The sequence below is a fragment of the Scomber scombrus genome, chromosome 18 (genome assembly GCF_963691925.1).
Source record: "Scomber scombrus chromosome 18, fScoSco1.1, whole genome shotgun sequence".
NCBI classification, from domain to species: Eukaryota; Metazoa; Chordata; class Actinopteri; order Scombriformes; family Scombridae; genus Scomber; species Scomber scombrus.
In genome coordinates, this window is record NC_084987.1 from 12,706,995 (window position 1) to 12,847,901 (window position 140,907).

General features: G+C 39.9%; 4 protein-coding genes across 7 annotated transcripts; 3 read left to right on the forward strand and 1 right to left on the reverse strand.

Annotated features, from left to right (window-relative positions):
* The first annotated feature begins 1,789 nt into the window (after positions 1–1,789).
* Positions 1,790–30,914, forward strand: ttyh2l (tweety homolog 2, like). The gene is made up of 14 exons (XM_062439052.1): positions 1,790–1,918; positions 6,040–6,212; positions 10,970–11,081; positions 15,931–16,151; positions 19,784–19,879; positions 22,687–22,759; positions 25,921–25,990; positions 26,108–26,163; positions 27,637–27,729; positions 27,813–27,905; positions 28,595–28,737; positions 28,875–29,060; positions 29,141–29,219; positions 30,617–30,914. The coding sequence occupies exons 1-14, from the start codon at positions 1,790–1,792 to the stop codon at positions 30,695–30,697; spliced, it is 1,605 nt and encodes a 534-aa protein (XP_062295036.1). The 3' UTR covers positions 30,698–30,914.
* A 3,660-nt stretch (positions 30,915–34,574) lies between these two features.
* On the forward strand, positions 34,575–39,037 carry LOC133999716 (charged multivesicular body protein 6-like). Its single transcript, XM_062438988.1, has 8 exons — positions 34,575–34,772; positions 36,048–36,157; positions 36,232–36,319; positions 37,012–37,098; positions 37,511–37,576; positions 37,710–37,790; positions 38,494–38,569; positions 38,678–39,037. Exons 1-8 carry the CDS (start codon positions 34,707–34,709, stop codon positions 38,725–38,727), a joined length of 624 nt encoding a protein of 207 aa, XP_062294972.1. The 5' UTR covers positions 34,575–34,706; the 3' UTR covers positions 38,728–39,037.
* Positions 39,038–40,557: 1,520 nt separating this feature from the next.
* On the forward strand, positions 40,558–92,790 carry baiap2a (BAR/IMD domain containing adaptor protein 2a). 4 transcript variants are annotated; one of them, XM_062437999.1, is made up of 15 exons: positions 40,558–40,752; positions 53,487–53,562; positions 56,644–56,730; positions 70,110–70,171; positions 71,780–71,851; positions 74,588–74,725; positions 82,182–82,334; positions 83,868–84,110; positions 84,450–84,681; positions 85,145–85,346; positions 85,450–85,518; positions 85,607–85,760; positions 86,011–86,048; positions 90,652–90,694; positions 91,217–92,790. In XM_062437999.1, the coding sequence occupies exons 1-14, from the start codon at positions 40,681–40,683 to the stop codon at positions 90,677–90,679; spliced, it is 1,626 nt and encodes a 541-aa protein (XP_062293983.1). In that variant the 5' UTR covers positions 40,558–40,680; the 3' UTR covers positions 90,680–90,694; positions 91,217–92,790. The 4 variants fall into 4 exon arrangements, with proteins under 4 accessions (XP_062293983.1, XP_062293982.1, XP_062293981.1 ...); XM_062438000.1 differs by lacking the exons at positions 90,652–90,694; positions 91,217–92,790 and adding exons at positions 41,875–41,964; positions 88,843–90,641 and having other exon boundaries at positions 40,676–40,752; XM_062437998.1 differs by lacking the exon at positions 90,652–90,694.
* A 1,460-nt stretch (positions 92,791–94,250) lies between these two features.
* aatka (apoptosis-associated tyrosine kinase a) lies at positions 94,251–103,757 on the reverse strand. The gene is made up of 12 exons (XM_062437995.1): positions 103,669–103,757; positions 103,208–103,287; positions 102,645–102,763; positions 102,384–102,471; positions 102,129–102,262; positions 101,482–101,566; positions 101,262–101,383; positions 100,598–100,747; positions 95,627–99,026; positions 95,353–95,533; positions 95,057–95,260; positions 94,251–94,528 (listed from the first exon to the last, which is right to left on the reverse strand). Exons 1-12 carry the CDS (start codon positions 103,682–103,684, stop codon positions 94,500–94,502), a joined length of 4,608 nt encoding a protein of 1,535 aa, XP_062293979.1. The 5' UTR covers positions 103,685–103,757; the 3' UTR covers positions 94,251–94,499.
* Between the last annotated feature and the right edge of the window lie 37,150 nt (positions 103,758–140,907).

A 140,907-nucleotide genomic window follows, 5' to 3' on the forward strand; every position in this document is an offset into this window, starting at 1 on the left:
GAAGTTCTGGAATAATACATCTTTTTCAAACATTTTCTGCCTTGATCACTGGCTTTGTGCAGACTTTGTACATGCTCACTTAAAGTAGGCTTTCCCAGATCAAAATACAGGCATTCAAATGTTTCCAGGAATTTGACCACAAGAGAGTGTAGTATGGTGTTGTGTGAAAGTCCTGATTTCAAAATTCAAATATGTATGGCATTATCAAATTGACTTTTGTTTGGTAAACATTGTATTAGCATTCCTTTTCCATTGCATTGTCGGTTGCCATCCATAATACCAGAGTTTACATTATCAAGCTAGTCTGCCTTGTTCAAAGATACCAACGCATTAGCAATGGTGTCAATTTTCCCCATCAGCAGGCTCTTCTCAGGAATTGTCACTTCGCTCAACGTATAAGTACCTCTTCTAATTGCTGTTTTTTGGTGGGTTATTTTAACGTTTCTAAAAGCCTTGGTATTTTCCCCAAGGTTTCCCAAGCCTTCCTCCACATATGCCATCCTACTCAGTAACACTTTATTGTGATGCACTAGAGTCACTACCGCTATTGAAAGCTATGGTGCATGAAGTCACACAGTGATACATGTTTACTTTTGTGCTTTAGTAGTTTACTGAATTGCACTCACGCACACATACGCACACACACACACACACACACACACACACACACACACACACACACACACACACACACACACACACACACACACACACACACACACACACACACACACACACACACATACACACACACACATACATACATAAGATCATTTTATTCATATGCAATAGTGCCTGCACTTGTAAATAAGTTGGTTGAAATGTGTTTCTCTACCAGAACAAGTCCCTGTACATGTGTTACAGTAAGTCATTCTAATACAGGTGTAAAGGCAGCCTGCATTTGTGAAAGAAGTCATCAAGCAGCAGAAGCCAACTGTACCAATGGATGAAGCATACCATGTACACCACTGTTCACCTCAGTGTGCCTCGTTGTCCACAAGAGGTCAGACATTAACAACAGAAGTCATAAATAGTGCACTGACTGCATACTGTACCATTGGCTCTATAAACCAAAGCAGCAGCTATGCGTTGAGGCCATATATTTTTGAATTTTTCCCTGTTTCTTATTTATATTGTGCAGTCCAGATGTGAGTTTCCTCGGGGGAGAAAATAACAAGAACAAACACACAAAAATCATTCATCATCATCATTAAAATGTGGAGAGGTGGGTACGCGCTACTGTCATATTCCTACAGAGTTATGTATGATCAGAAGGGTTTTTCGGTGTTTCATGTGCATTTTCCATTTTGCAAATTCGTTAAGAACGTTTTCCTCATTTTTTGTCCAGTTCAGGGGCCATTCATTGTTTACTTTTATTAAGTTAAAGTCGTAGCCTGGCCCACTTGGCTGAAAAGTGGTTGTCACGCCTTCTCTATTAAAGGAGGCAGGTTTCGTCGCTCCCTAGTCTCTGGCTTGGCCCGCTAGAAGCTGTATATTATTTTAGTAGTAGCGCAACTCAGCAGTTTACATAGAACTATGGGAGCCGGAGTGGGAAACAATAACGGTGAGCCTTGTTCTGAAAGTGAAATGGCAAAAGAAGAACTTCCTCTTTAATATTTTGCGCTCATTGTAACATAGTAAGGTCGCGTTTATTTTTTATTTTTTTCTTTGTATTTTTCTTTCTTTCTTTCTTTTTTTTTTTTAACATTTCGCAAAACCTGGGATTATCATAGTGTCACGGTCTCAAAGGGAAGCGTGCCGTCAGGTTCGGTGGACTTTTCAAGCAGGGATGGCCACTGCCAGGCTTGATTACGTTGCTCCGTGGTGGACATACTGGCTGCACAATTTCCCTCACTTCAATTTCTTTTTCCAGACGGTGGACAACACTTTTAAACCGGAGGAGGCGAGCTATCAGCAGGTTGGTAACTGCACTTGTGCGTAAAAGCGCACGTAGTTTCCTAAGAATCTCACCAGAACATTAGTGCTGTTTCAGACCACCGACTTTACAAAGTAATTAAAAAAAAGTTTGAATATGAATTTAAACGAAAAGATTGAGGAAGATTGTGCAAAGTTGTGTTGAGTGTTAAAAGCTACGTTTGTTATCGAATTCTTATGTGATGCATCAGTGTAGCTCACTTCAGTGATGCAAGTCTTGGTCCCAATGTCAGAGAGAAGTAGCACATACGGCAGCTCTCACATGACTACACATGACCTGTATTAAGCACCATGCTTATTACTTATCCCATGTGGTAAACAGCTATTGTATGCATGTATGTGTGTATGTACGTACTGTAAAGGCCTATATTTATGTATTCACACTTTGAAAGATAAGTTCTTTTGAGTTTTTTGGGTTTTTCCCTCCAAGCTGTATTCCTCATTACTCTTTAAAAGTCAAATTAATCCTGTTCTGTATATCCCCCCAACTGTGTAATTATACATTCATGTAGTCTCCAAAAGTGTCCATAATAGTGAGCTAAAAAAAATAAATATATAAAATTATTTAAAAAAGAAAAGAAACCATTAATTTTATATTACTACATATTCTACAGTAGGATAATATGAATGATAATATGATTTTGCCCCTATCCTTGGATGTCTTTTAAGTGAAATTCAATTATATGGCAAAATTGTCAAAATATCCTTTTTTTCAAATAATGTATTTTAATTTACCCAGAATACATTAACATGGGAATATTAATGCTAGGCAAATTCCCCAAATTGGCATGTTTAGTGATGGGGACTGACTGTGAGTAATTATGGGTAAAATAGGCTGCATGAGATTTGTTACATACATGATTTTCATGGATATAGTCCCTGACAGTCCCTGAGAAATACAACTTATATATAATAATACATTTATAGTGTGAGTATGTGTGTGTGTGTGTGTGTGTGTGTGTGTGTGTGTGTATGTGTGTGTGTGTGTGTGTGTGTGTGTGTGTGTATGTGTGTGTGTGTGTGTGTGTGTGTGTGTGTGTGTGTGTGTGTGTGTGTGTGTGTGTGTAAGTTTGTGTAAGAGCATAACCATATGGCATTGCAATCTCCTTTTGCCCTAGGTCATCTATGAATACAGAAGCTATTAGGAAAACCTCCCTACCTGACTTGTGTCCTCCACTGTACCTTTCTCTTCTTGTGTCAAGGTCCATCAGGGTCATTGAACCCCAGCAGTGTGACACTGGCTCTGCTGAGCACCTGTCAGTGAGAAGTGAAGAGTACCATGTAGGCGTCACAGACCCTAAACTGTAGGACTTACACAGCCTCTCAAGCCTGAAAATAACTCCTGTTCTTCAATTGACATGCTGACACATCTGTTGCCTTCTGAGAAAAGTGGAAAGTCCACAATGCTATAGACACATTTCCTGAAGCTTGCTGTGTACTGTTTAATTTAATTAGACAGGCCTTCACATTTAGGCCTACTTCATACAAGCATCCTTTTGGGAAGATAAATGATCAATGACCTTCTGGTCAGTAAGTGAAGATGCTGTTGCTGTTTTCTGTCTCTCTTTCTGCCTCCCTCTCATGCATCCTTTGCCTTGTTATGGCACTGCAGACAGTGGAAATTGAAGTGCCTGCATGTCTAATTACAAAACAATGGAGTGGAAAATTAGTGAGGGGAGAGTGGAACTAGCAGCATTATGCCTCTGAAGAGCCTGAACTGAGCTATAGTGACAGAAAATCTAACCAGAGTTGAAACCATTGTACTCTACACAAAGTCACTCAACAGTGCCCTCAAAAACCAATCATTTGCTAATCCTTGGTTTTTGAGGTTACATCAGCTATATCAGTTGTTTATGCAGCTACATTTATATTCTCATTTGGGCATGATTGGCGTACATCTTTGACATTGTTTTAAGGCTATCCCTCCCCAGGTTGAAAGTATGATGATCAAATTAACTAATAAACTAATTTCTAACCTATCTAATTTGTGACACTAAGAACAAATTGGACTCAGCATGACAAAACTTGAAACAGAGTTTGAACAATGAAGGACTTTGTTAGAATATACAAAAGGATGTAATTTAAATTCAGTCACAGTGTCAATGTCATCCAAATTGAATAATCAGTCATAGATGTTGTAGTGAAGGAAAAGCTCTGCGTTGTCAGCCAGACCCAGACTTTCTGAATTTGTGGAAAAAAGCAAATTATTTGCGAGTAAAACCAAGGTCATGCTTTTCTCTCGATTGTCTTCGAACCACCTAAAAGTTCCATGTATTGAGTTTGAACCCACTGAATTAAATGTTCCTGCTGTAGTAATGATAAACACTATGGGTTGCCCCCATTTGGATCTTTTGGTTCCAATACTGAGACTATGCAGAAAGTGTTGTGTCTGTAAATGGTTGCGAGGTTTGTTTTATGATACTGCTGTAAAGAGAAACAGATCAATTGATGTGTCTACTACCTTTATACAGCTTTGCAGTGTGGAATAAGCTACAGAAAAATGCTAGCAAGTTTGATCAATAAAATATATGTGGCTCCTGGAAAGAAAAAGTGGTGTTATTCAATCAATCCCCCAGCATAATCACTCACACACTAGCCAAATAAACTATGCATTTCTCTCTGTCTTGGAGCATAGTGCCCATTTTGTACCTCTTAACTTGCCATAGAGATAAAAGAAACTACTTTGCAGAAAAAACAAAAAAACACTGAAGGCCTGTGGGGATTTATCATGAAATAGTCTGAAATAGTGTTTCATGTAACATATAAACTACCTCAATACAGTATTTCCTCTCCTTTCTGTATGTCAGTGTTCTCTTGTTTCTATCCATCCCTCAGGCTTGAAATATTTTGTACACTCAGAAATCACAAGACTGAATGAAAGCCGTTGTGTCACATGATGCTCCCCTCCCCACAGCCTTGGATCATTTCTGTTTTCCTATTTGTCACAGTCCAAGATCTGCTCTGCCACTTGGCAGAAAATAAAGCTACTCTGTGGACCGTCTTTGCGCCCAAACCCACCAATTTCTATGTTTCTATGCACTTTACGGTGGGCTGCAGTCAGCGGGGACAATAGTAATCAATGGATGAGGTAGCAACACACTAAACACTGACTGAATATCTTTACACTTGAGTGTTGTTTGATACTGGTGGGATGTTTTCACTCAGGCTGTCAACCTCTCAGGTGTTCGGGTCACCCGATCTGACACCTTAAGACCACACATGACGGCAGTGTGCCTCTTCAAAACTATTTGCAGGGGCGGATTTAGTTATTTTAGGGCCCCAGGTAAAATCAGTCATGGGGCCTCCTTCATCCATTTTTTTTATCCTCTCTATAACTGAGAATATTGATATTGGCAGTGGTAGACAAAATTCACAAAACTTTAAACTATTAATATCACACAAACTATACTCTGTTCAAAGTAAAAGCCTTGCATCCAAAAATGTACCTAAGCAAAACTGCATAAGTATTATTAGCACAAATTACCTACATTTACTTAACATCTATTGAAGGCGGAGCCCATTTTAAATGAGATATATACTTCTGTATAATTAAATATATATCACATAATATTTTATTTTGTTGATCAGATATTTTTGTGTGTAGAATCTCAATCTTCAAAGTAACCAGTTTTAAACTGTTAGATAAATGCAGTAGAATGACAACTGCAGTGTTTCCCAATGAAATAGAAGTAACTGAATCACCCTAGTAGAAGAGTGGAAGTATACAGTTAAAAGTATACTGTTAAAATTGAAATATTAAAGTCTAAGAAGTAATACAAATAACATGTAACATAACACATGAAAACTTTCTCTCTCTCTTTGTCCTAACAGTTATTTTTTTTTCTAATAAGCTACTAGTTGACACTCTTTTTGTAGAATTAGGTTTTTCTATGCAACAGGAAAATGTTAATAACTATACTCACTTGAGTAAATATATACATATATTTTATTACTTTGCCTAATGTTAAAATCTGCTCTGCCCCTGACTATTTGCAGCTATAATCTGTTGAAAGGTCCTTGGTAGACAAGTTTAACAACATAAATTGACATCTTGACTTCAACTGATGGTATTTTCTTCTTTCTCTCTCCATTCTCCTGCCTCAGTCTCTGATATTTCTAGCATGTGTTGGTGCAGTGGGTCTGGGTCTGAGTCTGCTGGTTCTGGCAGTTTACCTGGTCTGCCTGTGTTGCTGCCGCAAGGAGGAGGATGATGACACCAAAAAACCTGATACCTGCTGTGTAACCTGGGCTGCCGTCATCACAGGTCTTATCATATGGTGAGTCTGAATGGTAAAATAATGGTGATCCACTACGGGTATACAAGGGGAAAAAACTATGAAAAAAAGTTCATCCAGACGATTCATGAGGTGGTTTTCTTCAGCAAAGCATCAGAATGTCAAAAGAAATTACACTCAAAGCTAATATGAGTCAAATGACTTGCCTCCATCTGTTGTTTATACCACACACAGTTTTAGCATATGTCAGATTTGTTAGTTTTCTCAGATCAGGCACACAAGTTGACAGTTTTGCAGGCTATAACAAAGGATGCTAATGTGCAGCTCCACTTCCTGCTCAAAAAGAAGGTAGTTTAAAAAATTTTTTTACACATGAGACCCGTGTGGCTGGCATATTTCTGACAGGCCACATCACCACTGGGCCCGGATCAGCATAGGAATAGGTGACCAGACTGCTAAATCCCTCAGCTGACTGCTCAGCTGACTTTACCCACCAAAGCGTTGACAGCTGATTGCTCACTGTCAAATTAGAAGGTCCATTTTGAATATCCACCAAACCATCATGCTGCAGCCTTACGCTGACATCTAAATAGTATACTTTTACATTATATTGTCTATTGCAATTAGCTTCATTGAGAGTGATTAACTGCTAGTCAAGCTGTGTTGATTAGCACTGTACTGTACTTGGGATAGACAGTTTATGCAAGCATTAATGGACAGGGACAGTCCACAAGACTTACAGAGCTACATTCCTATACATAATGGTACTTTTTAATATGGTTTCATACACTTTGACAAGAATCATCTAGGCAGAAATGAAAGAGAACAAATGAGTCATCCAAAGGGCTTGATTGAATTTATGTACAGATCTGCTTAAACTTGTGACATTTATCCAAGTGTTGGGTTTTAACTTTGTTACCTTCCTGTGTCCATACACAAGCCACTGGTACAGCACACAAGACCTGTGTTAATGCTAAGTGACTGGGCATGATGCTGTTTAGCAAAGCAGCTCTGTTATCTCTTTCCTTTCCAGACCTCTAATCTTTCTCTCTGTACAAGCCTGTTGCTATGGATTATAATACATTTATTTTTACATATAAAATACCACATGCGACATCCTATTAAATAATTTAGTCATAAATTAATGTGAAGATGAAGAGACATTGTTTTTATTATGGATTAAGTTTTGTGGTTTAAAACTACAGTTGTCCTGCCTCTAATATAACTTACTGATACTTTTGTATAGTTCTGTTTTTTCAAAATGTGAAGTAATCCTGGTGACATTTTTCATGTTTAACCTTATGTGATCATAAATTGACATTGCTATTGATAGTAAGTTTTAGCAGCAACAGTTTCAGCTCTGTTCTTGTTACATATTTCTGATGCTTTTGAAGCTGGACTGGAACAAAGACGGCTTGTACAGAAACACAAAGAGATGCATATAAAATGGAAATTCTTTTATAATATGGCACTAATGTGTTTGTCCTCTATTCTGTTGGATCATGAGATTTTTATTAGATAAAATTACATTTCAGTGGAGCTGCAAAACTTGAATACAAAGGGGGAGCTGTTGCACCTATCTTGATTATTATGTTGACCCTAGGAGAATGAATGAGTTAAATTAAAGTAACTAACACAGAAAACAAAACGAATCTAATAATAATAATACAAAAAATGAATTCTCTGTCAGCCCTGGTTCAGTTTAGTACAAGAGTAGTACAATGGTCTCTACAGAATCAAGGCATTTATCTGTTATTACTTGTTAATGAATGTGGCTGTTTGTTTATATCACATGATTTGCATACTAAGGTACAATGATTCAGTCGTCACGCAGTATGTGAAGCGATCCTCGGAGGAGCAAATACACCATACTGAGCATCCTGGAGTGCACATATGTGCTTCTCCTATTGTTTATTGTGTTGGTTTCTTTTAACATCGCAAGCTGCTGCTCCTGCTCAGCCACACAAAGACTGATGCTTCCCAGGAGGCTAACATGCTATGGGGCTAGAACAGTCACAGTAAAATTTTGGCATCAAAAATAAACTTTGGCATTGAAAACAAAACCTTAACTGAAAAAAAAAACACTGGCATTGGAGCACTTGTATAGGAAAAAATAAAACACAGACATTTCAATCTTGCAGACTTATTTTATTTAAACTTTTTTTTTTATTGCATTATCATGTGTTTTTCAACATCAAACATCAGTCTGTCTTTTTTCAACTCTTTTTTTAAGCTGTCGTTTTTTGTTGTTGTTGTTTTTTGTTTTGCTGTTTCTCAGTGTCACTGATTTTCAATTTCAACTTTCTGTCAGCGTTTTGCTATAGAGGAGGACCCTTGCTGTGCCTACATGACAGCGTACCTTGTGATCTGATGAAGCTATTCAAGAGCGATGGCATCATGGCAGACATTTTGAGCCAGACTTGTAATTTTAACTCAAAGACTGTTAATACATCCCTTTATTTTAAAGTATTTTCATGTGAAAACGTAACCATTTAGATTTAGATTTGTAAATCTGCAGCTACGTTTCGTAGACGCAGGCTCTGTGCAATGCTTTGGTAATTTTTTATTGGCTCTAAAGTCTTCACAGCATTCAGATATATATTTGCTTTTGAAAGATAAATGTTGGTCTATGTTCCTGGACAGAACAATAGTGCTGCCTCTAGGACTCTATGTGTATAGATGTCACCATGTTTCAATAAATATAAATGTATTAAGATGAACAGATCAGTCTTTATTACGTTTTCTTTATTTAATTAAGCTACATTAAGTTTGGATTTTTATTAGAGCTACATTAGAAACTGAATAACATAGTGCACTGCATCTCTTTGTCAATGAGGTTATTCTTTTGGTAGAAGAAAAGTGTTAGTGGAGCTCTGAGCTGACATTATTTTGTCACAATACAGTCAGGTGTTAACGACATGGCATGTTCAACCCAGGAGTACAAACTTCCAAGGACGGAAGGATGCTTAATACAATAATACAAAATGTAATAAAGACTGATCTGATGATGAGTCAATGTTTCCTCTTTCAGTTCAGGTTTTGTTTTCAATGTCAAATTTTATTTTCAATGCCAAAATTGAACTCACTTCAACTCACTCCTCTAGCCCCATAAACTACAAGGTTAATGAAGAGCTCATTGCCCAAACCACCATGGAGCAACTGGAGCACAAAAATCTTGACAAGGGAGAAGCAAGATTGTTCAGTTTCCTTTAACTAGCTGAATTGAGTAACTTTCATAACCACATCCACTCAGTTTAATTTGAAAGGATTACCGTAATTGTGCACACACACACACACGCACACACACACACACACACACGCACACACACATATATATACAGTATATATATATATATATATATATATATATATATATATATATATATATATATATATATATATATATATATATATATATGCTCTGCCTGAATTATACTGGATATGCCCCAAGTGCCCCAAATCATAACCAGAGGGAACTAGTTTAATGGAGGAGACAGACAGCGGTTTTCATTATTCTTACAAGGTTGCAGGGTGCTTGCAGACACAAACACACACACAAAACACACACACACACACACACACACACACACACACACACACAGTGGCACATACACATTCACAGTGACATATCACACACACCATGTCAGGATGTATGACATTCTAAAATAACACAAGACTCCACATCCCTTCTGTGCACTTAGCTAACTTCCTTCATTGTCTTTGTCTCACTGCGGGGTTGAAAACGTTAACCTGGCCACATGGCTACCTGGCTGTTTGTGTAAAGACTTTTGTGGTTTTGTAGCACCAATGGTGTTAGAAGTCCTTTACATATGAGTCACTGTAAAAGTAAACTAGGATTAAGTTCCCCTCGTCTCTGTGCGTGTGTGTGTGTGTGTCCAGAAACAACAAAAATATTGTGATCTGCTGTCGCAAGCATGATTGATGAGCTTTCCTATGGAAATTGCTCCTAAATGTCGTCAAAAGTGTTGCTAACCTGTGACCTTTGTGTAGAATGACCTCAAAGAAATCAAGTATAGTTAAACTGTGTCATTGCTCATATCAGTGTCAGCTGATACTGTAGGGTACACTGACTGTGAGGTTTAGGACACTAATCCTCCCTATTACAGAAGCTTGGGCACAGTCTCGGGCTGCAGGAAGGGTTGAAATAGGGATCTTGTGTATTCCACTGGAATATGTTTCAGACGTCAAACAGAATTCGGATGTGGTTTTACACATGAGTGGAAGAAGAAATTCAAAGATGCTGCTGTAGGTAGATATAGAGGATGATCTCATATAGGAAGAAATAAGACAAATATAGAAATTACATATTTAACACATCAGAGGGTGCAAAAGTTTAACCAGGACCTGATCTTCATGAAAAAATCCTGTAAATACAAGAATATGATGAAAATGACTCATAATCTTTTTTTAATGTATATTTTATTTCTATAAACAAAACATACATTCTTTTTCTTTTTTTAAACTTGGTGTGTGTCTAATCAAAGGGGCCTTTTTTATTTTGATTGTTAAAAATATTTTCAGTTGCCAGTAGAATGTTTTAGTTGTATTCATGTACAACAATAATAATATTTAAGACTAAAATTGGAAAATTATTAGAAAGGCATTTATTGGAATGATTCCTCCTAAAGCCTCAATGTCCCTTTTGTCAGTTCTTTGTCTTCTTTGTCCTCTAACAACCTCTTGCAGTCCATAATAAATAAAGTAACACAATGAAACAAACAGAGAATTAATTATGTTGATTTATTTGTTTATTTGATCTGAATCTCTCCTTTTCACAGTTCTGCTGTAGGAGTTGGTTTCTATGGAAACAGTGAGACCAACGATGGTGTGTACCAGCTGACCTACTCACTCTACAATGCCAATCGAACATTAGGTGGAATCAACAATCTGGTGAGAGGAGCATGCCAACCACTACTCAATTCTAGTATTCAAATGATATCACCATTCAAAACATGAATCACTTAAATTATTTCTATGACTTTAATTAATTCAACAATTTTGCAGTTGAATCAGTGTGAGTTGACCAAGCGATAAATGTGTCAGAGCTGTAAGAAATATGAAAATTCCTTTTTTTATATTACTAACTGCTAGTCCTATGCTTCCTATGCTGTGGCTTTTTTCAGTTACTAGTTATTTTAATTAGCCATGATGACACTAAGTAGGATCTGTTCATGGCTTTCTAATCTTTATAAACAGGTATCTGCATATGAAAGCAGACATTGTAGGCAACAGGACAAGATTTTAGTACCAGAAATGTTTTGGTTTCTGTTTGCAGTCTGACTAGCATTGACCAATAGCCTTTGATTGCATGCAGGTAAACAGTCCGTGGGGAGAGCAAAAGAGGCCAAAATGCAATCTAGGAAAACATCTGCTATCGTCTGACAACGATTTAGCTTTTTATTAGCTTAAGTTATCTGCATTCATATGCATACATCTGTGTATATAGACTAGGCGAAATGTCATCTGGACTGTTTCAAGTTGCTAATCAGACTGTAAACCATGACCAAGGCATGGAAGAGGAAGTCTTGGCCCAGATATCCATTATCCAGATAACTACTGAAAAGAATCTAGCTACCATCTTGCAGATTTGCCCTAAACCTACATGACACATCCACTTTACTACATAACACCCCATCCCCGATATTGTCAACCTAACGACATGTTACAGACACACCCTTCCAAGCATCCCCCTCCTCATACCTCAACCTAACCAAGTGGATGTGCCATGTAGTAAAGTGGGTGCGTCGTGTAGATACTCTATGTTTGGGCTGTGGCTACAGCTGTATATACTTGTATCTGCTTGCTACACTGGAACCCTAGAAATATTGGACATTGTCCCCAAAGGCTAAATCATCGACAGATAGATGGGCAATGAATTCAGAGATTGATGGCTTACTGTCTCATTCTACTTGGAAATACTGATTTACAGCTGCTATACACCAGAGCTTCTCCCCCATTAATGGGGTGTGCATCTGTCTCAGTAGCAGCACATCACTGCAGGGGGTCTGCATCTGCTTTTTGTCACAGTGAAGGAACTGAGGCGACTGTTGCCTTGGGGTTTGTAAATAGGGATTATTTCTATAGAACTCCTGACCTGCATTCAGGGAAGTTATTTGGGAGGCTTACTGTAGAGGGAGGAGGGATAGGAAAGAGGAAGGAGAGCAAGAGAGTCAGAACAAGGCCCTGCAAGAAGCAATAATCACAAAGAGGAAGAAGAGGATTAACTCCCATCTGCAGTGCATTAATGGATGTTAAGCCTCTCCTCTTTCCATTTCTCTCACTCTTACTATCTGTACTGTATGTGTGCATGTGCATGTGCATGTGTATTTGTGGGGGTGTGTGTGTGTCCACATCAGTGTCACACATTTGAAGGCTTCATATTGTATGCATGCATATTGTATTAATATGTGGACACAAACAGCTTTGTGCGCATTCTTTCATTGTGTATTCTGAATACTGCTTACTGAAGGGAGAACAGATTTACATTTAATCCATTTATAGCTCGTCTATTTGTTTGTATGATACAACATTTTGGGTCATGATGGATAAAGTAATACTTACTCAAATGCCATTAGGTACACCTAGCTAAAGCTAATGTAGTCTAATATGACAACCTTGCAATAATTCCTACCTTAATGACTGTTGAAGTGTCTTTTGTTTTGTTTTTTGTTGAAACTGTCTGAGAGAGGTGTTCAACTTTGGTCATTTTAGAGGCTGTATTTTGTTATATGTACTATATATATAGAACCTGCATAATTAGTCTGTGGGAGGAAGCTGGAGTACCCAGAGAAAATCCACACAGGCATATTGGAGTCTCCACACACAAGGACCCCAGCTGGCTGGTGGGTTCAAACCCAGAGTCCTCTTGTTGTTAGGCAACAGTGCTAACCACTGCACCATAAGCCACAGTGTTGTTGATAATATCCTGGAAATTGACTGTAGTTTGCAATACAGTGCTTTCCTTGTGCTGTAGGAAGTAAATAGGATTCAACTTTGATGATATTGCATCGCTGCAGCTGACTTCCTCTGTGGTATCTGGGTATTGATTAAATCCTGTTGCATGATGTATGCTATGACTGCATGAGCAACATTAATGTTCCCCCAGGGAAACAAAGGCTTTCTCACTTGCAAAATCACAGCTTGATATGATGTTCTCTACTTACAGAGCTGATGAGTTGGCTGGATACCCATCCCATAAAGCTAAAGCTGCTTTAGTCTTTGTTTAGCCTTCAGTTTGAAATAATAATTTCTCCACTGTTGTATTGGTTTACTAAATCCTTCCTTAGCCTATCATGTGTGTTTCTGTTAATTTTGTTTCAAATTAATCAATTTAATAGTTTGCCTTACATTAATGTTGTATTTTGCCCACTGGGTTGAATTCAGATTTGTAAACAGGCACAAGAGCAACCTAATCTTTACTTCACGATGCTACTGCGAGGTCAGTGATTTATACTATGAACTGTTTGGTTCCACTGATAGCATGTTAAGACTCTTCACATCATAAAATATGCACTCTCACACCCTGGAAGGGATCATCATCATGTGTCATAAAGGCCAAGATTTGATGAGGAGGACCATTCTCCCTTTATTATTGAAGGGGGCTTTTGATTGTTCGCAGGCATTCTTTCTTTTAGTCTAATTTCTAGTGTACAGCTTGCAATATTAAGAGCTTTTTATCGCTGCCAGGAAATAACAGATGAGAAAACATTGCAGTTGCACTACATCAGAATGCACGCTTCCAATTTACAACTGTGGTTACACTTTTAAATATAGCTCTTACTCTTTCAAAGTGAAAGCTGTCTTGTGATTTTTAGAAGAAAATGATTACTACTTTCTGCACCATACATCAATTTCCCTGAATGTCTCTCCTCAGTGTCCTATTTCACAATATATTACCTTGCTTGACTTTAAATCGCTGTGATCATATATATTGTTTTACTGTCACAGTTAATGCAGTAAATCTCTGAAATATGACATCAGTGAAGGCATCAAACAGGACGGTTCAGCTGCATGTGCATTGGCATTTGGAGTTCCGCTGCTGTGAGCCTCAAATCAATCATTCTCATTTAACAGGCGCGTCCAATATGGAGCGGCCTCCTTGTGACCCGCTTTCAGTAAAAGTGAGCTTTAATTCATTTTAAAGGAAGACGGGACGGTCCAGATTAGGGAAATGTAGATCACCCCCAAGCAGCTAGTTGATGGATCCCATTTCTCACACTCAAGCATTCTGGCTTGCAGATAAGATTCTGGGCGTTGTGGCATGAACTGTGAGAGATGATGAACATAGAGGTGGGGAGGAGTGAGAGCAGTTTACTGGCAATCACACACACCCCACCCCCCTTGGGAGTGCTGGAGTGAAGGATGGGCCTTTATCTTAGCCTCATCTCTGCATCATGGATACTCTTTCTGGGGGTCTCACTTACAGCTCATCAGAAGCGCAGACTCAGTAAAATTTAATCAACAGTGTTTGAAATGTTATAGTGTCAAGGAGACTCAGATACATTTTTATCTTCTTTGTGGTGAGTTTTCACAGCACAGGAATGAACAATCTTACTCAGAAGGCTTGAATGTAAAAAAAAAAAGTCAAGGGTGTAATGGAGAAACGATGATAGATAAAGAAAGTATGCCTGTAGATTACAATACAGACAGGAACATCTGTTCAGAATTAGTGAAGCCTCCAACTCAAAGGAATGTAATTGTACATATTCTAAGTAAAGAAGTCATTGTGTTGTTGAGTGCTGCGCGTCCATGTAAAACTAAATTCTTGTGAGTTAAAGTTCTTTCCTGTATCTTAACTTTTAATTTGTAACTTCTCTGAACTGGAAATCTTTTTGTTGTTATGGTTTTGTTTTTCTTTCTCCTGTTGAATCAACCTATCAAAATCAACCCTTAACATTGAATATCCTGATTCTGCTTCTTCAGAACATACAGGCTTCTTTTTCTCATGATTCCACAAATATTATTGATGTATTCAAACCTTTAATAGTGTTCAATTTATTTTATAGTGGGATTCCATACATTGGAAGACCTGTCAATCAATTTTACAGTGACCATAGTCCAGATTGTATTAATTTAATATGATAGCAGGGTTTCCCTTTTCCTTTCATTTTACAAGGGTTTGTGCATGTTTGTGTTTTAGTGACACTTGTTAAAACATCTGCATACTTGGGAGCTATTGAATTTATGAGTCTCAGTGAAAAGTGGCTATGGTAGTGAGATAGTTTCCCCCTGTTAGCATCAGGCAATGATTGACCTGTTTCTAGTCCTGATTGATGTTGTAAAGGTGCAGGCGGTCACTGCACTGCATTGTTTTTGTTTTAATAGAAAAAAATGTATTTACTCTACTCCACCGTGCCTCTTCCCACTCTGTACTCACTGTCAAAGAACCCTGTGATAACAGGTCTCCCCGGTATTGTTGTCAGTATTCCACTCTAACAATTGTTTATCTGAATAAAGCACACATTGAGGAGAAAAGTTAATCTTTTCCTCGAGGGACTGCTCTTTTGGTTCTTTCACCTTTCTCTACGTTTTCAATTTTCGTTTTATGAAGATCTGTTTTTTATGAATTTATTAACGTTCCTGTTTCTCTCTGATCCTGTGTCTCTCTGACTCCTCTTCACCTTCCTACTTCCCTTATTCTGTTACCGAATTCTTTTACAGAATACCCACTTTTACCCACTGTTTTCTTTTATATCTTCCATTCTCTTATATATATATATATATATTTTTTTTTTTTTAGGTTGCAGGATCTCTGGGTAACGTGGAATCTGGTCTGAAACAGCACCTGCAACGGCTGGATGAGATCTTTGCAACAAGGGCGGACTACCTCCAAGCTCTTCGCTTCATGCAACTGATGGTCAACAACGTTATCCGAGAGATGACTGCTCTGCCGGACATCAACCAAGCCAATGTTGACGTGGGAGCCATTGCTGATCAAACAGCCCTCATTGAGTATTACAGGTAGGCACAGTCATAGTTACTGCCCAAATTATTTCACTTTGTCTGTGTGTAGATGAAGTAAACAAGCTGCTCAGAACGTGACTAGAAGGGATTCACACTAGACAGATATGGGATTTTATTGATATAGGGGATATTTATCTCCCCTATGTAATACAGACCGGAAAAGCAATTTTTCCTCTTTGCTAAATAAATGAAAGCTGAAATTGAGCTTATTAACCACTCTGCAGTTTGAGCTCTAATGTGTATTGCTCTCAAAGAATGTTATGCATGGCAGAGTGGCTATTAGACCATAAATGATCTCCTTACCAGCAGACCATTTCTCACATTGATTGCAATTATTATTTTGACAGGTTCTTTCTTTGAGAACTATGTTTGTTTCAAAAGAGAACTGTGAGAAACTATTAAAAGGCCAGCAATGGAATTAAATAAACAGGAGGGAAAAAACCCAATCAACAACAAAGTAGTCCAATGAATAAAATATTCAACATTAATTCAGGAAGGGAATGCTAATTTCTGAGAGGACTCCAAAGGCTGCCGCCCCAAACTGTGAGTGTAATTTTTGACCATTATAACACCAAGTCAAATTCTATGCAATAAAGCCGATTCTTATTTGATAGTTTCTGTAGCTTGTTTTATCTCTGAGCACATAAAACTTCAAACTTCATAGATCTGTTACACTGTGGTTTTATATTTGCAGCCCATTACTGTTATGTAAGACTAATTTGGAATAACTTGCACCAAATACTATCAAATCTAAGCCTTTTCTCTCATATGTTACCAAAATATGCATGTCGCTTACTAGCATAACTGTGTTTAGGAAGATGATTAACAACACAGTTTATTGATGTGTTTGCTTGTTATGAGGCTCATCTTCCTGTGTCTATGTTAAGTTGTGTTAGTCACCTAGCCCCTGGTTATATACAAGATAGGCAGTCTTGGATAATCTCCTTTTAAAGCTCCATATTCAGTCAATTTACCTTGTTTACAAAGGACTTTGGTGTTCTTTTGCATGGGCAGGTTTATTCCAAATCTTTCCTAAATAGTTAATTCAGTTGGACATTACGTGGCTCTCAGGGGCAAAATCCTTTTATTGCTCTGAAACACACTGTTTGCGGCTGGATTAACCTGCTAAAAGGGCTGGGTCTCCTGAGACAAACATATCCTATGAGCCTTCTAGTGACCCGCAACGTCCCTTACCACCTGAAGTGATTAGCAATGCCCATGCTATATGTTGTGCATTCAAAAGTAAAGTGTGCAGTGCACCCAACAAAACCAATAATATAAATGAAAACATTTTAAAAAATCTCCAGGTTGTGTCCTTGTTTAGTTCTTTGAGATGAGACTTCTTTACATTTTGATTGTACTCACATGGTCATGTATTTTAATTTAAACTAGAAATATAAACTAGAATATATACAAATTATGTGGTGAATTATTGGAATGGGTGAGAGAAAGAACTTAAGTAAAGCAAAGGTATAAATCGATTGAAAAAGAGGTACAAAATTTGTTTTGAGACGTACAGAGATGATGAGGGGATGTTGCTTATCTCATGACTATGATACTTGTGGTGAGTGCTATTATTGTTGTTTTTGTTGTTGTTTATAATCACATGAATGTATTTGGATGAATTGAGCATTAGTGAGGGGAAGTATTAATTTCCTCCTGCTGCTTTTTGGACATGGTATTTCTTGGTTTGTTTACTGAGATGTGGTTGCTTATGTATAAGTCTATTGGTTGTTATTATTATTTTTTTTAGTGTTTTTTCAGTTTTTTTAATTCTTGTTTGTTTTTATACATGTTTTGAAGTACATTTTATCAAATCAAATCAAATCAAATGCTGAGGTATGCTTTTTGGCCATGGAAACAGCAGTTTAACTATCTCAATTGAAGAAATGTGGACATCTGTATTTCCATTGCAACTAAACTCAATCTGCTGATAAGGGATATGTGACATGGTTAAACGCTCCTGAATGTGTGGTTAAGTGGAACTAGGGTTCAGATTGTCAACTAGAAATATTCTGTTAATTTATGTGCATGTGAAACTAGAGTTCTGTGCCCCTTGATGATCTGTGCCTATGCACCACTTGCTGTGTGAGTGATGATGGCTGTGGATTTATCTGTATCACATGCCAGCTCATGTAGAAGATCTGGGCTACTGCTGTGTCATCCTTTATGTTTTTATCTTTTAAAGGTGCTTAAAAATGCTAATTACATTCACCTAAAAAAATATGTTCTATTTGACAGGCTTTGTTGATATTTGAAAGTATGTACTGATATGGGGATTCCTTATTTTATACTTTAGAAAACACACCAACACATATTATATTTTTAAATGTGTAAGAAAGTAGTGTGTTAATTGACTCAGGTCACGATCCGCGAGATGTATGAATCATAACCTCAAGTATCTGTCTAGCCAGTTGCCATGTAAACCCAATAGAACAGGAAGAGTAGGTGTGTTCCTGTAAAATAATGGAGAACAAATATATCATACACTGAAATCAAGACCTGATCTGGGGGATTTGACAAAACAAGATTTTTTTTTTTCTGGTTGAGATTTGACCAGATAAATTCCTATATTTTATTCTACACTGGTGATAGCATGTATATTTGATTCCTGTCACGACACAGCATAAATAGTCACTGTGTGTTCCTGGCAGCAGTGTCTCACTGACCTATTCCTATAAGTTTCATACATTCATATTCCCACATGGCTCCACATGGTGTGTTCTTTCTGTCCTGCCACCAGATATTCTTTTGGACTTTCAGTTGCCATTTTGTGCAACCTGACACCAATCTCACGGGTGCTGATTGGATTTCATGCAACCATTGGGCTATGAACAGCCTGTGGCAGGGCGTTATTGATGAACAGAAAATATTACAGCCAACCCAGTGTTATTCGATTCAAAATGACACCATTCTGTTTCCAATTTTATGTCCTCCCTTTCCTATTCTGTTTCTGAAATCATCTCTGCCCCTGTGCTGAGAAAAACACTCCTGCAGTTCTGCTTATGTAGATAAAGTGAAGTCCAGCCTCTTAGTGGTTTTCTCTGTCCATATGCCCTCTTCTTTGTGCAGAGGATTGGCCAGGCTGCAATACCAGTATCAATATAAAGTATTTTCAGAATTTGTCTGTTTGTATGACATCCTGAGGATCAATATTTTTGGTCAGTATTATAAGATTTACAATGCTACTGGGTCTTGTGCAGTTACAAATGAGTCATAAGCATTCTTGCATGTCTAGCTGGCACACACACACACACACACACACACACACACACACACACACACACACACACACACACACACACACACACACACACACACACACACACTTGAAGTCCAGGCCATTTCTGTGAAGGACATTTTCAGAGTTTGAAAAATTAATGTCTATGGATCCGTGGTGTTGAATTATTTAGCTAACAGGCTAAAAAATGACCAGAAACAGATGGGCTCTAACTAGGAGACAAGAATGCTGATATACAGCGCACAGTGATCTCACACATTCAGTCTAAAACATATGTTTGGCCAGCACTTCCTGAGGCTTGCACGTGTGCATCAGGAAGTTAGCTGTCAGCATGTGAAAGTGAGTGATGAGGCTTGTTGTGCTAATGCCTTCTTTTCCTGTGTCGTAGATGGCTGACCTATCTGCTGTTGCTGATTTTGGATCTAATCATCTGCTTGGCCATGTGCTTGGGAATCGCCAAACAATCTCGATGGCTGATTATCACGTAAGTACTATGATTGTGTATGTGGAGGTATTTTCTTCTCATCTTGTTTTGTGCCATTATGGCAGTCCATGTGTACATGTCCACACCGGACACTGCCTGGATTACAGACCACAGACAGTTAGGACACCAGTGAGCCTCTCTGGCACCATAGAGTCCATTAACAGAACAAACGATAGCATTGCATCATCAAAAATCACTGACAATGAAACTGCCCTTTTCCTCCCTATACCCTATATAATTCATCCACATATAGATCATAGTAACCTTGTAACCTTGGCTTAGATTTACTTTCAATCAAACAAACCGATCAGTTGAATTCATATGATGCTCAATGTAGATCAAAGAGGAATTTGATTCAGTAAACTGCGACCAGTAATTTAAACCAACACTGATGTTTGACAGGCAAAGCAGTCCAGACTTCCCGTCCCATTTGCCCAATTTAGTGCAGCCTACATGTCAGTGTTAGGAGATGATGTTCAGGATCACTCTTCACATCCCTCTCTGATAAGACTCACTAATGCCTATTGATCGCCTGAGCAGGATGAGCCTGCTCCCTTAACTAATTATTAAGTGCTCTCTGGATACTTTATTGGTGCTTTCAAGAGGGTCCGAGGAGTGATTTGAGAATCGAAACCCTTTGGAGCCATTTTACATCCATTAGGGGGCAATTCTTCCTCTTTTTACTTAGTTTATCTCTCTCTAATTCTCAGCACTTTCTCTAGTTGCTACCAGTGGTCACTGAGAAAGTGTAGTGAATAGTGTTATTTATATTATGTAACAAAAAGGGCAAATAAAACAAGAAGTCCTAGGCAGTGACCTAAGTTAGGACCCTACTGGCCTGAGGGTAGAAGTTCTTCCTGAGCCTCTCAGTGTTGGCCTGGTGTATCCGGGACCTTCTTCTTGACCGCAGCAGGGAAAAGAGGCTAACCAGGTGGTTGGGATCCTTAATGATTCTGCTGGCTTTATTCTTGCAGCACCTGGTGTAAATATCCTTTTGGCAGGGTAAAGCACTGCCTATTGTATGTACAGCCGAACAAACCATTCTTTTTGTGGCTGTGCAGTCCTGGTCGTTGCTGTTTCTGTACCAGGCATTGATTTCCCCATCAGGACATTCTCAATGGTGCAGGAGTAGAAATTCCTTAGTATTTGAGGGGATACCTGGAATTTCATCAATTGGAATGAAACAGTCTGTGCCTTGCCTTTCTCACCACTGAGTCAGTATGCGGTGCCCAGGTCATGCCCCTCAGTGATGTGGACACCAAGGTACTTGAAGCTGTCCACCCTCTCCACGAGGCCCCCTTGATGTTAAGGTGGGTGTGGTTTCTTCCTTGCGTCTTCCCAAAGTCCACTATCGGCGCGTTTGTCTTGCTGACATTCAGGAGTAAGTTGTTGCCACGACACCAGCAGATCAGGTCCTCTACTTTCTTCAGGTAGGCCTTTTTATTGTTATCTGTGATCAGGCCCACCACAGGTATGTCCTCAGCACACTTGACAAAAGTGCCTACACCGTTGTGTGCGTAAGGTAGTACAGCAGGGGGCTCAACACCTAGCCCTGGGTTGCTCCGGTGTTAAGGATGAGGGTAGAAGAGGTGTGTCCACCTATCCTCACCACCTGGGGTCTGCTGACAGAAGGTCATTGATCTATATGCACAGTGAGATGTCCTTGAGCTTGGAGGAAGACTGAATGGAGCTGTGGTGTTGAATGCGTAACTGTAGTCAATATCTCACATTGCTCCATTTCTTGTCCAGATGAGATAGGGTGGTATGGAGGATGGGCTATGCCATCTTCCCTTGATTGGTTAGGACAGTAGGCAAAATGTAGTGGATCCAGTGTTCTCGATAGTGAGGAGCAGATGTAATCTTTGACCAGATTCATACAGTGTAATCTACAGAGGTGAGTGCCACTGAGCTGTAGCTATTGGTGCAGGTTGGCTTTGTTTTCTTAGGCACAAGAATGATGGTGGACTTCTTGTAGCACATGGGTATGATAGGTTGAATGTTCTTGTGAACACCGATGCTAGTTGGTCAGCACATAGTTTTATGACCCACCCACTGAAACTGTCTAGTCATGTTATTTTCTTGGCCTTTAAACGCTTGAGATTCCAGATTTCTTTATTATTGTAATTTTCCATTGTGCACTTTCATACATAAGAAAACAAACAAAATAGTGTTTCCCTTAAAAGACAACAACAAAGCTTGAAAGCCCTCCTGGCGTCATGTAATGATTGATAAAAAGTTCAGATAATCAGATTTTGCTATTGAAATTCAGCAGAATATACATTACTATGGAGAGAGATGGAAAGTCCCCAGATGTCAAGTAATATTACTTTTAGTTGTGACCTTTTGAGACTTCTACTGAACAATTCTTTGCTTCAACCAAACTTATTTCTGAATAGAATAGATGTTTTATGAGTCTAGAGCTGACAAGTGAATTCATCAAGGAGTCATGAGTTATTTTATTTTTTTTATATCACAGAATAATAAATTGAATTTCAGCCGTATCGTCTAATCTATGATGCACTAGTACAAAGTAAGAGCTGGGCCTCTGTCTTCAGGCAGATGGAAAATAGTTCCCATGCCAAAGTTGAAAAGAATAAATCAAATTAACTGACTAAAAAAAGGCTGACAATGACTGCTACAAAGACAAACTGATTCATCTGCATTGTGTCTTTGCCTGTATCCCCCTGTCATCCCTTTCTCTCTCTCTCTCTCTCTCTCTCTCTCTCTCTCTCTCTCTCTCTCTCTCTCTCTCTCTCTCTCTCTCTCTCTCTCTCTCTCTCTCTCTCTCGTTTGCTGTTTTCCTTCAGGATCATCGCTTTTGTAGTGCTGTCTCTGATCCTGAGCTGGGCCTCACTGGGAGCGGGCACTGCTACAGCTGTGGTGAGAAAACAGTATTTTTTTAAACAAAAATGTATTTGTTTTTGATCACAACCAATCCTCTTGAGACCAGTTGCTCTTGGAACCAATTGACATCTTGGTCAATAGCAGTTGCATTTAACTTCCCACCACATGCAATTCAATTACTTCCTAGGGGTTTTGCTGTCAGTAAGCATGTATTCTAGGGCATCTTTCCTGGTCAAAATGTGTCTGTATCTGTTTGTTTAGTTTCTTTCACATGGCCAGTCATGCAGTGAAGTTGATTACAAGTCCCCAGCCTTTTAGGTTAATCGACCCTTTGCTTCGCTGTTGTAAACAAAGCTGTTTCTAGCATTAATTGCTATCCCTCGATTCTTCAAAATCTATTTTATTCTGCTTAGCTTTATATCTCTTTCAGTCCTCTTGTTTCTGACAGGTTATTCTGCCTTCCTAACTGTATACCATGTGTTCATCACATCTGGGCTTAGTGTATTTAATGGATAATGTATTAGGGACAGTGTCTGGGGTACAAAGAGTAACCCCTTGCTTCCAGCCTTCCTACTTCCCTCTCGTCCACTGTCTCCCTGTCTCCTGCAGAGAGACCTGGTGTCATTCTGTGGATTATCCTACAGGATTTGACATCTGGACAGCTGTGAATCAGTCAAGAGAGACTAAAGTAGAGGGTGGTGGCAGCTGACTGTAACCTGAAATTAAGTACAAGGGTGTGAAATACAGACATCTGCTGTGGTTGTCGATGAATACCAAGCTTCTTTGCCGTTGTAAAGCATGATTACCGATATCTTGAACTGTGCCTGTGGTTTAGCTCAGCTCATTACTATAGAACATGACCGTACATTTAAACTTCTGACCTTTCTGGCCAGCTTATTCAGAATAGTTGTCGCTACCATGCATCTCCCTGTCATTGCCTAGTTATTAATAGAATCAGAATCAGGTTTTTTGCCAAGCACATTTGCACATACAAGGAACCTGCGTCAGTGTTTGGTGTATAACAGTCAAAAATATACACAAAATTAAGTGAAAGTTAAGTGATCATAAACAGAAAGAATTTACAGTAAAAATATGTAAAATATGTTGCTACAGGTTTAAATTTTAAGTAGAAAATAAAGAGATGGATGAAATGTACTAAATATTGACCAAGAGTATGTTACATCAAAGATGTTGCAGATGTGTAAATATACGATTATGGGTATGGTTTTACGTTTATATAACGTGTAATGTCCATTGAATCAGTGGGGGTCCCAGGCCTTGTTGATGAGGCTGGCTGCAGATGGGAAGAAACAGCTTTTGTGGCATGAGGTTTTGGTCTTGACAGACCTCATCCTCTTCTCACAGGGGAGCATTTCAAAAAGTTTATGTCCAGGGTGGGATCAGTCATGATCTTACCTGCTTACCTCAGTGTCCTGGAGGCATGCAGTTCCTGGAGGGACGGCAGATTGCAACCTATAATCTTTTAAGCACAGCCAATGACACGCTGAAGCCTGACCTTGTTGTTGACGGTTGCAGCAGGTTACTAGATGGTGAGAGTGTGAGGATGGACTCAGTGATGGCGGTGTAGAAGTGCACCATCATTGGTCAGGTGCTGGAGGATGTAGTGGAAGGCCATGTCGACTGTGTTGTCTACAGACCTGTTGGCTCTGTAGGCGAACTGCAGTGGGTCCCTCTGCAGGATAAAGAGAGTCTTTGATGTGTTTTGGAAGGAGGTGTTTGTGGGGGGGCTCTGAGCTCAAGTAGAGCTTGAGTGTGGCTGGTTGAGTCAGGGGGGATGTGTTCTCAAAGCAAAGTCATTTAGCTTCTACCACTGCCTTGCTATATCTGTGTTTCACCTCTCTAAACTTATCCCAGTCCTCCACACAGAAGTGGGCAGACAAAGAACACAAGCTTTGGTAATGAAATTTGAATGTGGGGGAGAAAGCAAAACAAGCAAGTGAACTTGCTGCCCCTGTACATCATTACTCCAAACTACGTTGTGCAAAAAACATGGTGCATCTTGAAAGGAAGGTAGAGGATGGTGTTGTCCTAGAAAACGCTCATAAATTTATACATTTTTGATGAGACGCAGCATAAACAAAATGTCCCTGCTAGTATAATGAGGTAGAGATGAAGGGTAACATCCAGCAACAGTGCCGACATGTTGCTGTACAGTTTTTTTTGCTGGAAACAAATGTCATATGATTGCAATTTAGTTTAGGGATGCGTTTATTATCTGAAAGTGAGGTGGGAGAAGTGTCAGTCTTACAATAGAGAGTGCAAGGTTAGATAGATCTGTTTTGTGTTGTGTGCTTGCTTCATGGCTGTAATCCTGCATGTTTTATTTTGTTGCATCCTGTAGAGCATGTTTTCATTATTATTATTGTTATTGATAATTATTTTGTTTTCTCACTGTAAAGTCCTTTGAGCCATGCTTTACAATGCATGTTTTAAGGGATACTTTTGATAGGGGCTGCCATGAAAAGCAGTGGACACAAGACTATATTAGGAATAAATGGCATGAGGCTTTGATGTTTGATTCTGCAACACAGCATATTTCTTGATCTCTTTGAACCTGATCAATTTGAACGTGTAGCTTGTTATTTTCCACAGCTGTGAATGATGCATGCATGTGAAAAATTATTATGTTTAAGTTATTTTATTGTTTATGTGTTTTATTGCTGTAATTTTATGTTCTGCAGAAGACTAAGTGCACACAGAATGTGCAACCTTGACCCCCAATTTTTTATGCTTCCACATTAGCAACTCTCAGTGAATGAATTAAGGAGTATGAACATATTTTGCAGATTTCCTCCATGGTCAGTAAAGCGCAACATGTTCTACATGATCAATAAAGCCTGAGATATGTTGCTGCATACCACAATTTTTTCAGTGTGTTTGCGTATTAATCTGTGTGTATATGGATGTGGATGTGTTAGCCTAAAGTCTGTGCATGCTGTTGTATTGCATATGTCTGTGAGCATTTCATTTCACAGGAATGCTAGCACCGGAGTTGAAGGGTGATACAAATGTTGTAAAACGAATAGTTTATGTTGCTGAGCGGTTGTCAATAACTGTCCAGTGTAAAATCAGTTTTTACTCAGTTGCTGCACAAGAAATTGGATCTAGTTCATGGCTTGAATACATTTTGGTCTTGCATGCTTGCAAGATTACAATGTGTTGTTGTTTTCCTACAGGGCAGCAGTGACTTCTGTGTGTCTCCAGACAAGTTTATTGTTAACCAAACAAAGGATTTCCTCAGTGCAGGTAATTTATCTCTATAAAAAGAATTACACAGATACCAGCTCTCTGTCAGTGAATGTTAAGACACATGGCTAATATCCCTCCCTATCTCTCTCTCTCCCTTTTTCTCTCACCCTCTAGATGTTGCACACTATTATTTGTTCTGCAGTCCGAATCTACCAAACCCCTTCCAACAGGTATTGACAATATGTCAAAAGTATCAGTTATCTGCTTTCACAAGTAGTTGCTTACCGAAACTCACACGCTGGAAAATATATTGCTAATTTAAAATTATGTTTTCCTTGTTAAATGCCAGGCAGCTCGATTATTATTGCGTCCTAATCGGCTGTTCTTAAAACTTACTTAAAGTGATTTGATTTGAAACTGTGATCAAAGAATATTCCTTTTTCATATGTGGTTCTCCAGAAATTTACCCTGTGCATAATCTTTGCCTTGGGGTACTCTCACTAGCAACATTTTTTGTTTATTTATATTTAATTTTGTATAATGCATAAAGGCTGCTACTGTATGTAGTCAACTAATCTTATGTTGATTTATTTTTATATTTTAAGACCTGTCCATCAGTCAACATTTTAACTTCTCACATTTTCCAAATATCCTTATTAATGTATCTTAATGCTTGAGTTGCAGGTGCCTTAATTTTGCTTTTAAAAAATGACCATATAAATGACAAAGATATAACACAACCTTAACCAAAACTGCACAGCATCACAAAACTAGAATTTATCCAGGGCTGCTATTCAGTAACCACTTAATTTCAAGGTCAGCAAACATAGACATATAACTTTATAAAATATAGGAAAAAGCACACAACTCCAGTTGTCTTTCATCATGTTTCTTAATCAAAATTAATTACTGGATCTGTAAAGGCTTTGAGAGAAATGTTTGCAAGAGCAATTTGACCGGGTGTGGTAGTACAACCGTGAAGGACGGTGTTCTTGTTTGTGTGGTGCTGACTTGTAAACATATTGAAGAGCAAAAGGACGTAGTCTAACAACTTCCATGATCAACTAATCTATGACTGAGCCCAGTATATGAAGTTCTAGAGGATAGAGTGTACAGTTAATGCCCACTTACAGATGAGGAGGCTTTCTTTCTTGAGGAATGCTCCAGTTTCCCAACGCACACAGTTCAGCACTTGCATGGCATAATTTAACAGAAAATATGCTAGTTTTGATCCTACTGCTGTGACACTTTTTATGAGCAGTGCTATATGTGTGTGGCATGTATCGAGCAAATTCATGGAGTCTAAATCCATGACCAATTATTATTAAAACCCACATGCTTAGTTATTGTCACAGTATCCATTTAGAGATTAAAACGATGCTTGTTAAGTAGGTAAAGATTATCTTTTCTCTGATGGCCTAGTTGATAAAAATATTTCTCTTTTGTTTGTGCTTGAGATTGGGTGGTGATATTGGGAGGAGGGATAGTGGTTGGTGGGTGAGATGGTTGGATGTAAAGGATAATCTGGGCCTATCTGTCTGGAAAGAAATGTCTCCCCTGTTAAGCGCATTATAGCCTTACTTAACACCAAATTACTTGTTGACACGCTGCTCTTAAACAAAGCTTCCCTTAATATAATCCTCTCATTGTTTGTGGTGGATGTCTCTTCGTGTGATGTTGGTTGGGTGATTATATTTTCACAGTCTTTGACAGTATGCCAGCGTTCTGTGACCACCATGCAAATCCAGATCCAGGGCTTGATGCAATTCTCAGTGCCCCTCTTTCCCACTGCTGAGGTAAGTGGCTGGCTGACAGACTATTACACCAGACTGTAGAAAGGTGTGTATCATTCTCTTCCCTTTTATACCTTGTTATACAGAGAGACCTTTTGGGGATCCAGCGACTGTTGAACTCCACTGAGTTCAGTCTACACCAGCTAACAGCCTTGCTCGACTGCCGCGGGCTACATAAGGTCAGATTCCAAACAGGACACATTTTTAATAAGGCTGCTTTGTAGTATTCATGGTGCTTTTAGCCCAAAACCATCTTCATTGATTCTCAACCTTATCTCTATGTACTTCTCTGTCATGTGTGATGTATGTGTATATACACCACTGCAACTGTCAGTGCACTCCCAATCTGCTAGACAGACTTTATTCACCACCCCCAGTTTTTCTGTGTTTAAAGTTTAACTTTACTTTTTCAGGTTTCAGATTTGCCAGAGGTTTATCTTGTAAAGGTTTTAGACTAAACATAATTCAGCCTTACATGAATAAATTGGGGTCACCGTAAGCTAAAATAGCTTTCGTGGGTCATGTAAATGTTTTTTAGGTCAGGTTTAACCATCTACTAGTTATGATTAGCCTTAGGAAAGCCCCCAGGAAATGTTTGTAACCCAATTGTGCATTTCTGGAAGTGACGTAAACCAAATAAGAGTGAGTCAGAATATTACAGCTGCTTATTGTCTGTAAACTCCAATCATCAGTTTTTAACTTTAGTTTATGGATTATATTGTCAAACTATTGCAGAACCAGAAGATGAACACATAATAATTTGCTATTCTATCTAAAAACAGGACTATTGCTTGTGAAAGGTCATATTTGTTACTGTACACTGGCAATAACTGACTGTATTATACTGTATATCTCTGTGTGTCTGTAGGATTACCTGGATGCCTTAATGGGTGTGTGCTATGATGGGGTGGAAGGGCTTCTCTACCTCTCTTTGTTTTCTATGCTTGCTGCCTGCGCACTCTCTGCCATGCTGTGCGCAATTTTCCGAGTGTGGACACTAATGAGCAGCAGGTCAGCACCAAGCAACCTCTTTATCCCATTATATACTGCCCAAAAAGCTCTCCTGCATAGTGTTAACCGATGCACTCTCTCTGTTTCTGGCCTTGTCTGCATGTATGTTTGTGTGCGGGTATACAACTTTCATCCAGGGATAAAGAGTATGATGACATAGATGAAGAGGACCCGTTTAATCCCCAGGCGCGACGGATGTCCTACAACCCTAGAAGGTCCAACATCCACAGTTTCTGTAGCTATACCAGCAGCCTTGGCAGCCAGGCCAGCCTTCATCCACCACCACAATCTGCTTCTAATGTCATGCCACCTCCAGAATACATGTAAGATGAATAAATGATGACAGTATATTAGTATATGTGTGTTAAACCTCTCACTACCTTTCTTTCCCACTCTGTGATAGGAATCAGTCCATGCTGTTTGGAGGGAGCCCTCGATATGAGAACGTACCACTGATAGGGAGAGGATCCCCACCTCCCTCGGTGCGTTGGCCCTATGAGGCTCTAGTGTCCCTAGTGTGACGGCGATGAGGGCACTGATGACCTCAGCACTGCTAAAACACTAACAGGAAGCATTTGTATCAGCAAAATAAACACAGCAATGCATGTACACAGTGCACAACCTCACACTGTCACCACCTAGTGAGGGGCTTTGCAAGTGATGGAAGACTGCTCTCTGCTGGTCATTGACTGAAGTGCATTCATCTATATTCGAGTGCCATTTGTATTCATGCAGACACACTTACTTTAAGCTCCAAGCATATGCTCATATCCTTTTCAGCATGGCCTTGGATTGTATTTCTGGATCTTGCAAATTAATGGTTATGGCTAATTCATACATCTACGTATGTGTAGAATAACCATGGGTTAGTGTTTGATAACGATTGTGCCGCTGCCTGCTAATGCTCTCCCCAGGTGTCTAGTTTTAATGGTGGAGTTCAGCTCATATTCTATAAGCGTGTGGTGTGTCTTAAGAGCTGGAGCTAAATAATAGATAATACTGGTAAATCCACAGTTAAAGTTTCTTTTAAGCAAAGTTTCTTTTCTATTAAGTTTTCTGTTTACCTAAACTACTTTTAAGGTCGAGGGACATAATTTGGACCACTGTTTACCATTTTAGATTTGCCTCTACATATGTATTATGTACAGTATGTGGTTTTTGTTTGCTTGACAAATATGCGTAAATCGATTAAAAAAAGTATTTGCAGTTAATTAGTAACATCACAGTGTATGGATCTACTGAGAGAGCTATATAATTTATGCTTTGCTTTTGTCTTTGTTATTGTTTTCGTTAAGCTGGTTTTGTTGCATTCTGTTTCTTGTGGCTTTCATGTGAGCAGTTGCACAGTATAGCACCGCAGAATATTAACCGGTGCTTTGTAACTAACCTTTTTTCTTTTTTTCATTCTTCAACTTTTAAAAACCGTAAGTTTTTTGTTGTCCAACTACTTTTTCATTTGTTTGATTTCACTTTCATTCCCCTCTCTGAGACACACTGTGGACTTATTTAATATAGCTTGCCAAAATTACTTGACCCTACTGTACAGCCTAAAGCCAAAATACATCCGAAAAGCTCTGTACTCAGCCTTGGCTGCTGTAATACAACAGTGTTACCTTTGACCTTCTGGCACTGTTGTGTCCACAGAGTGTTTCATGTGGGTGTAACTCTCTTCTGTGACCCTTGACTTATGCCCTCTGTCTGCTTTTTACCTGCACTTTAACTACCTGAACTGCTCCCACAACCTACTAATTAAAGGACAAAATTACAAGAATATAGATCAAATCACACCATTTTTTATGCCACTTGAAGATGATGTTTTAAGCTGTTATGTAAATACAAATTTTTTAAAGTGTGTTTTTCAACCATTTTTTCTTTGCAGTATACGCCCAGTATGAGGACTGCCTATCTATCTATGACTGATGCCCAGATCAGACACTTTGGGTCTGACTTCCAGGTGTAGCCTGCTACATACTGAATCATTTTCAGAAAAGCAATGTCTGAGACTCTGGGTTCTTACCAAGAAGGCTGTCTTCATGGCATAATCCTGTTTACAGGCGCTGCAGTATGCCGTTTCAGTCTTCTTCATCAGGATAGCAGGCCATATGAGGCAATTACCTCAGTAACACACCAATACAGTGCTCTCAAAGCATGCAGTATGCATGTAGTTTTGCAAAGAGAGGCCCTTTAGACGTTGATCTAAGACTGTTGTTTATGTCATGATGTATGGCCCCATACATCATTATCTGCTCCAATATAAGCATTTATGTGAGCCAAATCAGGAGCCTTTTAACAGATTGGATCAGAAATGTTTTGTATTTTTCCCCTTTATTCCTCTATCCTGGTGGTCTGCATGGATATGGATATGATCATCAACAGGGTCAGTACTTTGATGTTAAGTGCGGTGGCTGAGTATGACTAATACAACCTACTTCCATCATGGTATTTTGATTTTTGCAATATCCCTATGCCTTGGAGGTATTTTTTATTTCTTAATACTTTAGGCCTTCATGGTGCCATATGAAATAAAACATCATAATCTTAAACATCATAATTGGACAAAATAATGGATTATTGTAAACAGGTCATTGACAGATGATATAGTTTTTTTGTTGTGATGCCAAAGATGATAAATTAATTTTATTTTTTCTGTTTCTAGATCTTTTTAACTGTCACAGGTTTTAAGCATCTTTGTTGTAATACATGTGTTGCATTGTATGACCTGCTTATCAGGGATGAGTCAAATAGTCATAGTTGAGGGGATGATTGTCTTGATACATTTGGAGACTGTATATCAGCTGCATGTGGAATACTACCCTGGACTGAATAAGCATAACAGATTGGATTTGAATTCACATCGATGGTTTATAACTGTGCCGTGACACAACCACAACAACAATAACCATTAAGACAGAACTGTCTTTTTTTGTTTTGTTTGTTTACTGTATTGTACTAGTATTCCACTCTGAAATAATTAATAGCATAGACAACCCAGTGCCATTAGATACTATCAGTTGATAAAACATGAACAGAATAAGCAGAAGTTAGTAGTGTGTTTGCATCGATCCACAGTATCCTGTGGATGGGAAATTGTAATCTTGGGTGTTGCTGTTCTCTATGTTGGATGATGTATTAAACTGATCTGATGTTTGACCATAAAATGTTGTATTCCAGCACATGTGTTATTTTGCCATTATTATCTACTATAACAGCCCATAGGCCAGACTGTGTCTTGAATAGTTCACAGAATGAACTTATCATTCCTACTTGTATGTAGCGCATGCCAGCCATCTTTAATGCACAGTTATTTAAACTAATCAATTTTAGAAAGTATTGTGTCTACACAATTAGATAACTAAAATGGTCCTGTCCTGTTGAATCTGTGGTCACCATGTACATGTGACTTATTGTGATAGGAGAGTTCTGGGCAAAGACAAAACAATGCTAAACTTCATTAAAAGCTGTGACACCTGTAATTTTAACTGATTAACAGCCTTCTGTCTTCTCTATTTGCTCAGATCTTTTTGCAGTGTCATGATCACTATCCAGTGGTAATTGCATATTCCAGATTGACTGCAGATTTGGGAGATGTCCATTTTACACACCCCATCAATTATAGTGATGTCAGGGTGCAAATATCATGTTGGTTCTTTCCAATATCAGGTTGTTTGGAAGCTTGTCAATAATAAATCATTTCTGCTGGTATAGTCCTGTTAAACTGACATTTTTCTGAGTTTATTATGATCGTCTTATCTAAAATCGTAGTGCGTTGCAGGCTACTAGGCCATCAAGCCTGGAGGTCAGGTCGGGGATCAAACAAGGACAAACAATTTATAAATGACAACACATCCCAATAATGATTTGTTTAAAATAAATCTGTATAACTGAACAAAACCTGAGGGTGGCTATTCTCAATATACACAAAGTCTAATAATTGCAATTACAGTAAGTACAAACACTTTGGATAATGAAATACCCTCACAACTACTATCTAATTCCAGTCCCACCTGTTTATTTTTTTTACACACGTTCTCGTGTTAGCTATTCTCAATAGCACCACAAGCTGATGTGGTTGTAATATTATATAGGAATTAATCAGTATAACTTCAAAAGCAGATCATTTTAACCTACATTATTTCAAATCAATGACTATTGTAATGCACACCTCAGAATGTGAGTCTTGCTGCTCAAGACTTAAAAGAGCCATTTTTGTCTAGGACTAGACATTAGTGTGAAATCACCCCTTAGAGTAAACTTGTCTGAGAAGATGAGAAAAAATTCCATCAAAAGTCTGACTAAAACTGAAAGTAAAGCAAAGCAAAGCAAAGCCTGTAGAAGTTTAAATAAATCACTTTCCATCGCTTAACATTTGAGTGTTTATTAATTCAGATCAGTGGTGCCGGTGACTCAAAGAACTGGGGAGGACAGGAGGAAAACCCACAGTGTCATGCTATTTTACACTAGTTGGCTCCTTATCTCTACTTACTGTTCAAGTTACATTATGTTCAAACGCAGGCAGATGCTCAAAGTTAAGCACATAGAAAATTATTTTACACCATACACCAACATAATTTATAGTATAACCTGATGAATTATAGCAACCCATATTAAAACAGAATTTAACATGGAATCTATATCATAGTCACGTACCTGATGAAATCTTGGTGGGTGGGGTGTCAAAAACAAAAATCTTTAAAGCTGCATCTTTAAAGAAGTTTAGCATATATACATATTGTTTTCTAAACAAAGAAGCACTCATTTTAGCTCTGGAGTGGTTCAGAGTTAATTCAAAAAAGTTCTCATCAAAAACAGACAACATATCACATGGTTTACATGTGTCTATGTATTTTCTTAGTAGTTATTCTTAGTGTTATTGTAGCTACTTTTATTATTTAAAAAGTCTTAGTTCTAGTTATCTAAGCAATTATTACTCAATATAACCTACAGCTCATCTTAAAAACTAATAAGAATGAAGAAATTATTTCATGGAGATTAAGTAATTTAGTAAAAAGGGAAAAATAGCCAAGGAAATCTGGACTATCGCTTTACTGCATACAGTACAGCGATTTGTCATTGGACCAATGAGATTTTAATATTGTGTTCTGGTTGTTGACTGACAAGGTTGGGAGGGTTACTTTGGAAATGTAATTTCCAAATAGTTTTCAACTATTGGGGTAAGTGTACCCATTAATTCCACCAAAATTTAAGTTCAGGTGTTTTTCGTGGATAATGACATGATTTATAAGGGACATCATTTCTTATAAAGCAAGATTTATCCCTCATTTGAAAATGTATTCATTAGTTCATTTAGATACAAAATTCATAACAGATATTTTATGAAAAAAGTCAAAAGTCTGGCATGGGCTTAATTGGTACTGTGACACCATGTGTCGATGTGTGTCCAAATATGCCCGCATCATGATTTATTTACAAAATATAAAATAAAAAAAAGATTTCAAAGAATTAAAAACAGCAATATATGTATTCAGTACAGTAACATGTTAAATATAAAAAAAAAAAAAAATAGGAAAAAAAAACACTCCTGAGCAAAAGGTCTGACTTCAGATGTAACCTCCTTTGTAACCATTAACGTTTTCATAGGTAACTGTAATTTAATTACACTTTTTTTCAGTAACTGTAACGGTTTAGAGTTACATTTGGTAATTTAATGACTTAACACCGTTACATGTAACTAGTTACTCCCCGACACTGTTGATTGATTAGGGAGGACGTCCTCCTTTGGAAATTTCGCTGAGGAGACTCCTCTGATTGCATGCAGAGCAAAAAGGCCAATGACATATGCATTGAAGTGTCCTGCCTCACTTGCCGTAGAAAAGACGGAAAAACTGTGGACATGGTTGAAGTTAGCCTGCTAGCCGTTTTAGGCTGTTTATTTTTATGGCAAAATGTTCAGTGAGAAGTGATATTTTATCTGCTGATGAAGGAGAATGTGGCGGGGATGTGGCTAAATAATGGGAAACGTTTTTGGGAGAAAGAGTCAACCTTCTCGTGTAACGGAACAAGACAAAGCCATTTTGGTGAGCTGAAAGCGGTGCAGGCAGCAGATTAGTCCCGTTACATGAACACAAGGCTAGTGCTAGCAGCCTGCAATATGGATTAGTGCTCGCCGATGTGTTTACCATTGGATAACGCTGCAATTAATCGACAAAAATGATTGGAACGAGCAAAAATGTTCCCCAGTATCTATCTGTCTCGACAGCAGTTATACAATCTAATACTGAGTGAACCAACACAAATGCCTTCAGCCTTGTAATGCATTGTAAAACAATTATTAAATGAATATGACCACATCTTTTAATTTTTTTTTATCTGTAGGCTACTGATTCAGCTCCGATCATTATGAGGTGTGTTTGTTATCGGTTTGCATTATGCAGAGAGATAATAACACTGTAGCCTATAGTCTAAGGATTTCTTGTTTCTGTTCTCTTTCCTTTTCTTTTTTTTTTTTTTTTTACATTCAACGTGCTCTGTAGTATCTTGCAAACTAGTCAGCTATTTATTTTTAAGTTACTTTACGTGTCACATGTTGTCATTTTGGATGGGGGCGTTGTCATCCTGGAAGAGACCACTCCCATCAGGATAGAAATGTTTCATCATAGGATAAAAGTAATTAATCAGACTGACTTTGTATTGAGTTGCAGTGACCCTTCCCTCTAAGGCAGGGTAGTCAAACTCATTTTCATTCAAGGGCCACATACAGCCCGATTTGATCTCATGTGGGCCGGACTTTTAAAAAGATGGAAGGAAGGAAGAAAGGAAAAGAAGACACGAAAAAAAGAGGGGAAGAAGGGAGGGAGAAAGGAAAGAAGAAAGGGAGTAAGGACAGATGGAAGAAGGGGAAAGAAGGAAGGCAGGAAGGAAAGATAGAAGAAAGGGAGGGAAAAAGGAAAGAAGAAAGGGGGACAGATGGAAAGAAGAAAGGAAAGAGAGATGGAGGGAAGGAAGAAAGGAAGGAAATAAGACATGAAGGAAAGTGGGCCGGATCGGACCCCTCGGCGGGCCAGTTCTGGCCCACAGGCCTCATGTTTGATACCCCTGCTCTAAGGGAAGTGCCCCCCCCCCCCCCCCCCCCCCGATGTGCTAGACAGCGCTCTCCACCACCATCATCAAAACACCAAATGCGCTACTGTCTTTTGGGGGAATGATGTTGAGAGACTTGTAGAAACAATGCCAAGCTGTAGTAAACTATTCTGTTGGCACATGGTGGCCCAACACCTTACTGAGACACTTTGTTGTAAATTCCTTTTATTTTTCACCTGCCTGTATGTCTGACCTCTTGCTTCCTCTCTTAGCAATTGAAACAGCAGAGAGATAAACTGAAGCAGTACCAAAAGAGAATCACCCTACAGCTGGAGAAAGAGCGACTTCTGGCAAAGCAGTTGATAAAAGATGGCAGAAAAGAGTAAGTATTAAAATACTTCTAGATTTTTTCAATGTAGATAAGATATGAATTGATATGTATTTTTTTTATTGCAGAAAGGCTCTGTTGCTTCTTAAGAAGAAGAGATATCAGGATCAGCTACTAGACAAGACAGAAAATCAGATTTCTAATCTGGAGCACATGGTAGGAGTTCCTGAGGTTACTCTATTCAATTCCATTGTCTTTAAAGAATACTACCATGGTGTTCTGTGTCTTCTGAAGCAAAGATGGAGTACTTTTTAGTTTAGTTCAACATATTCATTTAACACCAACCTCTCTAATAACTTAGGGAAAAAAGGCAAAAGCCACTAAGCCATAGATCAGGGCTACATCAGATTCATACTTTTAAAAACAATTGTTTAATAAGAAGGATTCCATGTGAATATTAAAATAAGAAACAAACATTTCCAAAGGCGTCTCATTCATTCCATCATCTGACGTGGAAGGAAAGCGCTAGTGTAATTTATGATCTCCTCCCGTTTTGTGCCATAATCTCCCTTTTTGCTATAATTCAATCAAACAGATTTTCTACTAAATCCAACTGAAATCTGAGCTGTAAAAAAATATGTAGAAAATGATGAATGTGTTGCTCTGTTGCCATTCTTGACTGTTAATTCACAGTGGATTGCTGTCTCAGAGTCAACGTTGTAAGAACTTATTGGTGTTGAATTGTAGCATAATTAACCACTGTAAAGTCACTTTTGTTCGGGAACATAAAAACAGCATATTGCTTTGACCATCTATAAAAGTTTGCAACTTAATTGTTTTTGTGAGTGTGTTAATCATGTCTTCAGGTTTGCAATTTGAATTTTTCACATGGTAATATCTGTCCACAGGTGCAGGATATTGAATTCATGCAAATTGAGATGAAAGTCATCGAGGGGCTTAAGGTTGGCAATGATTGTCTGAAGAGTATGCATGAGGTAGATATTCTCTTATGTTCTTTTTTCTGGTCTTTTGTGTTTATTATACGACTTTAACATCCCCGTTAAAGGCATAATAATATCCTCTTAAGCTTTTGATATGAGTGTATACTGTTACAATGTCAGAGTTTCCACTGATAAGAACACCTTCTTTAATATCCTTGGGTGAGGATTGAGCAGTAGCACAGAGAGCTTGTGGTTTGTGTTAGCATAGCTGGTACACATTGTTTGAAGATTAAAGGATTAAGAAGCAAAGCCTTGACTATAGCGGTGTGACTGCTGCACATCCTTGGATACAGTGTACAGATCTTGCCCAGGAAAATTCACAAGCCAGTCAGAATATGTAGAAAACACTTGTCTTCCAAAACACTTTTCTTCTGTAACATGGGCTTCTTTCCCTTGTTTGTGACAGATCATGTCAGTAGAAGATGTGGAGAGAATCCTGGATGAGACCCAGGAATCAATTGAATATCAAAGGGTAAATTATTGCTGCAGTTATTTCTTCTTTTGCCATTAAATGTTTATTAAAACCAGTATTGCGCACAACAAAGTCATTAAACTTTTATGAAAGTTAATCACCAAAAACTAATTCAAATCTTCTGCTCTTGCAGCAAATAGATGAATTGCTGGCTGGATCCCTGACGCAGGAGGATGACGATGCTGTTTTAGCAGAGCTGGAAGCTATCACTCAGGTGGGTGTTAAGATGCATGTTTAACCTTTATTAATGCAGAGGATGTTTGCTCAGAGTGCATGCTTGTTTCCTGTAACACACCACTTTATGTTTAGTTACACACACTGAGGCCTGGTGTAAACACAGGCTTTAGCTGTTGGCCACTTAATGCTTCCATTGGACAGTGCTGTGGTTAAAGCTGTTAGTTGAGTCAAGTGGGAACTTCATAACAAAACTGCATGGTGATTTTCTGACCTTAGATTTGTACTCTATTTGTTTCCCGGGGAGGGAAATAATTACAGCAGAGTTAGAACATTTTTAAAGAAAGCCACAGTGTCTTTTATGTAATAATAAGCTATAATTTGATTGATTCATAATAATTAAAACTTCCACACATTTATTTTTCTAATTATTATTCCAAATGACACACACTCCAAAGCCTGCCAAACTACATAAATGACTGTGTTTCATTTTTGATAGGAGACACTGATACTAAGATCCAATTTAACCAATAAAACACATAGATTGTATTGCACTGAAAATTGCATTAGAAAAAAATATCAGAATATCTATTAGGGCAATAAAGGGGAAAAGCGACACAGGTTCCTTTGAAACAACTCTAAATGTTTTCAAAGTTCACATGCAGATTAAGTTGCTCGCTCAAACAGACATTGAATCTAGTTATTCTGCTCTGTAGCGTGTGTTGTCTCTTTCTGCTCTACAGGGAGAAGATGTAGCACTACCAGAGGTCCCAAGTGATCCGATACCAGAGGTCCCAGAGGCAGCTAAAGCTGAGCCAGGTATTGGTGGTTTTATTTCACACTGTGAAGCATTGCTTACATACTTGATATATTTGTATTTGATGCCAGATTGGTTGTATTTCTTTCTTATCATCCTTTGTGTTGTAGAGAGGAGAGAAGCGAGGAACAAGCCAGACAAAGAGATGCTGGCGGCCTAACAGACTCGATCTTTGGTTAATATTCAGTGTTTTCCTCCCATTAGAATAAGCTCTCTATGTCCTGATGGGGATTGTTAATTTAAGTATTTCATCCTTTGTTGTTAGTGGTTACTTGCAGATTGCATTTGGGTTTGCTGCTCCTCTCAAATAACTGCATAAAGGAAGTGAAATGTTTTATTCCTCTGTGTCTGACTGCATTAAAATTAATGTCACATTGTAACTGTGCTGGTTATGGCATAACTGAAATAACAGGACTCATTTTTAGATGTTTTACACATAAAATTCAGTTGTTTCTACGCATTAAATTGAGCTGTGGCAACAATATGTGTTCTTGACTTTCCTTACACAAACTGATTTATCTTCTTTTTTTCAGACTTTTTTTTACAAAATACATTATAATAAAGATTCTGTGGCTCTGCTGTCATTGAATCGGATACTATTGTATTCTTTTCAGATTGTGTAAAACGCTTTCCCCAGAAGGGGGCACTCCTTGCTAGTATTTTGACTGATCTACATAGAAAACAGGTGTCTTCATAGGTATCCCATCACTGAAGTGTGTATAGTTATTGACAGAATGTAGAAAGCTCATGTTGCTGATATGTGGGATATGTTTAGACAAAGAAAGCCAATATAGTATTTACAATCCTTCACTAAGTGGGCACACTAATTAGCATGTGCAATGAAGCTAACACAAATTACCCATTGTGAGAAAAACATCACTTTTGGTGTTACCGAAAACAGCCAGAGTAAGACTTAGCTTATGGCCTTACATGATGCAATTATACATATTGTTTGTTTATTTATTTATTTATTTAAACAGAAAGAAGACAAACTTCATGGCAACAATGTGCCACAAATCTTTTTAAGTTAAAGACAATTTGTGAGCACAGAGGTAGAAAGAACAAAATGCAGATCCCCAGTCCTCAGAAGCATACAGGTAGAGGGGACACAATGGGAGTCAGGGTACATTATGTAATTAAGTCTGTTATGTGTTTTTGGCTGACTTCTTTTCATTCATTACTTTGTGTAAATGATGCTGTTATGACAGGGGGAAAATGACTGCTATGTTCTAAAGACAAAAGAACCATGGCAGAAGAAGTATTTGAATCCTTTAATTAGGTAAAAGTAGCAATACCACAATGTAAAACCCCCAAAAAACAAACTAAAAAACCTCCAGCATTCAAAATGTTCCTTAAGTATAAGTGCAAAAGTATTGCCAGGAAAATATACTTAAATACTTATCACATGGGTCATTTCACTGGCCTTGCCAGTGTTATATTGTATAGTAGGCCTATTTAATTATTTTTCCCATAGGCTAACTTTAAATGGATGCAAATTATAGAATATACTATGTTTTGTTTTTTGTTTTAACAGTAAAAACCAGAAGTTTCAACATAGGCTTATTATAATTATATATATATGTTAAGTGTACGAACAATATTTCAAAATGTGATGGCACTTACACCTGAACCAATTTGCCTCCGTACATTATAGGAATACTAGAGCTCAATTGGTACAGAAAGATGGGGGCGGGCTGTAAATCTGTACTTTCACAATATGGTGCTGCATTGCAATGCTGTGGGAAACATTGGTTTTAGTTGTGTGCGTGCCCTTTTTCGCTTGCTGTTCGTGCACTGTGTATTTTCATTCACGTGTATGACATTTTGCATTGTACCGATATGCTTTTATTGTATTTTTTAACCGAGTACGCACCATGCCTCTGAGACTATAAGAGAGAACACGGAGCTCTCGAGGAGTCCGTGAAGGCAGCAGCGGGCTGTCAGTGCGCACTGGGGAGGGAAGGTGTGTTTAGTTGGAGTGGGGCTTCAGGAGCGCAACATCGTTCTACTCTCACAGGCGCGTTACCTCGCCTATTGTTTGATTAAATTCCTGTAGGCTATTTACACTCCCACCCTTTTTACACGGATACACGTTTCAAGGAAAAAAACGTTTATGGTCCTGGCTGAAGATTCCACGATGTCTCGCACCGACGAGGTTCACCGCTTTACGGAAAATGTCTATAAGGTAGGGTTCAACTCATTAATAAAGTTTTGAATTGCTTATCACAATGTATTATTTTTCAATTCCACTATTATCATTCATTGATCAAGTCGTCGCACTCGGAGCCTCATGTTTGTTCTTCGATAATCTCTTTAGGGAGAGGCGCAGTAGCTCAGTTGGTTGATTGTTTGATCAGTTGCCAATCGACCAAAATGATCTGTGTTTGTGGTTTCTCCCACCTCAACATAGCTACTGTTACCCAACACTTATGACGTTAATTGATTTGATAAGACAAAATTGCACCAGTGCTTTCAAAGTCGAAGTCACTCATTCACTCACTCGCTCAGCTTCTTCATACAAGTAGGCCCAAGTAGGCTATTCCCTGGAGTCCTGGGGATTTCTATAGTTCTCTAGCTGAAATAGGGACGCATAGCATTCCTGAAGTCAGTGTTTGACTTGTGCTGTTGCAACAGGTAAACATTTGCCCCAATAGTGATTTCAACATTCAAACATGTTCTCCACATAAAAAACCTGTTTGAACTTTGCATGCAAGTCTAGTGCCTCACAAACCAAAAAAAAAAAAAAAAAAAGGATTAAGGGGTTATTTGGAAAACGGAAGAACGGAAGACTACATAATATTGTTATATCAAGAAGTCGTTCTGTAAGCCTGGAAAATGACCATCACAGGTGCCTAAATCCCCAAAACACGTCTTTTAATTGCTTGTTTTTCTCTGACAGTCCAAAAACAAAATGTATTACATTGCTACGATAGTAAAACAAGCAAAATATACGTTTCATATCTGAGAAACTGGAAACAGCAAATGCATGCTCTATTGCTTGATAAAAGACGTGGAAAACGCTTTGATTACCAAAATTGTTGATGCACTAACTGCATACATAAGCAAAACTTCCTCTAGGTTATTGCAGGCTTTGGGTCACTATCTTTATCATGTTTCAGAGTTGCAGACACCAACTGAGGAAGTGTCAACATAACTTCATGTTATGAGGACACCTCACCTGTGTCTTCATTGTGATAATCTCAGGTTCCCATTTTAATTACAGTTAGTTGATATCAAAGGAGATATTTTTCCAAAGATTATAATTGATCATTTATATATAATAACTTAACCACCCCTGCACCAGCAGTAGTTCCCATAACAGAAGGCCAAAGCTCCAGAGCAGGTAGAAGGGAGCTGCTCATTGTCCTACAGGGAATAGACATCCATCAGAAAGGAGGTCAGATGAGCAGAGACTGACTGACTGATTCTTCTTTTAGTGCCAACATGGGAAGCACATTTTTCAGGTGACTATTTCTGTACTGAATTGGTCCCATAGCCTACAGTGTATCTTTCTCAATGTAAATTGCATGCAATGCTCTGTCAGTGTTTGTCCTGGTGTTTACACCTACTGATGTGGGTTAATCAACATAGACATGTTGTAGGTGTCTGGATACTTGGGGTGGTGGACTGGGGGGTGGGGGGTGCTTCTGCAGATACCCATGCTCATTCAAGTGCAAACCCAGCAGTGGGTATCTGTCTCTGGGGTGAAAGCACCCCGTCAGCCCTGACAACTAAGAATGCTGATAGGCACTGGAGTGGAGAGACAGAGTCCCTCTTCCACACCAGGGATCTGACCCAGTGACAAAGGCTAGGAGGTCAGAGAGAATGTTATCTATAGTCACTGCTTATTTGGCACTCTTCATGCTTTCTGCACCGGCTCTGCACTGTAAAAGCAAGTTTCATAGTATGCTTTAATATTTAAAGAGGTAGGTTCCTTTTGATTCCTTCCATAAGGTTCTGCCTGTATACACTTAAAACTGCACTTGGAGTAGAGAGAGAGAGAGATGACTTTTGATTGTAAGTCTAGGCATTAATTGGCATGTTTAGTAACTGAACCCTGTGCTGCTGTTAGTTTGGATTTTAAATGACATATTGTCTGAGATTGACAATGTGAGTGACACTTTCAACTTTATGGGATTGTTAGCCACACTGAGGGAATAGTGATGCTGCAGGGCTTGTTGCATGAGTAGTAAAATTATATTACTTATATAAGTAATTGAAAAGATGCAAAATATATCCAAATTCTTGGAGTTCATCCATCACACACACGGACAGCACAATGATTGGATATTTCTTACTGCTTTCCTGTATAGAACTCAAAATATACTTGTCCACCAAAGTTGTTACGTTCAGTCATACTGTATATACTTGTTGTACCTTGTTAGTTGTTTTTTCATGGAGCTGCTCTTTGTTTGCAGTTTGCTCCGATGAGGAAACATGGACACTTACATGCTCTTCCAACTCTGATACTGACTTTGGGAAAAATGAAGAAGACTTTAACCTCTACTACACATTTGAAACAGACATGACTCCCCTCCACAGACATGAATTGTGTTTGTCTGCTTCACGTGCATGCAGACATCTCCTGAGGAAGAGGAGATGTAAAAACATATGGCGGCATTGCAGCCAGCAGCTGGGCAGGTACTGAGTAATCGCAGGGGAGAATACAGGGGTAACAGCACTGCTGTGAGTCATGTTAGCCCAGTTGAGTGTGTGTGTTTAACAGGGCTGGGACTGTCGGCACAGTGAGGGTGAGACTCGAGATTCAGAGTCTCACTGTGAGCGCTGTTCCTTTGATAAAGGCCAGAGGCACTCCTTAGGTTTTTGGAGATGACTTTATCTTAATCAACAGGGGAGTCAACCCTGTAAACCCAGCAATCCCAGTGTGATCCCTCTGTGACTCACTCCAATTCTCCTCCCTCACATAGACAGGCAGTCATAGACGTGGCGATTGGCATCTAGTCATTCCCGCACTGACACGGTGAGACAGATACTTAAGACTGACACTCAGGGCTTGCGTGTTTGTGTCCGCCTGTGTGTGCACCACAGTCATCTCCACCAGCTGGCCATGTCGCTGTCTGTCTGAGAGAGGCGGAGCCCCAGGTCAAGCCTCTTAAAATGCCAATAGATGAAGCCTGAGCGTCGACCTGGCTTCGGGGGAGGACAAGCTGAAGTCAACAAACAGATTAATCAAACTGGAGGCCGACAAAAAATGGGGCTGTGTGTTAAGTCAGTCAATAATGCAACCTTTTAACAGCTACCATGACTTGCAACCTAAACTTTTATCCCAAAGTGTAAAGGTTGTGCAAGTTTACATCAATTAGGTAGAACACACCATGTAACCCAATATAACTTTAACTTGTATTTATTCAGAGTCTTTGTCACAGGAAGTGTGATGTGTTCTGTGCCTGATACATGCGCTGCAGGTTTTGAGCACACCCAGGCAGGTAAGGCAATAAAGGGTGTGTCTTGTCTCTACCAGCCCTCAGGACAAAACTCATTTTCCCATGCAACACCACTCCCTAATTGTCAACACAGCAAAACACTGGTTGCCATTTTCTCAAATGGCTGTTATGGAGAAGGCAAAATAGTAGTTTGACGTTAACTGGATCAAGTGTGACACACTATACTCTAGTTATAAGATCTTCATTGTGCCATGAATCTGATACTGCTGCAGGAAAGTGTTTGATAAAATCCCTTATCTGAAATTCAGTTTCTCTGCCTAAAAGACATCTTGTTATATAATAGGCTTCTCTCTCAGTTGCGATATTGTTGTGACATTCACTACACTCAAATGAATGATATTCTGATGATAAGAGGACTACAGTTTCACCACAATCTCATGTGGGAGATCTGAACAGGTGGTCTCTTAGCAACAACGTGCCATTATTCTTATGTGTTTCTGTCATATCATTGTGCTAGAAGACTTGCAGTTGGTGAAAGGCTTGGAGAAGCCGAGTGAAGAAAAGACATGGAGAAGGGAAGTTGCATAGTTTTTTCTTTGTAAGTATGAATGTCTTTGTTTCAGCAAGAGATACAGTATAAGGGAGATGTCAAACCTATCGTGGCTGATGAAAAGGGCTCTCTAAGAGCCCTATAACGGATCCAGTGTAAACCAGCTCTGTCTGCTGTATATACAGTTCAATGTGTTATCCTTGTGGCCTTGCATTAGAAAACCATCTGATGTAACTGTCAGCACTTGAATGAAGATGCCATCCATCACTTTATTTACCCTTTTTTCAAGCAGTATATCTCATCAGGTGCCACTTGTCTGACAATATGCGATTTAATGGAGTTTAAAATGACTTCAGCTCCTGAACATCTGCCTCCAGAATATAGTTTAAACAAGTTTATGCCTGCTGGTGCCCAGGGCCTTGAAAAGATTGCATTATGCACTGCAGGAGATATCATTACATTCATTGCCTGTGGAACAGCAGATTTGTTCCCTGTGCCTTTGACTGCGATGCAGAGAGAGGACTATTGCTCCACACACCCACCTTCTCTGCACGTCTGGGGGCGGATGGTTTAGAGATATTCGCTCTTTTCTTTTACTCATCACTGCTTTTTCAAGGACAGAGACTGGAGATGCTCAGCGCTCAATCCAAGGCTGTATTGACAAAGAATACCCATGTCATAGCCATCGCTGGCAGATAAGGTTGATTCGAAGTCACATTGTTAGCATGGCTATCGTCCAAAATACTTCTCATCTTTCACAAAAACAGCATGCATAAGGATGCTCTTTGCTTTATAGAAAGCAATAAAATGCTTTATTGTGGGGGTGGAAGAGAGAAGGAGATGAAGAGAGGGAAAAATAGATGGAGACATTCCACATCCTTGTTGAAATAGTCCCTAATTACTGTGGAGGGTGAAGCTGTAATTACACAGACTGAAAGAGACACACAGAAGAAGCAGAGACAGAAAATTTCAGTTGGTACTGTGGCAGTGGACAATGGCCTTACATTTATGGGTCATGGGTTACAGTTAACATGCCTGTGGCTAGTGTTACTGTACGTCTCTGTGGCAGATGCTGCTACTTTCAGTAGCATTGGCCACACTACACCCACTACACTAGCTGAGCAGGCAACCGCACTGTTTCTCTGAGCCCCAGACCAGCTATGCTTTTGCGCAAAAAGTAGGAAATTCAGCATGCATGCCGACATGGTTTAAATGCTCCTTTTGGTGAGGACGTTTCTACGCTTTGAAACTGCCAGTGTGATGTAAAGTGACTAATGCAGCAGACACACTGTTCTGGTACTCATTGCAATGGGTAATTTACTTTTTCCAAGTGTAAATTCAGAATACATTCACATCACCTATTTAACTGTGATCCTTCATGCCCACACACAAGCGATCTATTAGATGTCGATTTTTTTTTGACACTCAAAGGTGCATCATCATGAAATAAAAGCTGAGCTGAGTTCGATCTTTCACACTTGATTTGAGTTATAAGAGCGTTTTCAGGGATTTCGGAATAATGCATTTCTTATCCCAACTAAAATGAATGAGTCCTTTGCTGGTCAAAGAGCTAAAGCTAGGAAATAAGTCTAGGTCTTGGTTGCTGTGGTAACCAGCGCCTGTGTTGGGTTAGTTGAGTGGCTGAAGCTGGGCTGAAAGGGAAGGGGGGTCACACTGGCTGCAGATGACAGCAAAGCAAACAAACACAATAAATAGTTGCTCCCTGGCAATCATATTATTTGTTGTGCACAGGCAGCAGGGGAGACTGCAGTTCAAAGGTGGGAGCAGGCCATGACTAAGAACTTGTTTTAGGGCTACAGTCATGAAGCTGTATGTCTATTCAGGTTGTGATTGAATCTGCCAGAATTGTGGTTTTTGGTTGTTGCATCGATATATCTGTTGGTGTTGGCAGAGTTCATGAAAAGAGTGACATTTCTCAAAATGTAACATCTGCAGGAAGGAATACTTTTCTTTGCAAGGTGGGAGGCACCCTCAGCGTGGCAAAGCATTTTTGCTTCCGCATGGCATGCCTGCATTGTTTGTGTATTTTGAGGAAGTCTTCATACACAGTACACATAAACAGCTGACATACAGTCTGTAGTGCAAATTAATGAAATATTACTGCAAATTATTTTTCTGTATTTGTTATCAATCACAGTTTAGCGGGAGCTCGCAGACCAATCCCTGTCCATCTAGTTTACATATCCCAGAGTCCAAGGTGGTAACAAGGTACATAATGTGTTTGCAAGGCAAAGAAAGCCAAGAGCATGAGGAGTGTAAGGGGGCAATTGTTAGTAAGAAGTGATTTAACAGAGTCGTGACAGAGTTGCATCATAGGAGTCATGTGAGCCATGATTGGATAAGCAGAATCACTTGATACAAAACTCTTTCTTTTGTTAATAAATTGTGGTTCTTAACCTGACAGTGGAGTGCTGATTTTTCTTGCCTTGCTTTTTCTTTAAAATTCTGCTTGGTCACAAGTTTTAATATGACTTCTGTGGCCATAGCTCATAATTGGATCCCTGCTACTAATACATTAATATTAACTAGTGTTTCATGTTGCTTAATACAGCTGGACAGCGAGATCACCGGTTTCTTTGACACTCCAGAGGAAAAAAAATCCCCATTAAGTTATTTATTCAGGTCAATAGAGACCAAGCCTGTTCCCCTGATCCCAATAGAAAACTGGGATAATTCCATTGGGTGATGCACATTATGTTTTCAATGACACTGCTAAACCCAAGCATTATCCTGATATTCATACTCATTCCTATTTTAATCATGCTGTGTGTGCATGATATGAGCAAGATCATTATCAGAGCAAGTGCTGAAACCATCTGTATTTGCTGCATCAACAAACAAAATATTGCCAGTGTTTTTTGAAGTCATAAGAAGGTCTTTGGTCTTTTCAGTATGCATCCTGTCTATGTTTGACATGACTGATGCACAATAATATACGCTGTACACATCCGCAACAAAAGAACATGGGAGCTGTATAGAATCTTCTCCCTGCTCACGATCTTGAAAGGTTTGCTGTCTTCAATACAACTTGGAAAGGACACAAATATTCACGTGGTATTTTTGGATTTGATGTTCGCCTTGGCTCCCTCTGAAAGCACATGCTGTGCCTACTGCTGTATTAGTAAGACTTTAGGTATGCAAGAAGGACAAACTTCCTCATGGCATCCACTCAAAGTGTATACCTGGACTGAAATAAGCATTTACCTTTCTGTGTGAGATTTTGTATGGAGTTTTGCGCTTTAGAAAGTTCTCTAACCTGTCTTTTAAGTGTATTGCAGAATAAGTTGGCCGTGTTCCCTTCACTTGTTCACTAGCTCTGCAGTAATTCTTCAGACTCCTCGTACTCCATATCCCCAGCTATTGTGTGTTCTTTTGATAACAGATGAAAATGCCATTATATTGCAGGCACTTCCTGCTAATCTAAGATTGTCTGATTATCAAGTAGTTTTCTACCATTTCTTGTGAGGAAATGGGAGAAGCCACAACATTGACCTTTGTCTATTTTTGGGCTTGAGCTTTAAATTAAATTGACATTCTTCTGGTAAAATATAATAAGATTTCCATGGAACGCAACCTCTCACAAGTGGCTGTTGTCTTTCCAATATTGCACACAAGTCTGACATTTTCAGTGATGGCAGCAAGAGGAATAGTTTAAAACATATAAACAATTTATGATGAGCTATGACCAGTCTTGGTGACTCAGTTGGGAATGAACTGCTTCCCCTCTTGGCACCTACTCCTTCTCTTCTCCTCCACTCATGAAATTTTAAATATAACATTCATAATCAGTCATTGGTTTAGGAAGTAAACATTCACATGGGTACCTTGTATTGATCACTATCATTCAGTGAGAAATCCCTATGGCCACTATTATGGACTGTTTAGTATTCTTTACATAGTATTGTTCCTGCATGTACAATTAATTATTTTGATATTTACAGCAGCTCCTGAAGGCAGCAAAAATGTAGTTTTGTCAAGTCAATTTGTCTACTATCTCAAAGTGATGCACCAGTTTCTTCATAAGAGGCCAGTTAGACTAAGGGCCAATTTGATCCCTATCCATGCTGATGCAGATTTCATATTTGTGTGCCATTTTAACCTTAATGTGCATACGTTCCTGTAGAAGATGTTAACGTATAAATAATTAGCGTTCAAGTTCTTTTTTTTGCCTATGTATATATTTTCTTAACTGACCTGTTAAGTGTGGTAGATGCAGAGCCATGGATTTGCAATAATATGCATTAGCTGCCCTGAGGCAAAACTAAATGGCATTGATTTTCTTCATTTAACTGTGTTTAATTTAGTTTATTTAGCCTGTATCCTTGCTTGCAGCGTTTCTTTTACCAGACTTTTTAACAAGTATTACCACTAGTGTAATCCTTCAGCATCATGTAATAATATCAGAACATAATAGAGCAACATTGACATTTCCTTCTTAATTACACAGACTGTTAGACTACACAATGTACTGTTTATTAGACATTGTGTTCAATCCATCTGTGCAGTTCCTTTGATAACTCAGGGTTTCCCCGAAGTAAGTTTTTGTGCCAAAGTAACCCGAATCCTGATGCATCTCATCTCGTGATCAGTTTATTAAGTAAATGACGGCCTAAACAAAAGGCCCATGAAAGTTAATATTGTGTTTCTAAAAGTGTACTTGGTATAGGTGGCCTCACCTGCACTTGTAAAGGCAGCAAAGAGGCCTGGCCGGCCCTTCGCACATGGATATATTGGTCCAGTGTTCCTCATCAATCAGTAGACTCAACCAGACAGGAGGTTACAGTGCAAACTGTACTATTTTCTCTTGCCACAGTAATTAGTTTATGCTCAAGGTCTCGGATGTCCTCCAGCTGATTGAGACCCATCATGAACTCACACTGCTCCTCATTAAGAAAGAAAAGGCCCAGTACACAGTTGTCATAAGTCCTTCTGCGCATTATCTACTTTCTTTGCATTCTTCCCTGATTACATCTTTAGGCTGGGCTGCCTCTGCTACCTGTCACTGCATATATGTCTTTATAGTCCTCACAGATACAGTAATTGATGGCTTTAGCGCTTATCTGATCCTGGCCATTTTCAGGCCTGGGGCTGGTTACTATGTAGAAGAAGGAATGAGGAAGAATGGGCGAGGGGAGGGAGAGAATGAACATATGATGGCATCCTGGGGTCTGATTGTACGGTGAAATCCCCCTGGTTTTAATCAGCTGGTGCTGCTTTGAAATTACCCCTTTGCATGGCATTATTGTGTTTGTGTGTGTAGGTGTACGCGTGTGTGTGACACATCCAGAACAGAATGAGCAGAGATGGATGAATATCCCTTAGTTTAAATCTGCAATCTATTTCTAATACACTGACCTTTTTCAGTTGCTACTTCCATGCTGAGGAAAAATTTATTTGGTTAGGGCTCTGGGAGAAATCATTTTAATCCTCTTAATAATGTTTTCCCTTATCTGCAGCCTTTATGCTCCAGATCCTGAGTTCTGCATATTCTTCCTTTTGTCAGGTCTCAGCACAAATCGGTGTCAGACAGATTTAATTCATTTTGTAGGAGACATTTCTCTGCCCTCCTTTAATTGTCTGCTTTAATTTTTGCCCCGAGTGCTGATAATGAATTGACTCAGACTTTGTGTAAAGTAGTCACAAAATGGACAGCAGCTCTGTCTTCGGGAAGGAACAGATTACATTTCAGCCGTGACATATTTTTTATTTTATTATTTCTTTAATTGAAAGATGATACAGGGGAGTGTTTGAATGGGGGGATATGCAGTACATAATTTATGTATCATTGTTCAGTATATTTCACCCATGTAGTTTTCTCTCTCTCTCTCTCTCTCTCTCTCTCTCTCTCTCTCTCTCTCTCTCTCTCTCTCTCTCTCTCTCTCTCTCTCTCTCTCTCTCTCTCTCTCTCTCTCTCTCTCTCTCTCTCTCTCTCTCTCTCTCTCTCTCTCTCTCTCTCTCTCTCTCTCTTTCCAAGCCACACAAGCCTCCTGGCCCCATTTCCCAATTAGCTGCCACAATTAGGGTAACAATGTAGTACAAGAGAACTGGGATGACAAATTTAGCAACAATGGGAAGAGATGACGAAAGAAACTACCTTACTGGTTTTTTTTCTCCTGTCTCTTAACTTCCTCTTGGCGGCAAGTCATTAAATGCAATGTAATTGATGTATCTTATGTAACAGTTATATCAGTAGCTAATCATCTTATTCCCTATGTGGAGTTGTTCCATAATTGTGCGCTTTTTTTGTATGTTTATCTATTCAGTGGCAGTGGGTCAGTGCATGTGTGTGAGTGTTTGTGCAGTATGTGTAAGAAAGGCGGCCATGCCTGTGTCACTTACCTTTGGCCTCTTCAGTGGGAGAGAGTGCTGTAATGATGCTGCACCAGGCTTTGCTTTGTTATGTAATCCTCCCACCACTTTTAAACACCACCACTCTTTATTATAAAGCCTTGTATTAATGTAGGTATGTGCACAAGTACTTGCTCATATCTGTGTGTGTGTTTGTGTGTGTGTTTGATCTGCACACATTCATGTGACCCCGTCCTCATCAATGAGATGCACTTTACATCACAATCTGGCAGAGCGAGGAAACATTTAGGAATAAACATTTCCTTAGCGAGGTCCTGAGGGATGTGTTAGTCTTTCATCTTCCCAGAGGCAGAGAGTGCGGGGATACCTTTTTATTCGAGCGCTGTGTATACCTTAAGATAGGATTCTCCCTCCCAATTATACTCCTATCTTTCTACTATATTAGACAAACACAGCCAGATAGTAAATGAAGAGAGCTCAACATGAATTGGGGTAGAGTACTTTACACTGATCATTCTGGTAACTCTTCATGGTAGCTTTTTGAATAAGTTAATATAAAACAATAAGCTGACACACTGCCCTCAGTAAAAAGCAATCAACTGTGTGTTCAAGAGTCTGTAGTCAGCTCTATTTTTTGAGAATAGCTATTGTCTTTTTCCTTTTTTTGAAATAAGTTTCTCTTCACAAGTTTCCTGTAAGCCACTGAGCCATTGTAAAGCAGACTTGCTGTGAGTCCATTTTGCTTGAGGGCTAGACCCAGTTAACAGTGGATGAGCTGGGAGCTTTGAGTTCAGCCAGCCAACAGCCATAGAGACCTGAATAACACCTGACCTACCTTTTAGCTTACTGCTGTTACTCACTTCCATTTCCTGCTACAAAGACCACATTTTAAGGTGATGTTAAATATTTTATACACAATACAGAGATTAATATGCTTCTGACATGCCACTGGCTCTATTGTAAACCCCTACTTTAATATGCAATTTAATACTGAATGTGTAATAACAAAGCTTTATTGTCAGCACAAATTAACCAAAAACCATATATAACAGGCCAAGCTGTATATTTTATGGTTTGTAATTGCAGGCAACTAACTACAGCTTTTTTCATATTACATCATGGTATTGTTCCTATTTTTGTATTCCAGCTCAGTTTTGCTGTACCAAGTTTTGGTGCAAGCACGGTCATGAAGTGGCATAGTAAAATAGTTACTGTTGGTAATGAAAGTATTGGTTGTTTATGTCTGACTCATTGGTATTTCTGCTGTAGGTGGGTTGAGCTGCACTCGAGCCACTTAAACTGTGACTCTTGACAGGATACACACCACAGCAAGCACATACACAGATTGAATACCATCATACCATCCAAATCTTGGCATTCATTAAAAACAAAAGATAGACAGTACGATAAAGGTAAAAGCAAAAATATTGAGGTTTGACTGTAGATAAGAGACATGATTTTCAGAATGAGCTGCTAGGGTTGTTTCAAGTTGACACTAGTGGCATCTTGCCGTATTATTCTGCCACAGTGTGGATTCAGGCTCAGAGAGTAGATTATTAAGTGTTCTCCTGCAGTATTGACGGCTTGTGTAGGGACTGCTGCTGCAGCAGTGTTGTGGTTGTCTCTCTGTCCCCTGGCTGTTCCTGGCTTGCTGACTGGGGACCGGCTAATTGGAGGAAGCCCTAGAGGAGCACAGAAGGAGGAAGGAAAGGAGAGGTGGATTGGAAGTAGAGGAAACGATGATGGTGGGAGCTGTCAGGCATTGTGCAATCTCTGCATTTAGACTGTGCCTGCAGTGTAGTATCATACTGGATCTCTACAGTAATGCAGCATATTGCTGCTGCCATGATAAATGAATATCTTGGTTTCTCATCAAAATGCACATTTTTATTTTTCATGTTAAAAGATACTTTAATGATATGTTTTTATCATCATCTCCCTATGATGATTAGCTTTTCTTATTATAGCGAGATGAGATGGTATGTCATTAGAACGAGAAACTTTCTTGTTGTGTCCAGTCATGGTAAGAACGATACGCTTCCATAACACAGGACTCATTTACGTCACATTGAAACCTTTGTTAAATGTTATAGCAGTATTTCAAGTCTAGATGCTGATGAATCATGGCCAGCAGCTTCATATATTATGTTCATCTGGAGTCTACACTGCTCTGTTCTCAACAGCCATAATGAGCCTCATTGTCCATCATCTAATCCTCTAGTCTAGGGTAACTATATGCATCCCTGTCAATGCAAATGTGCAAAAAGTCATTCTGTTTTTAGTTCATGAGTACCTCTCCCACTCCTCCACCACCATAATCAAGCCCAACCTCTCTTGCCTCCTCTCACCTGGACTATTTCTCACGACAAGAGGGCAGGGTGTGGGTGGAGGAACCCATTCTTGCCCTCATTTACATTCAAGACAACCACTGAGCATCCAAATACTCTGTCGATAGCTGTTTACTCTGTACAAGACTGATGTTGTGCAGTCAAGGAAGGTTTGTGTATGTAAGGAAGAGAAAGGAACAAGCAGAGAACAGTGTTGGGGAGAATGAAAAGAGCAAGGTTTAAGTCTTTGCCCTTGACCCCTCTCTGTTGATAAGTAAATCTCTCATATATCTCTTTTCTGTTACAGACCATCATGGAGCAGTTCAACCCCTGCTTACGGAACTTTGTTGCCATGGGGAAGAACTATGAGAAAGCCCTCGCCAGTAAGTCCTTTTTTTCTCTCATTTATTTTCTCCTTGCTCCCTGTTTCACTGCAGGTTCAGGCACATAGCCAACCAGCACTTCATTCTCACTCTCTCACACTCTTCTATTTCTCTCTCCTCCCCTCTCTCTCTGTATATATCTATCTATCTATCTTTTCCCTTTTGCCTTACTAAAAAAGGACAATATTTGTCCTTCTGCCAAATGGGCAGGCCTTAGCATCTTTTACAGCTTTTATACTGTAGTGGAGATGTATTCAAAGAAACACCAAAGGTCTCTAATCTGATGAAGAAGTGATGGTAGGTCACTATGAGCAGCCAGATTAACAAAATAAGACATTGATATTTGTGTCTCATCCTAAATCTGTACAACATTTTACATATGCCCTCTGATTTGGTAACAACATCATGTTTTGCCCCAAAACATCCTCAAACTTAACCCAAGGCTGAGCCCCTGCGGTGCAATGAATCTAGCAATTAGTGGTGCTTCTACCCCCTTCGTTTGTGCCTCTTTCCCCTGACACACACAATAACTAATCCTGGCCTTGGTGAAGGTAGGAGACAGACTGGTAGGGACTGACTGAGCCATTAAAGACCCACTTTGCAGGATTGGCTAGACCCAAGGGACTAATAGGCTCTGATTTACAGGGGAAGGGGATAGGAGGACACACTTCCCCCATATGGTGTAATCACTGAAATTATTCAACACCAAAAAAGCCAAAAGGTCTTCATGGGTAGGCCTGCCTGATCTGGATATGGGTGCATTCCAGGCTTTTCAGCATGGCAGTCAGTTGATAAATCTCAGTGTTTGGTAAGTGTAAAAGCAACTGAGTGACTCCAACTGCCTACCAAATGCAGCCTGGAACTTGTTATACAAGTCCCCTGACAGCATGATGAGGGTGACACAGGTAGAGGAAATGATTGTTATCCTGATAAAGAGATGTAGGGTTTTGTCCTCCTCTTCTCTATAGTGAAGGATGATGGCTCAGTAGCTCTGAGATGAGCCCCTCCCCTCCCTATTGTCTGTCTGCCTTACAATCCGAGATCCCGTAATCCTCTCCGTCTGTCCCTGTGAGCCCCTCACCACACATTTCATTAGACAGAAGTAAAGTATCCATATAGATCCAGCTTATCTACTCTGCCACCCAACTGCACACACTCTCTCACACACAGCACCAGCGTCGACAAGAAGAAAGTGTTTGCAGATTGGATATCCCTTTGAAAATCTGCTCCTCCAACCATCCTACTAGCACAACCCATTACCACTAATGTGCAAACTCACATGGGCAGACACATGCACATTCACACACACTTTGCACATCAAGGCACGCTGGAGGTATGTTTGGCATAATAAAGAGAAATCATCTGCGATGCTCTGGAGGCTTTGCATTCAGTTCTCAGGTGTTCCCCCAGCAAGAGAGGAAGAAGGAAATACACAGCGTTTTCTGCCGTTGACTCAGCTGTAATTGGGATTAACATTAACATATGTCCCTCAGTCTTGGAGCAGAGCTTCCGAAGCTGAGAGACTTCCTATATCGCAGGGCTACATCTGTCTGCTAGAATTAGCCTGCCCCTGCCAGGCTATTGTTGTTAATGTGTCTCTCACCTGGCAGCTGTCTGCAGGCACAGGGCCCATCTGTCACCTGGTCCGCTGTTGAATTCACTTCCAAAAGCGGCAGCCATTATTCACTGGAGATGGGCTGATTGACGGGATGTATGGCAGTCAGGCAGAAATCACTGGAAGCTCACTCTGCCCTGTGTGACCTTTGTTGGCAGCACAGCAGCAGCTGGAATAATAGGGGCTGAGGTGGATATTTGATCTGGACACACAAGTACTCTTTATTTAGTCAGTGAGATAGAAGAGATATGAATGTTGATTATGATTAACCCTACAGATTGTTTTTGTGTATGCTGAAGATCTAGAGCAAAGGTGAGGTATTTGTGTGCACAAATCTACAAATATCTCTACATGTGTTTTAGTGACCCTTGGACTGTCTTGTACACCAGTAAATAAACAGACTATTTTGAGCAGTTAGTTAACATTACATTTGAAAGGAAAATAGAAATATGAGAAACTCTTTACTGATAGTAGAGGGAAAGTCTTATTTATATCTATACATGTGTATGAGCCCAAATCTCTCTGATAATCAACAGTTTCCCCAAGTCACTGTGTCACCTTGCTGTCTATTCAGACACATTGACAAAAAAAAAGATGAAATGGAATTGTAGAAGGAAAATGCCAATGGTGGTTAGCAGCTTGACATTGCTATTTCCTTGGTGGGACAACAGTGTTTTCTCAGAGCTATTGGCTGGTAAATATTGAATTTTAGTGGCCCATTTGGACATAGATCAAAAAGAGCTAGGGATAAAAATGCCCTTGTGCTTTCTGACTCAAACTGGCACACCCATACTGCCACCGAGTGACTTAGTTCCAGACAGAAGTAAACCCCACAATTGGCTCAGTCTGCAAGGGATGACTGATTGACTCACTGTAATGTGTGTACTTAAAATACATGTAAAAACATGGAGTAAGCAAAGCAAGTGTGTCAGTGTGAGTTAGGAGCATCTATGAAGTTTAATCGAGGCTTCATAGAATGTTAAGTGTAATGTAAACATACTTAATGCCAAACAAGTCATCTCAATAACCTACACTCACACACAAATTTGGGTTATAATAAACATAATTTCTATCCCATAATAACATCAAGCTAGAAACAAACCTAACAGTAAACATTTTTAGTGCTTGTGCCCAGCATGCACAGATAATCTGTCAGGCAATAATTTCCTCTTTGCAATCAAGGATGCAGAATGCAAACAAGATTATGTTGAGTAATTACGTAGCAACATCAGTGTTGCCTTATATTCAGATGGTGAGAAGCTGTGATCCACCACTTCAAAAGCATCTGAGGAAAAGCAGAGCTAGACAAGAAAGAGAAGACTGCAAATGTTCCAGTGTCACTGGGCGTAATGCTGTTGACTTAGTTTAAACAAAACTAAGTTGTGTAATGGTTTCTTGTTTACACTGCACTGCTCACTTAATAACCATCCTGATTTATTTTTGTTCTTGCTTCTCTTTGTTTCTAGATGTGACATTTGCTGCCAAAGGCTACTTTGATGCTCTGGTCAGAATGGGTGAACTGGCCAGTGAGAGTCAAGGATCCAAAGATTTGGGTGAGTGACTGACATACACCTGATGAGCTCAGATTTTTGGCACTTTCATTTCCTTTCTTGGCCTTGGTGACTCTGAGCTTTAATAGCAGCACCAATACTTGATACACTTAATGCACACACATTACTTAACATCAGTTTCCTGTTTAAAAATGTTGCACAAGAGGCTAAGTAGCACTCACAGAGAAATGTGTGGGTTGGGTTAGGAGCTGTTTTTTATGCTTCCGCACCAGTGACAGCTGTGGCTGGATGCATTATGTTTTTTGGGTTGTCTGTCCATCTGTCCGTCCCATTCTTGTGAATACGATATCTCATTAACGCCTCGATGGAATTTATTTGGCACAAACGTCCACTTGGACTCAAGGAAGAACTGATTAGATATTGGTGTTCAGAGGTCAAGGTCCCTCTGACCTCACATTCATTCCAATTCTCATGAATATGAAATCTCAGGAATGCCTACAGGGAATTTCATTACAGCTGGCACTAATGGCCACTTGGGCTCAAGAATGAGCTGATTAAGATTTGGTGGCCAAAAGTCAAAGATCAAGGGTCACTATGACCTCATGAAACACATTTTAGGCCATAACTCAATAATGTATATACAAATTATGACAAAGTTTCACACAAATGTCTAAAAAGGTAAAATGATGAAGTGATGACATTTTATATCCAGAGGGTCAAAAGCCAACTTCACTGTGAAACCATAATGTTGTGCAACATTTTTCTATCTATTATTAAACACCATAACTCTGGAACAGAAGGGGAGATTGTATTGTACTGTATTTCATATTTGGTTGGATATTGAATTGGTGACACTAATCTTTGGCGCCCACCTTGAAACTGTGGTGATTGTATAGATCTTATGTGATGCCATGTTGAAGTTGTGTGTGAAGCATCCATATTTTAGAATTTGTAGCATTTTGCTTTCTCAAGTTACTTTTATGAGTCCACCCGTTTCCCTTCCTCTGCCTGGAAGACAACCAGGACAGGGGGTCTCCTATTCCTCTGCTAGTCCACTTCAAGCTCATTCGTTTTGCTGGTATTGATCTTCAGGTGATTATTGTTGCATCCTGTGACAAAGCTCTCTATTAGTCTCTGTATTTGTCTGTAAAAATAGTCTCTACAGTAAGTGAATACAGCATGTTTTGCACTGGAATCTTACTTCTAATTTGCCTAAAGTGTGTGTGTGTGTGTGTGATCAGATGTTTTACTCCCTAAAATCAGTATTGACATCTGCCCCAAAAATCCAGTATTGGTCAGGCTCTAGTTAGAATATGGATGGGCCTTCTGTTGTCATAACAATGTTGAAAGAGATAGAAAAAGGTATAGTGATTAGTGCAGTACCGCCAGCACAGCGAGGTGGAAGCTGAACATCATTTATTTACAACAGTATAGATGATGGCAACATGTTTTCATCTGAGCTGAAAATTAGATTTTTTGGGAAAGACTTTTTATATGACTCGTAGCGGTTTGCTACAATGTTTTTCCAGTGTGTTGCTGTATGTATTGATTCTATATGGAAGAATGTATCAGTATGCCAGATGTCAGAAATGTTGCACTGCGTATGATATGTGTATGTCATGTCAATTGGGTGTGTCTGTGTGTGTTCTTGTTACAAACACAGAGGTCAATTGGAGAGCCAACACCTGCTCCTCTCATAGTGAGTAGTTTCCTAGGTGATCGGTGTGTCTGTATTTGCTGTCCCCAGCCCATGGGAAATCAGCTCCTGTTTGAAGAGATTCCCTTTGCACTGATTGTGCTTTCGACTGCTTGATCTGCATAGAAGTAGCTGTTTATTTGACGGGGGCCTTTGTTGGAGTGAAGCTGAGATCCAGTTTGGGTTTCCTCCAGCCCATCCAACAGGGACTGACATGAAAGTGCTGTCAGGATGTTTTATTCAGCAAGCGGCCCCCCTCTCTCTCTATCTCTCTATCTTGCAGCCTCTGTAAGTTTTTCCATTGATTCCAGAGTTTACGGCTGTACCTCCATGTTGAACCGGGCCTCGCTTATAGTAGTGGGCTCTTCCAAGCCTGACATCCTCAGCTGAACTTGTTATGAAAAGAGAGCAACATGTACGTGATGTGACTGACAGCAGAGTTTATCTCTTCTTGCACCATGCACTACTGTAGCTCTCACAGAAAGTCATTCAATATTCTTTTAAAGAATCCCCCATTGTAATGCACTATTAAATGTGCACTTTCGTTTATGTGTGTGCTGGTAGATGAGTTGAACCTCCATGTAGTTACACACATACACAAGGGAAGTGAAAATGCCAATTTTAGAAATCGTGCATAGCATGTGTGAAAGTCTATTAATTTACTCAACTCTTTTGTTACAAGTGTGTATGAGGGAATGGAGAACTGATTTCCAAAGCGCTGCTGAGAGAAGGATTTGCCAAGGGGACTGGATATTTGAAATGACTCATTCTCCTGGTCAAAAGACTCATCTTCTGTCTTTGTCTGTTTTTGCCTGCTTTCATCAAGCTATTCCAAAGACTGAATCGCTCTGTGCTGTTGTAAGATGAAAAAGAAAGGTTGTGATATAGCAAGATATTAGCCCTTGTTGTTCACTGATGGCATTTAGCACAATATATCAGCCACACGTAACACTCCCCTGCATGCCACTGTGGGCCCAAAAGGAAAGATTGATGTTTTTTTTTCCAGCCACCTGCACACAACATTATGGAGTCCCCACCCTGAGGTCTATGCCAGTGCCCTGACCTCCTGTTCAACCACGTGCATGGGTGAAACCCAGAGCTCAGAGTTTCCTGTTGGAGTAGAAGGGCAGCACAAAAATATCCACAGATAGGGAGGGGTTATTTGAGATACACAAGCCTAATAACCCATAACACATTTGCTTTAAGAGCATAGAAAATGGACACATATTCCCTGAATGCACTGTATGTATAATGATTTAAATCAAGATTGACTTTAAAATATTGTTTTTCTTATTGGTCCTAGTCTTATTTATTTAAGTTACCATGCATTATATTTCAAACCAAAAACAATAACTTGCTGCTTCTGCTGCTTTGTGTACTGATAGAGATTTGAAAAATCACAACTCCACTTGGTTGATATTAATGCTTGATGAGTGGTGTATTTTAAGGCAAGTCTGTCAGGCTGTCAGACTCAGCCATGATGATTGCTGCTGGCTTGCTAGTCCCATTTTAATTCCACCAAAGCTCCGCCTCGTTTGAGATATGAATGTAAACACAAGCTTCAAAACATTGCTCTAGATCCCAGAGTGACCTTGTACACTAGATTTACATCCTTGAATTTCTTCACTCGTAATCAGAGCAATCACATAATCAGTTGGCATAATGATAATGGTATTTGTTTGAAGAGGGTTATTGGTAGTGTTATGTCTTCATCTAAAAAGAAAAAAATGTGCTTGTTTCTGTGTCCTATTTGTATGTGCGTGTGCTCACACTTGCATGTGCTTGTATGAGTTTGATTTCTTGTTGCACCTCTTTAAAGCCTGTTAATTCCATAGAGGCTCAGTAAGAGACGGGCTGCAACCTAAGTCACAGCTGTTCTCCATCTCTTTCTTCATCCTCCCTCCCATCTTTCACACACACAGATAAACATTATGCTCAATGCAGAGAATTAAATTAACTTGTGAAATAATGCCCTCTGTTGCTCTTTTGATTATCAACAAATCAACATGCACTACCCTGGCTTAAGTCTTAATTCATTTTGTCAGAACACAGTTTGTTCCCGCAGGAATCCGCCTTTGTGTGGATATGTGCATGTGTGTGTTCATGCCTATTATACTTGCAGGGTTGTGTGCATTTTCTGTGCATAAATCTCCCATCATTTCTATGTGTTTATACAGCATGAGACAGTCTCTCTCTCTCCAGCCCCACTACTCCCACACACTCCCTCCCACATATCTTCCTCTGGTTGGGCTAATCATCGCCTGTCACTTTGCCGCCCACACACACATGTATGCACACATGCTTACACACACACACACATACACACGCACCTGCTCTCCCTCCCTCATTTCTCTCTCTGTCCCTTATTTCCCTCTGTTTCTGCCATCCTCCTCTTGTTTTATCCCTCTTCATGTAGAAGGAGTGAGCACTTATTACCACAGTGACATTTGTGGTTTCACAACCCTTCTAGAAAAGTACAGGAAAATGGGGAGTGTGGATTTTTTACGACAATTCTAACCGACCACCTGTGTTCTGTTTATTCTCCTCAGAACTAAGAAGCTTGTTATTTATGATCAGGCCCATAACCAAGTAGGCAATTAACAGGTTTTTAACTCCTCCTGAAATTGTGGGTATTTTGAGTTGTTGCCATTCCTGCAGCTTCTTCATCTTCGTTGTAACTGACAGATCTCTAGTTAAACACACAACTTTTCCAAAACCTAAGCTACGAATTAGAGTAAAGTTTGAGCAACATTGTAGAGATTACTTTTGTCGAACAGACCGAACTTTTCTTGGTAAAACTGAGTTTTGTTGTTGATTATCTTTTTACCACTTGAGTTTAGTGCACTAATATTACATAACACAAAAGAGGTCATATGCATCATTGTGTATGTACAGATTTCTGGTAAAGGCCTGCCGATATGGTCAGGCTGTTCTGGTAGTGTCCTCAGGTGAAGAAGAGTTGAAAGGTGCTCTGTGATTTGCTGGATGTGTTCCACTATGCTGTCCTACATGGCTAGTGTTTCACTGCTGCAAGTAATAAAGATTAGTGTGAAACCAAGGCTACACACTGGGAACTAAACTAATTCAAGCATGTGTATTGATCGTGGACATGATGCATTTTACATGTCAGAATCTGGCTGGCTTTCCTTCATCCTGTCCTCTGGTTAACAATGAAATAAACTCCCTCTCAGCCACTTGGCTGATTAGTCAGTTTTCAAGAACCTCCAAAGGAATGTGAAGTACTTACAGTTCAGCCTCCCCAGCCAGAGGAAATCAAATAACTTTCGCCCCACTTATCAACTTCTATAACCTTGCTAATTGCCATGTTTTAATAATGTTCATGTATGATTCAGCACAAAAACATGTCTGTTGGGAAATTACATGCGTGAGAGAGAAATGAAAGGGGCTGTATTAAACTGTAGTCAACCAATGGATTTCATAGGTTTCTACCGGGGAGAAAGCCCATAGCCCTCCATAATTACCTGAAGGGAAAAAAAGAGTTTCGCACAGGGAAAATGAGGCTGCAAACTGGCAGAGCATAATTGCGTTTTTTAGATTAATGGATCTGGGAAATACGTGCTCTGCATTCTGCAGGTAAAAGGATGTCATCTAAAAAGCTAAATGGCATGTCTGTTGTTAAGAACAGGGGTTAGCAGTGGCAGTTGAAGCGTTAACTGTGACATGCTGTATTTGAATGAGTACATATACTGTATACACGCAGCTCTCTCTCTCTCCTCCTCTCTCTCTCTCTCTGTTTCCCTTCTCTGTCTCTCAGTCTTTAGTCTGGCCTACCTCTCTCCTCCTCCAGCACCTGTCCCTGTTTAAATGAGAGCAGAGGAGCTCTTTTCTTAGCTCTGTGCCACCATCCCAGGGGTCCCTGCCTTTTCCTGCTCTATTTCTGAGACACGCACTGCATGATGGGAAGCCAGTGGCCCCCACACTCCATCTTTCGCATTGCCCTTCATTTGTTCATAGCAGTGACATACTGAAGGTGAGCGTTGATATATTTGGGATGGACATGGATAAGACTGCACAGCATTTTCTCTGTTTTCTATAGATAAGAGCACACACTTGCTCACCTGTGCAGACTTGTCAGCATAATTAATGTACTTACACTCTGGTTAGGCTAGTGTGCAATGACGCAAAGATCCACGTTCGGCTGCTAATGTGATAGTGTGATCAAACCAGTATGCCCACATTTTGCGTGATATATTTGGAAGTCATGCCTATAGTGGAATTTAAAAGAGTGTAAACTGATCATAGAAATGTCATGATTTTATAGTGTGTGTGTGTGTGTGTGTGTGTGTGTGTGTGTGTGTGTGTGTGTGTGTGTGTGTGTGTGTGTGTGTGTGTGTGTGTGTGTGTGTGTGTGTGTGTGTGTGTGTGTGTGTGTGTGTGTGTGTGTGTGTGTGTGTGTGTGTGTGCTCAACTTGAACTCAAGTATAATAGTAGGTTGACAGCAATGTTTTCTGCATTTTCAGCATCCCATCGCCTACTTACAAATGAGCTAAATTAATAATTATCAAAATATCAGTCTGCGTGCTGTTATCAGTGTTCATGCATACATATACTGTACAATGTAAGGGCTATACAATATTAATTAATTTATGACTGAATTTTCCAGTTCTGACAAGAATTGTGATGTTTGGAGACAAGCTCATCATATACGGAAATATACAAAAGATTAGGGCCACATGTGAAAGCTGTATTTGATTTCTGAGTGTCAGAATTCTGACTTTATTCTCAAACCTCAAATATATTTTTCACATGGGGCCCCAATCCTCTTCAATAGTAATACAATTCCTAATACATAAGATAGTTTTTCAATCGTAAATAATTACAAATGCATCAGTCAAGAAAAAGAGCTCAGTTCGAGTCCTCAGTCCTGGTAAATATTGTATTTCATATGTGTCCTGATTTGTAAGGATTCTGTTTGATGGCAAAATACAGACGTAGAAAAAGACGTTTGAAAGATCTTCCCTTAAGCGAGCGAGAGAGTGAGTGCATATTCAGACATGAATACTCTCTATCTGTGTTAAGAGACCCATACTGACCCTGGTTTTCTAAGGGCTAACTGGCTGGATCAAATAACACATACACACATACACACAGTCAAGAAGCTCAGTTGGGTTTTTCACTCATCCCCTCCTTGAATCTCCATACCTCAACAGGTAGCTGCATGACTGTGCTGTTTTTGTTGCCTTCGTTCAAGCTGAAAGAGCTCTGCTTCCCAGCTTTGGGTAAAAACAGAGCTATCATTGAGGCTTAAAATATTGTGTGAGTTCACGACTCGGTTACATGGAGGTATCACTTGTTTTTACTGCATTCTCAGGGGAATTTCCCTATCACTCTACTTTTTGCCTTCCTGGCTGTTGCTCTCCCCGTCTGCTTAATTTGCCCCAGAACAAAATCTGCTTCACTTTCATGTTAAGCTTTCTTTACTTTGAACTTCATACTTTGATTATTTGAAGACTTTTGTCTCGAACAGGGGTAGACAAAAACACCCCGGATCTTTAAAGAATTTCACACCCAACCACCCACAAACATGCACTCACTACATAATCCATGTGTCACAGTCATAGTACTTCCTGTTTTGTTTTTTTGTACTTGTCTTTCCTTTTTATTTGACTTTCTTTTTCTCTTCCTTCTCCCTCCACCGTTCTCCCAAATTTGCCAAATCGATCACAGTACTTGTAATTCATCATTTATGCTGTCAGCGGCAAGGAATACAGATACGTTATCAAAATGGGGTTTTGTACAGTAATCAAAGTTTCTCTCAGGGCATGTTCTTTCTTTTTTAATAAGGGTTTAACTCATGGCCCATGATTGTTTTTTGCAGCCTACACAGGTTTCTGTTATTAACCTCTTACTGTTTTATATTTGTGTTAGTTGTTTTTTTAAAATCAGAGTAAACAATGGAATATATGAATAATACATTGATATTCCATTACTCTAATGTCAGGTTTGAGTTGTCATGAAGTTATTTTCATGAGGTGTTAATCCTCACCCTTGCACTGCCAGATGTACAGATGACAGATGTCATATACAGATGAAAGTGTATATCACATGACATCAGCAACATGAGTTATGCCTAATAAGAGCAGGTATTAATGGACTAGAGAGCAGAGATATTATAAAATGTTTTCTTAAAGTTAGCATTAGCCTAATAGATAGTCAAAGTCTCTCCCCCCCTCTGAATTGGTTTCTTTTTCATGATAACTGGTAAAGCTAAAGCTGGCTTTGATATCTGGGCTTTCTGTCCCTAATTTAAAATATTTTAGTAGCTACGGCAGAACATTAGTATGTGGTTTAACTTACTGTAAAGTTCTGCAAAGTTTAAACAACTAATCATTCAGAAACTACAAAACCAGCAATGCTTTGACAGCCATTGGCTAAGACCCATGGGATATGTTTTTGAGCACTTTTACACAAATAACTGTTGTTCCTTATTTCTTTTTAATCTTTGGTAAGCTGCTCCAATTTTTAACCCCTGAAACTCTATCATGTTTGTTTTTTAAAGAATAAATGATTATAAAAAAAAAAAATCATATTTCTGAAGATACACTATACGATCAAGCCTAGGAACAGATGCTTTAAACGAGGCAAATATGTTGTTTCTCTAATGCCAGATGGTTTGGATTTGCTACATACAGTATTATCTAGTAGACAATGCACAACAATCTGCGGTACCTGAGACCTTATTAGAGCAAATGTCAAGATTACTTGAAACTGCTCTTTGGCCCACTTCTCCCTGACAGTTTTATTTCTCCTGCTAAGCCTTCATTATGGCCTAAATGCATGACACCATTGCTGGACAAACTTATATTAGGCTAGTAGGTTGAACAGCTGTGATGGCTGGGCTTCCAATTTTAGCAACCTGTCATATACACTATATCAATAGTTTTCTCCTTTGAGAGGCTACATGAATGAGTAAAGTGGGAAAACAGTTCAAACTGTGTGTGTGTGTGTGTGTGTGTGTGTGTGTGTGTGTGTGTGTGTGTGTGTGTGTGTGTGTGTGTGTGTGTGTGTGTGTGTGTGTGTGTGTGTGTGTGTGTGTGTGTGTGTGTGTGTGTGTGTGTGTGTGTGTGTGTGTGTGTGTGTGTGTGTGTGTGTGTGTGTGTGTGTGTGTCCCTCAAATTTCAGATAAACTGTGTTTAGGTGTTGTGGTTTTTCACAGGGAAATGTACTCGCACATGTGTACACAAATGTACCCACCTACACACTCACGCAGCCACCCAGACTCTCAGCTATTATCTGCGTCTCGCACATTATCCCGCTGCCCCATTATTCTTGCCCACTTGTTTGTCTCCCTTGTGACTTAGAATGCCAGGTAGGCAAGCTTTAACATCACTGTTATTTTAGTCACACACAACACACAAACACGTATTGTACACAGACTACCCAGGTGTGGGACTCACTCCACGTTCCTCCCCAGGGAAGTGTAGAGGCTGATGTAATGATAGTTTATAGTAAGGGTGGAGATTTTTGAGCAGCGTTTTTTAACACAACCCTTCTCAGCCACTAACCCTCATTTTGCAACTTCTCCCATAGCAACGACCCTAGCATTATCCTGCTTCCATGACAACCCGTAGTGAATCCGGCTTGACCTTCACCAGTGATTCAGTGTCTCTCCATCCACCTCCATTCTCTTCCTCCCTCCATATCTGTCTCTCTTGTTCTCTGTATTCAACATAGCAAACTTCCACTTTTTTTATATTATTTTTTTCTGCTCCATAGCCCACATTCTGTTAATCTCTCTTTTTGTCTCTCTTTCTCTACCTATGTGGGTGTACCATTGCTGTTGTTACACAAGCAGTCAATACATCTACATAAGCTGATGTCATATTTCAGGGGACAGTCTGTTCATATGCACTCAAGTCCTATGTCCGTGCTTCCTTCTCTGACTCAGCCAGCTTGCAGGCGTGTGGCTGCTTGTTTCTGAGCTGCAGGTGCAAATCAACCTGAGCTCACCTCCACACAAAGGAACTATTGTTTTCTTTCAGCCAGAGATACAGGCATGGTTGAAGCGGGCTTGGAAATATTGATACAATAATGACAAGCCCTCAGGGGTTTTATTTACTGGTGTGTATGTATGTGAATCTGTGTGGAAGCAAGTGCGTGTTTCTGCACTTGTTCATGAGCTTGTCACCATGGCTATCGACCTGTCTGTCATGTTGCTCTTAGCTGGTATGCGGATATCCTCGTCAGGCTGGCAGTTCTTACCCTTAGTCTCACAGGCTGTGTCATGCCTGCTACATTTTTTCTTTATGAAACAATAATGTCGCAAAACACATTTAAAATTTCCTCATTATACCTCTCTATTGATTCTTTATTGAATTCTGTGCTGTTAAATGCCCCTGAAGGTTGCAGTCCAATTTTCTCGTACTGTTGTTGTGTGATATGGTATCGAAGTTGCCATGGTAACTATTTGCATTGCCAAAGTGTGATTTTTTTTTATTATTTTTTTTTCCATTTATTTATTTATTTTCCTCCCTGTGCCTTGGCGTCGTACATTGTGCAGTAATGAAACGCAGATGACAAGATGAGATCTCTTTCAGATTGATTCATTCTTTACCTTTTTGGCTCCTTGAAAACAGCCTGTCCTACTGCCAGTTTACTTGATGTGTGTGCACGTGTGTGTGTGTGTGTGTGTGTCTGTGTGCGTGTGCAGTACAGTGATGGCTGCTCATTTGTTAATTGATCCAGCTAGTTGTAGTCGCCAACAGAATGCCAGGGTTTTCTGAGCCTGAAGGGCTGTGATCAGGGATGAGTATCTGTAAGCTGCTTAGCAGGCCTGCTGGGAACTGACAGGATGCTTTGGCCTGCTTCTCTGCTCCTGTGAGACACAAGATCAGCAGGCAGGTTGCACATGGGCAAAAAGCTTGGTTGTCTTGGTATACAGGGATGAGCTTGTCAGGGGTTGTAGGGGCAGCGAGTACACTAAATTTAGCTTGTAATTCAAAAAAACAAAAAAACAACACTCTTTTGGATGCAGCCTCACACACAAACAAATTTCTGATGATATATCGCAACAAGATGATTATTAAAGTATTAAAAGTCATTATTTATATTAGTGTTTATGAAACAGTAATTTAAGTATAAAGTGTTAATATCATACAGCTCTTTAGTGTTTGACATCACTACGAAAAGTACTCCTAAAACTATTGTTGTTAAACTATTGTTTAAACTTACTTTGTGCAATATTAATTACATATTGCCTTTCTCTCCCCCAACCTTCTTCAGTGCTTAAAAAAAATATAGATAGATAGATAGATAGATAGATAGATAGATAGATAGATAGATAGATAGATAGATAGATAGATAGATAGATAGATAGATAGATAGATAGATAGATAGATAGATAGATAGATAGATAGATAGATAGAGATATATTATTCCCACTTTCGAGAAGCTAAAGTCAACTCCATCCCAATCTATGTGTGATGAGAAAACACTCCAAAGCCCTTTGGTGAACACTACAAGTTTGGAATTGAAACCACTTCAACTGTTTGTTCTGATTTTACTCATGACATATTTGGAGATGTACTCTCTTGCAGGTCAGAGTTCAAAAAAGGACACAGCAGGGGAGTGTGAAATGAGAAGAAACAAACATTAGTTAGACTTAATTGTCCCTGTGAGATATTCTTTTTCACAGTACTGTTCATCCAAGGGAAAATCAACACTACACTTGAAACAAATCATCACACAACAATGACAGACAGAAATACATAAAGTACAACACAACAACAACAGGCAAAACAGCATGAACATAAGAATTGTAGTTCCCTCAGAGTGTCACCCTGCTTAGGTCTGCTAAGAATGCAAGTAACAGGCTTTTGCCAAGGTGAGCCCCTCTGCACCTCAGGGACCTTTTTTTGTGTGTGTGTGTGTGTGTGATGTCCTGAGCTATTGTATTTGCAATGCGTGTTATGGCCTTACAATTGAGCTCTGAGAGGATGGGTGTGTGAGGAACTATTATTATTGGCAGCAGTGTTGGTTATGCATGTGAGTTTGACCCGGTTTTTGACAGAAGGCATGTTGAAGAAACTGGTGGAGCAGTAGAGCAGGATGAGTTAAACAATACTTGGGTACAACAGTAGGTGGAGATTGGCAAGACATGGAGTCCTTTGGGTTTACTGATGGCCTCTTTTTATGTACTTTGTATGCTGGTCAAAGCTGAGTTAATTGTTCAGTGTGAGTCTGAGATATTTGAAGTTGTTAACAATTTCAGCTGTCTTGTTATTTTATTTTATTTTATTTTATTTTTTTTGGGGGGGGCTTTTTTTGCCTTGATTTATACAGTATATGGCGTAGAGGCCGACAGGAAACAGGGACAGAGAGAGGGGAATGACGTGCAGCATAACCACCCGACTACCAGGGCGCTAGCTGTTTGGTTATTGATGAGGATGGGGTGCTGGAGGGACGGGATACCTATTACTGTTTTACTTTTGTTCTCCTGACATTTAGATAAAGGTGTTTATGCTCACACCACTGGGTGAGGTATGCAACAGTGTGATGTGCACTTCAGTATGCAGCTCAGCCACAAATGCTTGTTTTTCAAAATGTTTTACTTTAAGGTTGCTAGTAAGACTGTGATGGATAATATTTGACCACAATTCAGTCTTGTCTTCGATAGTGGTCCACTTCTTCTAATTCATTCAGTTCATCAGTTACCAAAATGTAATAACTCTCATTATAATGACACCAAAACAATTTTAATAAGTTTGATATCACTGCCCACTTATTGAACTTCTCTGCTTTACTTATTAAAGTTTTTGTTTTGCACATAAGAGGCAACATAGTCTGTATCAAAATCCAGAGGGAGAAAATTGGGATGCAAAAACAAAATCAATAATAATTCACATTTAATGGAAGTGTTTTCTAAATAATTGAATATATTCAATTGCAGGCATCTCATATATTTTATACGGCTAAGACTGAAAGGCTTTGGACCTTCTGGTCAGGGAAAAATTGTGTGTGTCTCATTTTTCTGTAGGTGTCACACTGTCTTTCCACCAGGTCTTGATGTATGTGTCCTTCGCTCAATGTAGCTCTTTGTGTTCCTTTTCTTGACTATGCACTGCACATTCAGAAGAGGCAGTCTGTAGGTATATGAAAATAAAACACTTTCACTACGGTAGCTGCATGACTTTCCTTATATCCTCCCTTTTATTTATTTATTTATTTTTTCAACTCCTTTTTTGTGTGGAGACTTTAACCTTTCTTTGAGGTGTTTTTTTTGGTTTGTTCTAGAAATCTCATTGCCTGATGTTTAGATTAATCAAAGAAAGAAAGGGAATATGTTTGATCTCCACGATACATCAGTACTTACACGCTTGAACAACCAGAATTTGATTTCAAGCATTTTGCCTCCTTCAGCTTAATTTTATATTTCACTTCATTTCTTCCTACTTACCATTTACTTGTTAGTGTTTCATTTTCTCTGTAATCTGTTATATTGTACCACAAACAAACTTTCATCATGTTCTTCATTGTCCTAGTTACAAGTCACGTGTCCTGTATGTTTGTGTGTCTTGTCTTACTGCATGAGCTCTGCACGCTGGGTCTCTCTCTCTCTCTCACTCCTTTATACTTCCCGTTTTTCTTTCTTTCCTTATCTAGTTTCCTACCTTCCTCCTCTCTTTTTTCTCTGCTCTATAGATGCTTGTGTTGCTGAGTGTTGTTCATGTGTTTTCTCCTTGTCTCCCTCCTTCTCTCTGTGCAGGGGATGTGCTGTTCCAGATGGCTGAGGTCCACAGACAGATTCAAGTGCAGCTAGAGGAGATGGTTGGTATTCTGAGCTCAAAGGAGCTCTGTAATTCGACACGACAGCACTCGCTATAAAACTCAGGCTACGTAAAAGGTCTTTGTAATGTAATGTTGAAATAACTTATTGTTGACATAAGCTATTTCAACATTGTTACATTTTTAGCTTGGCATGCTGTGCTTCCATAATGCTCCTGAACAGTCGTGACAGAGTTTTGTAGAGCTGCAATGATTAGTTAATTATTCGATCAACAGAAAATGAAACAATTTTTTTTTTTTTTGGAAGAAAAAATATATAAAAATGTTCTTATTCCAGCTTCATAAATGTAATATAATATATTACATTTACAATAATATTTTCTTGTCTCTTAGTCCTTTATGGTAGTAAACTGAATATCTTTGGTTTGTGGACTGTTGATTAAGACAAAGACAATTAAGGTTGCATTGATCAACATTTTTCACCATTTTCTGGCATTTTGTAGACCAAACTGATCAATCTAGAACATTATCAGTGGTTTAATCAATCATGAAAGTAATTGTTAGTTGCAGCCCTACAGTTTTGTCTTTGAGCTCTCGAACTCCTGTGGGCAGAGTAGTGTATGCATGACAATTAAATGAACATGAACTCATATTGAATGAACGGATATGCTGAGTTCATATAAACCCTCTCGCCTAATACAGATGGTGGCTGGGGATGTAAAATGAGTTAATTGAAGAGTGGGGCATCAGGGGAAATATGCCTGTTTGCTGGCTTATCCACAGTTAGCATCAAGTTTATTATTGTGTGGTCCCCCTAGTTCATTTAGGCACCCACAGGTCCGCTTCTAAAGGACATGTTTATTGTTTTTGTCAAGTCTTTCTTAATTTTATTATGAGGTCTTACTTCATCTTATACTCACTGCCTCTATGAACATAATCATTTCTATCTCATCATTATATGACAAATTTCCAAAAAACTCCTCACTCTGCACAATGTGATGCCTCATCAGTCGGAATTAGCCAATTCAAGATTGATTAGACAATTAATTTTCCAAAGATTAAGCCTTTCTAATCTAAAATATGTACAAAAAACCTGTATAATGTAATACATTTAAAATTGATAGCATATTATGCACATATATTGTCGTTACACATCAAACTACTTATGTTTAGATTTTCCATTCAGTTCATTAAAAAAAAGAAAAAGTATTAAGAAGATTATCTGACCAAAGGGAAATAAAACAATATCAAAAGAAGAAGGGCTGTGATAAATTGTTTCCTGCATAATTGATGTTATTGCTAATAATACATTTATAGAAATTAATGTTACCAGATATTTGAAAGATTTTCCTGATTTTGGTTGCTGGCTCTTTATGCAGGTCAGTTTACAATCTAGTGATTAAATACTATCAGATAGCACTGAATCAGCAACAGCAACACTGATTTGCAAACTGAGAGAGGCTTCACAGGCCAGGACTTTGTTGGTAAAATATTTATTCAGTAACTGATTCAATGAGTATAACACATGTAATTAAATTGCTCATTGGTTTATTGCACACAAGTTAACGTGTGTCCACATGCAGCATCCATGATTTTGTCATTGACATAACAGTCATTATTTATTTAACTGTTTTTGTGCTTTCTTCCCAGTTGAAATCCTTCCACAACGAGCTACTCTCTGAGCTGGAGAAGAAGGTGGACCTGGATTCTCGTTATCTGACTGTGAGTATCTGATTGGCTCACTCTCCCAAAGCCAGGGGACAGCCTCATCCAATAAGCAGCTCCATATTTTAGTACTTTATACCATGTTATGTCAAGTCTGTTGAGGCTTAATTTGACTGAAGTGATAACAGAGATGGAGGTGAAGCTGTGATTTAAAATCTGGATCAAAGTCCATCTCTAAGACAATTAGAGAGGATATGTCTGTGAAAAGAGATGCTTTGAAATAACATTTTATGTCTACTCACTCGAAAGGGTAGCCTGATTATAATAAAACCCTCCTGGTGTGTATATGTGTGTGTGTAAGCACTATAGAGCTGGTCTACATGTGATATCTTTAGAATGAGTGGGTTGCATCTTCAGCGTAGAGCAGCACTGCTGCAGCATAGCTACTCACACACACACACACACACACACACACACACACACACACACACACACACACACACACACACACGTGATACAATCGTGCTTTTAAAATAAAACGGACAAGAGATTGTTCATAAGTCACTTATGCCCCTTATCCTAACAGAGGGACTTATCACTAAAATCTGTTGTCTGATTCCTTGTCATGTTTAGCTAAAATGAAAGTGATGAGTGTGGCTGTGTACTCAATATCCAGGTAATGTTTGACTCTACAGATTTGCCAAATTTGCTGTCTAAATTGAAGTGGAAAATGTATGGAAAGGTTTCATGCAAGAATATTCTTTTAAACAAGCCTCCTACATTAGTTTTGATGTGTCAAACATTTCAGCGTATCCCTGAGGTTTTAACATCCATTACGTATAATGAAATTCTGACAGATCTGCTGCAGTGATAATAACAATCATTTTGCTACAGACTTTGTGAATTAATCATCTGAAATTTTGACTCTGTTCAAAGCTTGTTGTTTTCCAAGACTGAAGTGCGTGTGTGTGTGTGTGTGTGTGTGTGTGTGTGTGTGTGTGTGCGTTTGCGTGTGCGTGTGTGTGTGTGTGTGTTCCACTGTTCCCAGCGGTGCATCTCTCTCTATTCTCACTCTGCCTCTATCCCTCTTCTTTTGTCTCACACAATGGCTTACCCAGGGTTTTACAACACTCTTTAGTCATTTACTGAGGTCAGAATTTGGGCATAAACTTAAAATGCAAAAATGGCACATAGATTAACAACTAAAGAGAAGGATTTCTAGCAGATCAGCCTTTACTGATAAGAGTCAGATTCTCCAAGTGCACCAAAGTTCATCCACTGTCCACTCTGTTTCTAATCAGATTGAATCTGGCTGCTATCTGTGTGCAGTAGTAGCCATTGATTGAGAGTTGTGGGTTTGGGCACTGGCAACAAAAGTCAACAGGCTTGTGCTCTGTTAATTAGAAGCAGCATTCCAGTTCAGTGAGGCAGATACTTGGGACATTATCTTGTTTACCCAATATGACCCTGCAAATTAAAGACAAACCTTTCACAGTAGCCAATTGTGTCTTCTCTTAACCATTACGTTAGGATATTCTAGTGTTTTTCCACTGGGGAGCCTCCGTTTCCTTTTCCGGGTAATAAATTGTACATATGAATAGCAATGCAAGCCATGTTGGTTGTACTGCATTACCTTGAAGTCTATGAGAGGATTGATTGTTACTGTTGAGTCACTCATTGTTTTGGGGTTACAAAGATGACACCTATGCAGAGGAATGTTTTGTCAATTTGGTGTAGAAATATATTGAACAAATCAGTATTTCTGAAAAGTTTCTGATTTAGAAAAAAAATTGATTAACTGTAGGTAACTTTTGAATAATAAAATGTCTGCACTCATTGAGAAAGCAAAGCATAGTTAATCATTGGAAAACTGAGGAAGCTAGTAGATGTGTAGCATAGTGCAGTGTAGCTCAGGCCTATAGATCTAATACAAGCCATCTCTGTTATAAAATCCAAACACAGCATACTTCCAGTTACAACAGCTTCTTTTCTGCTCCTTTTACAGCCAAACAATACCTAGTGGGATACCTACATCCTCAGTGTCTTGTACAGTATGCAAATGTGGGTGTTGAACCCTCATGCATGAGCTCTCCTCCGCCAATTTTGCCTCATACTGAAACCACATGAGCTTTGTCACACCAGACACAGTTACTATAGCAACAGAGCTGGTACAGCCCGGAAACAAAGCTGTTTTTTCTCAATAGATAAATAATAAAATAAGCTAATTAAATGAATTAAATAAATAAACTCTGGATCTAGAAAGGCGAGCCCACAGCACATTAGTTTTACCTCTCTAGGCTGCCACTGATTTCTGTTTATTCCACTAAAATCCACTTGAAACCTGCTTGAGATGGGTGATCAGTTACGGTCGATGTTTTAAGATACACAATCATGGGACGTGTTGCTGCATAATCAAACCTAAAAGACAAACAATAAGCAAACACTGAAGTTGTAAAGGATCATCTGAATTTGCTTGTTTCTTTCATTAAAAAAGATTGCTCTCGGATGTCATAGCACTACACAAGGGGTTCAAAATAATCCCTGCTTGCAACTGAAGTACCACACAACAATAATAAGGTAAAATCTTGATAACAAGCTAGGCTTAGTGCCCTGCAAGGGGATTTCCAAAGTACAGTGAAAGGAATTGAATCCAGTGACTGTTTGTAAGCTTGGGAATTAGTTTAAAAAGTTTTTGAAAAGGACTGGCAATGCTGCTATGTGTTCACTCAGGCTTTTTAATTTGTGTTCCTACAAGAGGTCTGATTTTGTGTTTGTGCCTGTTGCCCCACGTAGGCTGCCCTGAAGAAATACCAGATGGAACACAAGAGTAAAGGGGAGAGTCTGGAGAAGTGCCAGGCTGAACTGAAGAAACTGCGCAGGAAGAGCCAGGGCAGCAAGAACCCCTCTAAGTATGGAGAGAAGGAGATGCAGGTGAGCCTCTTGCTGGGTTTTTGCACTGAGCCTATTATAACATTAGGACTCAGAATTATGCAGTGACCCCTTTTTGGTCATTGGTCAAGATAATAGACCTGAAAAATATTAATGGTGCCTTAATTCCATTTAAATGTCCTAGAAAACCATCATGCTCAATAACAGGGTCAAATGGGATTCAGCCATCATTTGAGTCATTGATTGCACTTGTCTGCTGCAATGCCTGCTGTAAAATGGTGGAAAATACCCAGAAATCCCAAAACACTAAACTGAGATAATATAGATTCAAGTTTCGTAGCACTGCTGCACTTAGTTTTAGTTTGAGTTTTTGTGCATGTGGGTGACTGTTGGATTGGAGATGTATGAGTCCTGGTGCAAATAATGAATTTATTCTTCATAAAGTAAAGTGAAATGCACAAAACAGCAAGGATGGGGGCGGAGGCAGTGGTGACGAGGTGCCCTGAGTGGGAGGGCAACTAGTGGAGGTTTGATTATGAATCGTGTGCCCTGGCCAATCTTAAGTACATCTACACACATGCAGCATGCACACAAACACACACGAGGAAAAGATAATAACTCAGATATGGTGATGTACTAAAAGAGAATGCACTTACTAAATCCTGTGTTTTTGCACATGACTCTGACCAGGGTTTTAACAGAGAGAGTTTAAATGTTAGACAGTTTGGTCACATGACTGAAAAATGAATTATTCTTTTGTCAGTATTTAAGCATTATGTCTTCTTAACTAGCTTTACTTGTGATTCTTTATTATAGTGTTCAGCTGTGAGTGTTAAATGACATTTTTGTAAAGGCTTGAAAAAGAGCTTAGTATGAACATGTCAGTGTGGCAATGGGGCAGACCCTATTGAGTGTTACTTTACAAATATACAGTTTGCAACAGTCTTTTGCTTCCGGGAGTCTAGAGAGTCAACATTTCAAACCTGTCAAAAAAGTTATGTGTCAAACCAAAAGCAGTCACCTGTCTGACTGAGGGAATAACATAGTTTTTGCTTTTGGGGCCATCACTAGTTTGATTATTTCCATAGCAAAAGAACCCCTGACAGAGCAGCTTAGGTTAAATGAATTGTGATCAGTTGAAATTAGTTTAATGCAGGCATCAACCTTTCAGTGATAGACATAACATAATTACTTATCTTTCACATTGAGTTTTACATGCATTTGAGTGCGTACTTGCTAAGGGAAGTAGTCACAGTGTACTCTCTCTACACAGACACTCACACACATACACACACACACACACACACACACATACACACACACACACGTGTCTGCAAATACCCTATTTGTGTTAACCCACTATTGTAGGCCTTTTCCTGTGGTGTTATTTCATTGTTTAGTCCTGTAGCCAATGTTGCTGTCAAACTGTGAAAAAATGACACAGCAGAAAGTGACTGGTGCTCCTTCACAAGGGTTTCACTGGAAGCTGGAAGTCTGACTGCCTGAAGGGATGGAGGAGAAAATCTCAAACAGGTCAAGGCTTGCAGGATAATTACTGAGCTGCTGCTGGTCTTGCTGTAAAGTGTAGCCGGGCAATGACAGAATCTGATTGATAGCTGGGCTAGAAATATGTTTCTATAAACACTTAAAGTGTGTGTAAAGTCAATTCATTGATTTACTTCTAAACATATTATACATGTTGGAAAATGGTTACAGAAAACATGTGAAAAGGCTGATAACTATGCAGTACTGAATTGTGGAGATAGAGCCTTAAACTATTTCTCACCCTCTCATTTTTCCTGATTTTCTGAGCCTGCAAAAAAGGGGTACCCTGTGACATAGTGGGGTACCCGCGTGACCTTGGTCCCTCCCCTACTATATAAGTCCCCAAGTCCGCTCTCTTCAGTGGTTAACCTGCCTAGTGGCGAGTTATTGTTAATATCTAACACTACTACTACTACAGTCTACAGTTAGCCAGTTAGCTGAGCTAGCCGCCAAGTTAGCCACTGAGCTAGCGGCAGAAAGCTCACAGACGTAGTGTCCATGTTTCGGGTAGAGGTGGTGACTTTGATTGACAGGTGACACTTGGTAGGGGGCGGGGTTTCAGCAAACTTGGCGGGCACGCCCACAGCATTTGGGAGCAGAGAAAGAGGCTGACTTTTACACAACTTTGAAGGCTAATTTCATATATTTGGCGATTTTTTTAATCATTCAAATTTGGCAGGGTGGTTAACAACACACTTTTCTGTGGTATGTCAAACTCAGAACATATTTATTCTTACTTACACGCACTTTAAAGTTGAATGTTTTTTTAGAGTTCATTGGGTACAAAAACTCTGCTCTTTATGCAACTCATCTTTCAACAAAACATACAGCATACAGTCACAAACACATGCGTGCATTCTCCTGGCTGGGATGGTATGGCAGCGCCGGATTGATCTGACTGCAGTGTCATATTGAGTTTGTTCCACTGTCAGGGGTAGCATGAGGATATGAAGTGTCATCTGAAGGCATCAAAGTCTGCAGTGTGTGTAGCGGCTCAGTTTTGCATAGAGCAAGACTTGATTTGGAAGGGATGTTTGAGTGCACAAGAATGGAAAATTTGTTACACATACTGTACCTGTTGGTCTAATAATGCTTCATGTTTTGGATGATTCGGTTTCTCTTTGTTTTCTAGTATCACATTAAGCACAATTTGATGAACAGAATCAAGAATGCAGGAATCATATTTTTGAAAACCAGTATTATTTAAATATAGAAATATGTTAAATAACTTACACTACATGTTTGAAGTCTGATTATGGACCCTAGAGGTGGTAATATGGCTTTTTTTAGAGCATTATGAGTGGGACTAATTTGAAGTTTGGGTTTTTGAAAGAAAATGGAAGACCTTGTGTACAGTATTGAAATTGAAATTTGTCCTAATGGTGCAAGAGGAAAACTCATACATAGTCCACAAAGGATATATTCATATTCTTGGAATTTAAGCCAATCTTGGCTATAGATTTGTATATCTCATGTCAAAATTATTTAGCCTGTGAAGGTGAGGTGAAAGGTCACCAAAATGATCAACATTCGTCCTCAGGGAACCATTAATGCTAATAAAAGATTTCATAGAACTGTCGTCATAAGGTTTCAAGATATAGTGGTATGACTGAAGTGTTGAGATATTTTGACCTGATAGTAGCACCAGACAAAAGACAGCTATTCACAAACAAGCTTGAAGCTTTAGCATCTGTGCACTATGATACAACATTTTTAGTTGATATAATACAATGTCTTGCTGTGGACAAGAGTAGATGGAGAGATCTGCCAAAAAACCCAACGTTTTTAACTTGGTGCATATTGGACATCCAGAGTAGTGGAATTACTTCACGCATTTGCAGAGTCTGTGTGACTGATCAATTGAGTCCATCTGTGAGGAACAAGCTCATCAGACTGCGGACTCATAATGTACAGTCAGTTAGCGAGGAGGAAAAGGAAAATAAATCTTGCTTTCTTATTTTCAGCCTGCTTACTTTCACTGATCATATCATGGCTGTGAGCGTGTGAGAGAAAAGTCAACCCATTTGTGCTGGATTCCCCCAGGAAGGAAGATACAGAGAGAGAGAGAGCCCAGCACTCCCATAAGACTTGTGCTGCACAATGACAATCATCCATGTAGAAATGCTCAGACAGTGACCCACTACAAAGATGTATCCTAAGAGTGTTAAGTTTAATTTGCGTGGACCGGAATATGTTCTTTCATACAAAAGTATGCATATAAAAGTTGCTGAAGATTTCATCCTCTCCCACCACATGTGTTATTTTAGCAGATGAGGGGCACTAAGTTTTTTTTTTTTTTTAATCTTCTTTCTTTTCATTAAAAAGTAAAGGATGTCTGAGAGCAGTCTGGCAGCAGACACAGATGGCGGCCGCATCTCACTAATCGCCGTCTCATTGGTCTCTCTCTCTCTCTCTCTCTCTCTCTCTCTCACTCACTCACTCACTCACTCACTCACTCACTCACTCACTCACTCACTCACTCACTCACTCACTCACTCACTCACTCACTCACACACACAAACACACACACACTTTTCACAGTTGTCTCTCTCACTTCTCTGTCTGTCCTCCCCCTCCCTATTCTTTCTTGTCTTCAGACACTTTCACTGTGCCATCTCATCAATGGGCAAAGCCCCTGCCAAAATGCTAATCAGCTCGTTATGTAGTTCAGTAGAGTGGACCAAGGTACCGTAGAAAGGGGTTTCGTCTAGATAAACTCCTTCACACTGCATAGTCTGTTAATAACAGAGAGAGAGATGGGAGTTCAGGATTCAGAATTAATGTCACAAGATGTTTGATAAGCTCTGTTTCTTCAGCTTGATGTCATGAAAATTGAAAAGTTGGAAATGTAATTGGAACAGATGCAGAAAAAACACTTGCTTGTCTATTAAGATGTTGCCCTGAATATGTCAATGTAAGGGGACACTCACAAAAAGGTGGCGATGCTGTTCTTTTTAATCCTGATGTAGGTTTCATTTATATTCATAACCTTTGCAAAGCAAGTAAATTTTGCTATGATTTAACCTGAGGTAACTTGGTAATAACAGTGACTGGTGTCTGCCTTGGCTTTTCCCATTGCACTCATTGTCTTGGGTTACTTTCGTGACCTTCTTGAATGGTTAGAGAATTGGGCCATGTGGATTTGACAAGAGGAGAGGGCACACTGGTTGAGCCGCTCCTATTAGCTCTGTTTAGAAGTGCTAGAGCGGCCAGCAGACTGTGAGTCAGAGGCTGTAAAAAAAACAAAAGGGTCACTCCACCAGAGAGACTTAGAGAGAGAGAGAGAAGGAGCAGCCAAGTTGGCTGTGATCTTTTAAATGGTTGCTATGTGGCTTCCTTGATGTAACCGAAGACCCATTCAGATTATTGCTGAAGTGCCCAGTGTGTGTGTGTGTGTGTGTGTGTGTGTGTGTGTGTGTGTGTGTGTGTGTGTGTGTGTGTGTGTGTGTGTGTGTGTGTGTGTGTGTGTGTGTGTGTGTGTGTGTGTGTGTGTGTGTGTGTGTGTGTGTGTGTGTGTGTGTGTGTGTGTGTGTGTGTGTGTGTGTGTGTGTGTGTGTGTGTGTGACATTTGCTCACCATGGCATATTTCTCCCTCCTTTCTTTATTCTTTCTCTGCAGTATGGAGTGTGACTCATACCAAAACAAAATCACTATCTTTAACTTTTTCACAGGAGAGAAAATGACAAGGGGAGGGAAAAAAAGATTTCAACTTGTCAGCTCCGATGACATATCTGCAGTAGCATGACTTTGCTCCTCCCTTCCCAACCCACGTCGTTTAGGCACTGCTTGGGTCTTTAACTGAACTCTGTGCCTAGAAAGAACTACAACTAACTGAACCAGTTTCAAAGCACTTGATTTGAGCTTAAGGTGTACAGAAAGAACAGAATAAGGGCAGGCAGTCCTCTGGAGAAAAGTAGATTTTACATCTAGGCTTTCGTGGTGTCAAGGTATTATGGTCTACCAGGGTATTTAGAAATCCCAAAGGAATGGTACCGTCAAAGATACAGACATTGCGGTTTCTATTTAAATGATACAGAGGTGCTGTATTGAGGTGATGTATTGTAGTGCACAGCATGCACCACTAGAGGTCAGTCCCTACTGGTGGAACAGGCAGCTGAGCTTACAAAGATGGTGACTGGGAGTGGTGGGGATAACATTACAGGACTAGTAAAAATGACAAAATGCCTCAGCTCCTATCTGGGAGTATTTTGGGTTTTGTCCCAAATGCCACATATAACAATCTTGAGATGACTTCTTCCAACTACAAAAGCAATTTCATTAGCCACATGATTTTATTCAACTGCCAGTCTGCCACCACCAACTGCACATCATCTTCTTCAGTACACTAATGTGTCAGTATTTTTCACGGCAATAAGTGTAATCCCGTACTCCAGCAAGAATTTATGGAAGAAGGGTACTTATCAGCCATAAGTATTTAAACCGAGCGAGACTTGTCTAGGTAGGCTAACTGCTATTAGACACACAGCACAAATACCGTCATGTAATGTATAATGTCAGGAAGGTATGAAGGAATCAACAAATGTTATCCTTCTCTTGCTTGTGTTGACAACTTGACTCAGTGGATCTGTATAATAATTTAAGAGGATTTATTCTCATGCTTAGCTGGTAAACTAATGCAGAAGGCCTTTCCTCAAATTGTTTATGCGTTCAGCATTGTTTGCCAATTAAAATATTCCCCCACATTCGACACTCCAGTGGAGTAACCTCGTGGCTTTTGGCAGTGAGGAAGTAGTGTGCTCTGGTGGTTACTAAATGAAATTCATCTGAACTGTGTGGTGGCACCACAGTAACTTACTTATGTATTATGGATTATGTTTCTTTTATGCCTCTAAAACTGAGACAAACAAGCCAGCATTGTTAGTATACCTCATCGCATGCTCATTTGCTTCATCTGTTTTGTTATAAATGAGAGGAATGGAATCCAAACCAGTCAAATACACCATAGAAAATAAGTTCAGTCTGGATCAAATGACTGTAAGTAAATATAACACACTCTTCCGGCTCAGTATATTTCAGCAGATGTTACAGTATCAAAGCCATGAAACTGATCTCAGTTCAGTTGGCCTACTTTAAGAGAGTATCTCAAACTTTCAGCAAACTCTGCTGTTTGTAAATACAGAGAATACACTCGCTCATAATAAACACCTACAGTAAATGTCATTTCCTCCTCAAAATAGGGCTCCCTGTAGCTTCTCACCACTGTGCAGAACACTATATGTGTGTTGTCGGCGAACTCAATGAGACATTTCCCACTGACATTTCCCATTTTTAGAAAGCTCATGCTAAGTCAAACTGACAGCACTGGATCGTGCTCTCTTTCTGTCACTGTTACTAACCCTTATACACACATTAACACACCTGTTATTTGTTATTGTCCAACATAACATGTAAAATGGATTAGTGGGTCTTTGTGAGCTATTTGACTGAGGTTCTTCAGTCAAAATTGCCTTGCCTTGGTAGCACTCGACAGGGGAATAACCGGACAGGGAAAGTTACGCAGTAAGGTTCTCTCCTTGCACAACTATTACCGCAAAGGTGCACTTAACCCCAATTGCTCCTGTGGAGCTGTGCAGTGATTGACAGTACAAGGTTGTGCTGTACTGAGCAGTGTTCAAGTGTGAATGTATTCAATGGTGTGAATTTGAAACAGGATGCTATTAGTTCTGAGTTATGTGTCAGAACTTCTGTCCATCAACATCACCTACTAAATGTGAAAAGTGTCCTATTTTTCCTAAGATATAAAGGCGCTTGCTGTGCACTAGTAGCCAAAATGTATTTTTCACTGTCTCAGCAGGAATCTCTGTACAAAGCAATAACTGGACATATAAAACAAAAGCAAATATTCAATGCAAAAGTGCATGTATCTTGTCTTGAGTGCAAATCTGTACATATTGTGTTTAGTGGACCTGTGTTTTTGTATGTTCCCCTTAAGTTTGTGGAGACCATCAGCAGTAAGCAGTCTGAGCTGGACACCTTCATTGCTGAGGGATACAAAACAGCCTTGTCTGAGGAGCGTCGCAGGTACTGCTTTCTAGTGGACCGCCAGTGTGCTGTGGCCAAGAACAGCAGCGCCTACCATGGCAAGGTAAGTCCAAGGGTCCCTTCACCACCAAGAGAATAAAAATGAAAATCTCATACTGTCTTAGAATGATATTGACATACATGAACATCACAGGATAGATCAGACATATTTACTGTTTACAGTGGAGCATTGTTGCTGGACGTAACCTTAGTTACTAATAACGCTAAGCCTGTCATGAGTATGCTTGGTCTTTGTACATGTTTTTCATCCATTTTGTTCAAAATGAAGGTGCAGGGCTGAACAGGTCAGTTTACAAGACTGAACTTTTTTACTTTTTTTTATTTTTGTGTTAACTCTAGCCAACTACTCCCCATCTGTCATCGCCATGTTATTTGAAAATCACCTGCTTTAGACCATTGTTCACTGAAAAGGGCATACTAGCAGATATATAATTCAAAGTCACATTAGCTTTGACCGTTCATAGGGGCCTCTTCATTTTAAAAATTCATTAAGACTGTAGACAATGCCCAGCTGACAGGCATATCTGAAGCTGTAATCCATCATTGCACCTTCGAGTGTCCTGGCCACCTTTTTGTATAGCAAACTGCCTCCCTTGCTCGGTTCATAAAAGAACCATAATAGGAAAAGGTATCAGAACGTTGAATCTAGATAGATAGAAAATCTCAGTGCGCTGATGAAGACAGGAATTGCAAACTATATCTTATCCATATTGTTTACGAAAACAGTCAATGGAGCGTTATTTAGTCCAATGTATTATTTTCATAGGAAATGCTTGTAGTGGTTTGTCTGTCTCTTTGTGTACTGCACATGTGTGTCTATCCAGTACCAAGGAACATCAAATTACTGAGTAATAGAGTACATCAGTCTCCTGGGATTACTGGTCGGTGTGAACTGTCAGCCTGAAAATGTGGCCAGAGGAGTACTCTCTGTGTGTGTGTGTGTGCGCGCAAGCGCATAGGTGTATGCGCTTGTGCGCGCTGCATCCCTTTTCAACATGGAGTCTAGTCATTAATCAGGATGGGGGTGTGCGTGGGAAGAGTTCACCTTCAACAATCTGAAGAACCCTCTCTCAGAGGGTTCCTAGTGTGTGTATGTGTGTGTGTGTGTGTGAGAGACAGAGAATGGATGAAGAGATGGAGCAAGCTAAAAATTTATGTATACAAGGGGGCAAAATTGTCTGTGTTTTGTGTGTGTGCGCACATATACTGTACAATCATATATGTGAACATTTCTGTCCATCAAATTTTCATGTCTGTAGAAAGAACATCAATGTCCACAGGCTGTGAGCTGCTGCAGTGGGCAGCTTGGTTATATGTTATCCTGTCCTACTGCCTCACCCACGCATTACATTATCATAGTTGTGCAAAGGGCAGTGGTCAAGGATACACAGAGAGGAAAAACCTTTGAGAACTAAATGTTGTTGTTTTTTCAGAGAATAGAGCTATTGAAGGTATACCAAATAAATTGTTCTTGTCAGCTGTATCAAAAGCTCACTTCTCTTACAATAATAATGCAAGTGTATTTTTGTATTTATTTTTTTGTTTTGTTTCTCCAATCTTTCCCTCCTCCTTTCAGGGTAAAGATCTTCTGACCCAGAAGATCCCAGTGTGGCAACAGGCCTGTTCAGATCCCAACAAGTTGCCAGAGAGGGCCATGCTCCTTGCTCAGCAGATGGGCTCTGCTGCACTTGGGGGCACAAGCCCCCTGCATACCTCCAAATCCAATCTGGTCATCTCAGACCCCATCCCCGGAGCCCAGCCTCTTCCAGTGCCTCCGGAGCTGGCTGTCTTTATGGGTAGTGGCCTCGGACACCCAGCAGTGAGTTGAAGAAATGGGGGACTTCATATTTCTCTTTTGTGTCTTTTCTTTTTCTTACAGTTTGTATATTACTGTTTCATTCAGAACTAATGGAACTAATGACTTAATGTCAGACAGACTAGACTCAGATGAACTCTTAATTGACATTTGTTTAAAATCAACTTATAGTTGTTGTCTCTTTTTTGTGTGTGAATTAATACGAATGCAGCGAATGTAAATCATGATTTATCATCACATCAGCTCATTCTGAATATTTCATGAAGTAATTGCTGCTGTAGTATTGTACAGCGTTCTCATAAGTTTACTCATAAATCCATTTATCTGCCTGCTTTATTCCAGAGGCTGATGGGCCCTGATGGCATGTCTATGGTCAATGGGACAACAGGAGTCCACGGGGAGGAATACTGGACGGATGGAGGAAGTATGTCTGTGTCTCAAGTCAGGCCTTCGTCTCCTCAAACCCAGGCACAGGGCCCGCCCCAGGTTCAGCCTCAGAGACAGGTCAGCGATGTCTACTCCAACACTCTCCCAGTCCGCAGGCCTGCCCCCGCCAAGAATAAGAACCCCGTGGGTAAGAAGAAATCAAAACATTTCTCCAATTTAAGGAGAAACAGTAGCATTGCAGGGAGAAAGATTAAACATTCAAACTCCAGATTAACTGGGATAAAGAAGAATTGAACTGCAGCACCAAACAGGCAGATAGATAATGCTTGTCAGTGTCTTGAAGATGGAGCATAGGAAAAGTTGTGTCTTCCTCTTCAGCAATATTTATGAGACATATTGGCATCTACTTATCATCTCATCTTATAGTCTCATTTGTTTATGATATTTATACTATCACTTAACTTGACAGAGGTAGGGATGCTTACGGATAATTTACTGAGGAGTCATTGTAAAATTTGATTGACTGTACCTAAAGAGACATTTATGTTAGCGTTAGTTATCACTGCAGACTATAGTTATTTAGAGCATTTATGACTTTGGTACTCTGAATATCATGTCTCTGACCATATCTTGTCTACAAAACTCCTAAGGAGAAACACGGACCCTGCCCAGGTCCAGCTCCATGGCAGCAGGCCTGGAAAAGAACGGGCGCTCTCGTGTCCAGGCCATCTTTTCCCATGCTGCAGGTGACAACGGCACCCTGCTCAGCTTCTCCGAGGGAGATGTCATCACCCTGCTAGTGCCTGAAGCCCGCGATGGCTGGCACTATGGGGAGAATGAGAAGAACAAAATGTAAGTAATATATATTCATTTATTCTATTTTGCCTGAATCCATACTGTGACTATGTACAGTGAATGTAAAGTTTAAGTTCAACAAGGACTTCACTTTTCTCAGGCGTGGCTGGTTCCCATTCTCCTATACTCGTGTGCTGCCTGAGAGCGACAATGAGAAGCTCAGAGTGAAGTATGTTGCAGTTTTCAATCATACAGCATGTCAGCTAAATGAGTCCAAATGAGTGCAAATCTGAGGTCATTTTTTCTTCCCCTCATAGCCTGCATCATGGGAAAAGTAGCAGCACAGGGAACTTGTTGGAGAGTGATGCATCACTGCCCACACCTGACTACGGCCTGACCGCCCGACTGCTGGCACAGAGCCTAGCACAGTCCCGCCCACGCCCCTACAGCATGGCAGGCTTTGGCACACAGGTAGGTACAATTTGACATGTGTAGTATCCGTGAACAATACAATTTTACACTTGTTACACTTGCTCAGTTAATTTGTAGCTCCCATCTGGTTTAGTCTTATGTTGCATAATTGGATATGAGTAATCCTGCAGTAACTGAAAAGTAGACTTCTGTTTAGTTTCTGCTGCCACCTAGTGTATGTTTCTAAGTATATTTCAATCCAAGGTATTCATGTTCACAAAGTGAAACATTTTATTTTTTATCTTTTCAGCCTGCTATTGAGGATTATGATGGTCGTTTTGCCACAAGGTAAGTCTTTTCTGCCCTGCTTTTTAAGTAATGATATAACTGTCGATGCCATCTGAATCATTAAACTTAGAAAGTGTAATGAGAGGTGTGTGACGACAAGGACCCTGTTTACACTTGGTTTTAAATTGCATCTTGGATGATTTGATCACAAGTGGACGGCGCTCAATACAAGTGTAAATGAACGCATTGTGATCCGATTACTTAAACCACTTGCTGTCATGGTCTGGGACACAACATATCTTTTGAAGTGTAAATGTTTAATGCATCCCAATGTGTCCCCAACAAGGAAAATACATCATTAATACAGGACGTGATGGTTGTTTGAGTGAAAGTGCGCTAACATCAATTGACTTAGTCCTCCCAATCTCAACAGTTGCACATGTATAGTAGTTCTTGAAACATTTTTGTTTTCTTAGCTAGCCTGTGCGAAACAAATCTGGTGCTTGTCTGGCAAAATAATGATGTAATAACTGTGCGTGGGGCTCTTTGACCTTCTAAAGAAAATGATGTAGGCAGTAACAAAATCTTGGACACTTTATAGACACAGGTGTGAATGGTGATGTATCTTGGCTGTCACCGTAATGTATTTTAAAACCAAGTATAAACAGCCTCAAGAAGAAGACATGAGAGCTAGTCCTTCTTACCTGAACTAAAATGTCTGAACATTCAAGAGACAGCAAAGCTACAGCTAAATGTGTGCTATGATCCAATTGAATGACTCATTCAACTAATTGTTAGAAGGTTAGTATGCATACTGAAAAATGCCTGATTTGTAAGAGTGCTAATGATGTACACCATTGTATCAATGGTGTATATCAAAGAACATGGACTAGTTACCCATAGTTGCAAAAAATGAAATAAATTGTGGATGCTGGTGACATCACAAGAAGGAAGCAAATGATATCTCAAGAAATTATTATTTTTAGCTTTATCTTAGTGAAATTCAGTTTAAAGTGACATCTCGAGGTGCCAATTTGATTGACGTCCAATTGCATCATTTCATGTCAGTAGAAAATATGGGAGTACTTTGATATCGTACCTGAAGAAAGGGTAAAATATGACAGTTGAATGCCTGCTGTATGCACTTGTATGGATTTGGAACACCTCGTTAGATTCCTGTGCTTTATTAACACTGATGCGAACCTACTACAGTTCCATGCATTATCGAAGTAGTATCAATACATTTATGTAGTATGAGTAGAGTTGGAGTGTTTTTATTCTTGACTGCTGTCTGTTATTATAATTATTATTATTGTTGGTTTTTTGATTAACCCTTAAATGTCAGAAAATATTCACTAATGCCAATCACAATTCTACTGAGCCGTCTTTAGATTACTTGTTTTGTCTGACAAACAGTCCAAATACACAAAAACACAAATATATTAAATGTTTATATTTTCATTCATTGTTTTGCTTGATAAATGAAGTGGACAATTAAACAATTATCAAAATAGCCAACTGTTGGTCTGCCCTTTGGTAAAATAAATGATTTAGCCCTAATGAGGATTCTAATTAATGTCATTTTGCGGTAGTGTTAAAATCCCCACCTCATCAGATATGTGCAGTTTTCCTTTGAATATACTTTTACTGTGTCTTCATTGTCCTTTCCTCTTTGTTCTTGCTTACTTTACTTTTGTAATAGCTCTTTAAAGTAATGAATGCAGTACAACGGGCTCAGTGTCTCAGTTTATTGTCAGAGTGCTCTTGGCTCAGTATATTTCAACTGTAATCCTATCAAATCCTTGCTGACTCACTAGGGTTGTTTGAGGTTACGGTTAGGCATTATGCTGTGCCTGTTTTCTGTCCAATCAGGGAGTACATTCTTGTGTTTGCATGTGTTTATATATCTGTATATGTATGAACCTGTGTGAGAGATGCCGTGTGTGAGCGAGAAAAAATGGACATGGAGTGTATATGCACTCGTATTGTCTGGTGGAATACACGTTGTGACAGTAGACATCATGCTGACCTCATCTCAGTCATCACTGCTTGTCAGCCTGGGGCTTTGGGCACCAGTGCCAAGCTGTTGTACATATTCCTGTCTGCTCTGAATGTATTTTTTTTTCTTTCTGTATCAGTATTTTGAGACAACACTGTCCTGCAGGGTGTATTCACCCCAACAGACTAATCTAAAACTAATCACTACATCCTCCTGCTAAGGAGATGACTTGATGATTTTCTCATCAACAGTAACTATTGGTCAGTGAGTGACAGAGGCAAACATTGGCTCAATTCTATCCTTAAAGATGGGCAATAATATCCAATGAGTATATCTGGATTTTTTTTTTTTTTTAAGTGTTGATGAGGGAATTGGGAGTCCAATCTTCCTGATCACGGCAGGTGTGTTTGGAGTTGTAGTTGTAGGTGGGGCAAAAATTTCTTGACCCCACCTACCTACACTTCTCCTAAACTCTACGCTGCCTCCTTGTGCCTGTCTTGTCTTTCACCATTTCTCTCTGAGTGTGTCCGACCTGGCAAGCTTCCTTCTCTCTTTGTTCCACAGTGACAGTCCTGATGGCAAATTGATTTCGACTGTGTGAGAACAGACATACAGACAGACACAGACAGCTCCGGATAGCACAGGGGCCTCTTCCTCCCCATCTTTCCCCTCCTCTTAGCTTCCCTCCTGTCCACTTATCTCCACCTCTCCTCCTCTGCCTCCACACACACCCCTTCTCCAAGTGGAAGAGGCCAGTTTCATCCCTCCTTTCTGTCCTCTCTTCCTCCCCGGGTCCCTCCTTTCCTCCTTCCATCCATCCTGGGGTGCTGCCGCTGGTGGTGTCGGTGTGGACAGTAGCGGTTGGTGGGTGGAGGATTGCGTTGAGCGCGAGAGCCAGAGCGGGGCCTTCCTGCTCGGCATGCAGCGATATGGACTCTGAATACTCTATCTCTGATCACAGTCCACCATCATGGACTGATCTCTCAAGAGACTGCCTTTGCTACTGCTTGTCTTTCATGCATGTACATGGTTGTGTCATTTTGTCAAACTAAAGGACATGTTCATGTACTGTACAAGTGCCAAAAGACTTCAGTGTCGTTGTACAAAAGCCACCGGCTGAATGGCCTTTTTAAGCACACGTGGGCCCAGTATTATCGAGCTCCCACCCAACACACACTCGCTCAAAGCTTTGTTCAAAGTAAGGCTGTGCAGCAGATTACAATGTTCCTGTTCTGAGAGATCCCATAGGTCGCGCTGTGCTTCCTTGTGTCAGTGCTAGACTTAATTTTCTGTCCAGAGGGTGTGTGTCATATGCCTTACTTTGTTCTATTTTTTCCCTTTTTTTTAATTAAACACATATTTTGTGCAACTGAAGCAAATTACAAATTGAGCTTCAAAAATATACAGTATTATGTATGTATATATATATATATATATATATATATAAAATTGTTTTCCATCAGTCCACCAAATTGCACTGTATTGTGATCATCGCAAAACATGTTTCATATAAATTTCCAATTCAACTTGAAACCCTCAGCCGCACAGAATCCTCCTTTTTGCCATTCTTGGCTGGACTTACTGCCATAATTGTCAGTTAAAATAAAAGTGTCTCACTCCAGCAACCTTAAATTTGTTTTTTTTTCTGATGCTACATTGAGTTTGGAGGGGTCCTTGATCTTTTCTATCCTCAATAACAGCTGTGAATTAGTTTGAGTTTAAATGACAACCACGGCTTTTGCAGCTCTCAGTGTTATTTATGATTGTATTCCCTGAGTGGCTATGTAGTTTTTTGGTATTTTCTTTTAAAACAATTATTGTCCTTGTAAAAAAAATTAAAAATAAATAAATACCAGAAACAATGAGAAACTACTAATTAGTTGAAGTGTTTATCTTATGCATGCTGTGGAGGGATACCAGAAAATGTGATACTGAAAATTGACCTTGAATGTATGGTGACTTTTTACAAAGGTATTCTAAATAAAACATATCTCTATATATTAATAAACAGTCTGGTCTGACGAGAAATCTGTTCTGCCACTGACACTGACATTTTCACTTTTTCTTAAATGTTTAAATGAATTCCTTTTTTTCCCCCAAACTGCCACCCTTGTGTGAATCATTTCAAGCCGCAGTGGTGACTTAAGCATGCAGTTTCATCCTTTCCCCTTTCCCTGACACCCATAGCATCTTTGCTGCTCTCTGTGTCACTGTAAAAAAAAGACTGTCTGTCTGTGGTGGTGTTATGTACAGTATTATGAGCATCTGAACTTTTCCTGCCTGCTTACTTTCGTTTTTGGTTGTGTACAAGCATACTTTTGGCCTGTGTTTGCGTGGTATTCGGTTGATGATGCACACATTTTAAGCAGACGCAACTTGAGAAATACCTGCCTGTTGATGCATTTACAGTATTACTAGTGTACGAAGACAAGCTGCAGATATGTTTCTTCACAGTTTTGGATTTGAAAAGGCGCATACTATACAGCATGTTGTGCATGAAGTGTAAATTTCTGTTTACCATCCCTCATTTCAGTTAGTTATTATCATCAACCTACAGTATGTTCATCTTGCACCAGACTAACCAGCAGTGTCGTTACTAAATGTGACCCATGCATGATCTGAGAGATGAGCCATTCAAACCCAAGGGTTCTCTTTACCTTCCAGTTTGGGTCCAGAATTGTCCCGGTTCTGAGCGAACAGGACCTCCGTAAGTCACCAGCCTCCATCGTCTTTCAGCCAACCAATCACTTTCTTTCTCTCTTTTTACTGCCTGGTTTTCTCTGCTGTCATTGGCTGTCTGGCTGCAGTAGGATGCTGGGAATCACTGCTGGTCTTTCTGTCCTTTGGCCTCCATGGATATGGCAGCATTTGGTTCTGTCTGTCCAGCAGGCCTCGGGTTGTAAAATAATTACTTTTTCGTGTGTCTTTAACACAATATCATACAGAGAAGACGCTAACCCTGCATGCATGTCTATTTCAAGCTTTTTTTGGTTTGCTTTTATTTATTTTTTCTTACTTTACTAGAGTTTTCTCATTATGTGCTTGCTAAAACTCACAATACATATCGCAACCATTTGCTCAATTCATTATTATTAAAAAGAAAAAAAATAAGGAAGGCAGATCATTTTGGGTATGGTTATCTAGTTGACTCTTTATCTAGAGATTTTTCTTTTTTATGTGTTCAACCTAACTGTCACTGTTCCTTGCCCCACCCCTCCTCTCCCTGCAGTGACCGCTCCCTGGAGGTCTACCTCCGGCCCACCTTCAATGATGACCGATCTGCACCAATCTTCTACTAGCGGACTGCTGCCCCCTTATGTCCACCCGTGGGCCCTTTATTTCATAAGAAGAAAGAGTAAAATGGCCAACACTGGCTTGTTTGAGTTGTATGATGTTATCACAAGAGGGCCCAGAAGTGTGATTAGGGGGGGAAAAATCTCTTCAAGGAACGTGTTACACTACTAAGAAGTTAGTTTATTTGCTATGGAAATTCACTCTGAGAACTTCCGGGCTGCAAACGCTTACATGACACTGCAGGTAAACACTGAATGTCTCATTCTGAACATTCAAGTGCAAGTGTGACAGTAGATTTTATTAGTTATTTAGATCCCACCACTTGTGGATAAGGTATGGCTATTAGGTTGTACTAGTGATGCCGTCACATTATTATTTATCTGCACTTCTACTATGGGATTTATTGTTTTCTTTGACATTATACACTGTAAAATACACTTGAGGATTATTTACATTAATGAACAGTGAAGGGACACTCTCTGCATTAGTTTTTTTTTTTTTTTTTAATTGAAGCTTGAGGGTAAAGATATGGTAAGATGGTAAACGTTTTTAGTGCATCACTGTAATATGCACTCAAGGCAAAGTATAGATTCGGTACTGCTACAGATAGCTAGAACTGGACAGTTGGTGTTTTTTTTTCATCTTTCTTTTAAGTAACAGAATTATATATTTACTAGTTGTGATACAGTATACCCAGATTTCCAATGTGGGAACTGTGCCTTCAATTTTTTTAAAACATATGCTTCATGCAGCATTGACCAAATCATCCTGTAAACTGCTTTGAGGGCATATGCATCACAGTTCTGCTTGTATTTTTATATTTCGTAAAATATCAGCAGGATTATGTCCTCTTTTGTCTTGTTTCCTTGACTTTTTTTCTTTTTTTTTGCTTGAGCATGCTCCAGTACAGTGCAATTTGCAATTCCACTGAAATAATACGTTTTCAATTGCTATTCTTTCCTTCTCTCGTTATTACAATAATATCAAAGCTGCCAGATAGCCAAGAGGTGAAATACAATGCATATATAATGGGCTTTTTAAATATTTAGCTTTGAGGGAGTGGTAGCTTATCAGATAAGGTACAGTATTATCATAGCTTTTGATCATTCATTCTCAGTATTATACACTCGTGGGACAAGAGCTTAAAGCAGAGGCATTTATGTATACTAAGTTGTGTGTGGATAGTAGTGAAACTGTATGTGATGGAAAAGAAATAATGTGTATGGTATGTGAAACAGCTAAAATGCCTGTTCAACTGCAATAAATCAAAAGTTACAACATGAAGAATTCATTTCCCATAGATGAGAGTCCTCTACACTGAGTGATATGATCATGCTTTTATTACATAGCTCATTTGGGCAGCAAATTTCAAATGCATTTTTTACTTTTATATAGCTTCCATTTTGCCCATTTCCAACTTTTGTCCCTGTTTGTATTGTATCTGTACTGTACAGAAAGTGCATATAAATTATCTTGTCCAAAAATAAATCTAAATGGGCATACATGTCATATTTTTATGTGTTGTGTCATGTTGTCATGGTTTGTGTTTCAGAAAAATATGCGTCTTGGACAATATTGCAGATAAATCACAGGCACACGAAGGGAAAAAAGTATTTGGATTTATTTGTTTGGGATAGTACAATAGCCATGAGTGAGGGAGAAATGGAAACAGCAATGATGTTACTACTGGTGCATAGAACAACCCACCTCATCTTCTCCAAACATGTCTGCCACTTTTAGCCAAGGGGCTTTATAATATCTATTTGGCAAATTTGAGAGACCGTCATCCTGGATTGCATCTTTTCAAATGGTTGTAAAAAAAATACTAGCAATGTTTTCTCTTCTTGCAGAACTTAAAAGGCAAGATGAGAGGAAACAGAATTGGCACTTTGAGCTACAGAAGGATAGAGAGAGGGAGGGAGCTGTCAATACAGCAGTAGTAATTCAAGTCAAGCTACCTGCTACATGTTGATATAACATTCATACAATATGTGAGATATGTCATAGTTTGAATGTCTTTTTTTTTGTACACCTCAGACCCGGGCTTTAGGACAATTGTAATAGAATTATGTAACATCATGGATGAGACTATGGCCAATACATAGACATAGAAAAGATGTTTAAAGATGATACCAACTGACATTCAACATTTCTGACTGGCATGTTGACATGACACAGGCAAATTGTGTTGAAACACCTCTCCATCCCTTTGGTGGTGTTCTATTGCAGATGAAATGTGATATAAGCTAATAACCACAAAATAAAGTGAACCTGTAGCTGGCACTGTGGACACAAATAGGGAGTGTCAGATGTTCACGTATATCATTCCAGGATGGGGAGATTTGGAGCAACTTCTACAAATAAGAACCCAGTTTGGCTACGCAAAAAAGTGCTTTAGACAGATGCAGTAACAGTAGACAAATACTGTAAGTCAGAGTGAGTGGTGGTGATAATTAAGGGCGTGACAACACCTTGTTTCCTTTAAATCCAGCTGTCAACATCATTTGGTTTTGTCAGACCCTAAAACTTGGATTAAGAGACAAACAGTTTCAGCATCTCCATCTTCACTGCCACCCACAACTGATAAAAAAAGTCAAATTTTGTTTTTGGAAATCCACCAAAGCTTTGTATGCAACAATCACTAAGCATTGTTCTCTGGCTCCAACAATGAGAGCTCTAACAGTCTTTAAAAATGGCAGATCAATGATAAGCAGATGGACCAAGGTAGCCAATGAGAGGAGCAGCTAGAAATCCTCTCATTTCACTCATTTCAGTTTTTTTTTTAATACTTTTATTCTTATGATTATTTTATAATTCACAAATCAAATGACCTGTAAGGTCACCAACAGAAATTGATGCTGCATTGAGCAAATAAGTTACTGCAGTTATCGTCACATACTCCATGTTAAAACTAATATACTTTTCTTATTCTGCAAACAATATGATCTGTTTTTGAATCCATTCTCCTGGTTGTCTCAATCACATTGCCACATCAGCAGATATCACTTTTTCTTCATAAAAAAAACAAAAAAACTGTGTGCAAATCATCAAGGGTGTTTCACTACAATATGAGGCACTGTCTCATAAAGGGTCACCAGAGTCAGATGCCCCAAATGTTGATAAAAATAAAACTCTGTATAACATCTAGATATAATAATGCTGCTTTTCTGTGTTGAGAAGAAATACGGACTCCTCCTCCAGTCAGGGCCATGAGACACTCAATCTTTTGGACTATCTTCACTGTTCCCTGTTGGATGCAAACAAATGAAAACAAGTATTGTAGCTTTACAATAGTGACTAATCAAACAGTTTAAAGTGGTATTCCACCCAAACACATGTTTAATGAGTCATACTATGTTTGACCCATTGTCTTTTTAAAATGAGCAGTTTTGACCAAATTTGGCAAATTCATATCAGTAAAAATAGAGTCCAATTCAAATTCAAAAGATTTTCACAGCAGGAAAATAACTCCTTAAACTGCCTCTAATTTACTTCTCTTACCATCTTTAGACTCAATATGCTACAAACATTAAATTATCCACCAAAATATCTCTCAATAGATTCTGTTTGTAGCTGAGGTCGTAAACTATTCATGTTATGAAAATATTCTAGTGTATCAATAAAACATCATGTGCACTAAATTAAAAACTACAATGTTAAAAATATTACGTGTTTGTGACAATGTTGTTGATGCTTTTCATGTTATATTGTATATGCAAATAAATTAACATTATATAACAGTCCAAACTCTTTATGGAAGACAGTTAATACAGACCTGTTGCTGTGCCCATGTGGGGGTCAGAGACGTGTGTGATGGAGAATCGTGAGACAATAAAACGGTTAAGTGCTACAGCTGCAGGTTTTGGAGGCTCGGGACTCTTGGGTGTAGATGTGGGTGAGGAGTCGGGCTCAGGGACGGTGTCAGGTGAAGACGGGCAGGGCTCAAACGGAAGGTCATTTTCCCACTCATAACCCCCACCTGAATAAACATAGTAATGACACATAGTTATGATGGACAATCTGGGATCAGTGAAATAGGACCTATAGTGTTATCTCCTTGATAAAACTCACCCTCTTCTGAGTTGTTCCTGTCTGTTTCTTGAGAAACACAGTATGTCTCACAGGATTGGGCTTCAGATTCAGGGTCAGGTTGCGGCTGGTGGTCAGAGGTTATTTCCTCTGAGGATTCCTGCTCACTGGACTCTACCCTTGTGGAGAAGGTGTAGTCAGCCAGATCTCCTGTGGGGCTCTCCTAGAAGTCAGAAACAAAAAATATCCCTCACACACAACAATAATCTAATCTTTAATGGACAAAGACACATTTAGACCTAATAACATCTCATACCTGGTCAAAAAGGAACACAGTGACATCATCAAAAAAAGACACTGCCTTTTTCTTTCTCTCCAACTCGTCACAGAAGGACTGGGTGAGCAGGGTGGGCATCTTCAGGAGGCTACGGAGGTGTCTAGCCTTGCTGCAGTCACTCACCACCACTGGCACTGTGGTGACATCCTCCTCACTTTCCTCACTGTCCTCATCCTGGATGTTGTAGGTCCTCAACTCTTCATCAGACTCACTGTCATCAGAGTCATCTTCATCCTCTGCCTCCTCCAGTGGAGCTCTGACATTTTCTCCACACAGCTCCAACAATGATGAGGAAGTGGACAGGTCAGCAGGCCCGTTGGATTCTTCACATAAACTGTCCTGTGAGTCACATTCCCCTGCGTCTATGTCCTCAAAATCATACTCATTTATTCCCACACCCTCCCTTCTGTCCTCTGTTTCTTCTTCATCATGATTGAATTCAGGCAGCTCCTCCTCCTCTGTGGATCCATCACTGTTTTCATTCTCATTGGGGGCCTCGTCTCTGAAGTCAGTTATGGTGGAGTCAGAACACAAATACTGGACAGGGGAGCAATCTTCTGCTCTCCTGCTCCCTTCCTCGTGGTTTGCTGAGGCCTCCTGGACAGTAGAAGAAGGTTCAGACATAATGGAGGAACTAAGCTCTGATGAGGGCTCCTCTCCTGAGTGCTCTGTCTCCAATCCAAAATCATCATCTGCAGGGGTAGACTCTTTGGTCAGGCAGCCACCCATCTGCGGAGGATATGGTGACAGCATGGACAAACCAGGAGTGGAAGGTGGATGGCTCAAACTAGGGTCAGCCTCTGAGAGATTTGCCAAAACACAACTTTTCATGTGTCTCAGATTCATAATATGTTCTTCGTTGCTGAATTTCCTTTTGATATGATCATCATCTCTGGTAGAGCTAAATTTCTGAGCCTGCAAGTCACGGCTATTTGGACCTGTAAAGAACTTACTGCCTTCCTCTCGAGGGCTTCTCTCATTTTCAGCATCATAGTCAGAGAAATAGGCTGAATCCCTGTATGGGTTCTTATCAGGCAGGCCCTTTAACTGTAGCTCTGAGGTGCTGGTAGAACTGGAGAAACCTTGATCCAAACCCACTTTCAGAACAAGTTCAGTTTCTCCATCCAGCCTAGGGCTCCTGTCACCTCCTCTGGGATCTCCAAGCTCTTTGAAGATAAACTCTGGAGATTCGTTGTTCTCTGTGTCATATCCACTGTCCAGTGATTTGGGCAGCAGAGGGGTATTGAAAGGATCTGGGCTAAAGGCCTGGTCACAAGGGCTTGCCATTGATGAAGACAGGTTAAGAGTGTCTACAGAGTCAGGTGTTCCCTCTGGAATCTTCAGTGGGCTTAGCTCTTCCTCCTCTACCTCAGCATAGTCCAGGTTGAAGTCCGCAAAGATCCCTGATGTAATATCTGTAATGTCATCATCATCATCCTCACTGTAGTCGCCAAGCTCAACCAGGCTAATGGTGGAGTTTCTGACTCCCATCCCGCTATCTAACACTCTACTACTGTCTGATGTCTCTGGATAGGTTAGCCTCTTGTCTCTAAGACCAATAGAGACTGCTGTTGAAACCCCCTCCCAGATATTACCCCTCTGCTTGTCTATCAAGACTCCAGTTTGACCAGTCTGAGGCTCCTTGAAAGCGGGAGGGGACTTTACAAAGCTTGCCTCGGGTATCATCTTAGGCTCAGAGTACAGTCGCTCTCCATTTAGCAATGATTGTTTTTCATATTTTACCTCCATTTTCTCAGACTCTGTACCCCTAGTATTTATACTTGAGCTGGTAAGAGAATCAATACTTCTTAGATTATCTACAGGTGAGTTATTTTCCATTGGAGTGGCCTCTCTTTCTTTATGACACAAGTGAATGTAAGACCCTAATTCACTGGGATTGCTAACAGCTTTACCTCCTTCTACCTCCAAGGTGCCACAAGACCTGGAGCTGTGGAAGGTTCTAGTGGTAGCCTTAGTCAAAGACCATAATTCTGTTGTGTTAGAGTGAGCAGCATATTGAAGGTCCAGATAACTTTCATGCCCACTGCCTGTCTGCCTGCCATCAAAGCTCAGGCTATTATTGTTTGCTGAATGGTTTGAGGTCCAGTTAGTGGTCTCTCCCTCAGAGAAAAAGTCATCCTCTGTGTCTCCATCCCTCCGCTGGCCCACCAGCAGTCCATCGTCTGTCCCTACATCGATGCTAATGTGATTAACAATGGGTAGTGTCTTTCTGAGGGGACCCATAATTTTATGGCAGCTTTCATTAACCGTGCTATGACCTGTGCTCGCCTCAAGGTATGGATCACAGAACCCTAAGCTGGGGCTGCTGACTGCTTGTGACAAACTGCGTGGGTTTTCTAAACCCCCCACCGGATGGACAATGTTTGATTGTGGCTCTGGCGACATATGCAGTTCAGAAAGACAGGTTTGGTGGCCTGTTTTGTATGCGGATTGTTCACAGTAGACAGCGTCGTTCTGGTAGGATGAGAAGCAGTTGTTGGAGTGGCCTAGCTTTATAGGGCTGGTGTCAGATGCCTGTCTCAGTAGTGGCTCCATGGTTAATTGGACAGTGGGGCTTGAATCGGAGTCATAGGCAGTAGATTTGGTGTTGTCAGCAGTTGACCAATAAGCACTGGGCTGTGCCATGGATGAACCAGTCCGGCTTTCAGAGGACAACCTGCTGTTGCTGGCTTCCAGTCCTGGGCTGTAATCCTCTTCATTATCATCCAGGTTAATGTTACACTCTACTGGCTCTTCTATGCGAATATAGTATTCACTGCTCACTGAGGGGCTGTGGGCACTCAACACAGGCACCACACCCGGGTGCTCGGGTTCATAATAGGATGGGGAAATGCCTGAGGTCAGGCTGTTACTCTTGCAGCCCCCTGAGCTGCATCCTTTACTTGAATAGTAGATATCCTGGTAATGTGGGTTCCCCTGGCCCAGTGGTCCACTGGTGGAGGAAGAGCAGTAGGGCTGCTCAGCTCGGGCCTGCTCCCACTTGTACTCAAAATTGAGACCATGGCTGGTCTCTGTGACAGTCAGTAGGTCGTCTCCTGTGTCAGAGTGGAAACTGTCAGAGAAGTGCTCCAGAAGGGGAAAGGAGGATGAGGCAGAGGAGGCCAGCTCCACTGCCTGAGTTTGATCTGTGCCAGGGTCTTCAGCTGAGGCAGGTGTAGGGGTCAGAACCAGGGCTGTGGATGTAGCTGTGTGAGAGGTGCTGCAAAGCAAGTTGGGTCTCAAGGCATTCCAACGTTGTTCAAAGTCCTCCTCAGCCTCACTTGAGCCTTTGGCACACAAGTATGTCACCAGAAGGTGTACTTCCTCACTGCTGGGTCTCAGCTCTGGCTGCAGCCAACAGAACTGCATAACTTCATACCTGCACAAAAATAAGAGAGAGGAGAAATAATTAGAGAGTAGGAGAAAAATGAAGTAATAATTATGTATCTCTTCTCAACTCTGCCATGTCAATTAACTCAGAGGTACTTATTAAACTCTTAAGAATTGTTTTTAAGTAAGCAGAGAAATGGGCAGAAGTTAAAGAATTGATTCTAGACTTGCAACACAGCAATTCAAAAGAGAACTTTTTTAGTCAGCACGCTCAAGCAAAACCAAGTACTTTTCCATGACATAAGATCAAAGACATATGGAGTGTATGAAAGAGGTGCAGTGCAGACGCTGACATAGAAGTTATTTACATTCCTCCTTGTGTGTGTATGTATTGTGTATGTGTGAATCCTCTTTGTACCAAAGATGTTTAATTTATTGGGGAACTTTTTTTTTGTTTTTTGTTCTTTTTAAAAGAAAGAATTAAATGAAAACTATATTTCGCTGGATTCCCAGGTAAAGATGAATGAGTTGATTAGACTCTGGTCGATGCCAGAGGATCATAAAGGGAGTATTGATCATTTGCTCTTAACAGCAAAGAGAAATATTGCCACAATGGAGCAATGCAACACCATAAGCAAAAAACGATTTTGAAAATAGGACACACTGGGCCTGATTTACAAAAGGTTTGCATGTGTAAAGACGTGTGCAAACCTGACATTATCGCAAAAAATGTGCAAGTTGATCTACTAATGCAGTGCACTGAGGCTTGCGTCTTACAACTGTGTAAGATAATACGCACTGTCCATTTAGTACTTTTGCCATAATGAATATGAAATGTGGGGCGTTTTAACCCCAGTGTACAAAATACAGGGAGGAGAAAATGCAAATATGTTATTTAGCACACGCATTGTGATTTACCAAACCTGAAGGTATTATTTCTGACACTAACTGCGTCTATAAATAATACCTTTGAAGGACAGGTATTAACCGGCTGCGCACTGCGCATATATGACTTCTGTTACTGTGGAGAGGAACAGACGGAGGCAAAATGACAGAATACGCACAGGACAGAGTTTTTCCACCTGTGTTAATATTTTTGGAGTGGAATATTTTTGGTTTTACTCACAGCATTGACCATATGTCGGTTTTTCTGGTAATATTTGTTTTTTTTATAACTCAATACATTTGTTAACCTCTTCCACTAGAACCTGATCAAATTTCATTTTGCACTTGCAGGCTTTCTGCTTGTCCAAACTCCATTAAGACATGCAAAACCCTAATTTAAATACTGCTATCTCCACCCTGTTGCACCAATTTTCATTCGTGCAGTTATTCTTAGTAGATCACCCGCAAAACACACGCAAACAAAACGTGCAATCTATTGCACTGTGGACGCAATTTAGTACGCTTTATTTGGGACCTTAGTAAATCAGGCCCACTGAGTAGTGTGCTGGTAAAAGGGACATTTATTGATCAGTGAGAGGTGAAAGGTTTAGTTATCAGCAATGTTTACAAGGCAGCTTACAGTATATGGCGTCAAGATACATAACATTCTGTGTTTCAGCTGATGCATGTGTTTGTATGTCTCCATGAGCGTGTGGGCATGCAACTATGTCTCACCAGCGCTCAGCCAGGGGGAATTGGAGCTGGGGTTTGGGTAGTTTAAGCTGCTGTTCCTTCACAGCATATGTCAGTACCTGTCGGTCAGAGTAGTGTCTGTATGGCTGGTTTCCCAGCTCAAACAGTTCCCACACAGTCACCCCCAGTGACCTGGAACAAGCAAAAAAAAAAAAAACGGGGGAAAAAACAATAAGTGCATTCACCAAGCATATCCCAGATATGGCCATGTTCCAAACAAGCTGTTCATTTCAGAATCTTGTTTATGCTATATTACAAGTATCCTTGTGCAGTACACATTTCCCAGTGAGTTTTAGAATAAAAGCAGACAAGATGACAGGAATATAGGAAAATCTAAGCTTATTCTTGGAAAAGAGGTAAAACTGAATTTGTCCAAGTCACTGGTGATGTTAGCATGGTACCATACATCTGCAATAATCTTAATGTTGTACACATATTTCCCAAACAGTTGACTTGCTCCATAAAATAACAGGAAAATATAACATGATTCTGTATACAAGCCCTATTCCCAATAACATCCTGGCACTATATTCTTCAATAAATACATGTCAGAGCAGGTGGTGGAAAACATTTACGTTTTTTATTTTGATAAAAGTCATTGTTGAGTCAATAATATTTCCTGTTTGTCACTCCCTAAATATCTCACCATATGTTACTTGACTTGGTTTGGTCAACAACCAGCAGGTTTCCGTGGACCTCATCTATGAGCTCAGGTGCGATCCAGCGCAGGGGCACCCAAATCTGGTCTTGTGTTACATAATAGTCCTCCTATAGAACAAAAAATAAAATGTATACTTATATTTTGAGTCCTGGGTGACAAGGTAAAAATCTCAAAGGGTATTGAGATTATCCAAAGACAGTCTAACCTTGTATCGGCTGTGAGAAAGGCCATAGTCCCCAATCTTCACTGACATATCTGAAGTTAGAAGGCAGTTTCGCAAGGCCAGGTCACTGTCAAACCAAACATACCATAAACATATGCTATTTATTTAGTGTTGAAAGTTTTATGAAAAATACTGTTGGGTTTTAACTATTGTCAGTACATTCAATTCATCAGTATTGATTGGATTTGCTAATACATATTATTTATAATATATTCAACTGATTATCCTATCTAGCCATTGCATTGAATGAAGCATAGTGTAATATGTGTACATGTTGAATATCAAGGACCGCTTCCTCTAACCTGATCATGTGAAGACACAGGCTAAACTATGTCATTTTGTTTAATCTCACCTCCTCCACAAACAAGGAGCTCTTTAGCCAGGCAGCCACTGACTAGTTGCTATGGCAACCACCGCACAGAGATAGAGCAGGAAGGGTTCGCCCCCGGCAACAAAATCACTGATGCTGGAGTTCGTGACAGCTACTCAGGCAGCACCAGGATGTTGTTGCAGGGAGAGACCAGCAGAGAGCACACAGGCTGTTCAGATGGATTGCTCTGTTCTTTTCTGGGGCATTAGTATTCAGGCTGATGAAAGTAAACAGAACTGGACTGACAGGCATACTGTACCTATGTATAAAGTTGTATTTGTGGAGGTGTAGAAGCCCTGAGGCAATGTCACATGCCATTCGCTGGAGGATCAAAGGGTCAGGAGTCTCAGAGTCAGCCACCCGGCAACTGCGGAGGTAGCTCTTCAGATCACCCTGGGAGAAGAAAGAAAATGAAGACTGTGAGCTGCTGTGACTTTTTATGAATATTGATAGCGCACCAAGGGAGGACATAATGAATGAATAAACAATATTTGATTATTAAAGCAAGTCCCACCAGAGGGCAAAACTCCATGACCAGCAGATAAGGAGTAACCTCTGAGCACTGTGCCAGACACTGCAGGAGAGCAGGGTGCTGGAGGGTTCTGGCAGAGGAAACAGAATTTGAGTGGGTATGAGAATGCAAAGACCATGCATACAATAACTAATCATATCATTATCTGTTCATTCATTTACATAATGTTGTTGCTACATATGTAGTGCTATTCATGTGCTGAAGGGCTACGCTGTGTGATCCCTGGTGTTTAAGTGAACTAACCGATATGGCTGGACCTCCTCCAGGAACTGCATCTGGTCCTGGACACTAGCACTGGCCTTCAGCTCCTTCACCACCACCTGGGTGGTGCTAAGGCCTGCATTGACCTCGCCCAGCAAAACCTGAGATGTAGACGGAAGGAAACTTTAGTGACAAAGTCAAAGCAGGTATATTGGAATTTACTTCTACTGGAATTTGCAGGAGAAAACAGACAAAGCAAGAATGGGAATCATGCAAGAGCAAATATATGAATTGTTACAGCAGCATGTTTCTGTACAGTAAATTGTAAGGAATTTACTGTGCCTGGAATTTCAACTTGTCTCCCATGGAATCAACACACTGACACAAGTGCCAAAGATTAGCCTCGCTAGAATGAGATCATCCTCACATTACCCTCGCATTCCACACAGAGTTGGTGCACAGTTAGTAAAGTAAGGATAATTGCACTTTTGCAAATTGCAGTTGAAACAATGAATAAGTGATGATGATTACAGAGGTGGTGAGTCATGATCCAAATACTATGTGTCTGTGTGTATGTCCTAAGAATAAAAAAAAGTACGTTTTACCTTGCCAAACCAGCCATGTCCAATCTCCTTTAGATAAAGTAGACTATGGCGGCCTAGGTCTGATGATTTCAGCAGCTGGACTGGAAAGACCACAGTAAGAAATATGGAGGATTACTTTTAGACTGAAAAATGGATAGATTGCAGAGGAACAACAAAGGTTTTCAAAGAAAGATGGAAAAATAGAAAGTTGTGAATTGCTTTCAGATATAGAAAAGAAGCCACAAAGATAGAGATCAGAAGAGAGAAAATAGAACCCCCACAGCTAAACTGCAAATGCACATTTTCCTAAGTAAAAAGTTGTACGAAAGAGCAGAGATTGCCTGAAGGAAATAAATCTAATTTCCAAGATAAATTAAAAGATTCTTTGTGTAGAACAAAGTTTACTACCACCACACACACATTTACTACAGGGACACTGCACTATTCTGCAAATTAACTCAACTTGTGCACAAATCAAATACCTCCATGGATCCTCATATTTCAGAAATGGAGATGTTGATGACGGAGCAGTGGAGCGGCCAGCCACTCTGAGCACCTTGACAGGAACTGAGTCAGGTACTGGTTCAGAGTGTGAGAACTGAGAGCCCATGGCCCCAGCCCTAACCCCAGGCGCCTTAGCCTCATTGTGTGTATGTGAGAAAGAACCCACGGTCGCAGTGTGTGTGTGAGAGAGCCTCGGCAGGATTTAACCCTCCGAGCCCTCGCACAGCTGAACAAGCTCGCCACGCTGCCTCTCCCCTTCTGCAAAAAGCTCATCCTCCAACTGGGACACACACAAACATACGCACTGTCCTCGTCTAGAGCTCTCCAGCTGTCGAGAAAACACCAAAATCCTTGGTTCCTATACAGCATACATTTAAATCTACGGTAAACAGAGCCAGGTCGAAACTTCTCACAGCTTCAAGTCAGTGGATCGATCAGCGGACAGTTCAACGAAGGAGTCCTGAGAATTTCTGTGCTGGGCACTGAGGTTTTCTGGTCATGTATCACGCCTGATATGACCATCACGCATGTTGGTAGTGTGCCGTTTGACGCGCCAGCTCTGTGTGCAGCTTCAAGACACCCAGCAGTGACATAAGGCCCACATAATGGCCCCCCTGTCACTCAGGACAGCAGCATTCCTCAGCCAAACAGGACACAAACACTGCTCTGTCAGATGCAGAAAAGACCTCTGTCATAAGCACTCGCCACCCCTATCTCAAGCGTCCCCTCCCCACTTTTAGATCCTGGTGCATGCCACCACCCTTCCCCTGTCTCTCCTCATCCTGTCACAGACCTCTCACTGTATTCTGACCATAATGCCAGTCCTCCGCTGATGCGTTCCACGGACGTTTCAGTCCGGCCTTATGCTGACCCACTGCCCAGCCAGACTAAATCAGGGCCATTGTTTGTCTCGCGCACTCACACACTCACGCTGTGTCTCCTGGTACCCAGAGTACCAAACACACACACACACATACACACACACAGGCATGCTAACACTCATATGCAGACACACACAAGGCCCATTCTCCACTGGAACGCTGGGCAGAGGTTGTCACGGTGATAACAATCCCACACTTCTCTGCCCCAGCCCTCGAGCCTCCACCACCCCCCCCTGACAGAGAAAAAGAGAGAGACATTAAGAAGTGGTATTATTCCAAATGTGGAATGTGTGAGCGTGAGTGTGCATTCCTGTTCTCTCCTACTCATGGCATTCCCAGAGAAGATGGTAGGGCCCAGTGAGATTGTAGGACCGGTGGGCCCGTGGAATGAGACACACACAATTGTATCACACACACTACACTTTGATGCCACAGTTGTGGGTTTGAAAGCTTTGCACGACCTCTTGAATAAAAGATTAGAGCAACAAATAAAAAACAAGAATGCCAGATCATCTGCACACATTGTGCCGTGTTCATGAGTGTCACTCGGTTCATACAGAAAACACCATTCATAGGGTACAACTCTGTTTGTAGTGTACAACTGGTGTTTTTGTTCCACATTCAGTTACTAGGCTCATTTGCAACATCTTAATGTTACTGTGGGAGTGGATAATTCATGAAATGATGTAAATATGCATATAGGAGCCTTCAGTAATTATGCCTGGCTAACAACAGATAAGCAGTATAGACAACAACATCTTCAGTGTTTGACCTGTAGCATATTGCTGTCATCAACATGAGATACAATCATTCCTGTAATTTCCTGATGTCTTGATCTGTTTCACATTTTTACATGAATGTGACAATTTCTCAAATATTAGCAGAGAGTAAAGACTACAACATTACAAATATCCTATACATCAAATACCTAAACACAATACTTACAATTAAAAGAGTTAATATGATTATAGTCCATGTTGTACTGTCATTAAAGAAAGGAGGCAAACATAAGACATCATTCTCTTTATGACTCAGTAAAAGAAGACTTTATCCCTCATTCTCCCCTCAATCTCCCTCTTTCACAATCTAGCTTCTCCTTTTGGCATTTATCCATTCCTCACCCTGCAACACCTGGACCAATCATACAGCGGTAGCTATGGAGGACAGAGGGGAGGCTGGTGATTGGTTACAAGCCTGACGCTGCCTTATCCAATCATTGCCGGAGCTCACATCCTGGGATGTTGAGCCCCAACTTGCCTCCCTTCTGGCTGAGCAGAGCAGATCGCAGACAGCCAGTGAGTCATTCAGGGAAAGGGACCCAGCATCCAGAATCTGGCTTATACTGAGATTCACACACACATCTTATACATGCACATAAAGTAGCCATGCCACATTTTAACAGGCTGGGTTTGAGGTAGCACGAAAAGAGGAAGAAAAACAAACAGCCCATGACCTTGCTGGGAAGGATCATGGCTTTAGAATAAAAATAGAAGCACTAGTATGAAGTCCTGATTGTGGATTTTGTAAGAACCAACAAAAATAGAAACAAATGCAACACTCGATTCATGTTAATTTGATGTAAAATGCATTTATAAAAGCACTAAGAGCTCCATGAATAGTAGGTTAAATTAGATTCCTTCCTCTCCAGTTGGCTGCAGTTTTCACATACAATATGAATCACAGCACTGCAGTAGGTCGAATTCTAAATACATTACACAATGGACAGATGTCTGTCCCTTGTTAATGGAGGGGGCAAGAAGAAAGGGACATGTAATACAAGATAACAAATGAAAGAAGCCATGCTGTTCCAACTAAGCTTTGCAAAATGTACTAAGTTTTTATCTCATCCACATTAATAGATGTGAAATTAATAAGATGTTCATAATCCACTTGTGGTGTACTCCAAGTAACAACTTATTTGTAATTGTCTCTGTAAGTGTGGCAGACATTCACTCTTAAAAAAGCTGGGAATTAATAGTGAAATATACAATATATGAGAGGATGGAAGAGAATTAATGAGAAATATCATGAAGCAAGGCAATAATTTAGAAGTTAGGAAAGGAGGTCAAATAACACTTAAAAAGTAGGTCATTAAAAGTCCAGACAGATATAACTTAGATGGGTTATGTGTTGATAATGTTGTGTGGTTTCTTACTGGATCTGCCGGGCTGTTTGGAGACAGGGAGGGAGACCTCAGTGAGGGGAAGGATGTAGACCTCGGGGCCATTCTGGGAGGAAGGCGAGGCCAGGGCCGAGAGATCTGCCTGGTACTCCTCTCCCTCAGTGTTTTCAAACTCCTGGTGCAAAGACACACGCTGGGATTAGTCATTCACTCAAAGCCATCCCACCACTGAGATAGTGGGAGACAATGGTTCAACTGTGAAAGCATTCAAATGTACTGAGGCTCACCCACCTACCCATATACATAAGTCATGTACATTGTGGAGTGTATTGTGTGACTCACTGTAAAGACGCTGTGGGGGAACTCACTAATGCACAGTACTATTGAAACTGTATACAGAAAGCCATTCTTTCTTTTGTTCTGTCTTTTCTTTCTCCCTCATATGCACACACACACACACACACACAACACAATGTTCTTATCATGAAAAAAGTCAAAAATGGTTTATCATGAGCTTAAATATAATAAACAGGCCTCTGGTACTAGTTGTAAGTTTTTGTTTTTTCTTTATAGAGTAACCCATAATGACTTCACTGGTACATAATCAAGATGTTAAAAATGTTTCCATCTTTAAGGTTTTTAAGTGGTGAACATGTATCATTGTACTCAACTGTGCAATTTACTTACAATTACAATTATGATTAATATACCTGTTCTGGACTGTCATCAATAATTAGTACTAAAGCTTTAAGACCAAAGTGTTTTCTTGAGTGTTTGCCATTACACCATCATGTAACTGCAAAAATCCTGAATTGCAGTTCTGGCTATTTCTCTCGGTCCCAGATTTAAAAATGAATCCAACAACAACAAAAAATATACTCAGATATAATATTTACATTTACAATTTAAATGTTAAGTTTCTCTACTACATTCAAGAAAAAGCAAGAGAAAGAGAGTGGGAACTATGACCAGTTATGCAGAAAATGACTCTCCACCACCCTCTACGAGATGGATGAGGACGAGGATTTCTGTATACACCACATCCAGCATTATGTGCTCTGTCTGTCTGGTTTATCCTGCTACCTTTCTTTCAGCCCCCCGTCCATTTATGCTCCATGGCCTGCTGCAGTGTCCTTGGCTCTCTGATTGTTGTGGTGTGCCCCTATAGCTCCCTGTAAAGCATTGCATGTACTGAATAAAGAATGCCGATCTTAGGAGTAATCAATTCCACTAGCTCATACGAGACCTCAGAAATATTTATACCATAACTTCAATATTGTTATATATTTATATTATGTTTGGAAACAGTGAAACTTTTGTTCAGCAGCTGTGCTGGTCCCATGGTAACCCTACATTATTTGAGGGTAATATTCCCCAGTCACTCTGGGCTTTGAGTAGGGATAAACTGTGTTTATTGAGATTTCAGGATTTCATCCTCAAAATATCCCCTTTTCCTGGAGTACATACCTGCCGGAAATCTAGATTTTTAGCATGTATGTGCTTGTTGGTCTGTGTTAAACCACAGAAATCACCATCTGAATGTGATTAATTTTCCTTTGCTGCTACTGCACACAATTATAATCTCAGGTCAGCACAATAAAGACAGTCATACACTGTAACCAATATAATAGTAGGAGAATGTGTATAAAAACAGGGGGTTAAATGATTCTGCATGGTGGACAAATCAAAGTTAGAGTACAAAAAATAGTTGATCTCCTAAAAAAACATCACCACAACATGAAATAAGAATATCAGGAACTTTAAACAAATACCAACAACTTCAATTGTTACAGACAACTCCTGTTGAGTAAGTACTGTTTATTGTGACTTAATCTTCCATATTCAACACCAACATGCCAAACATATTACACATTGCTGTCTCTCATGAACTACAGCAGGTAGGAATTAATCTCAATAATAACACAATAACGAAAATACGATTTTTAAAAAGAAATACCGTAGGTCCAACTAACCCTGCAGTATTTCTTAATTACATACACATATACATAATTAATAAAGCAAACTTAGAAACAGTATAGAAACTGGAGAAACAAAGATTACACTAACAATGCCCCAAGTAACTGAAATCCTGCAGATGTGATGGATTCCTTGTTTGTTACCTTTTAAGGTTATGACAGAGTAAATGGTCAAAGCCCCGCTTGATGCTGGTCATGAGTGTGTCCTGCCATCTCAAGCTGTATCCCACAACTATTAACAGTGAAGTCAATCGTGTTAGCAATTTCTAGGACTGTGGCTATGTTGGGAAACTGGGCAGGCCATAGTGCTCTATTCACAAGCACTGAGCCATCCACCCCTCAATCCATTCCCTGGTTAATGAACTGTAACCCATAACAAGCCTATCTTCCACTTGCAGCAACACAGAGGGAAAGAAAGAAGGAAAAGTGAAGAGGAAACAGAAAGCAATAAGATAGGAGGAGAGCAAGAGAGTGGGTTGCAGGATGGATTAATATGAGATATTTGAAAGACTCAGTGTGTAAATGTGCGTGTGTGTTTGTGTGCATTTACATGTTTCCTAAAACACCAGTGTCTGTGCTTTGGAATGTGTGTATGTGTGTTTCTCATTCAGGAGTTTCTCATCTGCCACTCTACATGGTGTGAAGTGTGAAAGCGAGCACCTGGCTGTGAGTCAGCGTAGCATAACTCCCCAGAGAGCCTTCAGTTTAGAAAGCACTTAATACCCAGCCTCACACTACGCGCTCCAGTAAGAGCACCATGATGGAGAGAAATAATGAAGCTTTTTGGACGGTGCAGTAGTGCGATTTTGCAGTCCCACATGAATGCACACTTTGCATTTGAGCTGTTGAGTGATGAGCAGGATAAAAAGCAGAAACGATTTAACCATTCTGTGATGTTTACTGCCAATCTAAGAGAGCAAGATAAGGATTTGATAACTTAAATGTTTAAAGATCAAGAGACGCAAATCATCATACATCATCATTGTCTTATCTGAAATGATAATTATCCATAAGATAAAGAGAAGCATACATTGTATTCACATAAGTCACAATCTGTTGGTTTGAAATACATATAATCTATACTTCTTTTATGTAGTATAAGTATACATAGTTGCAATGGGTTTTTCTTTTTATTTCAACCCTTTCTTTGCTTTAGAGCTGCAATGATTAGTCAAAAAAATTGATTAATCAATTGACAGAAAATTAATGTAATTAATTAATTAAACACAACATTGTAGGTTGCGTCTTAGGCCTGTGAGAACAGTGAGCGACATTTTTCACCATTTTCTGACATTTGAAAGATCTAATGACCATTAAATAGATCAAGAATTAATAAACACATTAATTGAAAATTAAAATGATCAATATTTGCAGCCCTACATTGCTTTATGGATTATGTCCTCTCCCAACTTGAGTCACGGCTCTGCACTTGAGACTATTTGCTGCAAGGAAAACCGTCTCCATACAATTGTTTACAACTTGTAGATAGAATTACAAAGAACTACAACTATAAAGGAAACCTACTATCAAATCCATTTTTAGAGGTGTCTGGCAAATGTCCCAAAATGACTTTGTAAACCTGTGCTCACCTCTTTTCCTGCATAATTACAACAAAATAAACCCAGTATGTGTTCTAAAACAACATACAGTAGGGCAGAGTGGCTTATTTTTCCCCGTTCGAGGGCAGCTGTTTTGTAGCTTAACTTTCACTCTGAATGCCCCAATGACAGGGTGCTGTAAAACAATATCTTTGCAGGAATGGGTAGTGACATTAGCATAACAACCAGGCTTAAGGTGGGGCCATGGTTGATCATAACTAGACGTTTCGTCCGATGCTGTTTTACAGCACTTTTTAGCAGCTGGAGCCCTCCACTTGTCATTAATCTTTTTCTAGTAAAAGAAGACAGACACAGGCTTAGACTTCACTACTGCTCCTGCAGATTATTATAAACAGGTTCACTTAATGAGGCAGAGGAGATAGGATAGAGAGACAGGCGTGGGCACATACACACACACACACACACACACACACACACACACACACACACACACACACACACACACACACACACACACACACACACAGAAGACAAGTTTAAAAGTCATTAATGGTTCCTTTCTGAGCCATGCTCATTAGTGACACTGTTATCCCTGCAGCATCTACCTACCACAGTCTGGTCCCACTGCAACACAGACCTAACTCTCACCACATACATAACCACAAAACAAGCTGCTCTGCTCTCTTTGGCTCTCCTCTGCTTTCTGCAGCTCTCTTATCAGCAAAAGAAGTCAGCCATGGTTTCATTCCCTCCATTCAAGTTAGAAAATGCTTTGCATAAGTGATCTCAACAGAAAGCTCTGGTGTTTAGTCGGGGCTGTAATTTATCCACTCTCCTACTAAAAGACTTAAAAACATTAAAATGCATGACCAGATTTAAAATGTTGTGAAGTTATCACCATAATATGAGCGGTGTGTTAATGGGAAAAGTAACGACACGGAGCAGCCAGTGCAGTCTCTCCCCCCTTTTATGCTCCCTCTTCATATGCCCCCTGCCTGTGTCAGTGTCTGTTAGCACCCATCAGCTGCTCAGTTCAGCGCTGATGTTTGACACAGCATGGCTGAGTCACGCTGGCAGCTGCAGGTAACACAGAGACAATGTGTGCCAGCCTGGGACGGGTAAGAGTACTTGGTCACATCACTCGCACATAATGAAGCAAAAGACTGCAACATTTACTGTTTGTGTGGATTAGGGAGTTTTTGCCAATAATAAAGTACTCATACTTCACAGTTTTGATAGCTCCCTGGGAAAAACTATCATTAAAGTACAGTAAGTGTTTCTTAAACAAGTTATTTCAGGAATACTTGTAATGAAGTGTAATGTGTATCCCATGCCAAAAACGTTTGTTAACATTTTTTTTCTTGTTGTTGTTTTAAAATTGGCAATCAAAATACATTTTATCCTGGATCGGAGACCAACGATTGATTAGTCTAAGAACAGAAAAAACAACAAGCATGATAATTTTGACAACAAATTAATTGTTAAAGTCATTTCAAATATTGCAATAAATTATATTGTAATCAATAACTTTTGTTTATCACTCTTAGAAAATATTTGAGTTTTGGATTGTTGGCTGGGCAAAACTAAATATTTTTCACATTCTTGACATTTTTTACACTACAATTAATCAATTAATTGAAACATAAGTGGCATGTAAGTCGATAAGAAAACAACAAAATAATTCCTTAAAACTTTAGCAACTGACACACTTAAAAAGAACATAAGACCATTGAATGACAGTTTACCACTACATATGGTAGGTTTTTTAGCTCAACTCCTATGGCATCCTTTTTTTCCTATGTAGACATGTTGTGCTTTCCTCACCACATGCAGCAGGTGGCAGCAACGAGCTCACCTTGAAGCCGATGTCACCCTTCTTGCAGCAGAGGCAGGCCAGCATGAGGAAGACGAAGGTGAAGAGGCCAGAAAAGGAAACAGCTACCACCGCTAGGGATGAGGGCCACGACAGCTCACTCAGAGGAGCCCCATCTGCAACATCAAAACACAAAGGCAGTGTTAAAAGGGTAGACGCATACAGATCAGAGACAGCAAACTGCAAGGTACAGGAAATTAAAGACAAAAGGTGATTTGTACACACGCAGATCATTTGTGACTGTTTTATTGGCAGCTTGAAGAAAAAAGCATGTGACACTTCATTAGCATTCTCTTCCGTTTTCTATTCATCTCTATAGACTTGATTACTCTGAAGAGGAGGCAGGTCCCACAGGCTTAATTACAGTAGTTACTATGCACCTCTGAGTCATGGAGGCTTAAACTTTGATACCACCCACAGACACAATTACTGCCTCTTCATAATAATTTAATAAAGCAGCGACAGAGCAGGTGTAGTGGCTCATTCTGTTTCTGTGTAAACAACTGTGATGAATGAAAATGTTCACAGTGAATCTATAACTGCTTTCCAGAGCAATGCACACAATTGTGCATTTTAAAAAGGGGCCTAATTCAACATCACAGAAAAAAAAGCACTTTTGGTGCATCTGTGACCAATGTAGAAAGTTCAAGAATGCGCACATATATGTGAATGCACATAATTATTTATCGTTTGTGTGAATTATTCACAATATGTCACTGTCTTACTGTGTGTATATGTGCAGCCCACATGTGTCAGTTTGTCTTTTGGCCTGTAGTAGCTAAGGGCAGGCCAGAGAGCCAGATGTCAGTCTGGAGCACCTCCACATAATCTGATTTACAGTTTTAAAACTTCCTGCCAGCACAGATGAAAAGGAAGAGAGAAAGACAGAGGGATAGAGAGATTGAAAGAAACAGCAGGAGAGGAAAGACACACACATACACAAAATACCAGAAATACCCATCAGCATTCCTTCAGTATGTTCCTTTCAGACATGTTTAAAGATTTTTTTTAAATTGTAACTTGTCTTCTATTTTAGTTTTGCATACTAGAAAAACCTAATTAAAATCCTTAAAATGATATATTTCTAAATTTATTTCTTTTCACTTGTTGATTAATTTAAAAAAAAAAAAGAAGCACATTTGTCACTTCAAAAGTATAACGGCTGGATACAAGTTGTCTCCTACTTCACTGAAAAGTCCATTATCACTGCAATCAAAGCAACAATACTCCAAAGTAGCTGTGGCAGATCATGCTCACCTTTAAGTCAGATTTAAGGCGAGCGCATGACAAACTTTCGAGCAGATGAATGTGAAAACAGCCTTTTAGTGTTTCTGCATAGAGGAGGCAAAACGTCTAATTGAAGTAACAATAAGCAAAACTTATGTTTCAGTGAAAGAGGACTTAAACATTAATTCCATTAACTATCCTTTCTTCATGCTATTTCCTTTCTATCCACATCGAGGCCCACTGCATTCAGTTGTACACCTGTAGCATTCAGACAATGCATGGCAGAGGAATTAACCTCAATCAATCAGGTATTGGATACTCAATTGAGATTTAGCAGTCTATTGGGAGTGATAAGGAGAGCTATATTCTAGCCTCCATTTTTATCCTCTGGAGGAAATATAATGTGTGTGCATATCGACCTCTCAGCCATATTTAATGCTTAGAGTCAGGTTACAAAAATTCTAGACCTCACAATGCACTTCAGTGGTGTCTTTCTTTAAATCACAATCACCCCCCTAACCAAATGGTTATAATGATGAAGTTTCCTTAACCTTAAACCAACCATTTTAACCCAAACCATGACATTACCTTAAAACTAACCAGGTTGTTTGTGTGCTGAAACCTAGCCAGACTTAACCCTTTGTAGGTCTGCTCAACCGTTTGGTATAGGTCACTTTGTGTCATGATATCTTCTCAAAAACAAAATCTATTTAACCCAAACATTTTGGGCAATCTTTCCCACTTGTATGAGGTATGTAATGCACAAAAAGACCATCATATTGTGTTATGGTTGCTAGATACAGGTTGTGCTAGTGTATAAACTAAGAATAACACAAATCACTGCTGACATAAGAGATCCTGCTGGAGACATTTTTGAAGTTGATTTTCATTGTTTCACCTTGTACACGAACAGAATGAGTCTCTTACATGTTTTTAAGAAAGTTTTGAACAAATGAGGTCAGTAAAGGTCTGTAAAACAAAAATTTAGGGTCAATGAGAAAAAATTGTTGTCATGGCCTCAAAGGGGTTGGAAAAGCAAATCAATTATTTTTTTAAATAGCACTTTCTTGATGTGACCTATAAAGGGTTAAAACCATAGCATTGTCACATTATAAAATGCACTGATTCTTCTTTTTGTATTTTTATTTGGTTTGTAATAGTTTTGGAAAGCACATATGATGTCATCCTGCTGATAAAGACATCAGATCAGAAAATATACGAATGTGTTGTTCTGATGTTCATGGACCAACATTGTATTTTTTCCTTTGATTTAAAAAAGACTTGTTATTTATGCATCTCTTTTTTGATACTCTTTCACAGCATACAGTTTAGTAAAAAAAAACAAAAAACAACAACCAAAAAAAATAATAATAATAACAATAATAACTTGAATTTTCTTTTTATTGTGCCATACCCAACTGTAAAAAAAACTCCACAATTACAGCTAAATTGCCAATCACAGCAATCTGGCAGCACACCCCATTCTGTCATCATGTTGACACACTTATCTTAAAAACGCCTTTTCTCATTCTCTTTCTGTAAGTACATCTACCTCATTGCCTATTAAAGAAGAGGACTTGCAATATGTTCTCACTCCAGGTTTCCCTCCATCTCTCTGTCTTAGGAAGGAAGCATTCAGGAATGGATCTCCATTGCTGACTGAGTCTACTAGGAGTTGGTCTGTGAGGCTTGTGTCTGGATACTTTTCCAGCTCACTGACTGGGACCCAGCGGTCCTGACCCATTTGGCTGTGGGAAACACACTGTTCCAGCACTGACAGCTCCCGCAGCCCCGACAGCACTGCTCTAAACCAAAGCTTGAACCTAAGGTCACAGCAACAAAGCCTGTCACATTTGCACAGAACAACATTCACAAATGCACACATGGGCAAACAATGCAAACAGAAAGGCACAATGCATCCAGGTGTGTGTGTGTGTGTGTGTGTGTGTGTGTGTGTGTGTGTGTGTGTGTGTGTGTGTGTGTGTGTGTGTGTGTGTGTGTGTGTGTGTGTGTGTGTGTGTGTGTGTGTGTGTGTGTGTGTGTGTGCACGCACGCGTGTGTGCATGTGCATGTGTGTGTGGGCACTGAATCGCCAACACATCACCATGGTAACAACCTTGCCGGCCAACACATATTAGTTGATTGGCTTTTATGGTGCGGTAAACCTCATGCCCCCTTTTTCTCTCCACTTTTGGAAGAATGCATTTTTGCTGATGCCTTATCCGCTGGCACTCTCTCCCGTCTATTTGACTGTATTATGCCGTGACAGGCTGTAAAAGAGTGTGTGTGTGTGTGTGTGTGTGTGTGTGTGTGTGTGTGTGTGTGTGAGTGTGAGAGAGAGAGAGAGAGAGAGAAAGAGAGAGAGAGAGAGAGAGAGAGAGAGAGAGAGAGAGAGAGAGAGAGAGAGAGAGAGAGAGGGTGTCTGTGAAATGGAAAAGAAAAGATTATGAAGCTAAACAAAGCAGTGCCCTTTCTGGATCCACCAAATACCACAACACACAGTCTGAGTGGGTAGTGACAGGACACATTGTGAAGAGGCTGATAGGAGGATGATGCTCTCCTTATAATGTGGACATTAACAGCTTTTATTCCCTCCCTCTGGTATTTTGGTCAAGCAGTTAAGAATTAAAACCATAAGAAATGTGCGTTCTGCCAACACACAGCTACATTCCCAGCACAACCTCAGATTAAGCTAGTTCTAACTGTCTATTCAGCCATTTAATATATGTTTGTGAGCATTTTTTAAATCTGCTGCATATCAATTACCTTGTGGAGTTACATAATGATTGTATGGATATACAGTATCGGTGAATGGATGGATATGAGGCAAGAGGAGGCACCCTGTGCAGATGGTGCCAGAAAGAGCGATGACACATGCTGAATCAGAGGGCATGGTGACTCAGGGTTTGCTGAAGGACACAACATAAAACACACAAACACATGTTGCAATTTCTAGAGGAGAATATTAAGTGGGCTGTCATGATGTGCAAGCCCCAGGGCTGATCAATGGCTCTGGTTTCTATTTGCGATCACTAAATATTGTCACTCCTGCAGTGTCAGAAAAATACAATAGCTTAACACTACACGCACCAGGGGTTAAAACCACCAATAGGTTAAATTTACCAAGGGGTCTGGCTACCACATCTTCAATACTAAAAAGTGTACTATCAGTCATTGCATTTAGGCATTGTCTTCACAAAGGAATGTCTAAAGTCATGATTTTGTTTAATTATCACCTGTGATTTGGTCCTGTTGTTTTATAATCTAAGTATCTTTAAGAGCAGTAGTTGCATGGCTGTCAGTAGCTAGCCTATAAATGAGTCTAAAATACCACTGAAACTGGGTGTTAACAGGAAACACATATTTGGGTAGTGTGATATTATTTTAAAATTACATTCATCACATTATATGATAAGAGATGTTATTTAAATTGCCAAAGTAGTGTAACTACTCCAAATGGACAATAATGAGCCATAATAATGCAATTAACAACCACCAGACTTGAGGGTGTCTTTTTTTTATTTTTTATTAATATTTTTTGCAGACAGAAGAACATACAGAGCATAGACATCAGGTAAAAATTACAAACATACAGTCAGCTCGCTGTCTCTTTTTTTTTTTTTTTTTTAATAAGGCATAGAAACAACAACAACACACACACAAAATAAAGACAAACAAACAAACAAACAAAAAAGAACAAAGTGCCTTCAAACTTAAATTACCATAGATCTCTGAGTATACCAGTCAGACAATATACAGACAATATACTACCAGTGTCAGTTATTTATCTAAGCAGACATATCCTCTAAATAATTCAAAAAGGGACCCCAGACCTGATTGAAGAGATCCTCTCTCCCCTTGACACTGAAAGTTACCCGCTCATATAAAGCCATTTTAGTCATTAGTTCAATCCATTCCTTAAAACAACAAAAATCAGATGACTTCCAATGCCTCAGAATTATCCTACATCCTGTTATGGTTGCCAGTCTTATCCATAGCCTATGTCTCTTAGTTAGATTAATGTTATCTGGTACCAGATCTAAAATACATAAAGCTGGAGATTTAGAGAGATTAATCTGAAACAGACCATTTAAAAGAGTAATAATCCCATCCCACAGGTGATCATTTTTCCCACAGTCATATAGCATATGGACTAAAGTTCCAGCTTCTTTCTGACATTTCCAACAGGTGTCCCTGTCCACTAGTTTCAGTTTGGCAAGTTTACTAGGGGTCCAATAACTTCTGTGGAGTAGTTTATATTGGATCAGCTGCGACTGTGTTTCTCGTGAACAGGCATACCAGGAAGCAACCAGCTTCTTCCAGCCATCATCTGGAATCTGAATACCCAAATCTTTCACCCAGCAGTCTCAGCCCCTCCAAATGGGGGGATCGCACCTCTCTGATAATCACATAAAAATTAGACGCTCTACTTCTAATATTGCCAGGTACTAGGAATATTTCCTGGATAATAGAAGGGGGGGCCGGGGTAGTGTGCAAACTAGCTTTGATACAGTGTCTAATTTGCAAAAATTTCCAAAACTCCCTTTGATTAAGATTAAATTCTTGCTTGATTTCAATGAATGACTTCATACCATTTTGACCAAATAGATCCCCAAGCTGATTAATTCCAGAGCTGACCCATGTATCCCACATAAACGGTTTCTTACCTATTAATAGCTTTTTATTCCACCAAATGGAGGCTTTAGAGGTAAGATAAGGGTTGGTATTAATGAATTGGTGAGATTTCAACCAAGTCTCCTGTACAAAAGCCAAAACAGGATCTTTAAAGGGTACCGGTCTTCCCATCTGAGTGAGAAAGGCCTCTAAAGATGTAGGAGCCACAAGCTCCTCTTCGATTTTAACCCATGACGGCCTCTGCCCAGGAGAATTATTTATCTTATGTAACTGGGAGAGAGAAAATGCATAATGATACCAGTCCACCTTAGACAATGCTAGACCACCACTGTCTTTGACGGCATATACTTTGGACCGATTAAAAGCTGGCTTCTTGCCGGCCCACACATATCCCTCTACAACTGAATTATAAAGCTTAAACAAGTTATGTGGAAATGTTAGAGGTAGCATATACAGAATATACTGGATCTTCGGAGAAATAATCATTTTAACCAGATTAATTCTGCCTAACAAGGACAGATTCATTTTTACCCAGTTCTGCAGAAGAGACCGAATATTTTGAATCACTGGAGAAATATTTACTTGCATTATTTTATCCAATCCAGGTGTCAGTTTAATCCCTAAATATGTCAAACCCTCAGGCATCCACTTAAATTGCCATGACTCTCTAATGGCTGGGGGACATATTTTAGAAAGAGGCATGGCCTCCGATTTAGACCAATTAATTGTGTAACCAGAAATAGCAGAAAATTAATCAATAATTGAAGAGATGACCGGTACTGCCACATCTGGATTACTTGAGATCAAAAGAATGTCATCCGCATACAAAAAAAGTTTGTGTTCTTCCTGGCCCATATGTACTCCTTTGATGCATTTACATTCACGTAATGCAATTGCAAGAGGTTCCAGAAATAGGGCAAAAATGAGAGGTGATAAAGGTGAACCTTGTCTAGTGCCACGACTAAGATTAAAAGATGGTGACATTATCCCATTGGTAAGAACTGTAGCCATTGGATCTGTGTACACTAACTGCAACCACTGCATAAAGGACGGACCAAAGCCAAACCTCTTCAATGTATAAAACAGGAAGGCATACTCAACGTTGTCAAAAGCCTTCTCCGCATCTAGGGAGAAGGCAACAACAGGGTCTAAGTTATTTCTGCTCTTCCAAAAAATATGCAATATCCTGCGTAAGTTGTCAGCTGAGCATCTATTTTTAACAAATCCAACCTGGTCCCTATGCACCAAACTGGGAAGCACCTTCTCAAGTCTAGCAGCAAGTATCTTAGAAATAATTTTTTCATCTACATTAATTAATGAAATTGGAAGATAATTTCCACAATATTGTGGGTCTTTCCCTTTTTTATGTAGTAACGTAATCACTGCTGACCTCATACTAGGTGGCAACCTACCCTTCTGTAAAGCATCTTGGTAGACTGCTAATAGTCATGGGGCCACCTCGTCCACAAAAGACTTATAGAAATCTGATGGAAACCCATCATTGCCAGGAGCCTTACCTAACCTAAGATTCTTAATTGCTTGCCACGTGATCTCTCCCTCCAGTAAATTTCTTTGAACGTCAGTCAGACTAGGAGTTTTAATAGATGAAAAGAAATCTGACATCCGCTGTTCCTCGGCAGGCCCATTAGAGGTATATAGCTCTTGATAGAATTTAGTAAAAACATCATTAATTTCCTTTTTATTGGTGGTCAGCTTATTATTATTATTATCAAATATAGTGGGAATCAAATTACTAGATTGTATCTGCCTAACCCTATGTGCAAGCATTTTGCCAGTTCTCTCACCCTGTTCAAAATATTTCTGATTCAGACAGAACATTGCATATTCAACTTTCTTCTGCAAAATGCTGTTCAGCTCAAATTTAAGCTTAATTAATTTGTTCCATATTTCCCTTTCAGGATGCAGTGTGTGTTGTCTTTCAAGTACCTTAATGTCCTGTTCTAATTTCAACAATCTATCTCTCTGACCTTTTTTAATTGATGAGCTGTACTGAATAAGACAACCCCTTAAGTAAGTCTTAAAAGCATCCCAGGTCATTCCAACATCATCTATAGAACCTTCATTGCAAACCCAAAAGTCATTCATCATTATTCTGATATATTCACAATAACCCTTATTCTGTAATAATGAGTTGTTTAGACGCCACCTAAGGGAAGGTTTCACTCCTTCTCTGCAAGATAAGACAAACTCTATGGGGGCATGATCACTTACAACTATGTTACCAATGGAGGACCCAATAGTTTCACTCACCAAAGAGCGAGAGACAAGGAAATAATCTATCCTAGAATAAGTAGTATGTGGATGGGAGAAGAATGTATAGTCTCTTTCTTGAGGATGGAGCAGTCTCCATATATCCACTAGGCCCAATTCCTCTGACATAACATCCACGGCAACATATACAGGGTCATTAGTTCGCCTGGGTTGGGAAGATTTATCCAAAAACACATCCCTGACCTGGTTGAAATCCCCCCCAATCACAATATTTGAATTCCCAATATTTCGCACTTGGTTACAAACTTCATGAAAGAATTCAGGTTGAGGAGAGTTGGGGGCATAGATATTGACCAAAGTAATTTTCTGCCCCTCTAGGCATGCATCCAAAATCACCCATCTACCCTCTTGATCAGCATAATGTTTAAATACCCGGAGATCCAAATTCCTCCTAATCAATATGATCACCCCTCTTTTCCTACTGGAAAATGTACTATAAAACACTTGCCCCACCCAGTCTCTCTTCAGCTTTAAAGATTCTTCTTCATCAAGATGTGTCTCTTGAATAAAAGCAATGTCTGTATTCTTCTGTTTTAAATATGTCAGGATTTTTTTCCTTTTAACTACATTATGGCAACCCGCTATATTCCATGACACTATTTTACATAAAGCCATGAAGCCATGAAAACCACATTAATGTACCTGGACAACTAGCCCAGAGGACTACAGTTTGTCTATTCCACATTATCATATACCCAGAGGTCATTATAGATTCACAAAACACTAGGCACAACATCTTAAAAAAAAAAAAAAAAAAAAAAAAACGTGAACAGTAACAATTGGGCAAAACCGAGCCCAGAGTAACATGAATAAAGCTGGTCCGTAGCACTCAATGTTCCCATTAATGGCCTCACACGTTCCTCCCCCTCCCCCTGTATTAGTATCTCAACAACAAAAAAACGCCGTAAAATTAGGTTAAGTGTCCCGGATCGCACGAATGCACTCTCAACAAAATCACACTGCAGGAAAATCCTAAATCTTCCTGCCATAGACATTTGTCCCCAGCCTTATTTAAGACCAACTCTGTATTTTCTAACACAAATGAAAATAAGAAGCAAGCATAGTTTAGCTCTACACAGTTTGTGAAAAGGCTGGGAATAGCATATAACGTCCGGGAGATAAAGCGGATGTCTAAGCAATAACATACCGTTAGATTTAACTATATATAGTAGATGAATTAACCGCTGTCATCTATGTTGGAAAGCACCCGACCTCCATCCTCATCTGCCGGGTAGTTTGTCGATGCCAGGCCGCCGAGAAACCGCTTAGCCGCTGCTGGAGTTGAAAACTGATGACGTTGATTATCCAAAGAGAAGGTCATGATGGCGGGATAACGAAGAGAGTAGACAATATCGCGTTGTTGTAGCAAGCGTCGTACCTTGTCAAATTTCCTCCGTTTCTCTTGTACCTCCTGCGCGTAATCCTGAAAAAAACGGACCCTCATGTCTTGCCAGATGATCTGCTTCTTTTTCCTAGCAGCAGCTAGAACAGTCGTCTTGGCTTTGTCCCGCAGAAAGCGGACGATGATGTGTCTCGGTCTCGCGGCCACAGCAGATGTTGGTGCAGGGCCCACTCGATGAATTCTGTCCACTTCGTACCAAGCATCCACTTCAATACCCAACGCCTCGCACAGCAGAGTTTTCAAACATCCCTCCAAATCAGCGCCCTCGGTTCCTTCTTTGACACCAGAGATTCTGATATTCTGGCGTCGGGAGAATCCCTCCAGAGCCGTCAGTTTCTCTTGCAGCCGTTGGTTCTGCTTCACTATGTCATTTCTCACTGAGCTAGCTTTACCCTATTCATCTTCCAAATGGGAGATTCTTGTCTCCGCTTCTTCAACCCTAGCGCCAAGATTGTTAACAGTTTCATTAAGATACTCGATACCACCTTTCACAGCAGTCATGTCATGAGCTAGCTGCTCAAGAATAGATCTTATGGTAGTCAACTCAGCGGCAACGTTGTCTTTAGTTGGACTCGATGCAACAGGTGATTCCGCCATTGTAGATAACGAGTTAGCCTTGGAGTTGTAAGCAACTTTGCCTCGCGAGGTAGCAGGCTGGTTACGCGTGAAATATTGGCTTTTCTGACTCATCCCAATGTACTAGCTCGACCTACACCAAAATAAAACAAATCTATCGACGTTAACTTATTTTTTATGAGGGTTTGGGGGAACAACGAGCTCTGCTCCGACTTAAGCAGCCATCCTGGGCGGGTGTACCACGTGACTCGACTTAAGGGTGTCTTAATGTCACAACAAAAGCACATGACAAGGACAAGCATTATAGGCATTTTAACAATGTGTGAATAAGAAAACATTTTTAAGAAATGTAAGGTAACCAATAAAGCTTTTTTAATGTGTAACATCAGAAAACATATACTCCTTTAGTGTCCCATTCATGAAAATAAGGTAATGCAATGGGCAAATTAGACTATTATTATAGATATTATATAGATATAATAAACAGTAACATGGCAGATCAAAAATGAATGAATAACCTATTAGTGTGTTTTACACACAACAGTAGGCTAAATCATCTTCATTTGAACACTACGTGTCCCTTAAAAACTCAATGAGCAAACTTTCAGCTCCTTGACTGTACATTTTCCACAGACAGCTTCCCTGCACTCCAGGTACTTGGCAAGGGTTTTGTTTTTTTTGCAGGTCATTCTCCTCTGCTCTTTTTATCATTTAATTATGACTTAATGTAGTTGTCAGATCACACTATCCAACATGGTTGCCTAGCAACTTGGAACATTTAAGCATACACCGCATGAAAATGAATGCATTTCATATTTTGTCCAGTGGCGGTTAAAGGTATGAATACCTGTGTTTTTAATCTGGATTTATCTTCATTATTTTTAATAATAGGGATTGCTATAGAACATTATTTTAGGAAAAGTCAAAGACTGCAGGATTTCAATATTTTATTATAACATAGTCACATCAGCTACGTCGCTGCGGGCAAATTCTACTACATGATATGTATAGTGTCAAGAGAGTAAACACTGCAGTATTCACCATAGGCTGTGTCTTACCTCTATTTCCAGAAGAACAAACTTGTTTTTTCAATGTTATGCTATGATTATACATAATCTATCTATTAAGCTTAAAGCAACAAGATGCAGTTCTTCATCTTGAGGCAGTAAGTGTACGATTTTGACCACTCCCCCTTGCTCATATTCCTGTCTCAAAACCTCATTGATCTTGACAAACTGTCTAACTTGAAATGTTATCTAGCTGAGGTTCAGGTAAATGGCAAGCTTTTACAGACCCTGATAAAGCACATGAGCACACAACGGTGTTGACCGATGTTATAAAGTCTCAAACAATGGAGGAATCATGGAAATTAGAAATCCACTCTAAATATGATTTGTAAGTCTGGAGAAGGCAAATGACAAAGGCAAATGTTTTTCTTTTAGTAAACTGCTGAGAAGATGAGAGTCCCTCTACATCTGGAGCAAGACCTATGTTTGTATTCATTCACATGTACCCTACTCTGACAAGGGTGTCTTGTCACCTTCCCTAGATCTTAGTCTAAATGATGGGTCATTAGAGTGAAGCAAAGCTCTGGAGTGTGTCACCGCTGATCGTGTGCACTGGAGTCATTTGCAGCTTACAGATGTCAGTTCTCAGTCCTATCGTTTCCCACTTAGGACTGGTATCTTTAAGTCTGAAACCACAAATCTGTTCTAAAAAACAAGATTGCTCAACCCAGGTGAGGGTCAAGCAACTGCCCTAGGTTAAGGAGCTACAGTATTTTGGGTCTTAGTAATGAGTTATAGTAAATCGTTGAGAGTTAAGGCCATCAACCTGGCAATGCCATCATATCTGACTAACTTCACAAACTGAGCTGTGAAGTTAAACTTTAAATTATTTTTTTCTTAACAACCCTTATCTTGGGTCATCAGTTTGGCATAGTGATGTTTTTTTTGTATCAAGTCAGTATTCTTTTGCATTAAAAAGGGGCCAAAAAAAGGGTGTACAAGTAAGTTATGAGTATGTGTAAATGCATTATTAACTGGGTGTAGGCTTGGGGAATCCCAATGAAGAGTGTCCCTGTACTGTGTCATCAACTCAACTCACACAAACTGCAAGCATACCAGACAGGGTTAAGTGAAAGTCATTTAACAGACAATTAGGCACGCATGCATTCAGTAGCATTACAGTTGGGCACAGATTAAATCTACATTATAGTAGTATTGATGTTTTAGCTACATCAGATTGATGAAGCTTTCTGAGGTGCTTTATTTACCACTAGAAGGTTTAAATTGGTTATCCAGAGGAAAATCAGTGGCACTACTTTCATAAGTGCGACATTTGGAAAATTCATCTCCCTCTCTCTCTGTGGAGCTGTGGGCGAGCACCGACCCAGGGTCCTCCATAAATATTTGAGAAGCACACATTACTTCACCAGCTGCACGGCAAAATGAAAATAAGGCACTTAAAGCCACGTTCATACCCGCTTTATTAAAAAGCTGTCTTCAGGACTGGAAGAAGATGAGCAATGTCCTGACAGACAGGAAGGGGAGAGTGATAGAGTCACCCTGCCACCTCCACAATTCAGGCTGACAGGATGCAGTGGGATAAAATGGGGGAGGGAGAGAGAAAAATGTGTGTTAGGATAAAGGAGAAGCCCCTTTTTTTCCTTTTTTTTAACCACGGTTGTCATCCAGGTTGACAAGAAGTGCATTACCTGAAAGTGAGACTTATCAATGTAATTCCATTTAGGATGATGTTGTGCCTCAGCTTAGACTGATTTTACTAATCCAACCTGTGACTCCTTCTGTTTAGATTAATTAAGTCACTCTTCTTCTGAAAGATGATAGCACAGGAGCTAATAATGCAAATTTAGAAACATTTCAGTAATGGCCCAAAAAAGTGTATCTTCATTAACAAGCAAGGGGTGGAACATGGCAGTAAAGTGCTGACCATATCAATTTAAGAATAAGTTGTACTAATACAAATTAAAGCAACCCAAATTTACAAAAATAAGCATACCTTACTGCCTTACTGTCTAAGGTCATGAAATACTAGATACACTGCCTGAAATATAGACATGGAGAAAGATGAAGGCTGAAGGAAGAAGCAGGAAAGCAAAGGAATGTTCAGTTCGATGGTCTGTGTGTGTGTGTGTGTGTGTCTGTGTGTGTGTGTGTGTGTGTGTGTGTGTGTGTGTGTGTGTGTGTGTGTGTGTGTGTGTGTGTGTGTGTGTGTGTGTGTGTGTGTGTGTGTGTGTGTGTGTATCTGTGCGTGTATGTATGAGATGAGGATGTGATGTGTTATGCACAGCTACTGAGCTTTTCATGGTGGATCATAAATAAAGCATGGACCAGTGAGGTTTTCTGTTGCTGTGCAGCTGCAGCAGGCAGCTAAAGCAACTGAATATCAGGTCAGCTACTGTTTAACTAACTAACTGGTAGAGTGCTCCCATTCGACAAATCTGCCCCAAATGGACACTTCCAGGAGGGGTGGGGGGCAGTGAATAGAAAAGTGGGAGATTTAGTCAAGTTTGTAGCTAAGGTACAATGAGGCATATCATTTTTGGGGAAAAGATCCTGCATACTGCTCTTGCTCAGCATCACAACTTATTTAACATAATAACATTTCGGTCCCTCTGGACCTTCATCAAGAGTATTTTAAACAATAGTATCTCATCTATTGTAGCCTATTATTATTACAATGTAATAATATGGTCAAGTGTAACTACTAACTGTAGTTTATTAATTCTCATACAGGGAAAGAATATTTTATCAATGATGTCATCACATGTTCCACTTCTCATGTAAAGTCATTCAGTCATTTATTCATTCATCCATTCATTCATTTCAGAGGCAGGGTACACTGTGGACAGGTCGCCAGTCCATCTTCTTATGTCATTTTCTATGATCAAATGTCCTTGCAGGTTAGCATACATTATGCTCATTAAAACAGAGAATAATTGAACACAAGAGCTCCACAAAGAGAAATGATAGCGATTACTCAGTAGCAGTACATTTCAGTGACTTCAAACATGACAACTCATCATTCAGGTTCCAACGCATTGAAAAAGCCTGCCAGAGATAGCTGGTAACATTGATGAGATTCTTAATTGTTTAGAGATGTATACTGGATATTTAATTTGGAAATGCACAAGAATCCACCAAAGGGTTGAACAATGATATTCCATTGTAGGTTATGCTCGAAGTAGATTAAAGAGAAAAATAGACCTATTTAGGGTGCACTTAAGTATTTCATATGATTGCACAACTTTGAATGACTTATTAAAGCTGGAAGGCCGATGTTTTTCATTCATGAGATATTCTGTAAATATCCATGTACACAGACATAGTATGTGGAGGGCCTATTTAAGGGGAGAAATGTAGGTTTAGAGGAGGTCAGAGGATGTGGGTGTAGCTGTGTGCACTTGTTCATGCCTTAGTTGAGTATCTTGAGTTAAGCCAGTTCATTTTGGATTGTTTGTATTCTTTTCATTTTTGGACATACGTTCTTTTGTTGTTATGCCGGACTGAATAAATCAGTTTTTACTCATTCAAACGACAGCCCGAGTCTGCCTGCCTGAGAGACAATGTTACAGGAGAATAACTCCCACACCTCTTCACACAGAATGGGTTAAGCATTTTCTATTTAAGATCATTATATGATCAAGTATGATGTGATGCTTAGCAAGAGCAGTGTGCGGGATCATCCTTTCCGAAGAAAGAAGTTGAATGGTACTTTCCAATGCACCTGCATCTGAGATGGCTGGATGTGGGAAAAACGGCTTTGAAAAAAGAATGAGTCATATTACAATGCCTCCCACACTCTTCAAGGCCAAGCCGAGTTATGTGTTCCTACTCAAGGTGTTGCACTGGACTGAAAAAGGGGATGTTGGAGTTTCGCAGTAACTGAGAGCAGTGGACTGTAGTTTCTGTTCCTGATCGTGGCAACCCATTGACATAGTCCATGAGAAGGAGGACTAACACACCACAAATAGTACTGTATGCTTTGATTCAGACTGAAAAACAGAAATAAATGTCCCTCTACCTTGCAAATGCTGTGCTCTCAACTCCCTCTGGCTCTTCATGCTGAAGTCTTTATCTTACTTGGTATGGTTGCTACAGTATGCATGCATGTGCACACGTACAGGTTCTTGTTGATGACCAAGGGACAAACTAATGACAGTGCTGCAGGGTGGGCACTGTGCCAAACTACACACCACTGCAATCAAATCGTCTTGAGAAAGAGTAAAGGAGCGACAAAGAAGGGGGGAAATAAAGGGTGAGATACAGTTTCAACTGCTGTGAGTATTTAATAGATTGCTTACAAATAGGGACATATGTTATGCAACTAGTACATTCAGTTAAATTCTCCAATTGATGAGTGGTCAGTGGCCATGGACTGCAGATGAAGTTGTTCCAACCTTCTCGTCCATCCAACAGCACACGTCATAGTGCAACAAGATCTCTGACACTTTGTTTCTGCCTATATTGCAACACTCTCATATTTTAGAGAAAGTCAAGATGAAACTAATCATCAAGTTGTATGCATCATACTACAAAAATACTTTAGGAAGTTTTAGGCGGTAGAGATTAGCATTGTATGCAACAGAAGACCAACTGCTGTTGATATTTAGCCACTTAACTGCCTTCCAGCTCCCCTCAGTGCTCCTAATGGATGAACATGAAAATGTGTGTCAACATGTAAGGAGGAAAGAAAGACATGCAGACTAGCCCCAAATCTCTCTGAGCATGCGTTCACATTCAGGACAGTGCTGCAGGGGTCCTCCATCTGCCCTGCCTGGGCTGCACCAAGTGATTTCCAACAACATACACACTCTCACAAACACAGCATTGGAGTAGGAAGAATGGTGGGGGAGTGCTTAGGATACAGCAGACAGGAAAGAAGTGTGACCTTCGGGTGTAGATTAATTATCAAAGCTACACTGATATTCAAATGGAAGTTGCTGAATAATATGTGAGCCTGCAACAGGAATGAATATGAATTCCAGTTAAGGGTAACAGGCAGAACGGTATAGTATATGAACCGAACTATATATTGATTCTGCTTTTGTGCAGGTGTGTATATAATGGGCAATCATTACATTATAGATAAATTGTTGGCTCAAGGGAGTAGCCCATCATTAGTGTCAAGATGACATTTGAAAACCTGTTTTAAAAGACTTGTGATGAAAAACTTGATAAATATGTATCAGTGTTTAATGTCAGTTATCTTTTTTTACTTCCAACAGCCACTGTGAGAGCTGAAGTAGTGTGCTGCATAGAAGAAGAAGTCATCTGTACTTTGACACAGCCTGGCTTCCCAAGAGAGAATATAGAAAAAGTGTCAGATAGCAACCCTCTGTAAAAGGCTGCATTAGAAGTGGAGAAATCATGGGTTAGCACAAATATAGGAAGAGGGAGGGACAGACAATAGTGTGGAGGAAGATGGAGAAGCAGAAGCTTAAAAGCAGAAGTTGGGAAAAAATGAAAAAGGGGTCCTGGGGCTAAAAGCAAGAGAGGGCAAGGAGTATGTGATGAGGGAGGGTGGAACATAGAGGTGTGAGGAAGCACTCTGCAACCACACACACATGCACAAATATGTCAGTCTCGGGGAAGGGTTGAAAGCAGAGGGAACAGCGTGTCATGATTAATGACAGGGTACGCTATCCTCCACCGATTTACATGCTCTCTGTCTTTCTCTAGTCATGCTCTCTGTGAATGACTGCAGATGGCAGAGGGATGCACTGGCCTGCAGAGAGCCATGATAACTGTCATTAACTGGGAGTGAGAGCCCAGGAGGACCACCATGGATCAGCATTACAGGCCTGTCATGTCTGTCCCCTGACAGCCTGGGAAGGGCAAGCTGCTGGAAGAATGTGCATATTAACTCTGCCTTTGATGGGCGGGGTCTTTTGAGCTAATTTCACAGATCAGCTAACTCCTTGACAAATAACATTGCATGTAGTTGTAGCATTTAGCATCAATAATTAATTCATTTGAAATATTATCATAATAAATGTAAGCACAGACCAGAGGAGAGCTAGCCAGGCGCTAGACCTCAATGCACTTTGCATTGTGGGATGCTTGGTACGATTTTGAGGTAAATCTGCTGAACTGGGTGATTATTATGTAGCAAAAAAAGAATCTGAGCTACTGTTTTGCACAAATGGAATAAAAGCTGCTCACAGTTTATCATATTGGCAAACAGACAGGTGAATAAATGGAATGAAAAACATGTTTATCCTCTTCAGTCAAGTGAATGGAAAACATGACTCAAGGGTCCACTTTTGCAATAGGAAGCATCACAGTTTGCAGAACTTAATTGTAGAAAATTTTGCACACTAACAATCTCATCATATAGATGTTACTGATCTCTAATGATTTAGTGATATATTATTAACAGTGACATGCTATCATCACATTTTATCTAGCAGTTACAGAGAAATGCTACGGATACACCAGCGTACGATCATGTTAGGTTGTACATAACAATAAGAAACGACAGAAAGTTGGAAACAGAAAGTATGAGCAGCAGTACCACAGCTGACACTCTTCTCTTTTCCTGTCTATTTTTAAGTCTTGAGTCACACCTGTGAGCAAGGAAGCTTGAAAAGGAGCCCATCATGTCAAGACATAGAATCTTATGAACGGGCAAGGCGTAGACCAGGACGCCGCCGTGAATATCATCTCGACACTAACCCCTCAGAAGAAGGTCATAGACGCAACTACACCATGTGTTGAATGAGCTTAGACCACAGTGGGGGGTGGACGGGGGCTTACATGCCTGCTTGTTAACTTTGGAGATGGACTCACAAAGCCAACTAGCTAGGCGCTTCATGAATAGAGCTTTACCAGCCACTATGTCTCCATAGCACACACAGCTGTTCAGTGCACCGGGACAACCTGTCTTTGTGTAACCTTGCATTCTCAGGAAGGAAATCAGTCCCATCACTTCAACACACTACAACATGTACAGGAGAAGAGGCAAAACAAAGGCTGGTTGAGACAGATAAGCCAGGCAGTAAAGCCTTAACATGGCTGGCTAACTGGTTTGTGCAGGGGTAGGTAGGGGCAGTATGAGCTCTATATACTCCACTCAGCAATGTAGCAGAGAGGATGGCATCATGTCATCTGCGAAGCTGCTGGGACAGTCAAAGCGGAGGTGTCAGACACTGGACGAAGTGGGGCATTCGTCATCAATATGGGAATCTATCTCAAGGTCTGGGTCGCTTTCGTCTACGTAAAGCGAGGCGTTACACACAGCTGAAAATGGTCCCAACGTCACCAGAGTTGAAGCAGAGGAAGTCCTCTGCAATACAAGCAGGTTGCATTATGCTGCTATGCACTGAAGTGAGAAGTATGGGAAGTGCAGCAAGGTTACAAGGTGCTGCCTTATACTGTGTGGAGAACACACAATCGGTAGGTGCATCCTGATTGGCCAGCTACATACATGCAAACTTCAGTGGGCGATTGCATGCATGTGATTGGAGGAGAGTGTTACCCATAGAGTCCAGGAGAGGACGTAGCCTGTGTGAGATTTATGCATCTAAAGGTGGATCAGATACTGCAACATTACAATACCATGGAAATGTATCACGGCTGCAACTATTTTATTGTTTGTTGTGACTATTGCAAGGTAAACAGCAGAAATACTGCATTCATGTTGCAAAGTAATCTACAGAAAATGTGCCCTTGCATGTATGTGATTGGCTGGCAGATGACGCCACAGTGCATTGCATCAAATAAAAATAAGTACAATCAGTTTGTTATGTCCCAGATGTAAAAATCACACCCATAAATCCAAAGAATACTACACTTTAAAAAGATACTATAACATAATATAGTACTGCATTGCCCTATCTTTGAATGGTAAAATGTAATTAATTAAACTGATTAAACAGTTACATAACTTTACTTGTGCACAGTCTCTATTCATGATAGGGGCATCTGTACACAGACTTGACAGAACACAGCACTGCACACACACATTCCGGTATTTGGGTCCTCGTGTGTTTAGGCCTCTGGCTGATGAACACAAATTAGATGCATGTGCAATCCATATGCGGACACAGAATTATGCTATTGAGAAAACATTTCAGCTCGGGTCCCATGATGCAGACAAAGGTAGTGTGTATGTACATCAGCAGTGTGTGTGCCCGTGTGTGTGAGAGAGAGAAGAAATACTGAAGTACGAAAATACCTAAGCAAAAGAAGTTAGTTTGAGCTATGCTGACTCCCATGCCTTCACTCATCCTCCCATATTTCTGTTTTCCTGGTTGCTATTGTATGTGCATACTCCCGCTCAAAACATAAGCAGTGAATTCACACATTCACATTTTCTACCAAAAATTTCTTCAACTTCTCCAACCTATTCAGAGCTGTTCATTTTAACACAAGAATGTGTTTACATTCTTTCCTGTGAAATATGCATCTTGGAATATAAAGTCAAACTACTACACCTCAACGTTGCTTCCTAACAAACTTCTCCGCTTCCATCCACCTCCATGAGGTGTTACTAAATGGCTCTCAGGGTGCTCTAGCATTTACTGTCCCCCAGTGTAAAACAGACATAGGTACAATTGTACACACACAAGACTTCAATGGGTGTGACACTAAGTAAACTGACATCGCCCACATCATCACACACAGAGCAAAAGAGACATAGATGGTTCCCCTTCACTGGTTAAATCCACTTCATTCTTATTCTAGTTCCCCCAGAGGCGGACTTATGTAACTAAAGTGCTTGGTGTTACACATGGAGAGATAAATAATCAAATAGTCAGCGGTGGCTTGCTTGTACTGACCCAGTAAGTGGGAGGAGCTCTGAGAGCAAGTCAAGACACCATTGTTAACATCCTTCCTTTAGCTTGCAGTAGTGTGTCCATGAGTAAGTAAGCTTTTCTGCATGTGGAATGTGCATTATGCATTATGTTGTAGTCCGTGTGACTAAGAGAAAACGTGTGTGTGCTACTTTGCACCTGCATCAAGATACCCTCTGTAACATGTACGCTTGCTGCCACTGCCACCCCCAGGCATCAGTATAGACTGCTGAAAGACAGTCTCCCACAGTGCTGCACTGTCAGCATGTTGGTTGTATCACTGCTGCCTTCCAGGTCAGTATATCTTCTGTTTGTCCTGGCAGTAAAGTGATGGATATTAATTCTGTACAAAGAATGCAACCAAGTTTTCAAATACCAGCCTATTACACACAACATTCCCACATCTGCTCCCTCTCCTGATGCAAGAGCTCTCCGTGGTGCTGAAGCAATAGTAAGCCAGGTGCTAGTTGGGATTGTCATTGGTGCAGAAAGCCACACATGTGGTAGACTACTTTTCCCATGGCCACACAGAAAAACCAAGCCCTAGCTAAGGCGTTTGTAGTTCTACAATCCCGCTACGGTACGTCTGTCCCTGTGGATGGCTTATATAATGCCATGCAATGTGAAGACTGACCTGGCCCCATAGTTGTTTTCCTCTCTCTGGGTGTGTGTTTGCACATGTGTGACTGTTTGAGTGAGTGTGTGCAGAGGTAGAGCACACTATGTTCTTAAATCGCCCGGGGCGTAGGGAGGAAATGCAGCTGTGGAGGATAGCTTGAGGGGTGAAACAGTTCAAACGTTATCTGAATTTGAGATATTGTGTCAAATCAATCCAATGTGTGTTTGTATTTGTATGTGAGAGACTGGATGTGTACAAAGCACACACCTGAGCTACATTATTAAACAGTTTGCTAAACCCAAAATGGTGTAATTATGTAGTATCTGATGTTTTTCTGATGCTGCCTTAATTTTTCACATCTCTAATCTTCTAGCTATCTGACCACAGTCTGAGTATTGTGAAATGTACTTATCACAAAACACTGCAATTATTTCACAAGACCAAACACTCCTCAGGTCTTTGCACTTGTAAGTTTTATTCATCTACTCCTTAACCAAAAAGACAGCATATTCAGCATTTAATTGAATGTTGTTCCTCCCAAAATGTGTCCCTCCCCTTTAAGGGACTCTAGCATTTCTCTGTCCTCAGCACTGGCCATGAGAATGATTGGTTGCTCCTCACACGCCCCCTTCCATTGCCTAGGCAACATTGATTCTCAGTCCAATTACTTGGAAGGAATAGGATCACGAGTCAGGTGCTGCTCTTATGAGACATGTATATCATTATGACAGAGAAGAGGGACACCAGCCTCAATCCAGACCTCTAATGCCCCACCCTCTACCAAAAACTAACTGACCCCCATGCATGTGCTGATTCACTCCTGACCTGTCACTGTGGCTATTCATTCTGGTACCAACGGCTGAGGAAAGGAAATCTAAATATTTCACTGCACATTCCTGAAGGGGGTGGGTGGGGGGAGTAAAAACCTGTGATCTGATCCAGGAAGAAAATACCAAGACACAATTGAATTAGGAAATGCCCCGAAGAGACACAGTTGCTGGCATTTTACCCATAATTCAGCTGGGAACAATTTATTTCGCTTCATATTAAAAGATTACACTCCTCTGGTAGGTTTGTATCATATTGCACTGCACACAGCCAGGAATAGCCAGCTCAGCACCCACTGCACAGTCCAAACAAAGAACTGCTTTTGTCATGGTTTCCCAAATATCTAAACACTAAAATTATTAAAATTATTGTTTGTCTTTGCAGCATATGGTAAAGTATAGCAGAACATTTCTATTTCTATTATCTATGAAGAAATTCTTCAAAGTGTCATGTCACTATATAGGTTTTACATTACCAGTGATCTTTATTAATTAAATATTTGCTTTCAAAAAAGCCATATATAATGGTAAAAGCATGAGCTTTGCATATGACTATGTGTGTCTTGCTATGGTGCTTTACACTGCATTTGTTGACAGTCTAAACTGTTTATTTTTTCTTGCCATAATGTAAGCCCTGAAACTCTCCAAATGCACAGTGGCAGTGGAATCTCCATAAAAAACCTATCTGACTATAAATGGAAGCCTCTTTCAGTGTGACATCCTGACTGAGGAACAACAGAGATCAGATACATAGAATAGAAGTGAAGAGAGTCACAGGAAGGCAGATGAGGGTGGAATAATTTGACAAAGAGGGATTTAGTGATCACTGAGAGTGTGCAGTTTGGGGAGGACAGATTGAGCCTGAAACTTGAGAAGCAATGGGCTGACCATCATTTGTATGCTCAGCACACTGTGCCCAGTGCAGGGACTCTCTCAGTCCTGTTTACACTTGTGCACAGTTATTTATTCTGCTCTAATTCAAGCCCTCACACAGGCTCTCTGCACAGCCAAGACGTCCCACTCGGTGGTCCTGTAGCACTGCAGCAGCTCCTGGGTTATCCTTCGCCAAGGATCCAATCACCCCGACACCCAAGGGATGATTTAATGCTGCATACGACAGTATCCAATAGCCGCAACCTCAAACAACAAAAACATCCACCTTTGCCAGCAGATTACCTTCATAATGTTGTAGTCAGTACCACACACACAAACACCCTGATAACAGCACATACATACAATACACATATGCACACACTCAGCTGCAGGGATGTACTTTTAGGACTATGCAGATTCATTGCATGCACAACTTTTAACCCTCTTGTCACCAAGCTTTACGGAAATGATTGAATGTAAAACCTCCTTACTGAGCTAAATATGTTGAGGTTTAGGCTCACTGTGTCGTGATAATGATGTTATGGCAATAATGCTGCAGTTGGTGAAAACAATGTATACAGTGACATAACGTCAAGCTATGGTGTATGGCCTTGCGTCAATCACCAGATTCAGAGGAGATCACTCAGCCTGATCACGAAGACACATAAAAATCACAAGTAGAGCTGCATTAAATGCATAAACGCCCGCTTTCCTGTCATTTGTCAGTTTGAGCCTTACCTGTATCAAAGTGGGAGCTGAAGGCAAAACTGGGATTAAAAAATGCTGAAGACATGACAATCACATGTAGGGCAAAGACCATCCTCCTCGTTGCGTTGCAGAAGGCAGCAAAAGCCTAAAGACAGAAAAGGTCAAGAATAAATTCCTGAATCAGGTGCGTTTCAGATTCAAATAACCTTTCCTAGAAGCAGCAATGCGCAGCATATTATTCCACCTTAGAGAGACCCCCAAAATCCAGCTCCACCTTCAGCTCGAGCAGATTTGGAGACAGATGTTGACAGTCATTTCCATTTCATCACATCTGTTAGATTACTTGTTTGACAACCATATCCTGTCTTGCGCCTTCTTTCATTTGTTTATCTGGACAAGTTTGGATGGACAGTGTACCTACTCGGTCACCCGGTGAAACGCTTATCCGTTATTCACACCGATTTCATACACTAGAAAATCTTGACAGCTCCAAACATTTGGTCATGTCCCATTTGCATTCCCTTCAAAAGAAACCTGTGTTTGTCCCTTGTCCTGGACTACATACAACATGCCATAACTGAGAAATAAACTGCTTCATCTTAACGAGATGCGTCGGTCAGCGATGTGCATTTGCTTTTCAGCTTCGGCACAGAACGACATATTGCACCAGTGTCAAGCACAATACAGTCTACAAGTACTTCCGTTTAGAGCTTTAAAAATAAAACGTCACACGTACCGGGGATTATTTTTATTGTATTTTGAAGACAGATTTCTTTTGATTACCGCAATGGTCCAGCTTCCTCTGGCACACTTGACGCAGACATTTCTAGAGGTATCCTGCTGGTGTGTTTATGATTTGGTAATTCTGTTTCAACATAACCTACACTTCTTCCCCGGAGTTGTCTGTGCTTTCTTGTCTCACAGGTAATCTGGGCCTGTAGACGTCCGGATGACAGATTCCAGTCCCGGACCTTCTAGCTTCAATGTTTATTTTCTATGTGCTTCTCTCTCCCTCCTATTCTTGCTCTCTCTCCCCTCTACCCCAACCGGTCGAGGCAGATGGCCGCCCACTTTGAGCCTGGTTCTACCTGAGGTTTCTTCCTGTTAAAAGGGAGTTTTTTCTTGCCATTGTCGCTAAATGCTTGCTCATGTGGGAATGTTGGGTCCAGTGGCGTCACTAGGCCTATTTTAGGGGGGCTTCAGCCCCCCTAAAATATTCTTAAGCCCCCCTAAATAATTTTATGTTCATTTATTAATTCTTTTTTTTTTTTTTTTTTTTACAAAAAAGCGCAGACAAATTCAATATAATGTGGCCAGAATATGAGTTCAAATAAATAATCATATAACCAGTCATTATCAACTTAAATAAGATCATAAATCTTAGTTTCCCTTCACTTCATAGCGGAGGGTAGAGAGTCCGAGTCAGTGCGTCTTTATCCAATCCATTCCACTTGTTCCTATAGAGCACACCCACATCACAGAAATCCAGTCCACGTTTTCCAGGTTGCACTCTCTACCTGGGTACCTGCAGCATGTGTGAGCGGAGCATACAGTAGCAACTAGAGTAGCATTAGGATAAGGTGACCAGACGTCCCCGATTTCCGGGGACAGTCCCAGTTTTGGGTGACCTGTCCCCGGTCAAAGCTGTCCCCGAAAATGTCCCCGATTTTGACACAGTTATTACGGTAGCCATTTAACGCATCTCCAGAGAAGACGTCGTATGACGTACAGACGTCAACAACAATCTAGAGGCGGCAAAAAGGAGAGAAAAGTAGACCAGCGGCCGCGATAAATGCCATGGTATGTTGTGTATGAACTTATTTACTTTGTGTGAACTGGCAGTAGATTTGGCTGTGTGTGTGTATGTGTGTGTGTCTGAAGTGATGTAACGTTAAAGTAAGTATGATTGTTTATCTGAACTGAAGACCTGAGACTCGTTAAAATAATACATTCATTAATAATAAGCCAATGGCTCTTCTTCTTCTTACTAGAGGTGTATTTTGTTGTGACTTTTTTGTACTATTTGGGCCAGGCCAACGGCTGCAGGAACTGAATCAGAATAATACAGATAGAAGTGATCATAACTCTGCCATTTAGCTTATCTTACACATGTGAAATAGGAGACACATATATGATTACAGGAGAATTAAGATCAAACAACACTCAAGTATATGACTTGAGTGTTAACAATATATTCTTCAATATATTGAAAATATATTGTCTCAAGTATAACTGGTTTCAATATTAGCAACTAAACTGACACCGTAGCGGTTGTCATGGCAATTTACATAGCGCCGTAGCGATCATCATAGCAACTAAGCTAGCACCGTAGCGATCGTCATTTAGTGCACTTTACATACAATAATCACATACAACGCCAACCACACACAAATAGTAAACTCACCCTCCTCAATGACGCACATGAGCACACAATGACACATCTTATTACACTTTGCCACCCTTAAAAACAGACGAAATTCTTTGATGCTTCCACCCACCAAGTAACTGCCAATTGTAGCCATGTTATTTTAAAATGGTGTACTTTGTGAGAACACAGTGCTCTTTTTTTTGCATACAGTTTTCGATAATACATGTGGGCTCTTAATGAATAAGAAGCATTGGTTGAATACGGCACTGTAGCTATGTGGATTTTTTCTTTTTTTGTTGTTGTTAATGCTGTAAACATACAGTACTTCCTGTGTTTGTTGTTGTACTGTGTTAAAAATGTAATGGTGGCCTAAAACATTTACACAGTAAAGTATCTCTGTTAAATCTGTCCAAAAAGTGGAAAAGCAGTTTCTCAGTTTTTGTTAACTGTTTGTGAAATTAAACGTTCGCTCACATCCTGTGCATCTCCTGGGGGCTAAGCCCCCCCTGTCCTTAAGACCTAGTGACGCCCCTGGTTGGGTCTCTTTAAAATTAAACCTGAAGAGTTCGGTTTAGAACCTGCTCTATGTGTAAAGTGCCTTGAGATAACTTTGTTGTGATTTGGCGCTATACAAATAAAGATTGATTGATTGATTGATAAACTGGCACAGCAATCGCCATAGCGAAGTCCTGACATCCACCAGGTCTGTGCAGGGCAGGAGGTGAAGATGGACACAAGCTCTATGGATAGGAAACTGCTAGACAGGTGCCTGGTTGCAATGGCAACAGCATGGTTGGCTGCAAAGGTGCTGAAGCACTGGACCAGTGAGTATAGTATGATTGTATGTCGCTGTTTAATAACGCCGACAACAGGAGTCAGCATGTAGGCAGGCACAAAAGATGTGGGAAGATTATTTAAGGTAGATTTCCACAGTACAGTAGTGGGTTAGCTAGCGAAACCTACTAACAGGCTGACTTAATTAAGCACAGCGATATAGGAAGTGGGCTCGGTCAAGTGGCAGGTGAAAAATAAATTGGGACGACTAGTGGACAGGTGAGGAACAGCAGAGTCGATTCTAGGCAGGGGTCACCATTACAAAAAAGAAGCTACAAGGTACTGATTTAAATTGTGAGCATTAGGGGAGTGAATGACACTGTACAGCATTGTTTAACTCACCTATCACAAAATTAGAGCTGCAAAACTTGTCAATTGATTAATTGTAGTAATTTTTAAGCAATTTTCAGGTTTTAACCCCTTTTTACACTCATTGCTGAAATTAAGATAGTAATTTATTGTACTTGCTACTGGAAAAAGTTAAATTGTTAGTCAGTTACCAGTCAAACCTAGTCTCCATATTGTTCATTGTCACAAAATCAACCTCTCAATTGTGTCAGCAATTCTTCAGCATTCGTAAATATAAGGCAAAATACAATATGGCAATTTTCAAAGATCAGGTTGTGACATTAACAGCAAATTTTACACTGCCACAACAGTCATCCAGTGACATTGTTTCCAGTATGATACTCTATATTCATCACTGTACCAATTTTAGGTGTATGCTCACAACATGCTGAATAAGTTATGATTTATTTTACTGCAATATTATGAATAGACAAACAATTTCTGATGTACAGTGATTTGTATTATGCAACCCTCAGTTTTTGCAATTGTAGCACCCTCCAATGGTAGATTTGAATTAAACTTTCAGGGTATATATCAGGCACTTAAAGTTAATAATAATGCCTAGGGTCTACGCATTGCTGTCTATTGCAAGTCAAAAACCAAATCCACTGCTTCGGACCCCTGGTACACCATAGTACACTACTTTAAGCCCCTGGTACACCATGCACTCCTTTGTGCCCCAGCACCCCTGGTACACAATATACTACTTTGTGCTGACATGAAGAATCAAAAAGTGACGTTGCTTTGCTGCCACAGTTTTCTCTGTTGTAACCTTTCTGACACCTCCTGCATAAAAACCCTACATGTAGTCTTTGACTTATACACATATAGATAGAGCAGGTCACATATACTACTCCCCTTCTGCTAATACAGACAAGCCAGGAGAACATGTGAGTGCGAACCACAAAAGACAACCATTACCTCTGACAAATAACGTTAGTGTTTCTGTTAAGAAAAACAGAGACTTCAGCTCCTTCAAAACTCTGCAGCTCAGCTTTTAACCAGAACTAAGAGGAGAACAGCTTCAGAATTGACGGTAATGTCCTCCTCCTTACATACAAAGCCCTTCATGGGCTAGGACCTAGCTACATGGCTAATTCCCATGTTATATGTTTGCCTTCAAGAACACTGCAATCATCTGCTGCTGGTGTGTTGGTTTCCAGCAACAGTCAAAAGACAATGAGGGATGCAGCCTTTGTAAATTATACCACAAAATGATGTACAACTGAATTTCTTTTGAAATGTTGTATTTTACTTGATTTTATATAGTGTATTTATTCTAGTTTTAGGTACTCTTATTTTGTACTATTTTTAATATTTCAAAATGATGCTACATTACATTAAAGTTTCTTTTTCTTTCCTCTATCAGTCAGTGTCATCATTATTATTATTATTATTATTATAATACAAATGTTATTTATTATGCACACATTGTACTCTTCATGTCAGTAACTTCACATTTCTTATTCTCAAACTTAAATTACATTAGCGTCCCCTCTATTATTATTATTATTATTATTATTATTATTATTAGTAGTAGTAGTAGTAGTAGTATTAATAGTAGTAGTAGTAGCAGTTGTAGTAGTAGTTGTATCCTCTGAATAATGTTGGACTTCTGAATTGTAGTATACAGTAGGTTGTCTGTTCAGTATATTTGTGCAAACTATAGATTTGCACAAATCTTAACTTTAGATTTGTCTGCATTCTTCAGACACAAATGATCTTGAAGTATAAGCAGTTAAATAGCATATTTATGTTTCAAATTCCTCATTCCCCTCTTTTTCCCTATATTATTACCTTTCTCTCTCTTTTTCTTTTACACACACGCGTTTGCTGCTAGCCCTCTGCTGGTTGTCAGCAGTAAAGCAGAGAAAGTCACTGGGTGAAAAAAGGAAACTCACCATATGTTCTCAAGCATAAAAGTAGAAAAAAAAAGATATTTTACAAATACTACACAGACTTAAAGTGCATTATATCACTGTGTTAGAATGTTTGAAATGTTGCTTTTTTTTAGAGAATTGATTCATTTATAATGCAAAAAAATATTACAGCACAGAAGTGTATAGATAGATAGATAGATAGATAGATAGATAGATAGATAGATAGATAGATAGATAGATAGATAGATAGATAGATAGATAGATAGATAGATTGATTGATTGATTGATTGATACTTTATTCATCCCCATTGGGGAAATTATTCTCAATTATTTATTTGAACTGATGTAATAGCTTTTTTGTATATTATTGGGGGGGGGGGGTTGTATTTTTTTCACA

Coding starts and splice junctions, on each gene's coding strand:
- baiap2a (XM_062437997.1), top strand. CDS start 40,681: ATGGTCCTGGCTGAAGATTCCACGATGTCTCGCACCGACGAGGTTCAC. Junction 56,731..70,109: donor TCAAGGATCCAAAGATTTGG/GTGAGTGACTGA, acceptor CTCTCTGTGCAG/GGGATGTGCTGTTCCAGATG. Junction 74,726..82,181: donor ATGGAGAGAAGGAGATGCAG/GTGAGCCTCTTG, acceptor GTTCCCCTTAAG/TTTGTGGAGACCATCAGCAG.
- ttyh2l (XM_062439052.1), top strand. CDS start 1,790: ATGGCCACTGCCAGGCTTGATTACGTTGCTCCGTGGTGGACATACTGG. Junction 25,991..26,107: donor AAAGGATTTCCTCAGTGCAG/GTAATTTATCTC, acceptor CTCACCCTCTAG/ATGTTGCACACTATTATTTG. Junction 29,061..29,140: donor ATGCCACCTCCAGAATACAT/GTAAGATGAATA, acceptor ACTCTGTGATAG/GAATCAGTCCATGCTGTTTG.
- aatka (XM_062437995.1), bottom strand. Junction 102,764..103,207: donor GACATGGCTGGTTTGGCAAG/GTAAAACGTACT, acceptor TCTACATCTCAG/GTTTTGCTGGGCGAGGTCAA. Junction 100,748..101,261: donor ACCAAGTCAAGTAACATATG/GTGAGATATTTA, acceptor TGCTTGTTCCAG/GTCACTGGGGGTGACTGTGT.
- LOC133999716 (XM_062438988.1), top strand. CDS start 34,707: ATGGGAAACGTTTTTGGGAGAAAGAGTCAACCTTCTCGTGTAACGGAA. Junction 37,577..37,709: donor AATCAATTGAATATCAAAGG/GTAAATTATTGC, acceptor CTGCTCTTGCAG/CAAATAGATGAATTGCTGGC. Junction 37,791..38,493: donor AGCTGGAAGCTATCACTCAG/GTGGGTGTTAAG, acceptor TCTGCTCTACAG/GGAGAAGATGTAGCACTACC.